At 58.3% G+C, this 121,896-nt stretch overlaps 2 protein-coding genes across 8 annotated transcripts; one reads left to right on the plus strand and one right to left on the minus strand.

Moving 5' to 3' along the window:
• The first annotated feature begins 11,765 nt into the window (after positions 1 to 11,765).
• SLC22A12 (solute carrier family 22 member 12) lies at positions 11,766 to 20,006 on the plus strand. The gene is made up of 10 exons (XM_044259597.1): positions 11,766 to 12,619; positions 13,246 to 13,349; positions 13,813 to 13,967; positions 14,041 to 14,209; positions 16,559 to 16,682; positions 16,805 to 16,920; positions 17,576 to 17,790; positions 18,166 to 18,274; positions 18,462 to 18,665; positions 19,214 to 20,006. Exons 1-10 carry the CDS (start codon positions 12,218 to 12,220, stop codon positions 19,275 to 19,277), a joined length of 1,662 nt encoding a protein of 553 aa, XP_044115532.1. The 5' UTR covers positions 11,766 to 12,217; the 3' UTR covers positions 19,278 to 20,006.
• A 4,654-nt stretch (positions 20,007 to 24,660) lies between these two features.
• NRXN2 (neurexin 2) lies at positions 24,661 to 119,892 on the minus strand. Of its 7 annotated transcripts, none has more exons than XM_044259592.1 (22): positions 119,163 to 119,892; positions 107,705 to 107,722; positions 102,908 to 102,937; positions 100,593 to 100,661; positions 95,842 to 96,143; positions 89,564 to 89,587; positions 81,602 to 81,763; positions 80,436 to 80,874; positions 76,554 to 76,940; positions 76,169 to 76,372; positions 70,302 to 70,328; positions 68,670 to 68,789; positions 67,924 to 68,305; positions 67,125 to 67,315; positions 65,413 to 65,586; positions 64,935 to 65,054; positions 51,965 to 52,146; positions 47,168 to 47,339; positions 42,882 to 42,971; positions 39,219 to 39,544; positions 36,831 to 36,909; positions 24,661 to 25,757 (listed from the first exon to the last, which is right to left on the minus strand). In XM_044259592.1, exons 1-22 carry the CDS (start codon positions 119,890 to 119,892, stop codon positions 24,871 to 24,873), a joined length of 5,115 nt encoding a protein of 1,704 aa, XP_044115527.1. In that variant the 3' UTR covers positions 24,661 to 24,870. The 7 variants fall into 7 exon arrangements, with proteins under 7 accessions (XP_044115527.1, XP_044115526.1, XP_044115525.1 ...); XM_044259591.1 differs by having other exon boundaries at positions 100,593 to 100,664; XM_044259590.1 differs by having other exon boundaries at positions 89,543 to 89,587; positions 100,593 to 100,664.
• Between the last annotated feature and the right edge of the window lie 2,004 nt (positions 119,893 to 121,896).

Below are 121,896 nucleotides of genomic sequence, written 5' to 3' on the forward strand. Positions count from 1 at the left end.
ACGTGCCTGCCCCTGACCCAGCCCTCAGAACTTTGCTGTAGCAATGCCAGCATGGAATTCTACAGCCTTCCACTGGTCACGACTTTCAACCAATATTACGCGACACATCCTCCCATTGATGGCTGTGGCACTTGGCTCCCTGACAGGTTTATCAAGCTTGAAAGCCAGCCTGGAGCGGAGCATCTATGGGAAGACAGCTCCCCAGTCCAGGCCCTGAGCCCACGCACGCTGGGCTGTGAGTGTGGGGGGGCCAGGCTGGCGCGGTGGTCACACGAGGCGCAGGGCCGGTGGCCGTGGTGGGAAGTGTCGACTGGATTCTGGGTGAGAAGGGGGCCTGTAAGGTCTTGAGTGAGGGCTGACTTGCTATGACCAAGATTCTGAAAGGTGGTCCTGGACAGGGGTAGGGAGGTTAGTGGGGTGGGGGTGTCTGGAGAACCCAGGACTGGGCTGCAGGATGGGGGGCGGGGAACTCTCAGACAGCTCCTGTGTCCCGGCAAGAAATGACCTGCTTCACCCAGTGAGAGTGGTTGGAGGGAGTGATTTGGATGGAATCCCCTGGATTTGCTGAAATTCAGGAGCAGAACTTGAAAGATAGGAAGCCTGGGGTTTTCTTTTTTTTTTTTTTTAGAAGATGAGTTTCTTTTTCTTTTTCTTTTTCTTCTTCTTTTTAAGATTTTATTTATTTATTTATTTATTTTTAAAAAGATTTTATTTATTTATTTGAGAGAGAGAGATCACAAGCAGGCAGAGAGGCAGGCAGAGAGAGAGGAGGAAGCAGGCTCCTCGCTGAGCAGAGAGCCCGATGCGGGACTCGATCCCAGGACTCCGGGATCATGACCTGAGCCGAAGGCAGCGGCTTAACCCACTGAGCCACCCAGGCGCCCCAAGATTTTATTTATTTATTTGACAGAGAGACATCACAAGTAGGCAGAGAAGCAGGCAGAGAGAGAGAGAGAGAGAGAGAGAGGAGGAAGCAGGCTCCCCGCAGAGCAGAGAGCCCGATGCAGGGCTTGATCCCAGGACCCTGGGATCATGACCTGAGCTGAAGGCAGAGGCTTAACCCACTGAGCCACCCAGGCACCCCAAGCCTGGGGTTTTCTGAATGACCACCTGGTGGGGATTTACCAGATGGGTGACGTCTTTTCCCCAAACAGGAGAGTGAGGCTCACAAACTCAAACATCTGGGGAGAGCCCAGGGGGTTGGGGGGGCAATACAAGGCTCAGCATCAGGGGCCCAGGGCCACTCTGGCCCAGACAACGTCGCCCTGAAGCTTGAGCCCAGGGTTGCCAAGCCTCCCGAGGGTTTTTAAGCCAGAGGCCACAATTTTTTTTAAGATTTTATTTATTTATTTGACAGAGAGAGAGCGATCACAAGAGATCACAGAGAGATCTGCTCTGTAGGCAGAGCAGCAGGCAGAGGAGGGGGGTGGGAAGCAAGCTCCCCACTAAGCAAAGAGCCCAATGGGGGGCTTGATCCCAGGACCCTGAGATCACGACCAGAGCCGAAGGCAGAGGCTTAACCCATTGAGCCACTCAAGCACCTCAAGAGGCCACAATTTTTTTGTGAAATCTCCAGAATATTCCATTGGCTCACTTGTTTACAACACAGCGTTTGGGCCACACCCCGTGCGTCTGGAGCAGCCAAGCCTCCCTTGCGTCCCAGAGGTGCCAGGAGCCCCACGAGGCCTCTCTGGCTGGAGCGGGCACCCAGGCTCCCCACCGCTCACTTTCCCAGGCCTCCCCAGCCAGGCTCCCCAAGACTGGGGTCATCTGTGTCGTGGCAGCCCTTCTCACAGCAGCTGTGACCGAGCAGACGCCCTGCCCTGCTTTGCTGACGTCAGGACCTCGCCACGGCCCACAGTGAAGCCTCGACCTTCCCCCAGACCCAAGATGGCCCTAACTCCAGTCAGTGTGGAAGCAGACACCCAGGAGGTGTCCTTGAACCCACCCTCTCTCGCCCCATGTTACCATGTCTCATTGTCTTCCTCTCTGAAACATACATCCGGTCCATCCGTGTCTGTTCTCACCATGGCCACCTCCCAAGCTACTGTCCCCTCTACTGGACCCCGCAGGAGCTCCACTGCCGCCCCGGCCCTCCACACACAGCACCCATCCGCCACGTGATCTCCTGCTTGTGTCCTCTTTCTGTCTCTCTCTCTCTGTCACTGCCCACGGGAAACCCTCCAGTGGCTCCCCACCCTCTGTGGCTTCTCACGAGACCCCCAGGACCCTGCGTGACCTGGTCTCAGCCCCTGCCGGCTTCCCCCTCGCTCCCTTGGCTCGTGAAACGCCATGAACTTCACAGGTCCTTGCCCACCGCAGGGACCTCACACACACGGCTCCCTGCTGTTCTGCTCGGCCCTCGACGCGCGGCCACTTCCCAGTCTAGGTGTGAGCGCTCGTCTCTCCTGGGCGAGGCTATCCCCGCTGCTGGCTGAGGGGCCCTTCCCACCCCTCCCTGTTACTCCCAAACCCTCCTGATGGCACCTGCTGGTGGGAATACGTCTGTCCTGTTCTCACCGTGTCCCCAGAACTCTGCTCCAGAGCCGGATTCAAGGTATTTTCTAAATAATTGTTGGTGGGATGAACAAAAGAATGAGTGAATGAGTGAATGGCAAAGAAGAGAGCATGAAGGGGCCAAAAAGAACATTCCATCGTTCAGTTGCATCTCCATTCTCTGCCTCCACCTGCTGGAAGCCTAAAGCCCCACCTCCCCGACTTCGACTTCGAGTGTGGCCGAGAGGCTCCAGAGACCCCCCCCATCCGCAAACATCCTCTTTCCCACCCCACCTCCAGGTACCAACGTCAGATCAGGCTCCCTGCCCATGCCTTTCCCCCTCCCCGTGGCATCACCGGAAGGTTCCATGTCCTCTGAGTCCAGGAGGCAGCACGTGTCCTCACTGGCCCACCAGAAACCCCCCCATCACCAACAACCTGTTTCTAAGCACAGGAAGAAAGAAAATCAGCCCTTTTCTAGGGGTGGAGCAGCAAAGACGGACATGTTGGGGCACTGGCTGCCACGCTCTCCTCTGTGTGGAGGAAACGGATTTGTAGCAGGACTGAAGCTAAAACAGGGGCGCCGGGGGAGCTCAGTCCAGTAAGCATCTGATTCTGGATTTTGGCTCAGGTCATGACCTCAGGGTCATGGGACGGGGGCCCGGGTCGGGCTCTGTTCTCAGCACCCGGTCTCCTTGTCCCTCTGCCCCTCTGCTCCTCCCCGTGCCTCACGTGCGTTCTCGCTCTCAAATCAATCAATCGATCGATCAATCAATCAACAAAATCTTTCTTAAAAGGGGTGAGAAAAAAGACTGAAGCCAAGAGAGAAGCAGAAGAAAGGGGCAGAGGCAGTGGCCAGCCCCAGGGCCCCATGCCGCCAGGACACCCACTCCTCCTGTCACCAAAACCCAAGTCTGGCTGCCCGACTTTTGTCATCCGTTGTGGCTCAGGAGACCAATGTTGAAGAGACAGGTTTTGACTGGCAAAGAAAAGGAGCTTCATTCAGGCAGCTGGTCACCTGAGAAGGTGGATTCTTGTCCCAAAACCAACACGAGGTTTCTGCCTGGCCCAGAGGTTTTTAAAGGGGTTTAATCAGCTAAGGGAGTATGGGGGGGGTGGCTTTTCTTGCTTATGTGGGGACTCCCTCGGTGCCCCCAGGGCTGGTTGTGCAAGAGGACCCTGTTCTCTCTGCAAAGGGGGCACGTCTACACATGCACAGGGGGAGGTCAGTGAAGTCCTCGGTGTGATCTTAAAAAGAAAAACCACGTCGCTAAAAGCTGCTGGACTAACCAGAGCGCCCAGGCGGCTTCAAGCAGGCAGGCTGGCCTCTGTGGCCTGGGAACGTTTTGTTTTGGTCCCTGATTCCCCAAGCCCAGGGTGTGTGACTCTCAAGGAAAGCAGACTGGTTCCATTACAGATCAAAGGCCTTAGGTCAGCAGGCAGCGAAGGTTGTTAACTCGCTTTGCCTTAAGACCCCGTGGGGTGCGGTTACTCCCCTAGCTCATGGGATTTGAGGCAATGTCAACCCCTCCCCAAAGTGCCTGATGATCCTGGGCTGGGGGCCCGGAGCCTGGTACCCCATGGAGGCGGGGTATCCATAGGAACTGAGAACCGGCCCCTCAGGGATATACTGTCTCCAAGAGGAAACACCAGCCCCCAACCCCGGTCCGGGCCACATGGGGGAAGGCGAGACCCTGAGGACACCTGGTCTTGCAGGAGAAACTACAGCAAAGAAGAGGAGAGGACAGAAGGGTCCTGGGATAGAAGGAGCAGACCTCTGGGCGGGGAGGAAGCCAAGGAGAGAGAGAGGGGAGGGAGAGAGGAGGCAAGACTGTTGAGTTCCAACCAGACTCGGATGTCCTCATGGCTACGGGGCAAAGCGCCCTCTGTCTCCTCAAACCTGCCTGACTGAGGCCAGCCATGCGCACGCGTGAGTGTGTCCGTGCAGGCAGGCGTGTGTGAGTATGAGCGTACAAAGGCTGGAAGCTAGCCTTGGGTTTCTAGGCTACAGAGCGATGGAGCACAGACACGCAGGGAGAGCCACAAGCCACGTGGCAGATAGAGACTCCAGCGGGGGCAAGAAGTAACCAGAAGCTGGGAAGCCCCGACTTCACTGCCCGCTGCCCCCCCAAATGCTGCCCCTCCTGCACTTGGATGGGGAGTGAGCCCCAAGGTCCAGTCCCCTCACTGTTCCTCCAGAAGTAAGAGCGCCCCATCAAAACGGCCAAGCAGATACCAGCCGGGTGCGGAAAGATGAATCACAGTTTGACCCAGATTTACAGCAGCCTGAGTCCGTGGACGGCCTTCGAGGCCTGTCCTTCAAACAACATCTACCCGGGCTTGACCCGGGCCAACCCCAGCCACCCATGAACCCTTCTCAAGGTAGCTTCCTGGGGCGGCCAGGTGTCTCCCCCATCCTCACTGTCAGAAAAATAAAAGATGTTGGTGACCGCATTAATAACGGCCATTCGCTGCTCTTTGGGGGCTGTTAGAGGTGATCTGTGCCCACTTGCACTGTCCTCACGGGAGCTTTAGGAGATCAGAACTCGCACTGCCTTCATTTTACAGAGCAGGAAACTGAGGCACGGAGAGGTTAAACTCCTTTCCCAAGGCCACGCAGCTTGGGCAGAGCAGGGATTTAAACCCAAGCGGCCGACTCCAGAGTCTCCGTGCATCACCTCGGACCACAGGGCCCCTCGTTACAGAAGAATTCATGGGTTTGTTAAAAACCCAGCAGGTGCCAGCGGCTCTGATGGCCAACTGTGCGCCTCTCATCCCCAGAAGCAGAAAAGAAAACTCCCGATCTCACAGTGTGTTTGCCCACCGCCGGCCAAATCCCGCCACTGTGTTTTCCAGGCGAAATGAGAGGGATTTTGCCAAAATCCCTGTCTTGCCTTCCCCCACCCCCCAAACCTCCAGCTTGTCCTCACACCCACCTAAAATCACTTCTCTGGACAACAAGCTCTGCGGCCCGGTGCGGGGGGCAGGGGAGGTGTTTGCACCCGACCTTGTTAAAATGTGCCAGCCAGCGGCTGCGGTGGGCCCAGCCCTGCACAGAGCGTGGCAAAGTTCAGCCTGTTGGAGCAGCCCGTGCTCTGACGAGTCTTATTCCGACGGCTGGTTAACATCTCTCCGTTGAATTTTAACATGAAATATCTTTTTGACACAGCAAGGAGAGCGAAGTCCCTTTGGTGCAGGAGGGCCAGACGTGCCCGCGCTGCCAGGCACATGAAAGGGAAGCTGCCCAGCGCTCTCCTTGACCTATTTAAAGCGATTTTGTTCAACAGGCTGGAGGCACCTGGGCCTGGGGCTGCAGTCAGGGGGGCTGCGGTCAAGTCCGCCGCAGCTCGCACAAGGGGGCCAATTAAAGCCACAGTGTGGCCACCTCCCCACAATGGCTCCAAGCTGCCCGCTCTCGGCTGCCCCCCGCCCAGCGGTGCCAGCGTGGACGATGGCTAGAGCAGGTGGTCCCAGCTGAGCGGGAAGCCTGCTTCTCCCTCTCCCACTCCCCCTGCTTCTGTTCCCTCTCTCACTCTCTCTCTCTCTCTCTCTGTTGAATAAATAAAATCTTTAAAAAAAAAAAAAAAGAATGGGCTATCTCATTGGAAGGGCTGTTGGAAGGATTAAATGAGTTGATACAGGCAGGGAACTTGGAATCGTCTCCAACACAGAATAAAGACTCCACGACCGTTGGGCACAAGCCCTCACCATCATCTTCACGAGACACTGGGTAATCTCTCAGCTGTTCCAAGGGGAGTTCTGAGTTGAGCCTGTGGCCTCGTGTGGGGCATAGTTTTTAGTGATGAGAAGCAGTGGGGCCACTGTATTCTTCCGGAAAGGAACGTTCCAGACTTTCAGACCCGCCCAAAATAGCTGTTGGGAACCAGGAACCACTAGGAGACCAGATCTTCAGAGATTCTAGAGACGCTGGAACTCTAGGCACCAGCGCGTGGGTGTTGAGACGTCTGGAGAAGGTGAGAACCAGGACTTCCCACCCCAGAAACAACCCTGTGAAGTGGGGTCTGTAATGCTCTTTCCACAGAGGAGGATCTGGAGACTTGTCCAGCCGCGCTGTGCCCAGGCCCCCTGGTCTGCACACCGGGTCCTGCTCTGGGCACTGTCAGGGGCACCAGGACTCGAACTAGGCCCTTAGGACGCATGGAGCCATTATCTGGTGGAGGGAAGAGGTCAGATCCACAGCAGGGGCAGCAGGGGAGAAGCTGGGAGGGCGGGGTGGGGCTGGCAGCAGTGGCTCCCGGACGGACCGACGGAAGAGCAAACGAGAGGAGACAGCGTGCAGGGCATTTTAGGAACGAGCCGTGTTCTGTGGGGACAGGGCGCAGGCCCTGGGAAAGAGGCAGCACAGCGAAGGCTCTGGGGGTGCCCTGGGGGCCAGAAGGAGGCTCCCGGCCGCTTGGTCTTGCCTCTGAAGCTCTGGGGTGTCATCGAAGGCCTCGCACAGGAATGACAAGCTGGAGGCCGGCTGACACCTTCAAAGGGCCCGACCCAGAGTGCTCTTCCAGGAGAGTCATCCTGTCTTAAAGAATCCAGCCCACGGAGATGAGGGAAGGGGGGCGGGGGGAGGGGGGCGGAAGGAGAGCAGAGACTCTAATGCCACCTTCATACTGTGGCCCGAGTTCTGGGGACCCTGGAGGCAGAAGCAAGCCCAGCTGGCTCTGGCCACTGCCTCCTCCAGCCACCTGCCTGGATTCCGCCAGCCCTGCTAGCTGCCTGGGGAATTTGCTGAGTCACTGACAGTAAGTGCTCCTGCCTGCCCTTTCTCCTGGCCTGGCCTGGGACCAGAGGCAGCTGCTGTCACTGCAGGACATCGGGGGTTGGGAGGAATCACAAAAAACCCTGCTGCACGATCCGACCAGAAAGATGTCCACGGTGCATCCCCGGGTCCAAAAAAAAACCCATGTTGACGAACACGGTGTCTGTGCGCATTTTCGGGGCCGGACGCAAGCTCCTGGGAACACCTGATGCTCTCGGAGGCTGGTTCTGGGCAGGGGACGCTACGCCTTTCTACGACGTGATCTCCCCTCCGTCTTCGGCCCACCTGAACCACCCTGTGCTCCTCGTCCCTCTCTTCCCCCTCCATCGTAATCGTAATCGAAACCACTCGCTTTTGCAGGCTCCTCCTCTCCCGGACCTCTAAAAACTAGAGACCAGGGGCTCCATCTCAGACCTCATCTCTGCGGGGGGAAAGGTTGCTCCTTAGGTGAGCTCACTAGTCCAGGACTCAAAATGCCTTTCAGTCCTAACCATATCCAGAGGATCACCCCCCCACCGTCCAGCTACATTATATTCAATTTGCTTCTTCTCATCAGGGAGAGCCTGAGCTGGGATGGAAATCAAAAATTCCTGTGCTCTAAATTTAGAACTGTCTGTCTTTGGAAGGGCTTCTTTCTCTCTGGCTACATAGTTTCATTTTTGCTTAGGGGAGAAGTTCTTTCAAAAATTTCCTATCCCTCGGGGTGCCTGGGTGGCTCAGTGGGTTAAGCCTTTGCCTTTGGCTCAGGTCAAGATCTCAGGGTCCTGGGATCGAACCCCTCACTGGGCTCTCTGCTCAGAAGGGAGCCTGCTCCCCCACCTCCCTGCCTGCCTCTCTGCCTACTTGTGATCTCTGGCTGTCAAATAAAATCTTTTTTTTTTTTTTTTAAGATTTTATTTATTTATTTGACAGAGACAGATCACAAGTAGGCAGAGAGGCAGGCAGAGAGAGAGAGGAGGAAGCAGGCTCCCTGCCGAGCAGAGAGCCCGATGCGGGACTCGATCCCAGGACCCTGAGATCATGACCTGAGCCGAAGGCAGCGGCTTAACCCACTGAGCCACCCAGGCGCCCTCAAATAAAATCTTTAAAAAAAAAATTTCCTATCCCGCTCTGAATATCAGCTTCCACTGTGATCAACTTCTGACCAGCTACAGTTTAATCCTTTCGAGTATCTTGTGAAGTTGCAGTGGGAACAGAGAGAAAAGACTCCAGGCAGTACCGAAGGACTCCAGGGATGCAAGAGGTGTCCCCAGAGACAGTGCAAAAGATTGGAGCCTCCCAAGATCCGGAGCCACCCCCAAAGACGGCCGAAAGAAAGAGGACGGAGATTAATCCCCGGAGAGCTGGCAACAGGCCGGACGGCCCCAGCTGCAAATGGTGTGCAACCCAAGTTTCTGTTTGGCCATATTTGGGGGACCCCAACCTGATGGCTGCATATGCAAGGACTGATAACTTGCACCCCCTTCTAGACAGGAAGTCAAGCAAGTTCTCAGGACACGAAACCGGAGACAAGGAGGCTATAGCTGTCCGCGGGAGAGAAAAGATGGACAGTCAAAAGGAACCTGAATTCACAAGAGTGTGGATTTGGGAAGGAAGGGACAGTGTGAAATTGTACCTTCCTTTTCAACATGGCTCCACAAAGATCCGGGAGAGCTGACTCTGGTGAGAATTCCCATCCTTTGCACCAGCACCTCAATGTTGATAACAGTAATGTCCACAATAGCCAAACTATGGAAAGAGTCTGGATGTCCATCGACAGATGAACGGATAAAGATGTGGTCTGTGTGTGTAGGCATACAATGGAATATTTCTCAGTCGTCAGAAAATGAAGTCTTGCCATTTACAACGATGTGGATAGAACTAGAGGGTGTTATACTCAGCGAAACAAGTCAGTCAGAGAAAGGCTATTACATGCTCACTCATATGTGGAATTTAAGAAACAAAACAGGATCATAGGTAAAGAGAGGAAGAAATAAAACAGGACAAAACCAGAGAGGGAGACAAACCATAAGAGACCCTTTTTTTTTTTTTTAAGATTTTATTTATTTATTTGACAGACAGAGATCACAAGTAGGCAGAGAGGCAGGTAGAGAGAGGAGGAAGCAGGCTCCCCACGGAGCAGAGAGCCCGAAGTGGGACTCGATCCCAGGACCCTGAGATCATGATCTGAGCCCAAGGCAGAGGCTTTAACCCACTGAGCCAACCAGGCACCCGCCATAAGAGACTCTTAATCATAGGAGACAAACGGAGGGTTGCTGGAGGGGAGGGGGTTGGGGGGACGGGGGACTGGGTGACGGGCATTAAGGAGGGCCTGTGACGTAATGAGCACTGGGTGATACATAAGACCGATGGTCACTGATCTCTACCTCTGAAACCAATAATACATTATATGTTAATTCATTGAATTTAAATTTTAAAAAAGAGCAAAAAAAAAGAATTCTCATCCTTCTGCCAGCTTCTGTCAGTTTCCCCAGGACCCCCACCTGCTGACACAGTGCCCCCATGCAGGAGTGACTCTGCCTGGGGCCTAGAAAGTTCTTCCAGCAGACCCCCAAGCTTAGGCGGTTGGATTAAAGCCGAACCTTGCAAGAAGAGGTCCTCGAAGATGTGAATTGTGCCAACAATAGAGAAGAAGACCAAGGACTGGGACTGTGCGGGGAAGAAAAGGAACCAGTGAAGGAGACAGAATCAGGTTCAGAAGGTGTTGGCCTGGGAAGCACCGTCCAGAGGGAGACGGGCCAGAAGCTGTGCTGACTCAAGTAAGGGGAGCCCTGAAAAAGTCACCAAATACAGCAGCAGTGAGGTCACTGGGGACTGGGGTGTGACACGGACAAAAACCCGATGGGAATCTATCCCAAAAAGAATGGGAAGGGAAATTGGAGAAGACTGGTAATTCTTTTGTGGAATTGTCTAGAAATGGTAACAGGAAAAGAAGCAGGAAAAAAGGCAGAATGGGGGGGCCCAGAGGCAGATCAGAGAACGAGACTGTTGGCTTCTGATGACTTCTATTTTCTTAGTGAAATAAGGAGAAAGGACATCTTTTGAGAGAGGATGGAAGAGGAGGGGACATAAAATAGCTCTGGGAGGCTATGCTCCCATAGAAAGCTAACAGAAATGCCATGCGCCATCGCCCAACCAAGACAGAAGAAAAATAGAGCAAGAAAATGCAGTGGGTTCAGTAGACAATAGGAACAAGGAAACCAAGATGTAAAGGGAAAATACGGCAAAGACGAAAACATACCAGAAGTCCACACATGACAATAATTCCAATAAATGTAAACAGGTTAGAATCGCTAGTTAAAGTCAGAGGCTTTTTGTTTGGGTTTTATAAGAGGAGAGGTTGAGCTTGGTTTGCAGCCCAGAATGAAGAAGCTGAATGTGCAAATGACCAGAGCAGGCTCCTGATGTATTTACTCCCAAGTGTCAACAGTGGCGATCCCTGGTTGCTGAGTTTAGGACTGATCTTTGTTTTCTTTGTACCTTTCCATATTTTCTGAAATGTCCAGAAGGTGTATATGTTGATTTTATCCTCGGGGAAAAAAAAAAAAAAGAAGTTGCTATTAAAACCAGCAGGCCTGCACCTGCTGTCCAAATCCGTGCTGATCCCAAAGACACCCTACGGAAGTGTCCCTGCCCTCCAGGACCTGGCTGGAAATGGGACCAGTTGGACAGTGATAGAAGGGTGCAGGCCAGTGCAAAGATGGGGCTCCACTCCTGACTTAGAGCCCAGGAGGGCCGCAAGAATAAGCCAGCAGAGCCCCCTGGAGGAGGAGGCACTTGTAGTGTCTATAGGATGTGGCCCAAAGCTGAGCCCAGGCTGGGAGCATCGGCAAGGACAGGAGCAAGGATGGGAGCCCATTAAGCCGGCCCAGGGGACACTGTGGAAGTGATGGGGGGAGTCGGGGCACAGAGGCCAGGAAGGCAAAGAGGTTGTACCTGGCGTACTGTATGGACGGGCAGAGGGAGGGTGGGCAAGACAGAAAGCCAGGGGAAGGGAGTTACTCCTGAAATAGGCAGCCTCATACCCCAAAGCACAGGAGAAGAAATGGCTAGGTCGCCATGACTGCTCCCTCGCCCCTCCTCCAGCTGCCACACATCACGCACACACATCTGCTGACACGGCAGAGCCCTGTGAAGTGCTCAGAGAGAGGGACAGCAAAGGGAGCATGGGCATCAGTGGCAGCAGACAACAGAGGGGAGGGTAGAGGGAGGGGGAGGGCAGGGCCACATCGGGGGAGGTGGGGGTGCAGATGGCTGACTTGGGCCCAGCCCCTCCCACACACACACACAAGCTGAAGTCCTTGAAGCCCACAGATGTCACTCCTGGCTCACACCAGTCCCAGGATGAGTAAGGTCCCCGGCCAGCAGCTCTCTGCATGAGCCCTGGATAGTCCCCACTGAGAGGCGGGCAGGGATGCTGGGGGACGGCAGCAGCCCTGCCGAAGCCTCCCCCACACCTGTCAGAGACCAGGTGCCCCTGGCCAGGCCTCCCCACCAGGCAGGAACCACTGTGCTCTGCCCCTGGGCCTCCCTCAGAGCTGGGTTAAACTTTGACTGATTTCTGACCCCTGTTCCGTAAATGTCACCTGGTCACAGTTTAATTCCAGTCTAGGTGCTTTCAGTCTCCATGTTCCCTGCTTCCTATAACCAGCTTCTCCTGGAGGTTTGGGGCCAGCTGCATCTCTGGAAGGATGCTGGTGGCTTCGAGATCACACCTCACGGCTCCTGGTCCCAGTCAGAGCCACCACGAGTGACCGTTACTGACAGACTTCCGAAGAGCCCTGACCCAGAGTCAGCGACGAGGAGGCCGGCCTCTGCCATGCTCCAGACTTCTTGGCTGATGAAGCAGGTGCTGCTGTGGGAGAAACAACCTCCCTGCATCGGCTCCTTAGCCCTGGGCCAGCTTCTGTGAGGTGGGCACTCCACTGGTCCCCCCAAGTGGGCTCCATGGCATTTTCTGAGCTCCTGGACCAAGTGGGTGGCCTGGGCAGGTTCCAGGTTCTCCAGATGGTGGCTCTGGTGGTCCCCATCGTGTGGCTGACCACTCAGAGCATGCTGGAGAACTTCTCGGCCGCCGTGCCCAACCACCGCTGCTGGGTGCCCCTCCTGGACAATAGCACTGCCCAGGCCAGTGTCCCTGGGGCCCTGGGCCCCAAGGACCTCCTGACCATTTCTATCCCACCGGGCCCCAACCATGAACCCCACCAGTGTCGCCGCTTCCGCCAACCACAGTGGCAGCTCCTGGACCCCAACGCCACGACCACCAACTGGAGCGAGGTTGCCACGGAGCCGTGCGTGGACGGCTGGGTCTACGACCGCAGCACCTTCACCTCCACCATCGTGGCCAAGGTAAGAGCCTCTCCTGACACCTTCCCCGAGTCCTGGCACTTGAGAAGCCAAGGTCAGAGCTCCTATTTGGCTGGACTCAGAATGGCCCAGTCCTGGGAGGGACCCACCTCCTCACTCACCACAGGTGGTTTTCCAGCCCCTCTTCCAGCACACCTCCTGCCCTACGGGAGAGGGGGAGTCTGGGGAGTCAGCAGGGGACTTGGGCTTGTGGAAGAGTGGATGGTCCGAGAACCGGGCCGGACCTGATCAGCTGTGACTCAGGGAGCTCTCCCCACCGCCTGTGTCAGGGGGCAGGTGACCCCCCCGGAGTCCAGTCAAATCTGGGCAAGAGGGAGGGGCAGCCTATCCCAGCAAGGGGAAGGGGGCTCTTTGTAGAACCAGAGAAGCCCAGGAGAGTGGGGACAAGGCCCCAGCTCAGGGTCGCCCTGCAGAGTGGGTGCGGCAGGGGAGAGCAAACAAGTCTAGAGAGGGCTTGACCCTGGACCAGAGGACAACAGGGTGACAGCCCGGCCCTACCACCCTAGAGGTCCGCAGGCCACCCTCCCCCACCTAGCTCACACGGGGCTTCCCATCCAGCGCCTCCGCCCCCTCCCTTCTGGGCTCAGCTCCTACTCCTCTCTCACCAGTGGGACCTGGTGTGTGACTCCCACGCCCTGAAGCCCATGGCCCAGTCCCTCTACCTGTCAGGAATCCTGGTGGGAGCTGCCGTGTGTGGCCACATCTCTGACAGGTGAGTGCCCCCGGCTCTGGCAGCCCCCCTTCCCTCGCGCCCTGCCCCCCATGCTCCCACAGCGCCCCGCTGCCAGCCACGACATCTGCATGGGTCTCGCTCCTGACACCTCCTGGCTCTGGCGCTGGGCGAGCCTCAGACTCACCCTGGGCCGTGGCTTCCCCAAGTCTCTGGGGTTGGAGAGGGTCATCTGTCCGATCCCACATTCACTGCTGAAATCCGCTGAGCCCCGAGCCTGCCTTCCGGTGCTGCTCCCGCTGGCAGGGGGCTCCTCTGTGCCCAGCGCGCCTTAGAGCTGCCTGGACTTTGGGGACTCTGCCCGTGCAGACAAGCCTCCTGTGGGTGGATAACTAAGGTCCCTTCCGCCTCTGCCCGACAGGCAAACCCAGGGGTGTCCAGAGCCCCGTGTCTAGTGCTATGGGGTGCTGGGGATCCAGTCACCTGTGTGTCTGTGTGCCCGCAGGTTCGGGCGCAGGCTGGTGCTGACCTGGAACTACCTTCAGATGGCCGTGTCGGGCACGGCCGCCGCCTTCGCACCCACCTTCCCCGTGTACTGCCTGCTCCGCTTCCTGGCGGCCTTCGGCGTGGCAGGCGTCATGATGAACACCAGCACGCTCCGTAGGTCCCCGGCCCGGGCCCTGCAGGGAAGGCTGGCTCAGGCTCCCCGCTGACCCTGGCGGTCTCCTTGCAGTGATGGAGTGGACGTCGGCACGCGCCCGAGCCTTGATGATGACCCTAAACACCCTGGGCTTCAGCTTCGGCCACGTCCTGATGGGCGGCGTGGCCTACGGCGTGCGGGACTGGGCCCTGCTGCAGCTGGCGGTCTCCGCCCCCTTCTTCCTCTGCTTCCTGTACTCCTGGTGGGTGCCATCCCCCCTCCTCAGAGACCTGCCCCCCCTCCACCTCGGGAGCAGAGGGCTGGGGGTGCAGGAGGCCGGGAGCACAGCCAGACGGGAGGCCCAGGGGCCTGGCTCCACTGACGGCCACCGGCCCACGATGCTCACCCAAGTGCCGGCGGTGCCGCTCCCTTCCCTGCTCCTCCCAGTGCCTCCTCCTCTACTCATCCTTCTGCCAGCCCATCCTTCCCATCACTTCTTGGCCCCTTTCCGTCTTGAGTTCCTGCTTGCCTTGGCATGTGTGGGGTAAGATGCAAAGATACAGCGCGCACGTGCGCACACACAACCCCAGGCAGCCTTATGTACCGACCTTGTTACTAAAGAACAGGGATGGAGACCCAGTGGTCAGAGGGGACTCCCGGCACCCACACTGGGCTCTCGCGTGTGAGAGGTCAGGGAGCCCTTGCGCTGCCCTGAAATAAATCAGGCATGACTCTTGCTGAGCTCCTGAGACAGAGTAGGTACAGAGTAAACATTTGTTGGATGGCCTCCTGGATGGATGGATGAAATGGATAGACAGACAGACAGACAGACAGATGGATGGATGATCAACTAGTGAGTGGATGGATGGATGGATGGTTGGATGGATGGTTGGATGCCCTTTAGGGTAGAGCTGAGCCTGGCTCATTCACCTACACACCCAGCAACTTAGTTGCATGGCCATTGTGGTCACTGCAGAGGGAAGGCCAGCAGAAGCCCAGGGGAGGACGGGGCTCCTGTACTGGAAGGAGGGCTGACTCACACCTCTCCAAGCCCGACGGGATGGAGCCCAAAGCTCTTACAACAGAGCCTCAAGCACCTAACTCGCAGTCACTCTCCAGAGCAGGAGACAACCACACCTGGTGCGCTGGCTCAGACATGTGCTGCCGAACGGGTGGCCTTCTGCGGGCTAAGCCCCGTACCAGCAGAGTGGAGGCGGGAGGGCGGAGGGCGAAGGGCGAAGGGCAAAGGGCAAAGGTCAGTGAAATGGAGTCCAGGGCACCCCTCCTGGCTGTCTGAGGCTGATGCTGGCCTCGCACGGCTCATGGCCCCTGCAGCGGTGAGGGGGGTGCTCCTGTGCCAGTGCTCTCTCCCAGGCCACCCAACTGGGGGCCCCCAGCTCTGACTCCCTCCATGTGCTGCAGACCCCGAATTCCCTTGTGGGTCCTGCTTCTTCCCAGGCCTCTAGCCTCCCGTTTGCCACCCGCTGTGTGACATCTCCGTGACGGGGTCTTGGCATCACGCCCCCACACCGGCTCTGTTCCAAGGCTCCTGTAGCAGGGATAGCAGCCCCCACCCACCAGGTCCCAGAGTCAGGGTCACCATGACATCCCCATCCCTCCTCCCCATCCCTCCCCGTCCCCCACCTCAAGTTCGGCAGGTCACCGGCTCTTGTCAACTCTAACGTGTGCCTTGGGTCCCCCTTCTCTCCCTGGTTCTGCCAACCCTGGAGGACCTCAGGGCCCTGTACACTTGGAGCAGGCGGCCGCACCCCTGGCTGCTGCTCCTGGGAGAAAGGGGGGCCTGGCTGGGGGGGCCTGCCTGAGCAGAGGCCTGGAGGCAAGAGCCAGTGGAGTGCGGTGGGCACGACCGGGGACTCAGTGGGCTGGGCCGGTACAAGCAGTCTGGGCTGCTGTTGAGGGCTGCAGGGGTGAGGTTAGTGTTAGGGCCTGGGTCCTGGCATGAGGAGGGGGAGCTGGGATGTGTCGGGTTCGCTAACGTCCTGGCATGGGCCACAGGGTCAGAAGTGAGGCAAGGCAGTGGGGAGGGGTCAGGTGCAAGGCGTACTGGAGGGTGACAGGAATTGGTGGCTGCCTGGGGGCAGGTGGAGGGGCCTGGTGACATCAGGACCAAAGACCCTGCCCCAGGCCTGAGCCCCTGGCTGGGCATGAAGTTGTTTGCAAGGAGGGGCCCCTGGGGGAGGAGCCAGCAAGAAGGCTGTGTGACAGCAGGGAGGCCCAGGACAGGAGGGGACCCTGGCGGGGTGGGGGGGATCTCACAGGTCTGCTGTCCTGTAACCACTGGGGGGTCCTTATGGCACACGGGTTCCTCCAGGCCTGGTTACCAGGTGAGGCAAGGGAAAGGCCACCAGGTTATTTGTGGGGGACAGGGCCTCCCCACCAAAATCCGAGAGGGAGAAGGAAAAAGGCAGAAAGGGTGGCCTATAGGGAGAGGAGGGTGTCAAATGGCGTGGCCTCCCGGAGCTTGCGGCCTGTGGGCACCGGTGATACCACCCCCGGGGACGGAAGGAAACAGAGGGGCAGTGAGGCTGCGGGTCAGGCCCTGGGAGCCACAGGCAGTGTCCCCTCCCATGTCCCCCCCGACCCCCTGCAGGCGGCTGGCAGAGTCTGCCCGATGGCTTCTCATCACAGGCAGGCTGGAGCCGGGCCTGCGGGAGCTGCGGAGGGCGGCCGCCATCAACGGGAAGAGGGAGGTGGAGGATGCGCTGACCACGGAGGTGAGCTCAACCCTCGGACCCTGTCCCTGCCCCCGCCCAGCCCCCGAGGAGGAGGGCCAGGGGGAGGAGAGCTGGCGCAGGGCTCCCAGTGCTGACGGGGCGCCCCCACCCCACCCCTGCAGGTCTTGCTGTCAACCATGCAGGAGGAGCTGAGTGCAAGCCAGGCCCCCCCCAGCCTGGGAACCCTGATCTGCACGCCTGGACTGCGCCTGCGGACCTGCGCCTCCACTCTGTGCTGGTAGACGGACGCCCCTTCCACCCCGCCCTGCCTGGCACCCCAGCCTCTGCCTCTGGCCTGCCTTGGGCTGTCCCTGGCACCCCCCATTCCCCCACTGGAGACCCTGGAATCAGGGCTCTGGCTGGCATCCAGTCAAGGGGCCTCTAATGACTCCCCTGTCGGCCCATGGTTCTGCCAGCACGGCCACCTCCCCTCTAGTGGTCAGGCTCTAGGAGGAAGTTGGGGGGCGGGTACTGAACCACCCAGCCAGCTGGGAAGGAGAGCACCCACCCGCCTGGTCTGGAGGGGCCAGGGAGGAGAGAGGGGGATTATCAGAGCCCAAGAGCCAGTGCCACCCGGCAAGGACTGGCACCGCTGAGGTCACAGGGGGAAAGACACACTCAGCAGAAGCCGCAGGCATGGACGGGACGGGATGTGGCACCCAGAGGGAGGGAGGAGGGAATATCCTGCCCAGGCTTCCCGGGCCGGTGCACCTGTGCCTCCCATCAGGGCTCCCCATTGGCCGAACCTCACAGAGAGGCCCAGGGAAAGGTGGTCTACAGAGGCCACCCCACCGCTACACGGAGCCTGCTGGAGGAGGGTGGAAATGGGTCTGGGAACACGGGAGCCATTGGGCAGCTCTCCCCCAGCCTGATGCGACCGGGCCCCACCGCAGGTTCGCCTTTGGCTTCACCTTCTACGGCCTGGCCCTGGATCTGCAGGCTCTGGGTAGCAACATCTTCCTGCTCCAGGTCCTCATCGGGGTCGTGGACATCCCGGCCAAGATAGTCACCCTGCTGCTGCTGAACCGTCTGGGCCGCCGGCCCACCCAGGCCGGGTCCCTGATGCTGTCAGGACTCTGCGTCTTGGCCAACACGCTCGTGCCCCTCAGTGAGCATGGCAGGGGCGCGAGGCTTCCCGACCTGGGGGCGCTGAGCCAGGAACAGAGAGCGCTGGGCCAGAGCCCATTTAGGAAGGAGGCTGCCAGGGCTTCCGGGAGAGATGGCTCAGAGCCCGAGTGCAGGGGGAAGGTGGGGAGCAGGGGGCCAGGAGTGTTCCCGGGGTCTGGCTCCGGGTGTCAGGTGGGCGGCAGTTTGGTGACAGTGAATGTAGCCATGAGGTCCCTCGGAACGTGCTCTGGGGACACCCAAGTAGAGCTGAGTCACAGACATTGGGAGGTCGGAGAGGGGCCTGGGCTGGAGAGAGCCCCCATCTGACCTTGGGGCCCCTGCCACCGGCTTTGCTTAAGCCCGTCTCTGTCCACAGAGATGAGGGCCCTGCGTTCAGGCCTGGCCGTGCTGGGGCTTGGGAGCGTGGGGGCTGCTTTCACGTGCGTCAGCGTCTACACCGGGGAGCTCTTCCCCACCGTCCTCAGGTAAGGGGGTGCCCGGAGCTGGGAGGGCACGGTGGGGACAGCCTTACCCAGCCTCAGCCGTTCCCACCGCCATCTCCCTTCCACGTGGTCTCAGGGCCGCCCACGTGCGTCCTGGGTCAACCTGGACCCCTGAGCCACCCTGGATAGGGGGTGGGAGGGGCTCTCACCAGTGTGTCTGCGACGACAGGATGACCGCGGTGGGTCTGGGCCAGATGGCAGCCCGTGGGGGAGCGATCCTGGGGCCTTTGGTCCGGCTGCTGGCCATCCACGGGCGCGCACTGCCCCTGCTGTTGTATGGCGGGGTGCCCGTGCTCAGCGGCCTGGCTGCTCTCCTGCTCCCGGAGACCCAGAGCCTGCCGCTGCCCGACACCATTCAAGATGTGCAGAACGAGTGAGTGAACTCCACCCGGGGCCACCTTCTTTGTACCCCCAGGGAAGCCCAGAATGGGGCAGCCCTGCCCCCCACCCCCTCCCCTGGGCAGAGGGAGAAGCCAGGGCGCAGAAGCCTGGCTCAGTCACATCGTACATCTGTGGGAGGGGGGAGGCCAAAGGCTGGGTCTCCTGGCTGACAGTGTGGACTCGGTCTCCTGCCCTTCATGCTACCATCTGAGGCCCTGATAGCTGGCCCGCCCTCCGCTCCACCTTACAAGAGGTCAAGGGGAAGGATGTGTGTAGTCCTTCGGAAGGGAGAGGGCCAAGGGTGCGATGGGCATTGTTGGGTGGCCTCATAGGCCCCAGACTCTCCCGCTGAAACCCCTGGATGGCTGGCAGGGCTGTCACCGTCACCCCCTCCCCAGGACGCTCTCAGGGAGCTCCTTCCTGGGCTCGGGAGAGCAGGGCAGGAGTCCTGTCCCAGTCCTCAGGAGGGCCACAGTGCAGGGCTCAGAGGTCACACTGCACCCAGGAGACAAAAGCCTCTTGTCCTTCGTGTCTGAACAGGGCAGTAAAGAAGGCGACGCACAGCGCTCCAGGACCCACTGTCCTGAAATCCACACACTTTTAAGCCTCCTGGGAATTCTGCAAAGTGAATTCTGCAAAGTGACACGGTCACTTCTCTCCTTTGGAGAAGGCAGGACAGCAAAGGCCCCCATCTCTAGAAGAGGATGCAGGGCGGCCTCTCTCTGCCTGAGAAGCCACCTTCAATAGAGAAAGCCCAAGAGGATGGCTTCTGGCTGCCAGCTGCCCTGTGCACCCTCACAGGACTCTCCCTCGTGACTGTGAGAAGGAGCAGGGACCCTGGGAAGCTGTCACCCCCCGCTCCCCTCCCCACTGCTCACAGCCCCCAGCGGCCCATGGCCCCCCTCCAAGCTCGGAGGGCATCATCACCCAAGGTCAAAACTTCCCCAGCTCCTCGCGCTGGCCCCAGAGCCCCACACAAGTCTCAGATCCTCAGCAGTTCCCAAAAGACAGTTCTGGCCTCGGGTCCGCCTCTCCACACTGCAGCCACAGAACCAATCCTCCCCGCCCCTCCTCTACCTGACTGAGTCCCTCCCAGACCCACGGCAATGGCCTCCATCCGGGGGCCCAGGGCCCAGGGTCCAGCCCGAGGCCATAGTGAAATCCTTACCCGCAGTCCTGGCCCCGCACCAGAGCCCCACCCGGACAGCCTCGACATGCCCAGAGGGTTGGGGTGGCCCGCTCACCCCTTGACCCCAGCTCCCACACAGAGCCTGGCAGGAGGCCCCCTGGTGCGAGGGAGACAAAAGAGGGAATAAAGGGACAAATGACCGCCCCCAGCTGACTCCAGGGATGAGCTGTGGGTTCTGGGCAGGGGTGGGGATGGTGGGGAAGGCGGAGAGTTCTGGGGAGCTCCTCAAGGGGCTGGCCCTTTCCCAGGCCGAAGCGTCGGTCCTTTCCAGCCTGTTGTGCGCTGGGCATCCCCCTGGTACCTCAAGGCATCGTCTTATCTTTTCCCAAACCCTTCAAGGAAGGCAGCCCAATTTACAGACGGGAAAGTAAGGCTCAGAGAAAGCGACCGTCTGCAACCCCAGCTGGGGGCAGAGAAGCAGGAGCTCAGCCCCAGTCTCCAGAGCCCTGGCTACGACATCCCCTTCCCCCCTGGCCTCAGACTGTACAACCGGGCAGCCAGTGAAGCCTCTTGAAGCTGACACCTCGCTCTCAGAACCAGCCAGGGCCCCGTGGAGTCCCCTGGCACCCCTTACAGGAAAACCCCGGACAAGGGCTCAGATGGAAGGTGGTGGACGCCCGAGCCCCCAAACACAAACGTGGGTGTAGGCAGAAGCCATCTGTGACCCCACCCACATCGGGGTCCCCACCACCCCAGAGCTGTGCTCAGGTGACCTCTGCTTCTGCCTGGGTCACTGTTTCTGGGCAGCTCCAGGAAGGGCTATGCCCTGACACACATGTACACACACACACACACACCCCAGCGATGGGAACACTTGTACAGGATCACTCACTGGCCTGGTCTTTCTGCCGCAGCCCGGGGGCCTCTCAGGGGAAGAAAGGTTGGGATCATGTCTTTCAGCCATCACAGGCTGTCCCTCAGTGCAGAACCCCAGGACAAGGGCAGTGGGGATCACGTTTGTAAAGCTGCCCAAAGGCAAGTTTGTCTCAGCCTGCCCGGAACTTTTGGTCCTGTCTGTCTGCTGTCCAGCTGAGCCCCAGCTATTTCCTTAGTCTTGCTTGGCATTCTTGGGGAACCCTCGTGTCCAGAAGCTTCCAGAAGAGAGAACACAGGGCTGGTGAGAAATGGCTCCCCCTCTCCCCTAGAGTGTTCTCTGGTTCACCAAGTGGTCAGAGCTACCCCTCTGCCCACATTCAGAGCAGACTTCCTCCTGGCCCTTCCAGGGGGTCCCAGTCTTCTAGAACCCAGGACCTACCTGCTTCCAACATGTCCTCCCCTCACTGAACTCAACAGGACCCGGAAGCTGGGAGGTTCCAGGGCCCCGCCCCTCTCGGGCAGCTAGGGGGTGTCATCACCATGGTGGGGTGGGGACTCTCCTGGCAGTGGTCACAGGCCCGCTTTCCAGCTGGACACCGTCACACAAACAGCAGGCCTTGGGGCACAGCCTCTCTTTTGATGCTCCCCACAGGTATCTCCTGAGCCCAGAGGCGGCAGCAGCACCCTGCAATGGAAGAGCCATGGGAACTGGGTGTGGAAAGAACCCATCAACTCCCCCCACAGGCTCATTCCCCCCATGGCAGTAGAGGCCTCAGGCACTGGGGACAGGACAGTGGTTCAGGACATTTTCCAGCCATTCTATCTCCGGCCAGGCCTGCAGCTCTCCCAGAAGGGGGTGTGGGGAGGGCAATGCAGGCTCCTTCGGCTCCAGATACGAAAGGGATCCAGGAAAGGGATGTCCTCCCAGAAGGGTTCCAGCCCTGGCTGAGCTCGTGTTCCTTCCCCTGGGGGGTTGTGTGGTCTTCAAGGTCAAGGTATCAGCTAGACCCCACTTGGAGCTTCCTCCTCAACTCTCTCCTTGATCCTCCCCAAGTGGACTCTCCTGACATATCCTTGCAAGTACCACGTGTCCAAGAGCGAGGTTTCTGGAGTTCCAGTCACCCCCAGATGCTGTTTGCACACTCCTGGGGGTCACTGCCAGGCCAGCGAGACCCCAAGAAGCTCAGCTCAGGCCCAGTGTTAAGTTCAACATCAGATGCCCAGACGAAAGAGCTGAGACTGAGGAGACCATATCTCACAGACGGATAAACTGAGTCCATGGTAGAATCCAGAAATCTCTCCTCTTACAACCAAGCCCTCACAGGAGCTCTTAGCCTCCCAACACAGAGAGGAAAACACCCAGTCCTACAGCCACATGGCAGTGAGCAGGACCGGGACCTGTTCTTCCAACTCCTGCACTGTCCCTCTTTCTGGTTGGTCCCTTACTCTGATAGACTGTTTAGGACAATTCTAGAAATTTCTGGAAAAGAATGTTCCCTTCTTGGCACCACGGAACTCCTGCCAGTTTCTATTTGTTTTCTTTGGCTAGCGGTGATGGGGCAGAGGAAACTGAGATGTTTCCATCCCTTGGACAGAGAGAGCAGCTGCTGTCAAAGACCCCGGGCGCAAGATCGTCTCTGGCATAGGGACAGCATGTCCTGGCAAGACTGCCCTGAGTCAGGGCCTCCCCCGGCTTCCACAGCGGGGGTTAGAGCTGACCTCAGTTTCCAAGACTGTGAGCAGCGGGGGGCGAGCAGAGCCCATGCCTCCCCCAGGTGGTTGGTTCAGAAGGGCAAGGAGAGGCAAAGTCTATGGAAATCCACACCTGGGGGGTGGCTGCAGGAGAGCCCACTCTCCTGGGGAAGAGCTCTCAAAGGTCCCCGGGGAAACACCCCAGGTTAAGGAGGATCCTCAAACAAAAGCTTAATTCCCGGATGGAAGGCAGGCGGGGGAGCTAGGGCGGGGGAGCCCCAGCTCCTGTGGACATCAAGCCCATGGATCCTGCGAGGGATCCACGCCTAAACATGGGCCAGACTTGTGAGCTGGAAGCTGCAAGAAGGAACTGGCCGGCGACAGAGCCACCTGTGGTTGGAAGCTCAAGAAGCAGATCCGAGGGGTAAAGGGTGATGGCCAGCCAAAGGCACGAGAAAGCAGAGACAGAAGGAGGTGAGATCCCCCAGCACAAAGTGGAGGAGACCCGAGTGGCAGAAGCAGGGCTGAGTCATGGCTCATGTGTCCAGTGGCGTGGCCATCCACCACTGCCACGTGGGAGATGAGGACTTCCCACACTCTGCTCCCCAGAGAATGCCCATAGGTCCGGGGCCTCAGGTACGTATAGCCCTCGCCATAAGTTTCTACTCCTTGCCACTGAGCTTAGCAAATACAGATGGGCCTTGTAGCGTGTTTGGGACCGTGGCCCTGTTCAGTGTCTCCAGGAAGGAGCAAACACCTGGGGGGGGGGGAGGTTCTGGAGCCCAGGCCCTACGCACAGTCAGCCAGCACGGACTGGAGGTGGGGGGGTGGGGGAAGGGCTACAAATGATAGGATCCAAATCCTTAGAGATGCAGAAAAAGCAGAGACTCTGGAATTAGGCAGAACTGGGTGGGGGGGGGTCAATGCAGACTCAGCCCCTGAAGCTCTTGTCACCCGGGAATAACACCAGCTTCCCCAAGGGCTTTAGAAACCCCAGGGCTCTTGCAAGACCCACGCACAAGCAGCATAGACACACTTTAACCACTAGGGCGCAACATGATGCTCTTGCCTCTGGGGATTTGTCCTGAGGCTCTCAGGTGGGTGGGCTGTCCCAGGCCACCCACCAGCTGGTCCGCAGCCCCATCCTCAGGCCAGGAGGGACATGGGGGTGAGACAAAGACAGGAACCCAAAACCATGATCAGCCCAAAACTCTGGAGGCTACTTACCAGCTCTCACTGGCCAGTTTGTACCCAAACCCCAGAACAGAGCCAGGACCAATGTCCCAACAGTACCCATCCCCCAAAAAACTGCACAGGACCTTTGGATTTGGAAAGTTTTTGTTTTCTTTTCCCACACATTTCCGGGGTTGGGGTGTTTTCCAAGACTCAGACACATTTGTTAACAAAGAGAGAAAAAAAACTGGGGGAGCAGGGAGCCCGTGGGCAGAGAAGTGACCCCAGCAGTCAGCGGGCAACGCCCGGCTCTCTCTCTTCCCTGATGCCCGCGCCCAACGGGTGCCACAGGCTGCTGCTCGCGGTATCTAGATAATTTGTCTTTAATATATATCTGCATTTGTCTTTCCCCTCCCACCCGCCCCCCCCACCCCTGCTCCTCCAGCAGCTTCCCCATCAATGCACGTCGCCCGGCGGCACACAACACAACAGGCCTTTCCAGGCCCCGAGCCCCTTCCCTGGGCGGCACCAGGCCAGCGTCTCCTCCTGGTGGGCAGAGTCGGGGGCGCTTGGGGGGCCACCCCACTGCCCCGCCCTGTCCCTGCTCCCCTCCCGCTGGGCCACTGGGCCCACCCGCCCGCCCTTCTCCCACCGACTCTGGAAACCCAAAGGTAGGAAAGGGAGAAACCAGACACACAAAAAAAGAAGTGGAGAGGGAGGGAGGGGACAGAGAGACACAGCAAGCCTGGGATGGGGGCCGGAGGGCTTGGGAAGAGAAGGAAGGCAGGAGGGACAAAGGGAGGAAGAAAAATGGAGGAAATGAACAAGACGAGTAGCGGACACTTTACAAAACCCCCAGCCTTCCTTCCCGCCCAACCCCACCAAAATAAAACTACCCTCCCCCCTTAAAAAAATAAATCAACCCAGGGCTGTGAGCACGTGCCCTGCCCGGGGCAGGCGCAGAGCGGAGAGGGACAGACAGCCCCAGGACGGACAGCGCCGCCTCACTGGACCGTCGGAGGAAGGGGACGAGCACGGGGTTTCCTTTTCTATTTTTTTCTTTTTTCTTTCTTTCTTTTCATTTTTTTTCTTTCTTTTCATTTTTCTTTCCTTTCTTTTTTCTTTCTTTCTTTTTTTTTTTGTTTTTGTTTAGTTTTGTTTTTTTTTGTTGGTTTTTTTTGTTTTGTTTTTTTGCGTTTCCTCTTCGTGAGAGAAGTCTGAGGCAGCCAGGGAGCGGGTCCCCAGAGCTCCAGCAGGGAGAGGGCTGCACCCTTCTCCCGGGCCCTCCCGGGAGGGGCACAGCTGGCAGTGGGCGCGGTGCCGGGGCTCAGACGTAGTACTCCTTGTCTTTGTTCTTCTTGGCCTTGCTGGGCGTCTTGGGGGCGGCCGGGGCCTTCTCTTTCACCACGGCCCCGTTGCTCTGGGCCGAGTTACTGATGTAGTTCCGGCTCTGGTCCACCTGGTAGGAGCCCTCGTCGCGGTTGCGGTATTTGTACATGGCATAGAGGAGAATCAGGATGCAGAGCGCCGCCGCCGCCACGATGCCCACCACCATGCCCGTGGTGCTGCTGGACTCCCGGATCACCTCCACGGCGCCCGGCGGGCCGCGCTCCCCAGGCCCCGTGGGGTTGGCTGTGGGCAAACGGGGGAAGCCGGGGGCGGCGGTCACGCCGGGGCGCAGGGGAGGGGGCCTCCGCGGCTCGAAAGACGTGGGGGCCCCGGGCCCCAGCGGGGGGTTCTCCAGCAAGGGCTGCAACGGGTCTCGGTGGTTCATTTTGCCCGCAGGCAGGTTGGGGGCGGGGGCGGAGGGGGCCAGCAGCACCCCGGGGGCGCCCGTGGCCCCATCTGTCCTGAGGTTGGGCCGGGGAGCGGGTTTGCGGGGCGAGAGGAGGGTGGTGCGGTCCGTGACCAGGGGGAAGGTGGTGTAAAAGTCCTCGTCGTCCGTGGGGGGGAGGCTGGAGTCAAAGACCTCCCCGGACGCGAAGCCGGAGGCCTCGATGGGCTCGTCGCAGTCGCTGTCGTCCTGCTCGGCCTGGCACGGGCCCCCGGCGGGCGGGCGGCGGGCCGCGGGCGGGGGCAGGGTGTCTTGGGTGGCGCCCACGCCCGTGAGGAAAGGATAGAAGGTGGGGGGTGGGGGCACGAAGGGGGACCGGGTGGCCACGGGAGGGGGATCTAAGGAGTCCTCCGTGATAATGGGCAATATTAACTCTCCTCCTAGAACAAGAGAGAGAAGAGAAAAAACAGGGTGTCAGCGAGGGCCCAGGGTGCAGGCGGCCGGCACGAGAGAGAAACAACAGCCTCACACACCCAAATCGGTTCCAATTGGCTTTGGCGGAGACTAGAGCGGGCCGCACCCGCCCGCCAGCCGGCCGGAGCACTGCGCTTTAAGCGGGCAGCGGCTCAAATGCCCTGGGCGCCCCACGCACGGGCTCTGTGGCTCACTGGGTTTTGGTCTTTTGTTTGTCTTAAGAAACCAAAAGGAACAGAAAGGAAAAGGAAATCGAAAAGAAACGGAAAAAAAAAAAAACAAACTCTACCGGTTTAAGGCTTAAAAACAGATACAAGAGCAGCATTTAAACAAACCTAACAACAGTATCTTTTAGGGTTTTTTTTTTCTAGATTTTTCTCTATTTTTGCTTTTGCTTTTTTTTTTTTTTTTCTTTTGTTTTTAAAAAAGAAGATAGCATACCACGGAATTCAGGCAACTTACATCAACAAATAGGCCGTGTGATTTTAGCATGAAGAAAAAAATTACAAACAGAGCTGTGTAAGCGGGTTCTCCCGGAAAAAATAAGAAAAAAACAACTTTTCCGTACCACGTTTTCTGTCTATCTGTTTGGTATCTCCCTCCCTCACTTTTCTCTCCCTGGACATCTTGCTTCCTCCTGAATACTCTCTCTCCTCCCTCACTTGTGCCCTCTCCCCCTCATTAAACACAAAGCTAAAATCTTCACAGTGCAGGCTGGCATTGAGAAACTGTTACCACCACTTGGTGTCAGTGTGTGTGTGGGGGGCAGTGGAAAGGAGGGCTGCGGGAAGAGGTACATGGCTGGCAGCTACATGGGTGAGAGGACTTGAGAGGGGATGATCATGGGAAGCTTTGAAGGCTAACTGCTGGCTGGCCATGGGAATATGAGAACTTGAAGGTGGGAGGTGACAAGGTTCATGAGAAAGAGCGGGCAAGGAGGAGACAGACACACTGGAGAAGGGTCCTGTCCCATAGGACTTTGGGCAAGGTGGTGAGAAGCCATGTAGAGGCAGGGAGGTGGGGAGGGGGTGGGAAGAGGGAGGGAAGTGGACTGGGACACATGAGTCCTGAGCTAACCCTAATTCCCCGACTTTCTCTTTCTTCACCCTCCACCTCTGACCCCCACTGGCTTCCCCCCTCCCCCTCCCCAGAACCCCCATGGGCCGCCAGGACCTGACCAGGGCTTGACTGCCTCTGGCCCTCTTATTATTGTTAAAACAATAATAAAACAACGGAAAGAAGAAGAAAGCAAAAAAAGAAAAGAAAATACATACACAGCCATCTGGGAAGGAAGCACTTGCTAATACAGGGCCCCGGGCAGGGGTTGGGGTGGGGGGACACTAGTGGGCAAGGTTTGTGGGGGGTGATTAGGTCTCCTCTCTCCCTAGGTCTTATAACTGAGGTACTCTGGGCGTAAACTGCAATTCCCATCAGCCCTAAAGGGTGGGAACTACAACTCCCATTAGCTCTTGGAGGGATAAGGACTACAATTCCCATCAGCCCCTGGGTCAACAACTACGACTCCCATCGGCCCACTACCCCTTCCCAAATACTGCAACCCACTGGTGTGGGGTAGAGCCAGCAGGAGTCTGGCTCTAAGCAGCTGAGGGGAAGTCTTCCTCCTCTTAGAGGAGGCACCTCTAGGTCTGGTTGGGGCTGAAGATTTCCTCTCTAGCTCTCCCTCCACCCAAGCCCTGCCCTAACCTTGGTCTCTGCAGGGTGTGGTTTTCATGACTCCACAACCCCCTACCCGCTCCTTTGGAAGTATCCCAGGGCCCCACTGCAGCCAAGCCAGCCACGTGCCACTGCCACATCTTTCCGTCCCTCCTCCTGCACTCTAAGCCCGCCAGTGTCTGCGCTTGCTGTTCAAACACTGCTGATCTTCGCAGCCCAAGCTCCAGCAACCAGGCAGTGCTGTCCTTGGCCACGCCAGCCAGCCACAGCCAAGATCTTGCCATTGAACTTGTAGCTTGCCGAGCTCCTCAGGCTGCTCCTCCCACCAGACTCCACTCTCCCCCTGGGCGAGGGCTCACCTGCACCCCAGACTGTGAAGCCCCAGGGCACCTGGCCTTCCTGGGGCTCCGCCACACTGAGAAACTGAGCCAAAAGCAGACAAGCAGGTCCTGTGGAGCTGGTACTGTCCAACATCGGTCTTTTATGGAGGAGGATGCGGAGGCCTGGGGTGGGCAGGACTTCCCAAGGTCACTAGGGCCAAGTCTCTCAAGGAGCCTGGCATGGTCTGATTCCCCCTCCCCATGCCCGCAGTAATCTGCTTGACTCTTAGCTCCGTTGCTAACCTGGGAGGCCACGCTGTGTGACTGGACAAGCTTCTCTCACTCTTCTCAGCTTCCTCATCTATAAAATTAAAGTATTGGGCTCCAGGCCCAGGGCGAGGCCAAGGCCGGGCTCCCACAGACCTCCAGCCTATGGATGAGTAATTTGTTCCTCTGGCCCCTCCTGAGCTCTGGACCCACTACGGACAGCCCAGCACCCTGGTCCCTGAGTAAGGACAACACTCAGCTTCAGCTCCTGGGGGGAGGCTGGCAGCCTGTGTCCAGTGATGGCAGGGGTCCCCTCCCTGCTGGACCATACCTCCTCCCCTCTTCCTGAACTTTGCCTTCTGTTCAGAGAACACCTTGCCCCTGTGGTTATCTCACTCATCCTTCAAGCCCAACCAAATACCTCCTCTTCCAGGAAGGCTTGAGGCCCATCTCCTTAGCACCCAGCACGGTGCCTGGTATCCAGGGATGGCATGGAAGCCCCTCTCATGGGCCAGAGCAACTGGGTTCTGAATGGCCTTTCTCTCCTGGCCTAAGACAGCAGGCATTGTGGAGTTCAGCCTGATACCGCCTTGCTCCATGGCCCCAGCCCTCCCCTACAGCCATCTCTACCTTCCATCTTCCATGGGGCCACCAGCAGCTCCTGGAAGCTTCAGGGATCAGGCTTGTCTTGGGCAGGCTTGTGTCCCACAACCGGCTGCCCATACCTAGGGCCCAGGATGCTAGGGCCCAGGGAGGAGTCTCATGCTAGGGGGCTCATCATGCCCTAGAGGGGCTGATCAGGCCAATCAGGGCATAGACCTTATCTTTCTATTCTCTTTCTCACCCCCAGATAGACTTGGGGAGGGCAGGGGGAAGGGCTTTAGGCCTTGGGCCACAGACAATTCCTGCCCCGCCTGAGCCTTCTGCAGCCATTTGCTCTAACACACTGGTTCTTTGGTCCTGGGGGCACACAGGTTTCCCCTGTGCAGTCTCTCCCAAGCTCCAGAGCCCTCCCAGGCCTAGTCACATTGACTCTCGTCCTTGTCCTTCTACCCATGCTGTGTCCTGGCCTCCATATCCAGGTCTTAGCCCTGTCCCTACAGGCCTAGTTTCTCTAGGAGCTTTCCCTAGGCCCTGCTCTGTCCACGGCTTTGACAGCATCTCCTGAGGGTGTCCTGCGCTCACCCACGTCTTCCACACCAGCTGTCATCTCTGCCCCTCACCGCTCCCACTCTGTCCCCAAGATAGCGTGCTGCCAAGACCCCACACTCTCTCCTTCCCCCAGATTCATTCCAGCCGATCTGGGCTCTGTGACCAGCAAGTCACATGCAGTATAGGGTACTGGGCTTTCCTGGGGGTCATACACTGGTCCAGGAGGGGTCAGGCAAGCTTGCTCTGGTGAGGGTCTGGAGCAAGGGAAGGCCCCTCAGAGACTCGTCACTGTGAAAGCCCAACCAGGGGCTCCCTGGGCCACCCTGGCCACTGGACATTGGAGGGAGCGGACTTGCAAAGACTTGTAGGGGTGTCTGGGACCGGGTTCAGCTCTCCAAGCGTCCACCCAGAGATGGGGTGCCCCTGGGAGTCTGATGAAGAGCCTAGGCCACTTCCTCCCCTACCCCACGTCAGGGGGCTGCGGCGCTTGGAAGAATTCACAGGCACGTTTATCACAAACCCCACCCCTCCTCTACTCTTAAGTTGAATGTCAGGGCACGTAACCCCCACTTGCTAGAGAATTCCATCTGGCCAAGGAGACCAGCAGCCATTCCTGAGCACCCCTTCCTCCACCTGCTCCCCTACCTCTAGGGGCTGCTGCACCAGCCCGCTGAGCTCTTTCTGCCTTCAGGACACAAAGGCTCCTGACTAGAAACCTACCCAAGAACCCCATTTCCACCCAACCAGAATGGGCCCACCCACAGCATGGAGAACTGAAGCCAAAGCCCCACCCACAAGTGCTTGGTACCTGCCCTGGGCTGGGAGAGCCAGAAAGCCATAGCCCCCAGGGCATTTCATGTGGGTTAAAAAGGGAGCCCCTCAGTGTGGCCACGGCTTGTCAGGAGCTTGACTTGGTACATGGTCTCTCTAGGCACAATCAGAATAAGGCACTCTGTCTTCCTGGTGGACACCGCCCTGCTCCCGGGACCAGGATGAGCAGCTGGGTGAGCAGAGAGTGCCGGCTAGCTCTCAGCCCTTACTCACCTGTTCCAGCCCAGAACCAACCACCTATGCCACTGGCTGCGGTAGCCTGGAGGATGGAGCCTCAACCCACTTGGACACCCCAGCATAGCCACAGCAAACATCAAGGTGGACCCAAGGTCAGGCGGGGCTCTGTCTTGTCTTGTGTGTGTGTGTGTGTGTGTGTTTACATACAAGAATACACTGTCAAAGTCCATTCCTGTGCACCTGGGCACACATCTCTAAGCCTGTGTGCATGTGTACACAAGCCTCAATGGATCCAAGTGCATGGACTTGGGCATTAGGGAATCAGAACAGATGTGTGCATGTAAGTGAGCCTTTCATGGGGCTTGTGTCCACCCGCCTGAGCCTGAGTCAGAACTCGTGTGTGTGTGTGTGTGTGTGAGTGATGTGAATGCACGCCTGTGCTGCTGAGGACATGTGAGCACACCACCACGGGTCTGAGCATATGAGGTAGGCTTCATGAGCGCCCCTTTTCCCAAACTCATTTTCACCTTTTCCACTGAGACTACATTTCCCAGCATCCCTTGCAACTAGGTATGGTCACATGACTGAGCCAGGGGCACTGCCAATATTGGCCCACCGGAAGTCCCCTGTGTGCGATCCGCCGTGCTCTTCCTCCTCCTTCCGGTGACCTTGCAAACCACATGGTGAATTTAAAGGAGGAGCCATAAGATGGAAGGAGTCTGGATTCCCAAAGCACCCCTTGGGGCCAAGCCACCAGCTGACCAGGATCACCTTGGTGGGGCTTCCTCTGAGTGAGAAACCTCCCTTGAGGTACCCACTGAGATTTGGGGGTCATCTGTTCCAGAAACAAATGTTACCTGAACTAATACAGACACTGAACCAGAAACGTGCATCATAAGAACCAGTGGCCTTCCGGTAACAATCCAAGGAAACGGCTGGAAAGATGCAGAACCACAGAAAAGCAGTGGCAGGACACCCGGTTCCAACCCTGCTTGGGATGACCTACAGGGAAGGCCAGGTGTCTGCTGAGGCTGAGGCACCAAAGGAACGTGCCAGAAAGTCGGGGTGCCAGTGCCGGCTTTTACTGTCTGCATTCAGCCACATATCACAAGAAGACAACGTTAGGCAAGAGTGGGTAGGTTTGCAAGCAGAGAAGGGAACAGAGAGAGCCCAGAAAGGGGAGGGGAGTGTCAAGAGAGCCCCTGCTTCCAACCCGCAGATCACAAGAGAGGTCAGCAATGGCTTTGAGGGAACATGACCCAGCGGAACCTCCCTCTGAATAAGGAGGGCTCGGCCGTGCCCCACAGATCAGACTAAGGACATGGCCTCCCCACCTACTGTTTCCGAGGCCCTCAAAACAGTCATGTCTAAATTAAGAGACAAGCAAGGATTCGGAGAAACAAGGAAACAAAGCGCTTGACAAGTATGTCTAGGAAAGAACGCTGAGTGCAGTTATCTCGACAGCTCGAGCCTTTGGGCCCCCAAATATGCAGGAGCAGGAAGTGGGCGGTCAACACCATGGGGCCCCCAAGAAGGACATTTTCCCAACACCCACTTCAGAGATGGCCGTGGAGGGTAAGAACTGGGAAGAACCTCACACCGGCCAGCACCGGGGCCACAAAGGAGAGGGTGTTTCTTGGAGACGGGAGAGGCTGAGTTTAAGGAAGAAACTTTCCCACTGCAGGGGTGGAGGGCTGGATTTCCTCAACTAGTTTCCCTAAAACCCAGAGCCTCTGTGTGTCTTCTTTCATCCTTCCCTTTCTTGAATTAGAGTGGCCATGGTGGCCGCCTCTGGCCCACCCACTGGATTCGGGGTGTGCGGAGCTGTGTGGACAGTGAGATCGGCTATCCTGTTAGTTCACAGGGACCCAGACCACATATGGGCCTCAGGAGCAAGTCTGGAACCGACAATGGGCCACCGCCTGCCAGATACCCTTACTTCTGCCTTGACGGCCTTGAGTGGGAGGGGCTTCAGGGTGTCAGGAAGATTGACATGGATTATGGGTGGCCCAAAGGCCACACCAGGTAGATAAGTTGCCATCTGGTCCCCAAATCTGTTTGTGCTTCCTTGCTGGGGACTTCCCGGACGTGGAGCTGCGGGATGACTGAGCAGAAGCAGCAAGTGTAACATGGGTCTCCCTCCCGGGCCTGACCCACAAAACCCACCCCTTCGGGACCCTGCCCATCAGTCACCTTCCACCACAACTGAGGTCACCCGGGGAGGGCGAGGAGGCCCTGAGTTAGCGCGTGCTGAGGAGCGGCCCACCCACTGGGAACACTGGTTTGTGACTTTAGGGGAAGGACACACACGCTTCTGTGTGACAAATCACAGGGTGGCGGAGGCTGTACCCATTACCGCGACCGGTGTCACCTCAAGAAACACTGGAAGGGGAGCGCCTTTGTGCCCCTGGGTTCTGAGCGGTGTGTGGGTCTGAGCAAGCGTGTCTGTGTGTCTGTGGACCTGAGCCCGTGAACGCCTCGGGGGGTCTCATCTACGAGTGCCTGGGGGCCAAGCCTCAGGAGCGATGTGCACCTGTGGGGTGAGCGCACGAGCTGCTCCCGCATCTGGGAACCTGACTACACTGGCCCGCGTGCACCCTTGAGGGTCTGATCAGCTGTGTGCACGCACACGGGGGCGGGAATTTTGCTGGGTCTGAGCATGTCTGCACGGCCCAAGAGCCTGAGGATAGGAAACCCTTCCCCGTGCAGCTGGGGTGTACGTCTGAGCACAGGAGTAAGTGGGTCAATACCTGCGCGGGCCCACATGGGCCGGTGTAGACATGAGTGAGTGAGTATGTGTGTGTGTGTGTGAGCATGTGTGTGTCTCTGAATACAAGGGTATGAACGTAAGAATGAGCCTCTGCAGGTCCGAGCTTGGGGGCCTCGGAGGGTCCCCTCTCATGGGGCAATGGGAGGGGGGCAGGTGTGCCTCTGTGGGAACAAGCACGCGTGCCGGGCCACAACATCCCTCTGAGGGTGTGTCTGTGCGTCCGAGTGCCTGTGAACTTACTCGCGGGATGCTGCAGCTCCAAGCATGAGGGCACACTTGGGTGGGACTGTGCCACACATGCCTGAGAGCCTGGGCACAGGTGTGTGCCTCCCGGAACTCATGTGAACGTGTGTGCACGTGTGCGTGCACGTGTGCGGCTACAACTCAGGGGGTCCGGGTGCCCTGTACATGCCTGTTCTGAACACAAGCACACAGCCCCTTGGAACCCTCTGTGAGCATCTGTAAGTCTGGGCACGCACGGAGCACGTGGTGGGAGCACGTGTGTGGCGCAGCGGGATCTGTACACACGTGTGCGCCTCTGTGCGCCGACCGCAGGTGTGGATCTCTGGGTGTCCGAGGATGTGCGTGGGCAAGCTCACCCTGAACACACTCGCCCGTCGCGAGGGTCTGGAGTAGGCGGGAGCTTCTGAGCGTGTGCATGGGATCCCAAACGTTTGGTCTGCGCCTCAACAGGTCAGAGCGTGTGTGGGAGCGTGCCTCCACGAGCTGAAGACACCCCGGGTGCACACCCTGGTGTGACGAACACACATAAGTGTGAAACACTGTGGGTCTGAACAGGTGGTCACTGGTGAGTGAGTGGGCAGGTGTGCGTTTGCTGGGAGATCCCTACATGTATGTGCATGGCGCTGTGTGTGTGTGTGCCTCTGTGTGTGCATAGAAGTGTGTGCCTCTGGGGATCTGAGTCTGGGCGTGCACTTCCCATGCACCCCGAGGCAGGGCACACTCCGATCCCTACAGGGGCCCGGCCTACAACATGATGTGTGGACTAAGACGGTAAGACATGATCCTCTATGCAGACCACGACCCCACTAAAGGCACTCCCATTCCAAGCAATCTAAACACTGTCGGCCAAACAATATCCTTGGATATCCAACCTCAGGTGAAATACCCATGAAATACCCTGGATTGCCAACCTCGGGTGAAATACCCATATTCCAGGATGATCTCACCAAGCCACAAGGAGGAGGAGTGGGGCCCGGGGTCTGTGAAGGGGCCCAGGTCAAGGGAAAGAATGGAAAGCAAATCGGGATGATCCCAGGCTTGACATCTGGACGCAGGGAGGAGGACCTGGCAGGTGAGAAGCATGCCAGTGTCCTGGGGTCCGTTGGGTGAGCCCCTGGTTAGCCACTGTTTCCAGCCGGGCCGCCCTTAACTCTAACCCTAACCTTGGAGCCCAAGGAGGCCTGGTCCTTGGCTAGAGGAAAAAGCCTCCTTTTTCCTCTGGGGAAACAAGAGGGCCTCTGACTGGAGTCCCCTTTTCCTCTAAGTAGGGGGACGATGTGGTCTAAATCAGCCTGAGGGGCTCTGGAGTCGTCTTGGTCCTCGCCTGGCCTCCCATCAAGATAAAAATCCAAGCGGAAGCATTTCAGAGCGGCACGCGTATGGAAATGCAGGCGTGTGCTGTGCCCACCTCGGGGAGAACCGGGGGGCTTCGGGGGGCTTCGGGCGGCTTCCTCTGGAAGCTTCGGCATGCACTCCGCCCTCATTTTGAAGCCAGGGGCCCGGCTGCCCAGCAACCCTATCCCCCAGCTTCACTCCTCCTCCGCCCTCCATTCTCCCCTCATAGGTTTCGCCCTTTGATCGGAGGAAGGCAGCTGACCCGCCTACTTCAGCTCCGGCTCGCTCCCTTGTCCCCACACCACCTAAGGGCACTCGGCCTGGTGCACACACTCAGCACCGCAGCTGGGAAGCTAGAACTTGGGTAGATAGCTTGTGACCCTGATGCGGCCCAGGATGGGCTTCCTGTCCCTGCACCGTGGCAGTCTGGCCCAACACTTTTCTCCGTGGGGTCCAGGGAGAACAGTCCCTTCCCACCACCCCAGAGTGAGCACATGCATGCAAACATATGGGATGGGGCCAAGTGCCCTTCTCTCATGATCCGCCAGCCCTTTGTCCCCAGAGTCCTATCCCAGGGTTCTCATGGGGCCATTCATCACAGCCACTTTCCAAAGGCCTGGGCTCAAGGCACTGCTTCCATGTCCAGGAAAGCCCAGTCCTGACGAGTCAAAGGAGTAAAGCAGGGTCAAGGGGGGAGAGCCATATGGAAGCTGCCAGATGCCCAGAGCCTCTCAGAGCAATGGCAGAGCACCGGGGGGGTGGGTGCATCCCTGAGTTGAGACGGCCTAGTGAGATGGAGCCAGATGGCCCCCCAGCAGAGGGGCCCCCCCACGGTGGAGAGCGTCTGTTCCAGAAAGCACCAGCTCTTGGTTGTGGATGGGGAGGCCTTTCCAACCCAGCAGCCTACAGCTCCTCCAAGTGCCTCAGGGCCCAGGACCACCAAACAACCCTCTTCAGCCCTGGCTGACGGTGTCGGGGGGCCTGTGGCCCAGAACTGTCTCTCCCCTTTGTCTCTGGAAGCTGAGCCTCTACCCCAGGGCTCTACAGTTTTTCCTGCTCTCACCACACTCCTTCCACGGTTGCAGCCTATCTCAGCTGGAGCGTCTCCTCTGGGACTGGCAGACCACCCCCACCGCAGGCCAGATTCACCCTGCCCGGGTCACACTGCCCACCTCACCTGCCCAGTCACCTCCCCCAACCCCGCAGGAGTCTGCCCAGCCTCCGGCTTTCCAGCAGCAATAGCCCAGGTGCCACGCATCGCAAGGGAACCAGAAGTCTCTGGAAACCCCAGCCAGGGATGAGGCTCCAGGCCCCCACCAAGGCCCATAACCCTTCGCTGGGAAATCTGGCCACATTCAGTCCTTCCTCCCTTCTCGCTGCCGGCTGTAAGCACCAGGACCTCAGCTTCCCAGGCCCTCCCTCCCCCCGGGTCCTCTCAGACACCCCCAACCTTGCGCCACTCCACACCCCACCTTTCTTGTCGCGCTGAAGGCCCACCCCACCCTTCCTTTGCCAATAGGCCCCACCCTTCTCTCCCGCTGAAAGGATCCGGCAGAGGCCTGGACCGCCACCCCCAGGAAGCCTTCCCTCCCAGCCCTGCTCTCCTGCAACAGCAGCAGCTCCACTAGACATCTAGACCAGAACTCTGGTCCGATCTCCCCAGGGGACCACACATCTGGCCAGGCGCACCTCCCAGCCACACACTGCCGGGCACAGAGCTGCTGCGTGATAGACGGCCCCAGTTTGGTCTGGCCACCTCCCTGAGACCAGGAAAGAGGAGGGTTCTGGATCCAGCGGAGATCTCCTCTATTGCTGACCCAGGGAAAAATCAAGCCGCAGGGACTGATGGGAGTTGCAGTTCTGGACGCAAGAGCTGATGGGATTTGTAGTTCCTAGGCCTGCATTCTCCCACCTACCCTCCCCCTCTACCCTCTGCCCCATAAAGACTCATGGGAGCTGCAGTTACTCATCTTGCTTGGGAAAAGTCTCCCTCTTTGTTTCCCGGCATTCCTTGGCCCTAAACCCCAGGATCCCAAGCTAAGGACCTCACTACCTCAGAGGGCTGGGGCACTGAAGAGCCAGAAACTGCCTTGCCAGAGGGACAATTTGAGGGACCTGGAGGGGAATGGCAGGAAGGCAGAGGAAGCTATCAGGAAAAGGTAAGGCCTGGCAGCAGGCCCCTTGGGCTCGGGCAAGGTGGCAGGGACAGTCGCCCCCCTCCCATCAGCGTCACCTGGGCCCGGGGCAGGGGAGGGGGGAAAGGCACTCACCAGTACTGGGCTCACACTCTTCCAGGTCCTCGTCATCACTTGGACACTCAGCAGAGGCCACCAAGAGGTCATCCGTGTTCTGCGGGCGACAGAAGGGGGGGTGGGGAAGAGGGTTCGGGGGTGGGTCAGTAGGCCCCAAAGCCACCTCTGGAGATGTGGCACCACACAGGAGATGGGTCCTGGGCTAAGACACACACACCCTGATCTGTTGCCCAGTTCTCCCATTGCTGGCTGGGTGACCGAGAGCCCCCCATTCCCCACGTGCAAATACAGACTGGCCAGCTCCGACCCTGCAGCAGCTCCCACAGCTCCTGGAGATCAGTGGGATGGCACGTGCTGTGTCTTTCATTTCTAGGAAGCTGAGAGGCTGGACGCCGGATCTGGGGGTGCAGGGCTGGAGCAAGGGGACCCAGGGCATCAGGGATTTGAGGCATGGGGGAAGCCAGCACAGGTAGAGAAGGGGAGGAGGACCTGGGGTAGGGGGTGGCGGGTGGCTCGTGGCTCCAACCTCACTACCCTACCACCCATCATCTCGCTCCCAACCCCCTTCCCAGAGCCAGGAACCAGGCTGCACACAATAATTAGGGCTGTGGTTGCCATGGCAACGGGAGTCGACTTTGTCAGCATTTTCTCTCCTCCTGATTGCAAAGAAAGAGAATCCCCAAGATGAGTGAATGTAAGGGGGCGGGGAGGGCAGTGTGCTCAGGGTGTGTTAGGGAAGAGACCCAAGGAGGGAAACCCGGAATCCAGGCAGGAATGGAGCCCAAGAGAGGGCAGGAAGCGGGGAGAGGGCTCCTAAAAGCCAAGGGTGGGAGGAGTCCGGGGTGGGGAGGGGTGAAAGGGTCGAATGGTGCCTTTTCTCCACTCCCCTGCCCCGCACTCCATCCCATCTTCAGAAAACTGGTTTTCCTTCTGCATCCTTGCCCCCCACCAGCCCCAGCCTCTCCTGTGGGGGCTTTTCCAGCACAGCTGTGACCCCGAAGGCCCCCACCCCCTCTTCCACCTGGATGGTCAGTCCGTGACCTCCCACTGAGACAGGGCGCCCTTCTTGCCTCTGGGCACTGGGCACAGTTGGTGCCCAACCTTGGGTAGGACCATGGCTTTCCCCCAGGGCTCCTTGCTCCCTGGGACAAGGCCTGGCCTTTGGAGACCCTAGCTTTTCTTGGCAGTGAAAGCAGAGGGGGCGGGGGTCCAGACTTCTCTCTTCCCCTGCATAAGCCTTTCAGCCAGTGCCAGGCCCCCTACAGCACAGACTGGCAGGGAGGAGGGACTTCGAGTACATGGAGTCCGGCCCTCATTTACAGACACTGAGGACAGGCTGGTGGTGGAGTGGGGACCCCCCCGCCCCAGGCTGCCCTCAGACCTCTCCCTCACCCTGGGAGCTCAGAGCTCTCTCCAGGCACAGAGTCAGCAGCCACGGGTGATGAGGGACAGAGGCGGCTTGGGCGAGGGGGACTGAGTGACTGAGTAAACCGTCCCGGGGCCCCAGTCATTGATGGGTGACAATCAGAAAACTCAGCTGGGCCCCCGAGTTGCCGCCGTAAGTCACACATGCTCAGCTGGCTTTTGGCAACCGGAAAGCCAGGCCTGTCCTGCCCCATGAGAGCCTCATTCCCCAGGTTCGACCCCACTCCGACGACAAGAGAAGAGAAACTCAAATCACTTGGGCTTGTCCTGATCCAGAGAGAGCACCTGAGCAGGTGGGGTGGGCAGCGAGGAGGGTAAAGCCCTAGGAAACCGTCTGCACCAACAGCCCCTCCGACACACAGGCACAGGGCACCCTGCCAGGCGGGGACACCTGCTCCAGGTCCCGAGGAAAAGACACGAGAAGGCAGTGGGCTTGGAGTCCCACTGAGAGGACAGCAGCAATCCCGGGGACACTGTGGCGGGCCTCCGAGAGCCCCCAGAGAGCGGCGGCCACCCCCAGCTGAGCCTCTGGGCCCTCCAGGGCTGTCTCCTAGGTGCCCAGCCAGAGCAACGCCACCCCAGTAGTACCCGCTCCCTGCCCGCACCCCACTGGGCCTGGCCTCCGAGGTGGGCAGGCAGACAGGGCCGTTCCTCCCTCACCCCAGCCCAGACTTCTCCCCTCTTACGCGGTCTCCCCTGGTCTAGCTGGAGGACCAAACTCCCCCTTAACCCTGGGCCCGGGCCCTAGACACAGTGACCACCTTCCCACAGACGACATCCCTGGTCGCCAGGCCACTTTGGGAAGGGAGGCCTTTCCCACCTCACCTGTACCACTGCCATGATGACGAGGAGACGGCAGCCTCCAGGATCCCACCAGACCCCTCAGACCCTCCCCTGGGCGCCAGAGTTGCTACCGGACGTCAGCGCCGCCCCCCACCCAAAGCCTCACGAGGCCTCGCTGGTGGCCCCGAGGGCCCTCACCTGGGTGGTGCTGTCCCTCAGCGTGGGGGAGCGGCCCCGGCGCGTGGTCGTGGTAGCCATGGTGGTGGTGGTCTCCATGATGGTGGTCGCCATGTCGGCCAGCAGGGTGGTGGCCGTGGTCTCCGCGCTGAGCAGCACGGACGGCCCCTCCCCCACCAGGCGCAGGTGGCCTTCGGTCCGCACGTTGGGGTCGCTCTCGGCGGCCAGCGCCAGCACCTTGAGCCCATTGTAGTAGAGGCCGGACACCTGGCCCTGGAACGGGCGGCCCTGATCCCGGCCCCCGATCTTGATGGCAGCCTGGCTGTTGAAGATGGTCAGCTGGCGGCCTGGGGGTGGGGGGGAGTTGGTGGGGGCGATGGACAGGGGAGGGGCAGGCAGCGGGGAGAGATCGGAGAGGGATGGGGAGAACAGAGGGAAGCCAAGGGAAGGAAAGAGGATGGAGAGGGAAACCAGCAAGGGGCAGGAGTGGGGGGTTGGAAAAACGAGGAAGGGGGCAGACACCAAAGGGAAAAAGTCCTTGTCAGCCACAGCCCCCAGCCCAGCCAGGTGGGGACCCCGGAGGGGGAGGGTCCCCAAGGCACACATGGGCTGGGAAAGGGAGCCCAGCTCCCCCCTCTCCCCGCCATGCTCATGCCTCTGACCTTCCCATCCCCCTCTCCTCTCCTGCTCCAGGGGCATCGCACCCCGTTCTTCCCCATGCCTCAATTTGATCCCCGTCTTCTCCCCCTGCTTCCCCAAACGTCCCAAGCCCCGTGTCCAGCCCGGAGCCATGGAGCCCTCAGAAGCAGCAGACAGAGGAGACAAAAAGGCACAGAGAAGGAGACTGCCAGGCTGAGTGGTCAGTCAAAGCAGGGAGGGAGCGACAGCCACCCACCAACGTGCCGGAGGTGAGGACGGTCGCGGGAGGAGGGCCGGCGTGCGTGAGGGTGGGGGCAGCCACGCAGACCCCGCTCCGCCCTGGCAGCCACACCAAGCCCTCTGACCTCTGGCCAGGCTCCCCTCTCTCCTCCCCCACTCCAAGGCCGGCTGCTGCCCTGCCCAGGAGGGGGACCAGGCCCTGGAGAGCAGAGGCCTTCCTCCCCACCCGGATGTGCAAGCACAGAGATGGAAAACGTTAAAGGGACCTTGCTTCGCTCGCTGACAGCCAAAAAACCCCGCTCCAGCTCCAATCTCGCTCGTCACTCAGTAGCTGACACCTCAGCATCCCCCCTGGGTGGGGTTCGGCTGTTCTTTTTGGTTTTAGTGAATCTGGGGGTCGGTTTAACCCTCTGAGTTTGTTGCTTTGGTTTGGTTTTTAGAAAAGAGATTTATTGTGTTTTAAGTTTAGATTTAACTTTTGTTTTGGTGTTGCTTATTTCGGGAGGAGGGGGACAGAGGATTGACTCCACGGCCCCCCCCTGCTCCCCTGGACCTTCAGCTGCGGGCGCTGGGGGGTTTAAGACCTGGCTTAGCCCTCGTTAGCCTCTGGTTAGTGTCTCTTTAAAGATCTGGTTTAGAGTTAGGTGTCTGTACATCCTGCCCCCAAAACCTGGGCTGAGGATCGTCCAACTTGTGAAACCCAAACTCTCTTCGGAAACACAGGTTCCCCGGGGCCACCCAACCATCTGTCTGACCCTCCCTGGCGGGGACTCTGCTGGGCTGTCTGGCCCCTCCCACTGCCCAGCTCTTACTCCAGCGTCACCATCTTACAAATGGGGTGCCGGGACCCACAAATGCTGAGCCCTCGTTAGTAGCAGCTGGCACACCAGACCCGGGGAGGTGCTCGAGGACTCCCGTCCACAGATAATTCAGAGTTAGGAGACCATGAAGAGGAGAAGCCTCATGGTGGTCCAGTGAGTTTGGGAAGTGAACGCTTCACAAACGACAGCTTTTGTTCTCGCAGGACTTCTCAGAGCCTTTATTAAATCAACATCCATGTGTATCTTCGAGAGGAAGAAACAGGATTTGGCATTTCCCAAGCTTATTTTACCACAAGTCTCTTTCTTGGGAAGCATCTTATGGGACTTAGGCTGCTCCGGACATGTTTTGGAACTGGAAATTGGCTCATTCGATAAATATTTATTGAGCACCTACCCCATGCCGGAAGCTGACAGTAAAATCATCCCTCCAAGAGGGCCCAGATCTTGCTCTTAAATACCTTCCTGCTCCTCACTTCATCTCATTCTCCCAGCAGCCCCCAGGAGGTAGGCTGAGGGGCTGGGGGGCTCACCCCTCCTGAGAAAGGGAAACGAGTTCCTCCTTCCACACTCTGGAAAATACCAGAGCATTTTGCCCCATCTTTCACTTTCCAGAAGCGGAAACAGAGGTCTAAAGAGAGGGTGTGGCCCCGCAGCTAGGGAGGGACCTCTGGGGTTCATCGTCACCTGAACAGAAAGCCCCCCCAGGGGCCTGTCCAGCTCTGTCTCCCTGGGGTCACAAGTTGTCCCAGCCTCAGCCCAAGCTGCTCCCTTGGCCTCTCTGATTCTGGGAGTGGGAGGTGGGTAATGGAGAGGAAGCTACAAAGGTCTGCGAACTTGGCCGCTGCAGCCCCGCCCGCCATGAACTCCTCAAAGGGTTAAAGTTCGCCCCGCTGGAGAGAGCAGCCCAGTGCGGCTGGGGGCTGTAGGTTTTAGCGATGTCTGTTACAGTCCCTTTAACTTTTTGTCCTGTTATGGATTTATCACATCTGGTTATCAGCATGTTTAGTCCCCGCTGGCTGTGCGGGGGGCTGCAGGGGACATTTGGGGGTTTAGCTGGGCGACATTTAAAAGCACAGTTATCAGCTGGTTAGGTGGGGGTTTAACAGTTCTATTCCCCCCTAGAGTTTAGCCTTAGAGGTACAGAGCTCGCCCCCTCTCCGGAGGGAAGGGATGGCTTGGCCCTTGGCCCCAACTTCCCTTGGTGACAAGTGGCCTTCTCCCTCACACCCAGCCGTGCCTTGCCACTCCCTGTAGCCGCTCAGGGGCCTGTTCTGTCTTCCTCATCAGCTCCAGCAGGCACAGAAAGCCCTGGGGGATGGCCACCCCCCTGCCCCTACCTCCTAGAATCCCCCTACCCCCGCCTCTGTTTACTTCTGAGAGGTCTTCTGGACCTAGGTGGGCCCATTCCAGAGACAGTGTCCCACAGCCACTCCCTTGGTGGCGCGTGAGGGGGGAGGTCTTTCCAGTAAGATGTGAGGCCCCCACACTTGCCTTTCCTCCTGGGATGACTCTGGGGAAGCCTTCCCAGCCTCCCTTGGGATCCTAGGATGAGCCCTTTCCGCTTCTCAGTGCACTGCGGCCCTCCGGCCAGCCCTTCACCAAATCCCGCTCCGGATCTACTCTCCAGCCTGCTTTACCAGGCGGTTCCAGGGTAGGGGCGGACGCGGGGTGGGGCTCAGTTCCACAGTCTCACGGATTATCCTAACCCATCCCATCCCGGCTTTGGAAAGAGGCAAGGACGCTCCCTCTTCTGAGCAAAACCCCGGCCCTGTCTGAAACCACCCTCTACTTCTAAAGCCACAGATGACCTGCACCCTGAGAGGAAACGGGGGCGGGGGGCATCCCGGGGGGTGGGGGATAATCGGGCCTCCGCTAAGGGGCGGGCGACAGGGAAGGCAAGGTGGGGAAAGAGAGAGCTCTGCACCTTTAAGATAGTGTTTTTAAAGTTAATTAATTAATTAATTAATTAATTCTGGTTAATTACCTTTGTCGAGCAGCCACTCATCTACTACTCGACCAAGCCGGTAGGGGATTCTCTGTCTAGCAATCGCCAGGCGCTCGTTATCAAAGTTTCCTTGGAAAAGTTTAGAAAGACAGTAGGTTTCTCAGGCGGCGAAGTCCAAAGGAGTTAGCGAAGTAGTTACGCATTTCTCGGGAGACTCAGAGTAAAGCAGCAACGTCCACCGGAAAGGGGGGAAGGTCCACCCAAGGCGGGAGAAGCAGCACCGGGTCCCTCGTCCTCCCGTCCCCTCCCTAGGCTCCCGTCCAGAGCCAGCCCCACCCGAGGGGCACGAGTGACCCAAAGAAAAGGACAGGGACGTAGAAGAAAAGGAAAGGGGACGGAAAAGAAAAGGCCGCTGGAAGGTCAAAGGTCAGAGGTTAAACAGGTTTATCTGTGTTCAGGCGGTGGCGCCCACCTTCCGTCCCCATCCCAGAGGGGGGCAGTGGGGGCAGGGAGGGGCATTTAGCGGGTTTAAGTTGGGGGATGGGGGGCCTCAGTGGCCCAGCTGGTTACTGAGTTTAGAGGGTGGTTTAGAAGTGGGAGGGATGGGTTAAGTGGGGTTTATGCGGCATTTAGGGGGTGGCCCGGCCCTCGCACTTAACAGTGACATTTCAACCACTTCTCCAGGCACTCCGTTCCCTTTCCCTTCCCGAGCTCAGCTCCCCGCGGCGCCCTCTTTGCCAGCTCACCCCGCACCCCTACCCCACCAGCTTCTACCCCGATTCCTCCCTCCCCAGAGGGCCCGCCACCACAGCCTTGCCAGCCAGCCCGCCATCCCTACAGGTCACCCCCCCACTCTGCCCCCCCCCACCCCACCCCCGCTCTTCTCCACCTCCCCTGCAGGCATCTCTTCCCCCCCTCTAAGCCTGCCCTGGTTCCCTCCCCACAGGGCCTCCCTCCTCTGGCGCCTCTGTCTGGAGGCTCCTTCCGCCATCGCAGCCCATTCCAAGACCCTCAGACTCAGCGCTGCTCTGGTCCACTTTTGCCTCTGCACTGGGGGGCCCAGCCCAGCTCCCAACATGCTGTCACTTACTAGCCTTTCTCCTTCAAGCTCCTCCCCACAATTCCTAACCTCACTCCTTCTCCACCCTGCCTATCCCTCTCTCCACTCACCATTGTCCGGGCCCTGGAGATGGGGAGCAAAGATACTATGTGTATGAGTGTGTGTGTGTGTGTGTGTGTGTGTGTGTGTGTGACAAACAGACAACGGAAAGGGGTTTTTCAGTATGCCTAGGAGTTCGGTGTGCTCCTCCCCGCACCCACGGGCTATGGATTATGCCGGGCTGTTGCAGTGGAAATGGAAATCATTTCCTTTGGGAATCTGGCCACTCTTCCCACTGAAACCACGTACAGTGTTCAATAACGTGTTGGGGGGAAGCTTTCCTGTTCCTCTTGCAACACATGGCTGTGTGTGCCCCCAGTGAGGCCAGGGCCTGGGCCTGCCCTGGACATACCACCTCAACAAGCACACAACGTGTCCGTGTGTGTGCACGGCTGCTGCCTCCCTAGGTGCTGCTGACGCAACAAGACCTTGCCTTCCTGACAGATTCAGGTCACTGCTGTTTCAGTAAAAAATGGATTGTTCACTCGTTTGGTCACTCAACAAACATTTCTTGAGTGCCTGCTCTGTTTCTCATGCTGGGTACTGGAGATGCAGAGACAGAGGCCTGGCCTTGACCTGCTGAGCGCCCCAGCCAAGCAGGGGAGACTGGCGAGTGACCAGCAATGTTCTTTGTTCTGCTGAAGGTTGCACAGGACATCCCTGCCCGGGGCTGGGAGTGAGAGACCCCAGTGAAGACACTGCAGGAGGGGTGAACGGACCAGAAGGGAGTCTGGCAGGGCTAGGGGTTGGGGGCACATATGCAGAGTCGAAGACTCAGGAAGGCAGGCGTCTGTGTAGCTGTCCCTTTGTGTGTCCCTGCCTCATTGGAGCATGTAACAATTCTAACCAAAATTCTTCTCATTGACCACTTCTCCTCTGCCATGCCACTCTAGGGCTTTCCTTGGGTTATCTTGTGGGATTCTCAGGTATTACTAGGAGGAGCCTATTATCCCTCTCTTTCAGACGTGGAGACAGATTCAGAGACTGGACGACCCACCCAAGGCCACCGACTTATCAGTAGGAGGTCCAGAGGCTAAGAGCTGAGTCTGTGTGCTCCGGAAAAGTCTGGAGGCCCAAGCTCTGCACGGAAGCGTTCTGCCAGCCCAGCCCGCCAGTGTAGCTCAGGAGGACATTCGGCTTTGGTCGGTCACCTGCCCTTATGCCGCACCCAGGCGGGCACTGGGTTACTCTGCTGGGCGGCTGAGGGGGCGCCCAGCAGTCTCCCCACCCCCACTCAGGGGTCCCTGAGCAGAGGAGAGCAGGCGTGAACCCTCCAAGCCCTGGCACCCAAGGGAAGGTGCTCGGGACCCACATCATGGCTTGATGTGGTGAAGCCTTCATGTCCTCCTGGTACAACCTCGTTTGGCCCAGGCGGGGGTCCTCACGGCCACCAAAGTTGCCCTCACGTGTGTGTGTGTGGCTGAGAGAGAGAGAGACTGATGATCGCATGGCAGGTGCCTGGCCCGGGCACCTGCAAGACTTCACATGGGAGGGTTGGTGTGCCTCAGTGATCCCACACAGGCCCAGAACCTGGGTGTAGGCTGGCCTCCCTCGGGCGGCCTCTTGTTTCTCCTGTGTCAGTCTGACCTTACAAGTCTTTGCACTTGTCCTTGTGTCTGTGGTTGGCCTGCATGTCCATCAGCCTCTGTACTTCTTGGGCGGGGGGTGGGGGGGATGTGGTCCTCTTTAACCCCAGAGAGGGCTGGGCACAAACCTGCACAACGGGGACCTGGGAATCGACACTGGCATCTTTCTGCCAGCGTAAGCGGGCCCATGAGCGTCTGTACACCTGCACGATTTCGTGTCCTTCTGCCCCCACCCCTCTCAGCCAGCGTGGGGCAGCCTCTCAGCCCCCGCCTCGGCGCCTCGGCTGTTGCTTCGGCCTTGGAGAGGGACTGAGCCTGCAGATGCTCCTTTCTCCTCAGTCGCCCCCGTGTGTGACTGTGCAGTGCCCCCGTGTGTGACTATGCGGTCGGTCGCTCAGCCAGATTATACCTCCACAAGTCTGCACTTCTGCAGTTCTCCCCTGCGGTGGCTCCCTTCCCCTCCCTCTCGGTCTCCCGCACCGGGCTCTCTTCCTCTTCCTCCTGAGGCTCTGGCCACCTCTTCTCCCACTGGCTGGGTCTGTGCCACGACGTCTCCATATATCTCTCTGCATCACTCCGGGGCTGCCTCCGTTTCTGCTCCCAGTGACTGTTCCCATATCTCTCCGTCGCCTCTCCCCTGGCTCCCCCGCACTCTGAGGCTCTTTCTCTGCCTCCTCATTTCTCCCATGTCCTCATCCCCTCCTTCCTCTTCAGACCTCGGTTTGTCCTGGGCCGCCATAGCCATCACACTGTGGGACACTATAGAATGGGGTCCGGTTGCATGCCCGTGCTCCCCCCTCCTAGGCTGCGAGCCCCTGTAAACAGAGGCCATGTCCTGCTCCTGTGCGTCCCCCGAGCCTGACACCCAGGAGGCTCCCAGTGAAGGTCTGTGGAATGAGCTTGCACTCCTGTCTCTTGATGTTCTCTCCCTTTCACTGTGTCCCTTATGCCCTGAGACCCTGGGGTTCCTTTTCTCTGAGCCCCTCTGGTCACTTCTCTTCCTTTATCTGGATCTCCTGATACAGATCTTTGATTTGCTCTTTGTAAAGACCTTGGTTCATTCCTTGATTCTGTCCTTGGGATCAGCCCTGCCTCCTTGGCAAGATATATTTTGGGTTACTTATGGATCTTCTCTCTTTGGTTTCTGCATCTGCCTCCTCATTTCTGCCTGTCCCTCAATTCTAAACCCATCCTCTCCTCAGTCGTGTCAGATTCTCCCTACTTCTACCCCTCTTCCTCTTCCCTTCTCCCCTACCCCCACCTGGACCCCGGCCTTGCAGCCTTCCCAGCTCAGCTCCGCCCTCTCCCTCCCAGCCCACGGACTCCCACCACCGTGGTCTAGCTCTGCCTTGCGAATCCCGAGGTTTCGCTTTAGCCACGCCCCCACCCTGGGTCCCCATTAGCCTCGCCTTTGGCGTGGCCTCGCCCCAGCACGACCAGAAACCTCCCCGCTTAGCCCCGCAGGAGATCGCTCCCGGGCGTGCAGGCAGCGATCCTATCAGAGGCCGCCTTGCCCGCCCCGCCCCCGCCCCGCCCCCGCCCCGCCCTCAGCGCCTCCTCCGCGCGCCGGCGCCGCCTACCTGCCGGGTACCGCTCATTGACCGGCCAGCTGTCCACCTGCAGGGTGGCGTTGCCGCCACTTCGAGTGAAGCGCACCACGTGGTATTTGCCGTCGCTCACAATGGCATTGGGCTCGTCGATGGTAATGTCGTCCGTGCCCACGTTAAAGATCACCCCCACGGTGCCCTGGTCCTGGGGACAAGGAGGTAGAGGTCAGCAACGGGAGGGAATAACCATTCACTCTTTCTAGAACTTCACCTGTGGACCGCACTGGCCCAGATCTATGGCACTTTATAGCTTTTCAACGCACATCTCCCAGTCATGCTTTGACCCTATGATCCGCCCAAAGAGGCTGGCGGGCTTGCCTCTCCCTGACTCGTGGGCAAAGGAGTGACCCAAGATTCAGAGAGGCTGGGACCATGGTGGGGTGCAGAGCCTGGAGTGGGAGCGCTCCCACTAACCACACCTGCCTCTTGCCTTTCGGTTCGTTCAGAATATTCAAAGACCTTCACAGGGCACCCCTTCTGTGCTAAGGGTCACTGAGCCCAGGCCCCAGACAAGGTGACCAGGACCCAGCTGGGGGCCAACGAGAGCTCAGGGCGGGGGCCTCCCTAGGGCATGACCAACAGAGAAGTCCATGGAAGCCATCCCTGTGCCTGAGGAAAGTCTGCCCTCCCTGCTCCCACCACCCCCAGCCTTGAGACCCTCCTTCCTTGCCCACTGGGCACTGAGTGGGTCCCCAGGGGCCCCTGTACTAGCGCGTCAACATGCTTTCTGCAGCTCATCAGGCCCCGTGTTGGTCAGACCTGAGTGCGAAATCACAGGAGCAGAGGCGGGGGTCTGAACTGTGGATTTTGGGGAGTGATGAGTATGGAAAGAGATCAGGGAGGTCAACCCCCGTAGACTTATGAAGGAAAGGTGGGCTTGTGGGTGTAGGGATAGAGGATGGGGCTGGGAGTTGGGGAAGGAGAGGAAAGTCAGAGACCCAGGCCTGGAGGAGGGGAGCAAAGAGTCAGTCTCAGCAACCTCTGGGACCTAGGGTCCCATGCTCTGGACAGGGCAGGGCCTGGGGAACCCTGCGGAGGCCACCCAGGATCCAGCCCCAGAAGAGTTCCGTTGGTGGCACCGGTATGAGAGGGAGTGCTTCGCTGAACCCCTAAAAGGCGCCGGGCCCTCTGAGGGGACCATACACACGCGTTCTCTTCATCCCCACAGTGACCCTCTTGGAAAGCTATGGCATTCCCAATTCAGCAAGGAGAAGACTGAGGTCTGGGGAGGTTGAGTAGCGACCCCAAATCCACATCACAAGGAAAGGAACCCCAGGTTTGCACCCCAGTTGGCCTGACTCCAAAGCCAGTGCTCACTCTCTCCTGCCCACTAGTCTAGGGAGACACTGACTCAAATGGCAGGGACATGATCTGAGCAGCAACTGAGCCCAATCCACCTGAGAGACCAGAGACCTCTAAAGAAGTCAGGGGAAGGCCCGGGAGGCCCTAAATTTGAGGTCCTATTCCATTCCCCTGCACTTCCCAGCAGCATTTGACTCAGCTTCCTGGGTCCCCCCCAACTCCTCCTCCTGCTCAGGACAGACACCCATACAGGCTCACTTAGGCTCACCTAGGCCCCCTGAAGCTCACACAGTCACAGGACCCAGGTCATCAGAGAATCCACACACACATACACACATCTCGGCTCTTCCTGAAAGACTACTCCAGTCCAGCCTGGGCAGGAGGGCCCATTCAGCCAAGCAGCTTGGTGGCACTGAGGACAGGATGGGGAGATTCCCAGATGGCACAGGGACTGGGGTTTTGCAGAGAGCTGGCACCAGAGAGCTATGGCTCGCCTGGAGATCCAGACCGGATCCCTTCCCCCGTCATGGGTCCAGTCCTCCCCCTCCTAGAACCTGGGAAAGCCACACACGCGCGCGCGCGCACACACACACACACACACACACACACACACAGAGTCATACACGCACACAGCATCTCTCCTCAGGTGCAGTAAAGCAGGGAAACTGAGGCTGGGCTCGCCTAACAGAGTACTCAAGCCCCACGCACCCACCACCCACAGACTGACAGCATCCCAGGGAGACGGGGTGATCACATGCTCCCCACACACAGGAGGGAAACAGCCGATGCTCCTCCATACTATTTTTAGCAGTAACATCGCCCAGAATAGCAGCAGCCCCTTGGCCACCTCCGAGGGTCTCTCCCCCATGAGGCTCAGGTCAGGCAGGGACAGTGGTCAAGGAGCAGAGGCCACCTGGGAGCTGGGGTGCCAGGGGGGCTGGCCAGGGCAACTGGAAGGCAGGACACCAGGATTTCCTAGGAGGCAGCCGAGCTCAGAGCCATACACTCCGGGGGAGAGGCAGCTCCCAGAGCTGCTCCCGACGTGAAGTCAGTTGTCACTTCTGTTAAAGTCATTAATTCCTAATTCCCCAATTACCTCATTAGGCGGCGGTGGGGAGAACGCGGCCGCTCCTACAGCAAATAATTATGGGAGTCAAAATTAATTTGGCAAAGTGGAGCGACGCTTTATTAGAAACGTCAAATTGCTTTTCTCTTATTTTGCGGCCGCCTCCCCGCTCTCTGAGAGCTGTTAATGACGCGGCGGTGGGAGCTGGTGTGTCACCAGGAGAGGAGGGGCTCGGGGGCGGCCCCCCAGAGGCTTCAGCCCTGTCTGGGCCCCGCGCCGCCCTCAGAGGTGGGCTCTCCCGGGGCTCCCATACTTCCTCCAGGGCCCCTGCCCTCGCCGGGCGCCCCACCCCTGCCCTCTGCAGCACCAGGCATCAGCCCTCATTCTTCCGTAACATTGAGCCAGGGGAGGCCTGGAGGAACCGCTGGGGGAGAAGAGGGGGTCCCCTCTCCCTGCACCTTGAGCCCCTATGCTGTCTCCGGTGCTGGGGAGCCCCAGCTCCTAACCTCGCAGGCACAAAGACGCGTAGGTGTGGTCAGTGAGGCAGACCCAGAGCACGGGTCTCACTGACAAGGCCATGGACACAGCCACACCTGCCACAGGGTCAGGAGACCAGAGTAACAGCAAATACCACTCTCCCGGGGAAGGGACGCGAGCAGCGACACACGTGATCTGAGGTGAGCCTGTCCTCCACCATCCCCCGAGGTCTCAGTGTCGCCCCCGATACCATCAGTATGCACCCGGCCCCACACGCCACACACGGTCCACAGCCACGGTCTGTCACATTCAGCTGGAGACACTGTCCTGCTCACACAGGTACGAACCTTTCAGGCGACTCGCCCCTCTGCACCCCTTCCTTTCACACTGCTCTGCCTAGCTTCCCTCGTCCAGCGCCCAGCGGCTGTCACTCCCACTCCAGCGCCACTCAGCCCACGGGACACGTCACACCTCCTTCCTTTGCTCCCTGGTGTCGGGGGAGGACTGCGCAGGGGGGGACCCTGGACAAGCCGATGTGCTTGGAGGGGCCAGTTTCCGCGGTCCAGTCAGATGGGGAGGGGCAAGAGCCCAAACATGCTTCCTCGTTCCCCCTAAAGCCCAGGGCCCCCCACCCAGATCTTTCTAGCACAGAGAGCCTGGCCACCCTGCTCGACTCCCCCCACCCAACCCAGGAGGGTCCTGACCAGGGTCAGCGTGGGGGATGCAGGCAGCAGGGGGCTTACAGGTGGGATTGAAGCTGCAGCTCAGAGGCCCAGGGGTTAAGACCATGGAAAGGAGCCAGGGAAGAGGCTAAGCATAGAAATGAATCAGAGCAAGGCCAGAGGCCACTGGGAAGGGTGTGGGGTAGGACCAGAGATGTGGAAAGGGTCAAAGAAGAAAAGGAGCTGCCTGAAGGCCAGAGTTAGGATGAAAACTGAGAGGAGCCGTGAACATGGTAAGGAGGGGGTGGTCGGGGTATGGTATGTTGAGTAGGGAAGTATGGCGGGTAGCGGGTATGGTGGGGGTATGACAGTTGGGGGTGTATGGTGGGTAGGGAGCACGGCGGGTAGAAGGGTATAGAGGGTTGGGGGATATGACAACTGGGGGTTATGGGGCGTAGGGATACGGAGGGTGCAGGGTATGGCAGGTAGAGCGAGAGGGGAATGAAGTGTAGGGGGGCCAGGCGAGTAGGGCAGAGAGGGGCAGGTTTGGTGGGAGGCCCAGAAGGAGGCACGGGAAAGCAGCCGAGGTTGAGGTGGGGAGCTGGGCAACGAAGGGCAGAGCCAAGTGGGACAGGAGCTCCGGGTGGGGATGCGGCGCTGGGCCAAGAGGTCAGAGAAGAGTGAGCATGGCCAGAGAGGTTATAGGGGAGGCGGGGTAAAGGGGCCGTCGGGACGGTAAAGGTCATGGGAGCAGAGGTTAAGGGCAGAGCACAGGCAGCCACTGGATTTCCAAGGAAGGTGCGGGAGCAGGCATGGACCGTGCTGGGGCCCGGAGGTATGAAGAAGCTGAGTGAAAATCCGGCCAGGACACAGTGGGCCGCCCCTGGTGGTCTAGAAGTGAGCAGGCAGTGGCCCAGAGCAGTCACCATGTGGGGACGCTTCATGGGCTGCAGGAGAATGGCCCAGAAGGCTCAAGGAGGCCCTGCATCCAGGAAGGTCAGAAGACACAGCTGGAGTCAGAGGGCGGGGAGCTGGGGAGCTTCCAACCAGCTAGGGGGGCTCTGGGGAAGCACGACAGGAAGGGAGTGGGTCCCAGAGGCAGAGCCACGCAGAGGGACCTCCAGGAATTGGGGAACACATGAGGGAAAATTCAAGGTGCTGATCCCATGACCACGAGGGGACCGAGTAGATCTGGGGTGCGAAGACCGGGAGTGGGGGCAGGGATATGGGGGGCAGGCGGGGGCCAGGGCCCTGGATCCTTACGATATGAAGTTGCAAGTAGTCTCCAAGGCCGGAGGCACTGTCCACCCGCACCAGCACCGCACTGCGCTGGTGCGTGCTGAAGCCCACGGCCAGGCGGTCCATCCTCGTGCTGGGCCGGTCATTGGGGGGCCACGTGTAGGTGATGAGCGCTCCCCCCTTCCCAAAGATGTATGTGGTCCCAGCTGCAGAGAGAAGGGAGAAAGGGAGATGTGACTTCAGGCGAGCGAGTTTGGCAGGTCTTCGGGGCTGCAACCAGAGCGCAGGGCCGCCGGGCGAGGGCTGTGATGCCCACACCGGCCGCCGGGCCCTGCAGTCCTCAGGAACAGTTGGCGGGCGGGTGCCCGGTGAGAGCCGGTGCGCGCGCAGACAGATGTAGCTGCCTCATCAAGAATTCTAGCTTTAATTACAGCAACACAGGGAGGCAAGCGAGAGAGTGACTCGGAGAGAGAGCCCAGAGAGAGGCTGCAAAGGGACCAAGAAGTGTACGGAGGGCAGGTAGGCCCTGGGGGGCGGGGCGGCTGGGCTCTACCAGCTGGACATCTCCCAGCCCTGGTGGAGGTGACAGATCCAAGGTGTGTCCTGCTGCGGGGCCAAGCTGGGCCAGCACGAAGGCGAAAGGAGCCCCAGGCGACGGCGGGAGGCGCAGGGGCTGTGCTCAGCTCTGACTCACACCCCACAGCTTGGCACCCTTCCACAACCTGCCCCCATTCCCTCCCAAGCCCCTCTGGAAATCCTGGTCCCAGGTTGCCCAGGACTCCTTGCTTCTGCTCCCAGTTAGGGGGCTGTCAGGGTCCCAAAAGACGGGGTGCCTGAAGCCCTACCTGGCAAAGAGACAGGTATTGGGGCTGGGGGAGGGAGGTGGTATGGAATAGAGACTGACAGCCAGAGGAGGAAGGAGGCAGAGAGACAGATGGACAGAGAGGGACGGAGAGGGGTGTAGGTGAGAGAAAGTGGGAGAATGGAAGCCAGAGATGAAGGCTGCCTCTCCCTGCCCTCCCCCACCCCACCCTCCCTCCCCCTCTCAGTCTCCTCCATCCGGCTGCCGGGGGCGGGTGTGAGGTCCCTAACGATCTCAGCCCCAAAATAAACCCCATTAGTCGCCATGTTCCCTCCTGCGGCTGACTGGGCTCCCTGGGGGTGGGGTGGGGGGTAGGAGCAGACCCGTGGCTGGGGTGGGGGTTGGGTGCTGGTCACCCAGTTTCCGGGAAAGGAGCCTTGTCTGGGAAGCCAAGAGGACTAGTACTCTGGGGCCTTCAGAGAAGAAGGAGAACAATCTTGCATTCTTTAGAACATAAATGGAGCAGATGAGATTCATAAAATGCTTAATTAAATAATTAGCCACTAACGACTCCTCTCCAAGCACTTCTTGGGGGAGAGGGGTTCAGCGGAGGGAGGACTTATCTGGAGACAAAGGCAGGTGGGGCCTGAGGCAGAAAGCCTGAAGCAGGCTGGGAAGCAAGTGGGGCCTTCAGGTGGGTGGGAAGGCCCTGGGGTTAGGGAGCTGGGAGCTGGGGAGGCCAAGGCCAACGAGGGCCTGAGGCCTGAGACTCTTCGGAGGCCGCCAACCTGCTCCCTCAAGACGGCATTCCAGCTGCTAACACTAAGGTCAGGCCTCTCCAGCACCTTGGGGGCCTCTCACCACAGGGACTAGGAGCCCCAGTGCCGTTTGGACCATCAGGGATGAGGGGGCTCTACCCGAGGAAGCCCCTGGGCCCCCAAAGGAGACTAGACTCCGAGGGCCTTGGAGGGACAGGGCATCTATATCACCCGCAGACCCAGGATGGAGCTGAAGCAGGAAAGCCTGCTGCCTGGGTCCCTGAGAGGCAGCGAGGCCCGCAGGGGTTCGGGGCTGGGGGTGGGGGGGAGCAGGAGCTGTTCTCCAGAGCACTTGTCATCAGTGCCCTCCATCTTCCGAGATCCGGCCAGAGAGGAGAGATGACCCAGGGCCCCAGGGCAGAGCACAGCAGGCGGGAAAGAACCATTCTGAGTACCCCCCAGAGCGGGGGAGCTTGGCTCCACCCCCTGCCCCCAGACCCGGTATCCTTTATGGTGTGGGGGGGCTGGAGGCTCTTGGGGGTGCAGGATTAGGAAGGAGAGCTGGCGGGGAAGTGGGGTACACAGTGAGGCACACCCACCCCCCAGGCAGGTGACTTGCCCGAAAATGGGCTGGGCCTGCCCGCCAGGAGCAGGGTAGGACTCCATGGTACAGCCTCTCCACTCCCAACACTGCAGCACTCCGGAAAACCGGCTGTTTCCATGGCAACCGTAATACCCAGGGTCCTCCCTTCCCCCTCCTCTCACAAGCTGCAAGTCCAAATTTGGGGGGTGGGGAGGGCCAGGGGAAGGGAGATGGCTGGACACCTCCCCCAAAGCCCCCCTCCCTGCCTCCCTGGCTAGAGGCCGCAGCCTCTTCGCCTCATCGGCCCCAGGGCCCCCTAGGTCAGGCGCAGGAGGGGCTCACTGGGCTGCTTGGTCCCTCAGACCCGCCAAACCCCATGTCCCTGGGGCCTGCTCCCAAGCCTCCCAGGCCTAAGAGAAAGGAGGCCCTTTCTCCTCCCTCCCCCACCGCAGGAACCCAGACAGCGCCTCACCGTGGAGACAACCCTGCCTGAGCCCAGAGGGGCCACAGCCAGGCCTCAGGGAGCAGAGGCCCGCACCCGGCGCCCAAGCAGCCCCGTCCCAGACCACACACCCACACACCGGCGACGACACACCCAGCCGCACACAAAGCCCCGGCGTGGGGAGGCAGGCAGCGGAGACACGAGGCAGCCAGCAAACAGGGCGAGAGCGCACAAAGACCGGCCTCGAACCGGCGCCCGTCCCCGCCCCCGAGGCCAAAGGGCACCCCACCACCACCCCGGTCCCCAGCCCGGCCAGGCTCGGCTCGGCCAGGCTCGGCTCAGCCCCGCTTCCCCCCGGGGTTTATTACCCAGCTGTTCTAACACCGCGGCCGCTTCATTACTCCGGGCTCATTACTCCGGGCGGGCGGGCCTGGTGAAGCCTAAGGGCGGTGATTACACGGTGGGGGAATCGGGTGGAGGGACGCGACTGGCACCGACCAGGTTGAATGGCTTATTGGACTGGGACAACAGTAATTACCCTGGGGAGACATTTCTCCCCCCAGCAGGGAGCTTCCGCCTGGTGTGGGGGGAGGGGGCAGCCGGCAGGCAGCGGGTGGGGATGGGGGGCCCAGGTCCCTCCTGTGACTTGGGGGGGGCCTCTCCCCCCACCCCACCCCCTGCAAGCTGGCCTACAAGGCCCTGGCCACCAGACTCCCTGGTGGACCAGGGCCTGAGGACCGGGAGCCTGGGACACCACACTGGCATCCAGAACCTCTGAAAGGCTCCAGAAAGGGCTCTGGGGGATGGGGCCTAAGCCAAGGCCCAGAATGTTACTCCATGGCCCTGACCCACTGTCTTTGACCTCCCCTTGTAGCCAGTGAGCTACATAGTGCCTGGCAGTGGGGGAGGAGAAAAGAGAGGTCACCCAACCCTGAAGCCCAAGGCAAGAGAGCCTCTGGCCACAAGCAAGGTGCCTCAGGCCCTGGTGCCCACCACCAACGGCCCAGCTCTGGCACCTTCTGTCCACACCCAACATCGTCTGGGCCTCCTGGATCCCAAAATTCATGGATCCCAGTAAAACACTAAATGATCAAGAACGTTCCAGAGGGTTCGCACACACCTGCATTCTAGAGAACACCACCATAATGGTTAATAATGGTTAGCTAACACAGACCCAAACAGTAAACATATTCCATGTAAAAACAAACAACAACAACAACAAAAACCACCATGAAGTGATGTCCCTGTAGTTGAAATTACATGTGCAGACCCTCCCCGCAGCATCAGAAGTCATGACAAAAACCTTCTGGTAGACCCAGAAGGATGAAAGGCAAAAACTCCTGTACAATCCAGAAAAGCGACGGTTTGGGGTGTCCATAGCCCATGCTGACTCTGTATATGGATCTCCACAACCCAGGGGGACCCCCACGGATCCATAGCCCTGGGCTCAGCTCACTTGATCTAGAATCCCAGAGCAATCTCCCCTCAATTCCTGTGCCCATCCTTGGCCATGACCATCCAGTCAGAAACCCAAGTTAACACACCCATTTTCAGAATCAAGATCAATGCCAGCCCCCTTGAGAAGCAAGCTGGAGTGATGAACCCAGAACCCTGGAAGCCACTGACTCAGAAATGAGGCAGAAATGAAGGTCGCAGGGGCTGAAAGGCTCCAAAACCAAAATTGGGGACAAGGACCAGTAGAATGTCACCCCCTTGGGACATTTTTAGGAGCCAAGTGTACTAGTCTTCCCCCTCCTCGTGGCCAGACTGACATCAGGTGCAGGGGTGTCAATGGGTGTCTGGCAGGTCGGTGGGGATATTATGTAACAGGAGGCATCGGGGGATGGAAAGTAAATGGAGGAAAGAGTGAAGAGAAGGAGGGAAGGAAGGCAAAAGGGAGAAGCCAAGAGAAGGGACATGGAGAAGCGAGGGCGGAAGGAGAGGCTCCCTCATACTGGGGGAAGCTAGGGAGATGTTGGGGCAGAGAGGAAGGATCTCCCCTCCCTTGCCAGAAAACTCTCCCAAGCTGGCCTCTTCCTCTAGCCAACCCTGGGGCCCCAAGAGAAGCCTGTCACTTCACCTCTCCTCATGACTAAGGTCAGCGGAGGTGGAGGCCAGCCATAACAGGTGGCGTTCTCTGACCTCTTCTAGCTGCCCTTTGACCCTCTTCCCTTCCTCACCTGCCTGACCCTTCCGGGCTCCTCCCTTCAGGCTCCCACCACCTTCCATCCCTGTCCTACAGTGCCCTCCAGCCATCTTCCTCTGTTGCCCTGTGGCACTGGGCAGCCATTAGCCCTCGTGGGGCTGTTCTTTTCCACACAGCAAGGGGGTGGCCATCTCTGAGGCAACCCCAACACCGACATTCCATACACACACACACACACACACACACACACACACGCTCTCTCCTCCATTTTCTCTCCTGTTTTCCCAGCTCTTTGCATCCTGACTCGAGCTCCCTCACTGAGTCTCCCTGTGCCACTCAGCGCCAAGGAAGGCCCCTCCTTCCAATCTGCTCACCTGCCCTGGGCCAGCTCCTCTCTGGGTCCCTTCCTCTCTCACCTCCGGCCCTGCCCCCCCAACACTCTCCTCCAGTATTCCTGCCTCCCCTTCTGTATCTCACCCCTCCATGCCTCACCTCAGTGCCCAGAAGAACCATGACCTCTGGGGCCCCTTTGGGAGCAACACTGGGCCTCTCGGGAGCCAGAGGGGACAATGAAGAAGAGAGAGGAGGTAGAGGGCCAGAGAGCTCATGGGGAAAAGAAAGAGAGTCAAGAGCCAGAGAAGGTGTGGGCTGGGGACGTGGAGGAAGAGAGAGCAGAGAGAGTGCTCTACAGACAGGACCCCCACTGGGACAGGGACAGAGATTAGCGGAGGGACACTGCAGCTGGGGAAGAGAGAAGACAGCAATGGAGAGGGGGCTGGGAAGGGGTCACACTTGGGAAGTGGAAAAAGACAGCAGAGAGGCATGAAAAATGAGTTAAGACAAAGTGGGGGAGCAGGGTAGAGTAGAAACGGGGTGAGACAGTTGGAAGGGACATAGGGGCAAAGGTCGGGAGGCAAGCATGGACAGATGTGGAGCAGGACAGTGGAGGCAGACGTGAGCGCAGACCTTGTAGGCCCAGAGAGGCATGGCTGGGAAGTGAGGAAGATCTAAGCACGGAAGATAAGGGAGGAACAAAAATGGAGTAAAAAAAAAAAAAAAGAAAGAAAGAAAAAAGAAAGACACGAGAGGGGATGGATGGGCAGAAATGGGAAGTGAAGGAAGCAAAGAAATGGGTGGCGACAAGGGTACAGAGTGAGAGCTGGGGACAGCCCAGTGATGAGAGCCCAGGAGAGCCCAGATAAAAGGTGATGGGAGCTTGGAGATGTCAGGACACCATGGAGTCAAGACGGGGGAGGGGGGGTGATGGGGGCAGGTCTAGGAGGTGAAGGACGTGCAGAGGTGGGAAGTGACGGGGGTCCCCTATGGAAAGTGATGGCAGCATACAGGGAAGGGGAATGATGGGTAAACTAAAATGGGAGGCTATGGGGCCTCTGGGATGGGAGGGGACAGGGGTCTGAGGTGGAATGTGCAGGGACTGAGACGGGAGGTGATGGGGTCTGGCAGGGAAACAAGGTGCCACGGAAAGGCGGGATGCAGAAGCGATGGGAAGTGCATAGACAGAGGTGAGGGGTGTTGTGATGGGAAGTGATAGGCCACAGAGACCAGGGAGGACAGAGATGGAAGGCGACAGGTACAGAGTCAGAAACGGCAGAAGGGGCTGAAGCTATGAAGGGATGAGGGGCCTGAGACGGGAGGTGATCCAGGCCAGAAACAAGAGGTGACAGAGGTTGGAAATGGAAGGTGATGCGGTCTGAGAGGGAGGATGAAGCAGGTTTTGAGATGGAAGGTTACGAGGGGCTGAGACCGTGGAAAGTGATAGGGGAATGCAACGAGGGGCAATGGGGAGACTAGGCGGGGAGGTGAAGGGGGGCCCAGAGTGGGGGTGATGGGGTGACAGGGAGACTGAAATGGGGGTGAGGGAGAGACTGATGGGGAGATGGGCTGGGAGATTCCAGGCCTGGGTTGGAAGGTGATGGGGAGCCCAGGATGGGGGACTGTCAGCTCCAGCAGTGGAGCTGCAGAGGGGAGGGATGCTGGGGGCCAGAGGTGGAGGTATGACAGCGACCAAGGGGCCTGCGAAGGAGACAGGAGACTGGGAGAGGGCTGGGACGGCGGAGCCATCCGTGCGGCAGGTGATGGAGGGACAGTGGCGGGGTCGGGGGAGAAGGGAAGGTTGCTGGAGGGACAGAGGCGAGACAGAGACGGGCATGGAGAGGTGAAGGATGAAGAGATGGGACATGTCAGAGGCAGAGATGACAGATGGGACAGACGGGGGGACACGGATAAGAACCCGGGTGCAGAGATGTGGGAGCCGCCACGGGAAGGTAGGGAGAGGTAGCGGTGAAGGAAGCCGTCTGGAGAGATGGGAAGGGGCAGAGCTGGAGGAGATGGTGAGGCAGAGAGACCAGGTAGGGAAGAGCCGGACAGAGGATGAAAGGACAGAGATGGGGAGGTGACGGGAGCGGAAACAGGAAGGTGGTGACAAACCCGAGATGGGAAGAAGGAGGTGAAGGTGAGGCAAGAAATGAGTGATGGAGGCAGAGCAGAGGGCGATGGAGGAAGGGGCCGATGGAGGGCGAGGGTGGGGCTGAGAAGATGCAAGCCCGAGAGGGTAGGGGAGGGAGCGCGGGCCCGCAAAGCGGAGGGGCCGGGCTTGGCGCGCACAAGCCGGGGTGCGGCCCGCGGGGCCAGGGCCGCGCGCAAGGGAGGCCCGGGAAGGGGGGGTGGGGGGGGCCGGCCGGCCACGGCAGCGCCACTTACCGTGCCCGCCGCGGGTGAGGAAGGGCATGCGGTTGATGGCGATGGGCACGGTGCCGTGCTTGCTGTGGAAGTGGTGGACGTGGTGGGTGGTGCTGAGGCTGGAGGAGACCCGGGCCCCCTCGGCCGCCCCCAGAAACAGCAGCAGCAGCAGCAGCGGCAGCAGCGGCAGCAGAGGTGGCGGCGGCGGCGTCAGGGGCCCGGCCAGGGCGGGGGGGCGGCGCGGGCACCCCCCCGGCCCGCTCCCCCCGGGGGGCATTTCGGCCCGGGGGCGGCCGCCTCACAGCCCCATGGCCGGGGGCGGGGACGCGGGGCTGCGCAGCCCCGCGAAGCCCCCCTCCGGCTCCGAGCCCCGGGAGGGGGGTAGGGGATGAAGAGAAGGAAAACCAGAGCCCAAGCCTCGGTCCGGAGCCAACGAAATCAACTGGATCCCGCCGGGGAATCCGAGGTCCGCGGAGCGGCAACGCCAAGGTCCAGGACGCCTGGGTCCATCTCGAGGAGCTAAGGGTCTGCCCGCATCCCGGCGGGGTCGGAGCGGCGCAGAGGGCCGTCAGAAACCCGGGGGAGCGCCCGGGGGAGGGGGCATGGTGCCGGGTGGAGAGGCAGGGGAGGCGCGGGGGCCAAGCAGAGATGGGAGAGCGGGGGAAATCCTGCGGAAAAACCGAGCCGGGGGAGGGGGACTGGAGGGGAGAAGCCGGAGACCGACGGAGACTAGGGCCGGCAGCGCCGCTGCTGCCGCTGCCGCCCGACGGAGGCCGGGGGAAAGGAGGGAGCGGCCGAGGTGGGGGGGGGGCGGGAGAAGGGAGGAGGGAAGCAAATCCGGGTGAGGGGGGAATGAAGGCAGGAGAGGAGGGGAGAGGAGAGGAGGGGAGCGGGCTGAGCGGAGGAAAGGCGCGAGCCTGCGAGATTCCGGCGGAGAGATGGAGGCAGCGGAGTGTTGCTGCAGAGGCTGAGGGCTGGAAGGGAGAGGGAGGGAGGGAGACAGGGAGGGAGGAAAGGAGAGGAGTGGAGAGGGGAGGGGAGAGGGAGCGCGGGAGGAGGAGGGGGCAGGGCAGAGGGACCGGAGCGGCTCCCGATCTGCGGGCGGCGCTGGGCAGCTCCGCCGCACGGCACCTGGCTAGCCCGCTAGGCGCTCGCCTCTCCTCTGCGCGCGCCCCGCCCCTCCCCCGCGCCCGGGCGCGCGCTCCCCTCCCGCCCGCTCCAGAGAAGGGGCCCTGCTGAATAATTGAACAGGACCCAGACTAGCAGGAGAGGCAGCTCTCTTCCTCCTCCTTCCCTTCCCCCGCACCTGGACGAACCCCAATAGTGCTCTCTGGTCCAGCGCACAGTGATGTGGCCACGGCCACCTCTGCACGCACCCCTCGGAACACACGTGCTCGCTGGGATGTGGACGGGTATGGAGACACCCACGTGCCCATACAGGCACCGGGGAGCGCGCAGGCACACATAGACTCAGACACATACATGCATACATGTGCTCATAGACACTGGCCCACGGACTCACACTCAGCGCAGGGGAGGGGCACGGAGTGTACACATGCACAGAGGCACACATGCGCCCACACATACATGTCTGGCCACAAGTGATGAACAGCCAACAAACACACAGACACCTCCTCTCATCTTACCCTCCAAAAATAATGACCCAGAACCTCAGAGGTACTCAAGAGTAAGACAGTTCACAAATGCATGGTGTCTTCTCACCACCTCCCCGGAAGGATGTTCCCCTACCCCCTGCTCCCCCAATCCTTCCTCTGGACTCCCCTGCAGGCCCTCCCCCAGCCTCAACCTCTCCCTCCACGGAGTTTCCAGGACACCTGTCCACTGAGTGTCCCACGTAGGAAAAAACCCTTCGTGGGTCATTTATGTTCAGCTGAGGGAGCCGCTTCCTCTAGGTGCCGCTCCACTAGGACCAGCCCCTTCCCCAGAGTTTTGGGGACCTCTAGAAAGCACTTGTCAAGAGGTAAGTGCAGAGAGGCTCCCTTCCTTTCGTCTGGATGTGACCTCTGTACTCACATCAGTCTGGGCTGGGCTAGGCTCAGGGAAGGATGGGGGGGGGCGGGGAGGGGGATTGGAGAGCCAGAGGTAGAGAAAGAAAAAGGGAGGGAGGCGGAGATGGACCTGGAAGGAGTCAAAGAAATAATGTAGTAGAGTGGGGAGGAGAGATGGTGAAGAATGGGTAAAAGGAAAGGGGAGGTGACGTGAGAAAGGGGAGAGAGAATGGGGGCACCCAGGGAGGAGAGGGCTGGCTCCTGATTATTGATTCTGAATTCCATCTTAGAACAAAAACTGTCACCAAGAGCGGCACAGTGCTCCACGCCCCGCCGAATGCGGTCAGCACCTGGGACAGCTCCTCTGCTGCCAGGCCCCCTCCCCCACCCGGTGAGCCAACAGGGCCCCCTCCCCTCCAGTTAGGCCCCAGGTACTTCAGAAGTGAAGAAAGGGGTCCTCAGAAAGGAAGGCTTCAAGGAGCTACAGGGCTCCAGGAGGGAGGAGAGATGGCAGCCTGCAAAGCAGGGCTGGGGTCCCCCAAAGCCTTGTCCTCCTGCCCTCTCCATCCCATTCTTATGTCCCTGGCTCTGGAATAGAGACTGACAGAGCTCTGAGCAGGCAGAAAATGTATGGTCCCAGAGGGAGGGAGAGAGGAGCCGGTGGCGGTGAGAGAAGAGGAAGGGAAACCGCCTAGAGGCCAATCAATATCAGTGAGTGGGAAGTGGAGAGAGTTGGAGGGGGTGATGTTGGGGAGTGGGGGGGAGCAGAGGGTACAAAAGAGAAAGGTGTGTGAGAGATCAACAGAAGCTGTAGAGAGGGACAGAACCAGAGGATGAGCCCAGAAACAGACAGGGGCAGACTCAGTTCACAGCCTGCCTGCAAGGAGAAGGCTCTGGAGGACAGAACCCCAGCGGACCTGATAGGACCGCCTGGGTCCTGAACCCCAGCTTCATGGCAGCGAGAGTCCCTCCTCTCTTCCCTTCCTCTCTCGCTTCATATTCTCTCTTTCATTCTCTCCCCGCTTTCCTCTCTCTCCCAGCAGAGATGGGCTTTCCCAGAGTGAGCTTTAAGGGGACACGGAGGTCCCTCACATCCCATGTCACAGGTGGAGAAACTGAGGCCACAAGTTGGGAGGGCTGTCGTGAGTGAAGGTCAGACCTCTCCTCTTCCCAGTCCCTCCCCCACGAGACAACCCCAACCCTCTGAGGAGACCCTGGCCATGCCCACCCTCCTCCCCATCTCCAGGTACAGGTTTCCTCGGTGCCCAGGGGCAGAGAGAACTGAGCAGGCCTCTCAGTCCTTCGGGGACAAGATCAGCCTGAGAGAGGCAGGACGAATGAGGAAGAGCCGAGCGTGCAGACTTAGGAGGCACAGCCCCAGAGAAGAGGAAATTATGCTTCGGGAGGCAATGGCAGAGACCCCCACCTCCAGGTTCCTGCCCTGCCCTTCTCAGAAGGTCCCCCAGGACTGGCATCTGGAGAAACAGCAGTCAGAATCCCGCCAGCTGCCAGGCTGCACCCACCTTGTCTTTACCTGTTCGGCTCTGCTCTGGCCAGACACACAGACCAGTGCTCGGGGATGGTGACTCTTCCCAAGATGTCCCCTGCTCCCCAGCCCCCATTACCCCTGCCTCCCACCTGCCTGGGATCTGGAGAAGCTGTTCCGGCCCCTCTTCCCACCCTTGCTAAAAGATGGCATGATTCCCTAAACCCCCATCAATCACTATGCCCGCTTCCAGAAGGTTCCAGTGTGTGGGAATGTCGTAGTGACAAGGGCCAGTGACATTTCTTGACCTTGATCCCTTGCACCCTAGGCAAGAGAAGCCCACTCTTAGCACCACCACCCCCGGGCCTAAAAGAGCCGCAGGAGCTCACAGAGGCATAAGCTCCTAGGCCTGGCTGCACCCTGCTCCCAGCGCCCTAGGACTCAGCGTACGCAGCCTCGGTGTCCTCATCAGTTAAACAGGATGGTCGGTCTCCATGCCCCTGCCTTCACTGAGGAACAAATTCAAAGGGCCTTGTAAGCTGCCAAACACGAAACAGTCAGCGGGCATTGCTACTATTAAGCAGCAAAATTACCACCATTTGCAGAATGCCTGTGCACAGCGAGCGAGCAGGGTAGAAAGAGGCCCGGGCCTGTCTTTATTCCCCTAAAGCCCGGGCCCGAGAGTCCCTGAGCTGGCCATCGTCTGGGGGTTTTGGAAGGAACAGAGTAGCAGGTCAGACGAGAGAATCCTGGAGACAGGAGAGGGATGTGGAGGTTCTCCAGGCTGGGCCATGCCTGAGAGCACAGGACAACACTGAGGGAGACGGGCTGGACATATTTCCAGAGGAAAAAGAAAAAACCAAGGCCTGCCCAAGAACCCAAGCCCTGAAACAGGCAGATTTACCCCATAAGAAACTCAGGACTCAGGCCCAGAGGACGAAGGCTCCAAGGCCTGGCACAGAAGCAAAGTCTCTGACCCCAGTTTTAAGCCCAGATCTACTATTAACTACCCCCAAAAAACCAACCCACCCCTCCAGGCTTCAGTTTCCATCTTTGGAAAATAAAGAAGCCCAGTGCTGCATGGGGTGTGTGTGTGTGTGTGTGTGTGTGTGTGTGTCTTTCCACGGGCCTCTGACTTGTCACATCCCTGGTCTCTCAACAGGGCTACCCCAAGGAAGACCATTCAGGTGATGCCCGAGAAGGCTGCCCTCTCCCCAGCCACTGCCCCCAGCCCAATCATCTGAGAGAAACTCCACAGCCCCCCTCAGGTAGGTCACCTCTCCCCACTGCCTGCCCCAGCTCTCACCAGCTGCTGGCCACCAACCACGAGGGAGTGGAGACTGCTGTCCACCATGCCCTCTCCAGGGAGGGGCCTCAAACAGCGTGCAAGTTGGCAGACAGAAGCCCAGACAGAGAGGAGAAGAACCAGACAAGGACACGAAAGAGTGTCCTTGTGGCTCCAAGGATCAACCAGCTGCTGAGATTCTCCGGGGGGTAGGGGAAAGAAGGGGGGTACGAGGGACCCACACAGCCAGGTCTAGAGATGCCAGCTGGACCTCGCCTCCTGGGAACCTCCTGAGCTTGCCTCCTTGGGAGTGGGCCCACCCTGGGCAGGAAATAAGAGACTTGCACTACGCACTTCCGAGGGCACCAGCAGAAAGGGGGTGCAGATCAACGCCTGTCCCCCATCCTGCACCATAGCCTGGGGGGGGGCTACAAATAAGACACGGGAGACCATCACCCACATCTCACAGGGAGAGAAACAGAGGCTGACGCCTTTGGTTATAGGTGAAGGGAGCAGGGTCCAACCAGACTGAGAAGAAAGGCCATCTGTCAACAGATTGCCCCAGAGACCCAGCAGTCACAATCCTGCATGGCCCGAAAGAGAAGACTCCAAGAGTGGACAGCAGCCAGCAGCTCCCCTTGGGCTCTTGGGGCAGGAAGAGATAAGAAGGGAGCAGGCAGCATGGCTCTTAGAGCACCCCCCCCACTCAGTCCCCACGGCTGGGCCTAGGCCAGGATGCCCCCCCACACCACCACCCCCTGCCGCCCCTCCCTGTGCACTCACGGTCGTTGCAGACAGGGCCTCCGTAGGAAGTCATGGTGCAGTCACAGGTGAAGCCGTCCCACTGTTGCAGGCAGACGCCCTGGTTGGCACAGGACTCTTCGGTGCAGGTGGTGCTGGGGCCTGGAAGAGCGGAAGGAAGGAACACCCCCCACTCAGCCAAGCCCCCTCCCTCCCCAGGAGGCGTGGAAGGTGCAGAGCTAGGCGGGAGGTCCCGCTCTCAGCCCTGCCCTGCCAGACTGGAAGGGCCAAATCCTGCCAGGGTCATGCGGGGCAGACAGGTGCTCAGGGACTACGAGGCCGGGCCTTGAACTGTGATCAGGGGACAGGGTGAGAGGCAACGGGAAGGCCAAGTGACCCTTTACCCCTGCGCCCCTGCCCCAGAGCTCTGGGGGCACTTGGCCCCCGGGATGCACGCCTGCAGCTTGGCCCTCCTGCAGCCTGCAGAGTCACCCCTCACTCCTCCTCCCGAGACACTCACCGTCACAGCCCCTCTCCACCTGCCCGATGCGGTGCAGGGCGTCAGCGATGAGGTCTGGGAGGCGTCCATTGAGGTCCACTGAGGCCAGGCAGCCCTGAAAGCCGTCCCGGGAGGCCACCAGCTTGGGCAGGTTGCTGAACATGTTCTTGCTCAGACCACCGATGTACAACTCCCCTGCAGAGGGAGGGGGGTCAAAACCTCGGCATCCGGGTCCTGGGTCCCCTCCCAGAATCCCAGCATCTGGCTGGCCAGTTGTCCCAGCCTGCAGCATCCCCTCCCAGACTCGGTCCCATACAGAGATCCCACAGCCCACCCCCTCTTCCTCCTTCCTTCTCCACTTTGCCATCTGTCTGCTCCCCTCCCAGAGAAGCCCAGATGCCCAGGGCGGGCTGGCGGTGGGGGGCGGGGGGTGGGGAGCAGCTGGAAGAACGGCTTCATGCTCTCTCCCACACATCTGATTCCAGTTCCGGCCTGTAATCAGGGCCTTTCAGAGCTGGGAGGCCCTACCCGCCCCACTCCCACTCCCTCCCTTCTCCCGGTTCCCAGAGCTTTTTGGGGCCTCTCCCAGCCAGCTCTCCGTTCCCACCCCTCCTGGTGCTCCAACCCAGCTCCCCTTTCCCCAACAGCTAGGACTGGGCCTGGGGACTCTGAGCGACTCCTGGAAGCAGTGCCCAGCCACCTCACACCTCGCTCCCTGGAAGTCGTGCAGCGCCTAGCCACCGGAGCTCAGCCACTGGCTCCCAGCAACGCCAGCCCAGCCCTGAGACCCCTCTGGGTTGCCGGCCCGCCAAGGATTATCTGTGACACGTTGCCCCCTTCTGGGAGCTGGGGGGATTGGCGGCACTGCCGGCGCCGACCAAGCTTCTAGCTCCAACTCTGCCTCCTGCTCCCAGCTTCTGAAGCTCCCATTTCCTCCTCTCCCAGAGGGGGGGTGAATTCAAGAGGGTCTCTGAGGACCTTCCCCAAGCCCAGATGGTCTGAGTCACACTGACACGCAGGGGTCCCCAGAGGGCCGAGGGCTGCTTGGTGGAGGAGGTCGCCTCCGTTGCCCCAGTGGGCTCTGGAGAAGATGCAGGCCTTGGCTTCATTCCTGTTCCTTCACCCAGGCTGGGCTCTAGTCTCCTCCTCCTTCCCTGTGCCCTCGAGCACCCATTCCAAAGACAGGCGAGGCCCCTGGGGAACACGTGACCCCAGTGTGACACAGAGACTCCAGGGCAGCCTGGGTCCCGAAGATCCCCCATGAGCTTGCCTAGCCAATGCCCAGTGTATATGACCAAGGCAGCGGGCAGGGAGCCCCCCACCACCCCGCCATGGATACCCCTCTTCCCCTTATCAACTGTCCCCTCCCATCCCATCCAGGGGCGCTAAGCTCCCCATTCTCTTTCCAGCCCACAGCCAAGGCCAGCTTCTCCAGCTTGGAGGCCCAAGAAGCCTTCAGCGGCCCAGCTCTAGAGCAAGGGCCCCAAGGTCCCCATGAGGCCCATCCTGCGGCCAGGCTTTCTGTGTTGAGATCAGTTTCAGGGGAGAGCGGAACAGGAAATGCCCGGCTAGACCCAGCAGAGAATGGGAATAGGATGGAAACCGCGGTGGCAGCAGGGGGAGAGAGGAGCCCAGGGCCCAGGGCCCAGGCAGAGAGCTCACTGCGACCAAGGGGAGTTGGGGGGGTGGTTCTGGGTTAGGGCCAGGCCTTCTCCACAGGCCCCAGGCCCCACCTTTGAGATCGAGGTTGCGGGCGCCATTGGAGTGCTGCGTGACTGTGCGGGAGTCAATCTTGAGCGTGTGCACATTGCCCGGGTCCCTGGACACCACCACGTTGTGCCACTGGTTGTCATTGACTGGTTTGTCTGAGTTCCCCTTCATCAAGGACGGGCCATTCCCCAGGTCAAACACGTAGTGGACGTACCTGTCCCACGGTGGGGAGGAGACACCGGGTCAAGGCGGGGGCTGCGCTGCGAGGGCGGGGTAAGGAGGAGCCGTGGCTCACAGGGGTCCCAGGGACCGAGGGATGGAGGGATGGAGAGGGAAACCCCAGAGTGGAGGGACCCAGCCCAATGGCAGGAGGACTCCCATCACGGGGAGAACGTGGGGATAGAGGGCCACGGAGCAGCCAACTCCCATGGCAGGTGCAGAAGAGGAGCTGGTTGGGGGACAGGTCTGTGGGGACAGCAAGGCCCTCACGGGGCAGGACAGACCTACTGTAGGGTGGGGTCCTCTCAGGCAAGAGAGGCCTCAGAGGCCAGGCCCTGCCTTCTGCCTGGAGGAAGGCCCCGCCTGAGCCCAGACAGTGAACAGAAAACAGATATAACTGGAGAATCCCGGCGAGGTCGTAACTGGGGTCACCCGAGTGGAAGAAGGGGTGCTGCTTCTCCATCTTGGCCGGTGGCTGGGGACCTCAACCTTGAGCTGCGGTTCGAGGGGAATGGATATCTCGGCCAGCGGCTGGGGGCCGGGTCGTGGTCAGCAGGGGAAGGGGAGCCCTTCCTCGCCAGCCGTGCGGGCCCAGCACCTCACCCCTTGACCAGCTCGATGACAATGAAGTCATTGCCGTTGCCCGAGTTGAACAGGAGAAGCCCGTCGGGGGCTGTGGTCTTAAACTGGAAGAAGAGGTGCATGGAGGCATAGGCTTGGAGCGTGGCGAGCGCCAGGTAGCTGCTGCGGCTCTTGAAGGTGACGGGATCGGCCACGATGGCCCGCAGGCCGAAGCGAGCGTTGAGCTCGCAGTAGGTGATGTCGCCGTCCTTGCACTGGTCCATGTAGGGCTGGCCGTTGAACACCAGCCCGCTCAGGTGCCCGATGAAGTTGGAGGGCACCACGGAGATGAAGCGACGCTCCGTCATGATGCCCGTCTCGATGTTATGGAATTCCAGCCGTGTATGGGCGCCTGCCATCTGTCCTGCTCGGGACCAGAGACAGAGATGAGGCGGGCACACTGGGGAGCATTTCCAGGGCTGGGCCTCAGGTCCCCCAGGAGTCCCCACTCTACACAAGAACTTCGGTGGGCGGGGGGGTGGGGTGGGGATGAGGGGTGCCGGCTGCTGGGCCCTGGAGGAGCTGGGCGGCTCACTGGTCCAGCACTCACAGGCCCATGCCACCTGCTAAGAGCCTCCCACCCTAATATGCCACCTCTCGAGGTGAAAGGCCAGCAGTAGCTTGCCAGAAAGCTGTCCCAGGAAGGGAGGCCCAAGCCATTGTCACGGAAAAGACAGCCATCCACAGGTGGCTAGGGATGGCTCCCCTCCCTGGTCCCGAGCACTCACCCTCGACGGTGACGTTGTCCACAGACAGCTGCAAGCTCTTGCCACGCCGTACCACCCTCACTGTGTGCCACTCGTTGTCATTGAGCTTGTGGCCCGCGAAGAGTGTCTCGGGGCCTTTACCTGCGGCACCAAGGGGGGAGTGAGCCCCGTGCTGCTGCGTGCCCGCGTGGGGCTTCCTGTGCCGCGCGGAGCACACAGAGACCCGCCCCTGCACACGCAGGTGTGCACAGGTGCACACAGACAGCCTACGGCTTCTATTCAGCTGTGTCACGCACCCACACGCACCAGGACACACACTCCACGGTGGTTACACACCCAGTCCTAAATCCAGATAACGGTACTGCCGCCCTGGACGACTCCCAAGGGCGTCACTGGAATCGAGTGAGATGGGAAAGGTGCCTCTAGACTGGGGCCCCAAGGCCCTGCACATGGACACTCATACCGATAACCAACATTTTCTTTCCAAGTCTTCTAAGGAACTTCAATGTCAAGGTGTGTAGCCAGCAGTGACATTCCCGGCCTATAGGCATAGACCTATAATTTCCAAAAAATACAGAGCTTTACCGTGCCCCCATGTGAGTCTGCACCCCCAGCTCCGTTGCTGGCAGGGAAGCCTTTGCACAGACACACAGCTCCCGCATGCACGGAGGGACCCCGTGGGCCCCTCCTGTACAACAGCTGGTTAACTCCACACACCTGGACATGCGACCACACACGTGGCCAACGTGGCCAGAGAGGGGAATGTTTCTTAGGAATTATGACCATTTATTCAAGACTGGGATTATCCGATCCCAAAACAAAATATATTTTTCTGTAGAATAATGCTACGCCGTTCGGCACGCCCAGATCGCCACTGGCCCCCCAGTGCACAGGCCAGCAGGGACAGGGTTAACCACACATGCGTGCACAGGGACCAAACATACGCACAGACACGCTGAGCACACATGGCCCCTCTGCCAGCATCTGCTGCGCTCCTGTGCCCTCTCCCATGACATCAGGGCACACCACACAGAAACACTCTCTCGGAGACGGTGGGATGCTCAGAAATGTCCGCACCTGCTCTCCATCTCACCCCAGCTGAGAGCCTCCCCGTCCCCTCTGAGTGCACCCCAAACTTGGCAGAAACTCGGCCCCCACCCGCCGCAGGAGCTGTGGAGGGCTGAACTTTGAAGCCCGGACCCTGCTCCCCATCCCCAGCTTCTTTCTTGCGTGCCTCGCCCTCCCCCTTGTGGCCACCTCTGGAGATGCAGTGGATTGTCCCAGCTCCTCTCTGGCTTCTTCGGGCCAGAGGGGGGTGGGCCGTCCTCCCACAGGTGCCACCAAATCTTTGCCCCACCCTCCTGAGGACTTGAGATGATAAGGTTTCCTGGCTTTCCTTTTCTCAGACCTAGGGAACATGCTGACCCACAGGCCTCCCCCAACTCTTCCTGGTTCAGCGTCATTGGGCCCGTTCTGCCCTCCACAGCCATGCCCCCCACCCCCATGCCTGCTCCCCCTCCCCACACCCACGGCCCAACCCCCACACAAGCTAGTGAGGAAGGCTCTCCTCCCCGCTCCGTCCCTCCCCAGATGCCCAGCGATCAGCATCTCAGGCCCCTGGGGGCTCTGCAGAAGAAGAGGGAAGCCACTTACTGGGTGCGCAGCCGACACGCAGGCAGTCTGGGGGGGCCATGGGGCGGGCAGAGGGGGAGGGGAGACAAAAAGGCAGAACAAGTTTTTTTTTTTTTTTTTTTTTTACATCCTTCACAGGCAGGGGTGTCTGCGGGCGGGGGTTCCCCCCGGGACCACTTTCCGGGGACCACGCGTGCCCAGGTGCCCTCTCCCCTTCCTCAGTTGGACCCCTGTCCCTCCTGCCCCCAAGAGGGCTCCAACCCTCCCTGGAGCTGGGAGGCAGGGCTGTCGGGTGACGGGAAGAGGGCTTGCGTCCCCCTTAGAGGGGCCCAGGCCTCTCGTGTTTGAGGGAGATGGGCACCTTGGGAATCCCAGTCGTACAGGGGATCATAGTGGGGCTGCAGGCTTGACCAACCCCACATCTCCGCATCTCTGGGAGGGAGACGGCTGGGGTGGGTCAGAATCCCTGCATCCCCTGCTCTGGGACGACTCCCTGCTCAGAGCCCAAGTGGTAACCCGTCTGTCCCCATGCCCCCTGGGCTCTGAGCTAAATGGAGGGGTCTGCCCCAGGGCTCCCTTCCCGTGGCCATCCACCTCCCAAAGTCCCAGGGGGCCAGCACCACCTCTCCAGGAACCTTCCTTCTACCCTTCCTAACACGGAGGATGCCAGGCTGCCACTGGGGACTGGAGGGATCTTTCACCCTGGAGAGCAGCTAGCCTCGATCTGTTCTCCTAGGGAGGGGACAGGGCCTTACAGATGGGGATACCGAGGACACAAAGCAAGTCAGGGACAGGCAGGCACAGTAGGCTAAATCTCCTGCCCCTGCCCCAGCCCCACCATTACTATCCTGTGACTCCAGGATCAGCGGGCCCCACACGGCCAGAAAGCACACCACACTGAACTGCAACCTAGGGCCCCAGGGCCTTGGACCAGCCTCTCCCCTGCTACGCTACCCGCCTCCGATGGGACACATTACCCACGATGTGTTAGTCGGCCAGCCTTTTGGAGGAAATGAAACACTAGGGTCCTAGAAAGTAAGGGCTTAGGCCCCTTCGGACTCCTGAACCATGCCATCTGACCCGGAGAGCCTCAGGGCTGCAGAAAGTCCTACACTCTGAGGCAGAGGAGCTGGGCCCTAACCTCTATTCTCTGAGCCCCAGCTTTCCTGCGTGTGCACAAGAAAGAGGGCTTCAGCGAGGAGAGCTTTGTCTTTCAGCAAAGGGACAGTTTCAGGCAATAGCCTGGTATCCTATGGCTTCTCCCCGGGGCAGACTGCCCGCACCCCAACACCATGGAAACAAAGGCGGGTGGGGGCATCTGGCATCCCTTGGGCCCCTGAAGGTTCCTGCAGTGGAGGTGAACAGATTCCCCTGTGGCTCTGGGGGCCTGGGCCCCTCGGGCAGTACGGCTGAGCTCTACACGCGTTGTCAACCGCGGCAGAAGAGTGGGGGAGCAGCCGGGACCCTGAGCCACAGCCTGGCACCAAGGGAGGGAAGGGGAAGTAGAGGAAGGCCAAGGAGCAGATTCAGGGGGAAGTCGGAGGCCCGGCGAGAGGAAGAAGGTCGAGAGGGTGTAGAGAGAAAAGAGGAAGGAAGGGGGAGCCAAGGGAAGGAGAAGCTAGACAGAGGGAGGGGAAGAATGTCAGGGGCAGGGCGGGAGGGTGCCAGGCCTGGAGTCGGGTCACGGAGGCTCTCTTCGGGCCAGCAGAGTCTTCACCAATGAAGGGTCCAAAAAAGAAAAAAGGGGTAGGAAGGGCAGGCCGATCCCCTGTTGGGAAAAGTGCAGTTCTTCCCCTCCCCAGCAGGGGGCGCCAGGAATGAGGGTCCATCTGTCCAGAGAAGAGGTGTCAGCTCCAGGTCCACCCCCTGCAAGGACCCCACCCTCGGAAGCCCCGCTCCAGTGGCGTTTGAGGACACTGAGCACCCCATGAAAATGGGCACTGCGGGAAAGAGCCGGCACCAGCCCGGAGGCAGGCAGAACGGTGGCGGGGGGTGGGATGGGGTGGGCACCAGCCCTCCAGGCACACACCCCCCCAGAGCCCAGCTCCGGCAGCGTTAGCTAGTGAGCTGCACTCAGCTAGTGAAGTGACAGGTCTGTGCAGACCCACCAAAGTCCTGGCTGGACACAGCGACCAGCACGAGGGGATGCGTGTGTGAAGAAATAGGTGGGAGAGGTCACCTGCATGGTAAGGAAACCAGGGTAAAGAACCCAGGCTTCCCATCCCCTGCCCCACCGGATCCCCTGCCCCACCCAGACCCCACAGGTGGCGCAGATTGGAGACGGTGGTCCGAGACTCCCACGCAAGGAGCCTCAGGAGCCCACTGGCCAGAAGCTCATCTCAGAAGTGACATGGATGAGCAGAAGCACGCAGTCCTTGTTCAGAGCGATCTTCCCAGCAGCCCAGGCTATGGCAGGAGCCTGAGAACCACTGACAGCAGCCGCCCCGCCCCGTGGGAATGAGGCACCCTGTGTATCGAGCCTGGCTTAGGATAAGAACGAGTTAGACTCACTGTGTGTGGCCTGGGAGGGCAGAACTAGGTCCACAAGTGGGAATTTCAGAAGGGGCAGTTCTGGTCGGAGGAGATAACCACTAATGGTATCTCCAGCCTGGAGATTCTCTGATGACAATATGCCCTTCGAGTCAGCATCATGAACCCCTGGGTCTGCAGGGGCATGCCTGGTGGAGGGCAACAAGGGACAGGACAGGCTGGACAATGGCCCAAGAGGCCGTATCTAGGGCAAAAGGACCCAAGAACACAGGTCACAGTGGAACAGGGCAAAGAATCCAGGGGACTCCAGCATTTTCTAGAAACAGAAATCAACCACCCCGCTCACTGACTGCTGGCACAGGAGGACAGGAGGCGCAGTCTAGTGTTTCTAGAATCCTCTGCCCAGAAGGAGGTAGCAGCTCCTGGTTGGCCATTTCTGGCCCAGCAAACGCCCCACCTCCTGAGGCTGGCATGGAGGGTCTCCTCCCAGCTGTCCCACCAAGGGACCACCAGCAGCCTCCCTTTCTTCTCTAGGACACAGCACCAAGTCTGCGACATTCCACGGAGCATCCAACAGGTTGCAGGGGTGCCCCCCTCTGCCTGCCTTCCTTCCCTACAGGATGAAACCTCGAGGCCAGAAACCAAGACTTGTCAGGCTTCTCTTTTCCCAGCAGTCGAGAGGTCGAGAGGGTGTAGAGAGAAAAGAGGAAGGAAGGGGGAGCCAAGGGAGGGGGAGTTATGGCCCCCCAACTCTGTGGCCCACACACACACACACACACAAGTCCAGCCCAGGACCAGAGCCTTGGTGGTGCTCCCTGCCTGTGTGGCCCCACAGGCCCTGGGTAGCAAGCAGGACGGGGAAGCGGCAGCCAGACGGGGCCATGCAACGTGGAAGCGAGCCCCCAGGCCTGGCTCGGAGCTCAGGACCCTATCCCAGTCATATTTTCCTTCGAGAAGGCTGGGTGAGTCTCCATACGTGTCCTGCCTCTGTATAATGCCTTCACTCCCATTTTCCACCGGAGTCTCAAAACTGCCACAGGTTAACAGAGTGAGGACCCTTAACTTCATTTTACAGATGACCCAGAGGCCAGCAGAGGGGAATGACTTGGTCAGCAAAGTGACCAGGTGGAAACCCAGATCTCCTGGCCCCGGACCCAGGGCTTGTCCCATCAGAGCCTGAGGCTGATAGTTGGGGGAGGACCACGGAGCAGCCACCCACCTCCCTGCACGTGTGTCCCTCGGTATTGGGGACAGATGTGTCTGCACCGAGCATTTGGCCACGGCTTGTCATGAGCTATATTAGAGACGGCGTCTCTGCATGGGGCTCGGGGCAGCCAGGGGTGGGAGCAAGGGAGAGGCGGGAGGCGGAAGGCCAGTCTTGCTGGCTGGCATCCTGATGGCCACCTTGTTCTCTGCCTTCTAGGTACTTACGAGGCACAGGCAGAAAAGCATGCTGATGGGAAGGAGAAAGAAGATCCTAAGAAAGAACTGTCCCGAGGACCCCCAGAGAATATTTTCCTGGCTGAGGACACCATCTTCTGTCTAATCTAAAGGAACCCAAACTTCCTCCCCAAGCACCTAAGATAGCCCAGGTCAGGAAGAAGCATCTGCCTTCCCTGCTAGATGCTAGAGATGTTCCCTACCGCGTCACTACACAGCGCACAGAGCCATGCGCTACTGTGCGGAGAACACACACACACACACACACACCCCCGCCAGGATGATGGAGTGTGTCACGTTAGGTCTGGATACTCAGACCAAGAAGCAAGGGGCCACTCATGGGGTCCTGGGCTGGTGCCTCCCTCCTGTGACCATTTCAGATGGCCCAGGGATGTTGTACAGACTGTGGGACATTGGCCAAAGGGTGTCTCCCTTCCTACTTTCCCCCTGCAGCCCTGACACCCAGCACCCACTTTGTGGGCTGTGATGATGGCCCAAAGCAGAGCTTCATGGAGCCCTTATGGCCCCCCAACTCTGTGGCCCTGGCCGCCTACACACCTCCCTGCCTCCAGCCCCTGCGCCGCTTGGCAAATCCTCGACTGGGAGGGCAAAGATCAAGTGGCCAAAGGGGAAAGGGAAAGACATAGTATAAATTTATTAATGAGGCAACAGGTCCCCAAAAGGCCACAGCCTGTCCCACAAATGATCTGGCAACCAAAGTTAGGGTAAAACTCCAGATCAAAATTTAAAAGCTCAAAGCTCTGTGTTCTCTCCAGTTGAGGATCCTAATTTGCTCAGAAGAATCCTGCTTCTCTTCCTGCCTAGGACGCAACGAGTGACCCTCATGGCCTGAATCTTCCTTTGTGGCAGGCTCTTGGGTCCTCTACTTGCATGTGCTAGCGAGGTTAGTAAGAAACGGACAGTCGTGAGCCCAGCCTGGACGGCTCAGGACCTCCACCTTCCAGTGTTCCCCTGACTGACAGCCCCATCGAGGTGAGATCCTCGTCTTCGCTGCTGTTGGAGAGCAGGGCAGAAGACACTGGCGCTTACGACGTGTCCCGTAAATACGAGCTGACTGAGTGCACCTGCCGTCTTCTTTCTGTACCAACAGACCTGACAGTCCCACTGGCACAGACGCCTTGGGGACGGCCCGGTGATGTGGGGCCTCAGCCTGCTCTGGGCAGGAGCAGAGATGGCGAGGGTCCCCGTTGCCCTCCACCCACCAGTCTGTTAGAGGCAATGGGAAAACACTGTACATTAGGGCAAATGGCCTGGGTTTGAATCTGGGCTCCTTCCCCAACAAATGCTGGTTTTGCCACGTTGGATGTGTCGCCATGTGAATTTTACAGTCTGTAAAACAGGCAAAGCACAGCCCAGCAGGTGACCCTGTGGCTTCACAGGGCAGCTATGGGACTCAAACGTGAAAGCAGACAAGGGAACATACGTCCTGAGGCGTCCCGCATCACGTGGGCACCTGTGCACACAGACAGACACGGCTCTTTAAACGCAGAGCTGTGTACAGGGCCCGGTCCTCCTCACCTCCAGGTGAGCTGGGCTCAGCTCAGGCTTAGCCCCGGGAGGCATCTGCAAGTCCTTGCCAAAAGAATGAGCCAGTGAAAGACTAAACCAAGAATGAGCTACATCATCACATATGGATACAGGACAGACACCGTCCAACCCAAAGGAGCATTCCTGGAGCACAGCTGTCACACCGAGACACACTTGGGTGGATGACACAGCCATAGTGGGGGGTACCCCATACCCAGGGCTGCCAAACACCAGCACCCCCTACTCTGAGCATCCTCGCTGGGGATGAAGCTCTCGGGGGTGCTGACCCAGGATTGGCCCCTCCCCATTTCCCACCCTTGGTGGCACCACCACCAGCTTCTCCAGACAGAGGGGGGTGTGGTCAGAGGCAGGGACAGGGAAGAGACCAGAGCACAGGGCGGGGTGGTTACCGAGGTTGACCGTGAGCTTCATCTGGCCCCCATCCAGCTCAAGGCGCAGGGTGTCGGCGGACTCCCTGGAGGTGGTGGCCATCATGAGCCCGTAGGCCCGCTGGGACATGAAGCGCAGGGACACGTCCTCCGCCTCCGTGTGCATGGCGTTCGGCAGCATGATCTTCATGTACATGGAGCCGTCATAGCTCAGGACCGTGGCCTCTGTCCCGGAAGTGGGAGAAGAGGGAATCGGGGGACAGGGAAAAGCCAGTGGAGGGAGAGAGAAGACGGAGAGGATCATTACAAGGATGACAAACCTAGGCCTGGTCTCCGAGGGGCACCCTGCGGAGGAAGGGGCCCAAGGAGGGGCAGTGGGGACGCCTGGAATGGAAACAGGCCTCACCTCTCTCACAGACCCGCCCCAGAAAGCCGGTCCCGATGCAGTCGCAGACGAAGCGGTTCCAGCCCTCTCGACAGGTGCCCCCATTGCGACAGGGGGCAGATGCGCACTGCTTCAGCGTCTCCCGGGAACAGAAGGGGGCGATGCCCACCGCCCCCTGAGCCTCGGCCAGGCCCCGGAGGTCTCGGCTGCGCCCATCTATGAAGAGGTCCCGCACGCAGCCTACGTAGCCAGCCCGGAGCGCCGCCGTCCACACCTCCGGGGGCAGAGGGAGGTCGACCCGCCCCCCCTCAGGGAGACCGCCTAGGTACAGCTCGCTCTCCAGGTCCAGAATCTCACTCTCCCCGGTGGCCAAGAACGGTGTGCTGCGGCTATTCACGGAGATGGAGCCTAGGGATCAAAGGAGAGCGGGCCTCAGTGACGAAGGCAGGATCAAGAGTCAACATGGGCCAGAAAGAGACCCCTGATCTTCCACTCCACGCTCTACAGCAGCCCTGGGCCAGAAGCTCGGCCTTATTTGCTGCCACGGATGCTACTAGACAAAGACGTCAAGTTCAAGAACTCAGGTGAACCAGCCCCCGCTGAGCTGCGGTGTGCGGGGCCTCTGTCCACACACCTCCCTCTGCACCCGAGTGAGTCCTCGGGGTCTGGATGGCCTGGACCATCGCCCTGGTCCGTGCCTTAGACCAGAAACCAGAGGCAGAGAAACCTATGGAGGCTGGAAGCTTTGACTCCAAAGTGTTTTCTTCCTACTGTCACGGATTGAACTCGTATGACCGCATGTCAGGCGCCCAGCACTTCTCTTATGTCAGAGTCTCAAGGAAAGGAGCCCTTCATGATCCCATCCTGAAGCGGCACGGGAGGCCTAAGGAGATTGGGGAAGCTGCCCAAAGCACCAGGGAGGGTCAGGAGCAGAGGCAGACCGCCATCCGGAGCCCGCATGGTCCCACCCTCTGTCTGGCTGGACGAGACAGACAGGCAGATCCACTTCCCGGGCCTGACACAGGATGACAGCCGGGACAGGGGTGGCTGGGCACAGAGCTCCCGAGTTGTACGGCTTCTTTGGAAGGAAAGGCTGGTTATCTTAGAAAAAATATTTGGGATCAAGTGGGAGCTCCAAAACCTTCAATGAAATCTTTAAGCAGTAGAAGACTATACATTAGAAACTACTCTGTTTATCCATTTTTTTTCTGTACTTTTTCCTTCCTCTGTCTTTTCTCAAGAGAAATGCTTTTAAAAAAAAAAGTCTTTGGGTGCCTGGGTGGCTCAATTGGCTAAGTGTCTGCCTTCGGCTCAGGTCATGATCCCAGGGTCCTGGGATTGAGGGTGTACTGGGCTCTTTGTTCAGCGGGGAGTCTGCTTCTCCCTCTCCCTCTCCCTCTGCTCCTCCCTCCTACCTCCCCAACCCATCCACTTGGGTGCTTACTTTCTCTCTCTCATAAATAAAACAAAATAAAATAAAATAAAGTCTGCGTATGTCCATGAAGTTAAAGAGAGGTAAGGAGGGTTTGGTCTACATCAGGCCTGACCAGGCAGAGATCTCAACAGGGTGTGGGTGCAGCAGGAGATCAAAGCATGAATACGGGGGTGTCAAATTCGGGAAGCAGAATTAGGACCTCCTCTATGGCTGGGATTCTTAATCTGGAGCACGTTCTTCTCTGCTCAAAACCTTTACTGAACCAGAGAAGTCACTCCCCTGTGTCCCATTTTAATAACATGGCCCTCGCTTGTCTCCCCTGACTAGGTGTCAGATGCTCCAGGGTCTCCCTGCTAAAACCCACTCCCCCAGCAGGTCCCCAGTCATGGCCCTCTGATCACCCACATCTTTACTGGTAGCAGATCCCCAGATGCCTGCTCCACCCACCTGCTGTGGGGCCTCCTGGCCATGGGCGCTACCCAGCTAGACTCTCAGTAAATGAATCAAATGTGGGAGAAGAAAGAAGGAGGGAAAGGAAGAATTGGGAAAAGAATGTATAACGGAGAGTCAGCAAAAGGAAACTAAAGTGAGTATACGCCTTGCTCCAAGATCCTTGCTCCAAAACACGGAAATGGAACAACCCAAGCATCTATCGGCTGGTGAAAGGACAAACAAAAGTTGGTGGTATTTACATGCAATGGAATACTATTCAGCCATGAAAAGGAAGGAAATGCTGAGACATGTGCTGCATCATGGATAAAGCTGAAATCACACTGCATGAAGTAAGCCTGACAAAAACGGACATTATATGATTCCATTTACAGGAGGTCCCCAGGGTAGTCAACTCATTGAAAGAGAAAGGATTTTGGCTGCCAGGGCCTGGGGGAGGGGGAGCAGGGAGTTAGTGTCTCGTGGGGACAGAGTTTCAGTTTGGGAAGATGAAAATGTTCTGGAGGTGGATGGTGGTAATGGTTGTACCACAGTGTGAAGTTCCTTAATGCCACCAAACTGTGCACTTTAAAAAAATGGTGAAAATGGTAATGTTATGTGTAATTTAACACAATTAAAAAAAAAAAAGTCACAGAAAAGGTCAAGGAGAGTTTTGTTGGGATGGCTGCCCCAAGTCTGGGCTTAGGTGCACAAATGAACATGAGACATCAGAAATGGCCAGCGCTGGTCAAACAGTGACCCAAGGACCCATCAGTCCTCGTGTGTGGGCTCTAGAGCTCTGTGGGATGCTAAGGAGACCACTTCATGAAGGGAGAGAGGAGCAGACGGCCCTGGGGTTCTCTGCAAAGCCTGGGCAGACTTCTAACCTAGAGGGTCACGAGTCACCTATGGAAAAACCCTGAGAGGCAGCAAGCTCTGAGAAGAACCCCGGGTGCCATCAAGAGACAAAACCACGGGATGAACCCACATACTGTAAAGCCTGGGGAAGGTGACCTCTCTGAGGAAGAGAAGGGAAACAACAGCCAGCCATGAGAGGCTGGTGTTTCTGGGAGCCATAGGGCCTCCTTCCTCCCTGTGTGTGGGGGGAAACAGCCCCTCCACCCAGTCTCAAAGGCCTGGTGCAGTAACAACAATGTAGCTGATGTGGTAAGTGCTTACGTTGGGTAATGTGTCAGTTCTCCTTTACATCAACTCCTTCTCTCCTGGACGCCAAGATGGAGAAGAGTGAAGAGAGAACTGGGCAGAAAGCAAGACGGTGGGAAAGAAGACCAAAAGGGAAGACTAGAGGAAAGGGTGGTCAGAAGCAACAGAAGTTTTGAGAAACAGCACCCGCCTGGCCCGAGCAACTCTGCCCTCCGCTTCATGGTGCTAGAAATCTCAGCAGGTGGGAGCGTTGGGTGTTACTTTGTACCCCGACCCCCCAGAGCATGAGCTGCAAAGACAGTTTCGTTCCCCACAGTTCCCATCCCAGCACCTTGGACAGCTCCTGGCACACAGTAGGTGCTCCCTAAGCACTTGTGAGTGAGTTAATAAAAAAAGGTTGCATGGGCCTAGCTAGAAGCAAGGCGTGTTTGGGAAGATTTTTATTTGTTTGTTTAAAGGAGAACAGGATTTCTACTCTGTGTTAGGCACTGTGCTTTTATAGATATTCTTTTATTTTCTCCTCTTAAGGACCCCAGTGTAATGGTTCCTTTTACAGATAATAAAACTGGGGCTTCAGGGGGCTGAGTCAGGGCCTGAAGTCACACATGGTGAGTGGAGAGCTGAGGTATGAACCCAGCTCGGCTGACTCCAAACAGTACCCTCTTCCCTGTGATGCACCATGACAGGACCAGCCGGAATGGGAGGAGAGAAAGGACAGCAGTGGGAGGGGCCTGGAAAGGATGGGGAGTGGCCAGGAGAATGGGAGGGGTCCAGAAAGGATGGGGGAGAGGCCAGGAGGTGAGTGGGAGGGGTCTGGAAAAGAAGTCAGGCAGGGGAAGGGTGGAAAGGGCCCCCCACCCCCCAGGCCATCTGACCTTTGCGCCCATCCCTTTGGAAGTCCACGTGGCACCACTCGCCATCATTGACCTTGCGGCTAGACGCCCGCAGCTTGATGCCCCCAGAGCCCATGTCCAGCAGGAGGTAGAGGTAGCCATCCAACAGCTCCATGGCGAAGTAGTCAGCCCGCTGGGCAGAGCTGTGGCCGCCAGCCCCAGCCCCAGCCCGCCGGCCCTGGCTGAAAAGTAGCAGCCCATTGGGCTCAGTGGTGCGGAAGTCGAGGGAGATGGAGCCGGTGCGTTTGGCACTCCAGCGAGGCAGGGCCACGAAAGCTTCAGGACTCTCAAAGGTCACAGGGTCGAGGGCAGCCACATCCTCACAGCGGAATGACAGGTCCCCCTGAAGCTTCATCTTGGGGTCCCCTTCCTTCGCCAGGCGGGACAGTTCCAGCTTGAAGTCATTATTCTTATAGACCACCTGCGGGGAGGGGTGGGGTCAGGGATGAGGAAGCAAAAGCCACTCAGGGCTGGCCACTCCGGCCCAGCAGCAGCCACCAGGGGACCCTGCCATTGTGTGTGTGTTGGGGGGCGGGGGCTGCTCATTGCACCGGATCACTGGCTTGGACCTCTGTTCTAGAACTTCACATACAGAGGCCCTGACCAAGCACCTCCCTTGCCCCACTTATGGTCTGTGCTCCGTCCTCCAGCCCAGCCCAGCAGGGCAGCCCTCGGTACCCGCTGAATTGGGATTCCTAATAGTGACAAGACAATCACGGCTCCTATCTAGCAGACATCTTCCAAATGACAGAGTAGTGTCATTTACACTCTCGTCTGCCCCTCACATCCACCTTGAGAAGTAGGTACTGACTACTCACTTTTTAGATGAGGAAACTAAGAACTCGACAGGCCGCCAGACCCGGCCAAGGTCACAGCGCTAGTGGGTGGGAGAGCCAAGACCAAACATCCAACATTCTTTCCTCTGTACCACCGCTGCCCTCAAGAGTCCTCTGAGAGGACAGGGGCTCAAGGAAATGAGAGAGAAGCGTCTTGATAAAATCAATGAGACTTAGGTTTGGATGCAGGGAGGTCCACACCTTGGACACAACAGAGGAGGCAGGCAGCTGGCCAGCTCAGACTAAATCACACTGAAGACAGGGACCAGAGGGTTTCCTGGCTGAGCCCAGACCCTTCCGAGCCCTACTCACGTCCTTGAGGCAGCCCATAAAGTTGTTGCTGACGGGCGAGCCTGGCAGGTCAGCCGTGTTGGGACTGCCCCCGATGTAGAAGAAGTCATCCGAGCCCAGCATGGTGTAATCCTCTTGCGTGTAGCCTGTGGTGGTCAGGATCCCGTCCACTGAGATGGTCACCTGCCCAGCCCAAGGAGGGAGGGAGAGAGACAAGGAGACAACCGGCATCAACTCCCTGGGAAAAGCCACGGGCTGGGCAAGGGAGGGGCCGGGGGGCTGCGGGAGAGGGGGACACCCCCATTTTTATGTCTGCTTGTCTTGGAAGAGGAACAGTGGGGGGAGAGAGGGAAGGCAGGAAAGGAGGTAGCACAAGATTTGATGGTTTCAGGGTGGACTAAGGCCTGCCCCACAGCCCCCAACTCAGCAAGCAGAGGCCTGAAGGGTACTTGGAGAGCTCACTATGAAGAACAGCAAGAAGCAGGGCCTGGAAATGGCTCCAAACAGGAGTAGGGACTTCAGGACAAGGCCCCATTATGGGGGGGATGCAAATGGCATCCTCACTTCCCCCTCTTCAGGTGCTTGCTGGAGCCTCGGGTGATTTCAGAGCATTTTTCATGAAGGACATAGAGAGCACCAGTTCTCCTTGAATCGGTGGCTTTGCCTCACCTGCAGCTGTCACTTTGGGACACCGAGGAGTCCTTGAAGCCTTAGCCCAGCAGGGAAGTGGGAGACAGCAAGGGCATCTAGAACACGGGGATAGTACTGGAGAGCGTTGGAACTTCCTGGGGGACGCATAACGCCTTCGGGGCTGATTCCCACCACCACCACCCTAACTTCAAGGGCTCCCCCGGTCCATGCCTTCTTCCTGAGTCTGTCTCTTTATTCCCCAGTCCCTCCATATACTGGTGGCTCTCTTAACTCCCAAGGAGATTGTAGCTCTTTACCTATTCATTAGCCTGCCCTCTTTTCTTTGTTGTCTTCCCTTCTAACACCACAATCATTACTAACTAAGGGCCAGGTTAGGGAACAGGGGAACAGAGCCAACCTCATGATATCTTAACCCTGGGCTGAAAAGTCAGCTTAGAAAGCATCATGGGAAAGGAGGGGGGAGTACCCAATGTTCCAAGGAGAGAACAGGGGCTCAGCAGTGGCCTGGGGAAGGCGGAAGTGACCTTGGGGAGAAGTGACAGATGCAAGGAACTCTCTGTCTAACCCCTCCCCAGACAAATCCCCACTTGGCCTTGGAAAGTTCAGCCATAGGAGCAGCCTACAAGGGCTCCAGAAACCCAGCAAGACATGGGGGAAGAATCCAGGGCTTCAGGACCGGGAGCACCCCACTGGAGGGGAGCTGTGGCTCAGGAAGGTCACCTGGGAAGTGGAGGCAGGCTCCTACGGGAGTCTTCAGGAAGCTGGATCACAGTGAAGCCAACACTGTGCTTCCGCAGACCGCAGCTCACCCCCGCTTCCCAGTCCCCCAAACATGCTTCAGGACCCTCTTTTTAGGCACAGTCTGGAGATTTGGGTCTTCCAGTCACATCCTGTGTGTCCCTGCCCACACCGGCCCACACGCATGCCACCAGCCGTTTCCCCAAGACTGGTCTCCAGGGTTCCACTATCTTGGGGGTGGGATGAGGATGTTAGGGACTCCTAAAGAACATGGGTAGAACGAGGCAAGGGGGACTTCCCCCACAGGGCCCTCGAGTCCCCCTCCTTCACAGTGAGTTGGGGACACAGCTAAGCAGAGTGAGGGCTGAAGGGCTCCCCCCTGGGAACCATCAAACCTTGTGCTGGGGGACCAGGTTCAAGGACAGAGGTCTTTGTGGGAGGGGGCAGTTCAAAAGCTTTTGAGTCTTATTTTGAGGGGAGGGCTGGTCATTATTGTTTATTTCGTCTTCCCTCCACCCACCTAAGGCTAGGAAGTAGGGATTGGGGTAGAAGAGGGAAGGGTCAAAGTATTAGTCACAAAAACATGCAGACAAGATTAGGATGGGCAGAAGGGGGCTACGGAAAGGGAAGAAGGGGATTGGAGTGAAGGGGTGGGTTAGGACAGGGAGGGGTGGTAGGTGAAGGGGTCTCCCTAGGGCAAATTCAGCTCTGTCCCACCCTGCACCTCTGCTCTTGATGCCACACCAAGACCAGGGAATGAGCCACTAATTAGTTCCTGAGTTGTGTCTGCTCACCCCAGCTAGACAGTCCGCTCTTGAAGGGCAAGTACCTGACCTGACATGTCCCTATAACCACGTTAATCCCATCACAATCCAGGGGACAGACACATCATGATCATTAAAGGTGAATGTCAAGTCATTTCGTGACCCAAAGAAACACTGGTCCTCCCTGCCTGTATCCTATCTATAAGCACAGGACCTCGGGAGACTTGAGTGGACAGAGCCTTCCTCCTCCGAGCCTGTTCTAACCAGGTGCCCTTGATTCTGTATGGGGGAGGCCCCTGCTGGCCCCCAAAGTCCTCAGGAAGAGGCTTCCTGGCCTCCTCAGCCTTTCAGCTCCCCTGAGCCTCTCAGCTGTGTCCTCCCTCCCCCCAGCCCCAGCAGCCAGGGCACAAGCTCCAGCCATTATTCTCATCCTGTGGGCTCTTTGGCCCAGTCCATGCAGGGAGCTCACCTGCCTTTGCCATTCTAGAGTTAGAAGGACCTGACCTGTGGGGAACACCCTCCTGGATTCCCCTTCACACTGGGCATGAATCTGACCTTGCCCTCTATGGCTTTAAGCAAATCACAGCCATCTGGTGCCCCTTTTGGAAAAGGGATGCCTTCATCACCCTCCTATCTGTCCCCCCAAATTCACGACTATTTTTTAGAACAGGGGCTGAGGGAGAGGGAAGTGGGAGTAGGGTGACATACAGAGGTGCACGGAGGAAGGGGGAGGTCAGCCTGGGGGTGGAGGAAGTAGAGGGAGTAAGGGGGAGACGGGCACCAGGTGGAAAGGAAGCCGAGAGTAGGGGGAATGGAGGACAGTCTCTGGGGAAGGCAAGGAGGGAGATGACGGAGATTAGTAAAACCCAACTGTTCCCTCAGACAAACCAAAGTCCAGACACAAAAATGGCGGGTTCGTTAGTAAAAGCAGGAATCAGGGGAGTAATTCCCCCGTCCCCCTCCACCCCAGGGGTTCATGATGCCCCTGCCCCCCAACCCCCCCTCCCCGTGCAGCTTCTGGAAGGGGTGGGGCCGGTGGGGGAGGAGGGCAGGGGGGCCGTGCGAGAGAACAGCCTCTGCAGCTGGGATACATGCGGGTTAGAGGGCCAGGGTTGGGAGCCAGGCCCAGCAGGAGAGGAGAGAGAGAGGCAGCCGCACGTGAGAGGGCATGCGGGGCCAGGGGAGATGGGGAAGAGCAGAGATGGAGGCGAGGGAGCCGTGGGCGCAGGAAGGAGAAGCTTCCTTCCAACGGAGGAGGAGAGAGGAGCCACCGCTAGGACAGAGACATTTATGGGTTGAGGAAGAAAGGGAAGGGACACGAGGCTCAGATCTTCCTCACCAGGGGGTGACTCAGACACTCACTGCCACCACCCATTCACTACTGATCAATGACCCAGACACACCAGCTCACACACCACATCCTGCTGAAGGCAGTGGGCGGAAGTCCTGACCGGCTCATCTCCAAGCGTCCTCTTTTTGGTCATCAGCACCACGGCTAGCACCCGAGACACAGCGGACGCGCCGCCCAACCCACACCAACCCATCAACACGGACAGGCAGGGCCCCGAGTGAGAGCTGAGGAGGCCAGCGGGAACCAGCCATGGCTCTGCCCTGGAACAGCCATGTGCAGCCAGGGAAGAAGGGGTGAGGCATGGGAGACCCGGGAGCCCAGCCTCCCTCCTTGCTCCAGGAGCTCGGAGGGTGGCTAGGCAGCCACTGACCTAGGCGGGGTCCCAACCCTCCCTGCTGGGCCCACCTCTCATCTGTTCTGAGCTCTGCGTGTCGCTCTTAGGGAGGCTGGTAGGATATGAAACCAGGTCCTGGCCACAACTGTCCCCACAGGCACCCTCCGTGCCTGTCCTGACCCGGGAAGAAAGGCTGAGGAAGAGGGAGAGCCCCTCTGGCATCATCCAGAGCCTTCCCCAGCTGCCTGCTTGGATCACAGGGTCACCAACCTCCTTGGGAGGGGGATTGATTCAGGGGAGAATAGGATGGAGGGCAGACATTTTTGACTTATGGAGAGGCTAGATGGGTTTCCAGGACATTGTATGCAAAAGTGTCTCATTTGTCCATGGCTGTCAACAAATTCTCAACGGGATCTAGAAACCAAAGGCGGCTAAGAACTAGTTTAGCGGGGAGCCTGGGGGCTCAGTGGGTTAAGCCTCTGCTTTAGGCTCAGGTCATGATCTCAGGGTCCTGGGATCGAGTCCTGGGATGGAGCCCCGCATCGGGCTCTCTGCTCAGCAGGGAGCCTCCTTCCCCCTCTTTCTCTGCCTGCCTCTCTGCCTACCTACTTGTGATCTCTGTCAAATAAATAAATAAAATCTTTTTTAAAAAAAGAACTAGTTTAGGAAGAAGGCCCAGGCCTCCCCTTAGGACGAAGTGGGGTGGGAGTCGGGCATGAAGACAGGATGGCTGAGGGACGTTGTGCAGGCCTGCTTCCGGCTCAAGTTCAGCCATCTGTCTGGGGTTAGGGTGAAGCTAAAGAGAATCAGGTTGAAGCCTCGCCGGAAAACGACTCGGTTAGCAGTTACAGCCCTACAGCAACTCCTGACATCTGGATTTGATAACATCTGGGACAAGAGGGGCAAGACTTCAGGTCAGAGAACCCGAGCTCCTCTTCCGCCTTTTCCGTTTTCCACAACAATCTGCGCTTCTCGTCTGCCAAGGGGGTGTAATGACCTCCACCACTCGTGCTTCTCCCAGGGTGATGACGCGGATCGAATGAGATAACAGGAGGGAAGGCACCCGACCCTCCAGAACTGCTACATGCCCCTCCCTGCTGTCTCTGGGCCTCAGTTTCCCCACTGGCTAACGGACAACAGTCTCTGCCTGATGCCTCAACCTAGCCATTTGCCAAGTTTAAATTATATGCAGGATGTGAGGACTATTTAGAAGAATCAGAGACCCCAGTGTGTGCGCAAAAAAAAAAAAAAAACAAACTATAATTATTTTTATAAGGAAACGTCCATCTTCCTTACCACACCTGACCCAAACCTCTCAATGGATTAGCCTCTTTGGTCTGTATCCACCCTCTGCCCCAAGGAGAAGCACACCGATAACAACAAAAGAGACCATATAAAAACGAGTTAGTAAAAATAAATTCAAAGCCAACTAGAACTGGGGCAGAGGGATGCCTGGGAGTAAGAACAGGGTAAACCCCATTTCTTTCGGGGCCCCATGCTCCGACTCCAGTCCCCTTGAAAAGGCTGATCCCCGGGGACAGGTTTTCGAGGGTCTATGAGGCTCCTCAGGCCACCAGGAGGCAACCAGCCCTGATCATTGAACAGTAATGCTCACACCGTGCACTTTAAAAAACTTGGAATTTAGCAGGAACGTTCCTTGCCAGGGCTGAACCCAGACAAGACCGTTTGCCTCTTAACCAACTTAACCACGTTCCTCCACCTTTCCTCCTCCTGCCCGGACCAATTCCGGAGGCATTCTGGGGACTCTTGAAGTGATTCTGAGACTGATTCCTAAGAAGGGACAATAATGCTCTCTCCCATAGGGCCAAAGATGCTGTATTCTCCAGGGTTTGCGATGGGAAGGGAATCACTTCTTTACAAAACATCCTCACCCTGGAAACACTGAGATAGATCATCAGTTAACATGCCATAAAGATGAATAAAACCATAATTTCCTTTACAGAGTACGGATGCTTTCACTTCCATTACCCTGCTTTATCTTCACGCTGACCCCAGGAAGGAGGCAATGGACTCTACCAGCTGTTCAGTCGATGGGGAAACTGAGCTTTGGCCCAAGTCCACGTGATCAGTTTTTAACGGAACTGAGAAGATCTACAGAGTCCTGGATCTCAGATGGTTTTGCCCTGGTGTTTGGGGTGCGCCACACGGGTTTATCTTGCCTCCTTTCTGTCCCCAAAGCCACAGGTTGACTGTCCGGTGAGGCTGCGTAAAAAAAGAGTTCCAAATGCCCAGCTCCTGGCCTGGCCAGAGGGGTGGGCAGAGGCTAACTTCTAGAAGCGGCAGCTGGAGAGCGGAGCCTGCGGTGGCACTGGGATGCCTGGGAGTGACCAGATGAGATCCTGGCTCGGGAGGGCTGGGATGGCTGCGGCTGTGCGCACTGCCTTGGGGACAGGGCAGAGGACAGGGCCGGCAGGGGGCTGTGGGTGCAGAGAGACACAGTCCGTGTAAGCATCAGGACAGGCCCGACGTGGCCTCACAATCTGAGCCTCTGGGGAAGGTCAGGGAGCCCACTGGGAGCCCCAGCTAGCAAGCTTCCCTCGTGGCCAGCCACGCAGCCTCGCAGATCAGGGAGGCTGGGAAGGCCAGGCAGCTGCCCCCAGCAGCGCAGGCCCCACGGGAGCAGACACGTCCATCTGCAGGGTCCCCAGCCTGGCGCTCAATCACTCTGCATTATTAATAGGCGATGACTAACAGCCTGCCGCCACAGAGCCGGGACGGGCGGGCACGAGGGAATCCCAGGGGATGGCACACGGCACAGCCAGCAGGCACACACTCCGAGGCAAGGCGAGGAGCAAAGGGCCGGTCCCAGCTCCTTGCCCTCTGCTCCTGCCCTGTCCCTGCCCGTCATGGCCCCAGACGTGAGGGCCAGCTCCTGCCCTCCTCCACCCAGAGCCCTTCCCAGGCTCAAACCTCCACCCCGTCCCACAGACCCCAGCTCACACCAGCGTTTATACGTGTGGAGTCACCAGCAGAAGCCCGCAGACACACAGCACAGTCTCCCACTAACACCCCCTAAATGTCACACCAACATTTACCCACAGTCGCACCCACACACCAACACACACCAGCTGCGCTGACACACACACCCACACCGACACTCACGGGGACTGAGCCCAACCCAAACAGAGGGGTTTGGCAACAACTAGCCCCGCTTCACCCCTGCTGCGCCTCCTCCTCTCATCCCCTCACCAGGGAAGGCAACCACCCCCATCCGAGGCCATGCGGGACAGGCAGGGGTCGGAAGGTCGGGGGAAATGGGGGGAAGGAAGACAGTGTGAAACAGAGTGTTAGTCAGAACAGCAGAGCGGTGGGGAAACTGGCCACTATCCCTCCTGGGGGGAAAAGACCATTCATGCCATGCAAATGTGGGGGGGGACGGAACCAGGAACCCTCAAGGCTGAGGCGTGAGGGAGGGGATGTCACCTCTTCGCTGGCAGCCAGCATGGGACTGAGCCCAAACTGGTATGAGCTGGTCCCAGGCCACTCAGCACCTCCCAGGGCCATCCCCACCACCCCCCACTTAGGAACCTGCCCAGCTGGCTGCCACAGGAGGCTCAGCCCCAGCCCCCCGGCTCCCAACTGGAGGGGTCTGTCCGGGAGCTGACAGTGAGCAGAGCGTAGCATGTCATGGGATGGTGTTTTCCATGGATTTTCAGGAGACCAAGAAAAAAACTAAATCAAAGAGAAAAAACGAGGGAGCGAGGGGGTGTGGGGGAAAAGGAACAAAATAAAGCAATAGAAATCAGCAGCCTGGCATCGGGGCTGGTCTAACCAGAGCCGATGAACATGGGGCCTGCCCCCCAGGTCTCTCTGGCCAGGAATCTGAATTCAGGAGTCAGGGTTAAGGCAGGGACAGGCCAAATTCCTTGGTTTCCACTTGTCTTTTGGATTTGAGTTTGGGCCAAAAAAAGAAAGAAAAGGGAAAGAGGAAAAACTAAAAGAGAGAGAAGCAAAATCTGAAGATTGTCCAGGACGCCAAAAAAAACGATCGGAAGAGCAAAACAACCAAAACCAAACGGGGAAAGGAAACAAAAGAGGGAGAATCGAACAGCTAAAAAAACCCACGGCAAACCAAACGGTAAGACAATTAGAGTGATATCTACCAGATAATGCAGTTTGTTTACCATAGCGTGTCCAATCCCTGCGTGCTTCACCGGAGATATGGGGGAGGGGTGGGGGGGGTCAAAAAAAAATAACAACAACAACAACAAAGACAACAACGAAAGAACAGAACGAAAAGAAAAGAAAAATAAAATGACCAACTGTGAAACTCAAGGAAGGAGGAAAAAAATATATATCCATATGTATTTGGTTGGTTGTTCAGACCCTCCCACCGTAGGCTCAGCTGAAGCATTTCGTTTAAAGAAAATTAAATTATAATGGGAGGGAGAAATAAAACACACAAAAAATTAAATCCCTTCTTCTCCCAGTCCCCCCTCCCACCCCCTCCCCTGGATTCCTCTGCCCCCCACACACCCCCCCCCGGAAGAGCCGGCTGCAGAGAAGGGGAACAGTTAAAGACCTTGGTTAGTAGAGAAGAAAACAACAAAGGAACTGGACCAGGAAAGCAAAGACTTAAAGATGGCCGACATTCCGCAATGAGACAGAAAGGTTAGTTCGGTTTTTCACTCATACCTCATCCCACCTGTCCCTGCCCATCCCTTGGTCCCCTGGGTTATAAGCGTGTTAGTAACACACACAGAGTCGGCAACGGGGTTTTCCAACAGAGGGAGAGAGAGGGAAGGCAGGGGGTTAAGAAGCAGACCCATTTATGCAGTATTAGTAAGTCCTTTCAGCTGAAATGTTAGGGAGTTGGAGGGAAGGAAGGGGGGAGACAAGGGATGCGAGAAAGGGATGGGCTATTGACTCGGGGAATGGACAATGAGTTGTTGGCTAACTGGTCAACCAGATGGCCTTCTAGAGAACCGGCCTCCTGGCTGACCAGTAACCAGATCAAGTTAATGGGTTAACTGGCTGGTGGTGGCCCAGCTGGCTGTCAGGCTGGGAGAAGGGTGGCCAATGCCCCCAGAGAGTCACGGGACTGGCTAGAATGAGAGGCAATTTCATTTGGAGGCAAAGGGAAGAGGTTCCCCAAGGAGCATGGGAAGGGATATTGGGGTCTGCTTTTCCTGGGCATGGAGGAGAGGCAAATCGATCCAGGGAGTCATGGAAGGGAGGGGCTACTCCTCTTTTACTGTTTCTCTTCCTTGAGAGAAGAAGAGAGAGAGCGTCGCCACCTGAACAGGGAAAAGGAAACCTTGCCCTCCATGGGCTGGCCGAGGGCTCACGTTCACCACGTATCTCATCCCAAACCCCCTCCCTCTCCTCCCACTCTCCCACTCATGGCTGATCCCTCCTTCCTCCCTAATTTTGGCTTTCCAGAGCCCATTTTCCCCCGAAACTTCCCCAGTTTCTTCAAACACCCGACCCTCATTCTCTTATGCTCCTCTGGGCAGCTTATCCGTCCTGGAATGAAATGCCCCCCCTCCACCGCCACCCCGGCAAGCCCTGGAATTGGGAAGCCTTTCCCAGCAGCCCAGCCCCCTTCCATGCACGCCACAGACCCCCGAGCCTCCACTCCCCACAGTCAGCACCAGAAATCCATATCCCCCACACACCGCACCATAAAAAGGAACACGGAGGCCCATTCACCTCTAAAACCCCTTACTCCTCCCTAAGCCATAAACCAGCATCTTCTAACCCAGTCTCTGGAGGCCCCATCCCCACGTGGCTCTTGTTTATTTTCTCTTCTCGAGGCCAAAGGCAGAGGCAACCATCACCTTCCAATAACCCTTGTGTTTGTGGAGGAGAAATCAAAGGGACAGAGGTGGCTTGGCTGAGGGGAGCAGAGATGGCAGGACACTCTGGCTGGATGTCCATTAAAGACTAAAGGCACACCCGAGAGGGTGATTTCAAGAAGAAGTATTCTAGGGACAGATCATTACAGCATTATTACCGCCAGCGAGCCCGGGACCAATTCAGAAAGACAATTAATAAGGGCCTCGTATAATGAAAAATAACAGAATTTAACACTGAGCAACCAGGAGACGTCCAGACAATGGGTGTCAATTCCTAGTGATACCGAAGCACTTGACAAAACAGGAAGGCAGGGGTCAAACCGCAGGTGCAGGGACCAGTGCGAGGGGCTAACCCGGGGTCCGAGGATTAGCCCTGTCAGCTGGCGGGACTGTGGCGAAGTGAAGAAGCCAACCAGTCAGGACGAGGGACAATTCGTTTCAGGGCAGCGAAATCAAGGGCACCCAAAACGTAAGAGTTGTTGATATCCCTGCCTAGTCGCGCAACACAGGACAAAAAAAGGGCATGGGGGTGGGGTGGGGATCAGAGGTAAAAAATCCAACTACTATTACTCTTTTTGAACTAGAACTGGTTGTGGAGACTAAAATAAGAAAAAAAAAACAGTTTTCAACTTTCTGAGACAACTTTAATTTTTAACAAGTAAAACGGCAAATTCAGAAACAGGGTTGAGAAGAAAGGGAGGTGAGTTCAAAGCCAGGGCCTGCCGCGAATGTCAGGACATCCCGGCTTCCTCTGAAAAACAGCAAGTTGGGAGTAGTTGAAGCAGGGGTGGGTCCGGAACCCGAAACCCAAGGCGACTGCAGCCAAAGTAAGTCGAGGGGAGCGGGCGCCGGAAGCCATTCCTGGCGGCCCCGGACACAGCACAAGGAGGGGTCCACAGCAACCCGTGCCTTCCAGAATGCCAGGGTGCAGAATACTAAGGCTTCCCACTAGCACATGAGTGGTAAAGGTTCTTCCCCACTCTAGGCACAGAGAGGGCTCCTGGAGTCCAGGAGCACAAGAATGACAGCGCACGAAGAAGGAGGAAGGCATCAAGTCATGGGGCGGGGGACTCAGCCATTATATCCAGGGGCAACTTAGCCCCCTCTCCACCTTGAACTCTGGCTGTAGCTCTAATGCTAGAGCAGCTAGCAGAGACAAGACTCGAGAACATCCAAGAATGCAAGATCCACAAGACAAATTAGGAGTTCTGGAGGCCTTTTTATTTTGCTCCAAGGGACACCAACCAGGGCTCTCCCGGGGAGGTAGGGAAATGGGTGCGGCTTCGAGGTCAGACTTCCAATCCTATCCCTTCCTGAGGGGATAACTGGGCAAGTTCTCTAACCTGCAGAGTCTCGATTTGCTCATTGATGAAACAGGAGTATGTCCTACGACACAGGAGGATTCCTGAGAATTAGGCGAGATACAAAACAGAAAAGAGATTGCCAGTGTCTTCTGAAAAACACTGTAAGAAGGGACAGGGTCCTGAGACAATTCTGAAGGGATGTAGGGAGAAGTGCTCTTTCCTCTGACTTTGCAAGAGGAGAGGAGTTGTTCCCAGGGCATGTGAAATAGATCTGCTGGGGCCTCGTGTCCAAAATCGGCCTCAGTAGAGCGCCTAACGAACCAGGAAAACTGCTTAGAAAACAACTACAAACGTGCTTTAGCTGCTGGTTTTAAGCCCTCAAGGAGCAGGACCCCCCCCATAAAGAAAAGAAATTAACACAGATATTGACCACGTGTAAGGAACGTGATGACGGGCAGGAACACAGTGTCTCATCCGCAGTGTCTCCCCAGGGGGCCTGAGGGGACACACTGTCCTTGGTTGAGAGCCTCACAGGACCCAGGATCTTGGCTGAGGAGCCCTGAGAAAACAGGCAGGGACTCGGAGGGCCTGGTAAGGATGGACTTGGCCATAGGCTGGGTCTTCAGTGGGGACAGTGGGGACAGTGGGGACAGTGAGTCCAGAGCGCAAGCCCGAGGCTGACCTACTCGGGAACCATCACAATGACCAAAACGGGACTGCACCTCAAATGTAAGCATGTGGACCCCTCCAGAAACCCTTCCTAAAGACCACCTCAATCCAAGTCTTTACCAGACACCTTCTTTGGCCCTGAAGGCCTGGGCTCAGGTCACCACGACCGGACTCTGCTCGGACTCGTCATAAAAGAGACCAGGGGAAGGGGCACTTGGGGGCCTCAGACAGTTAAGCGTCCGAGTCTTGATTTCAGCTCAGGTCATGATCTCAGGATCCTGAGAGCAAGCCCCATGTTGGGCTCCGTGCTCAGCCGGGAATCTGCTTGAGATTCTCTCTCCCCCTCTCCTTCTGCCCCTCCTCCCACCCAGGCTTGCTCTCTTACTCTCAAAAAAATAAATAAATCTTTAAAAAAGAAGAAGAAGAAGAAGAAGAGAAAGAGAAAAAGCCAAGGGAAGTGATTTCCAGCAGTTAGCAACTTGAACCCCCAACTCTGGGAGCCCCAGGAAGAGGCCACCATGGGTCCCTGTCTCCACTCAGTGCTGCTGGAGCCAGGCCTCCCCCACCTCCCCCAGCCTCCCCTCAGTCACTCCAAGTTTCAGGAACTTTTAAGGTCCCTGCTGCTCCCTGGCATGGGCCTAGCTTTGCTCTGCTCGCTTTCAACAGATTCATCCTGTGTCCCCAGGAGCTGGAGGGCCGGCAGGGCACGAACTGCCTTTTTCCCCTCTGCACCCACTGTGAATGCATGATGTGTTTGTTGACCAGCGACATGTGGATAGGGACCCTGGGCTTGCAGCATGTTCCCAGGGGTCAGTACCAGGTGACAGTCCTGGTCCCTCAAAGGGAGAGTCATCGAGAAGCACCAAAGCAACGCCCCTTCCCCCTAGCAGGTGCCACGCATGTAGCACCTACGAGTAGGACAAATGTACAGGACACACTCAGGTGTGCTCAGACAATAGTGACAACACAAGACCGCCCTCCAACGGGGTCAGAGAACAATGTGACATGAAACAAGGCACTGCCCTGAGGAGGGTCCCCCCAAGCTTGGTACCCCTCAGAGCACAGGGAGCATGGAGAAGAGGCACGTGGGTAGGAGCCCTGCAGCCACAGGGAGCAGCAGGCTCGAGAAAGAGCCCCAGGATTAGTCACAGAGACCTCCCAGCAAGGGGGAAGATGCCAAAGGAGGAGCCCCCATGCGGTCATCCCCCAGGGGTGGCAAAGAACAGGTAGGAAGAGCTCGAGGTCAGCCGGGATCCCCATGCCCATGGAGGATCCTGTCCGGGAGACAGCGGGGAGAAGGAGCATGGGGAAGACCATCAGGAGAGGCGGCGGAAGGCGAGTGGCCTCGAGGTTGGAACTAGGAAGGACAGAGACGATACCTAGCAAGAGGAGGCCTAACCCAGCAGCGGTGAAGCACCTCCTGGGACAGAGACATCCGTGTCCCTGGTGGCCCTCAGCCTGCTGGAAATAGCTGGAAGAGCTTCCCTGCCACTCGCTGCAAGAGAAAGCAGTGGGTCTGAGAGAAGAGGACCAGCAGTAGCCTGGGCCCCCGGCCCCTGCCCGAGTGCATGGAGGGAGGAGTCGGGAGGTATAGACGGGCGTTGCTGGAGGCACGGTGGCTGCGCTGGCAGAGGAAGAGGGCTCTGGCTGGGAGAGGCTGCTTAAGGCAAGAAGTTGCCAGAGCCGGAAACAAACGGGGTGGGGGGTGTGAGGGGAGTGGGGGTCGAGCAGAAGCCCGGCCAGAGAGATGGCCTGACCCACCGTGGCCACCCTGGGCCTTAGAAGTCAGTAGCACAGAGGCCACCGGGAGAACTCTAGAGCTGCTGCCCCTGCCGGCCGGCGGACCATCTGGGAGCCGCTGCAGAGAAGAATCTCGTCCTTCCTGCGGGGTCTGCTCTGGGCTCCTGCAAGGGGCCTGGGGGCCGCGGAAAGATCGCCACGGGCTGCTGGGCCCGGTGGGAGGGACGAGGAGAAGGAAGTGTGCAGCCCTGGAGGAGAGGCGAGGCCAAGCACGGCCAGCAGTCCTGCTCTCCCGCACACCTGCCGCACCTTTACCCTGCCCGGACCCCATCCCTGCCTTGCCCTGGAAAGGCCCCGCCAGTGGGCAGGCCACACACTGTCCCCACACTTACATTGCTGCCCTTCTGCCCCAGAGTCAGGGAACCCACAGCTACCAGGCCAGAACCTTTCCACGGGCTCCCAGGACCCACCCATCCAGGCTCTACTGCCCTCCCCCCGAAATTGCTCTCCTGCCAGGTCACCTGACTTTTTAATCCCAGGGGCCCTTGAAAGCCTAGCAGCGGACACCAGTGAGAGCCAGGTCCTTCCCCTTCCCTCGGGCCACACCCCAGGCAGCTTTGCAGCTTCTTCTCCACTCGCCTTCCTGGAGCTTGCAACCTGGCCCCCGCCCATGCCCTCCGCTGCCCTGGCACGGGAAGCCTGGAACTTCTCCCGAACCACACCTCTCGGGCGGGGCCTTGATGCCTTACCACCCCCCCCACCTCCCCACCCCTCCACCCCCGTCCACGCCCCTCTACGCAGGCCGCCCCCCTGCGTTGCGCTCCGTCCACCCCAGCACAGCTGCCCCCCCCGCCCCCCACCCCACCCTCACCTCCTTCTCGCTCCCCCTACCTGGCGCAGGTTTCGGGTGACCCGGACGTCGTGCCAGGCGTTGTCGTTGAACTTGCCGTTGACAGGTTCCACGAGGGCCTCGAAGGCTCCTGAGCCCAGGTTGATGACCAGCCAGACAGCCCCAGACTTGAGGGACAGGTTGACGTAGTCGGCCGATTTGCCCGTGTGCAGCATCAGCCCGTTGCGCTGCAGGGTGCGGAAGGCCAGCGTGATCTCGTCCGTGCTGCTCTGGATCGGGTTGTGCGACAGGTCGTAGCAGAAGAACTCGTTGCCTTTGAAGGTCGCCACGAACTCCTCCTTGCCTGGATGCCGCGGCGTGGGGAAACGGGAGAGGCTGAGCGGGACAGGGCACACCGGACCTGCCGCTGCCCCTCCAGCGGCCCGGGGCACAGGTCCTGGGCACCAGAGGGAGCCCGGCAGCTCCCTCTGCAAGTGTCAGGCCCTCTTCTGTCCCCACCCCCACCCATCCACCCTCCCCCTGGACACGGACTGTCAGAAGTCGCCTTTGCCTGTGTCCATGGCCAAAGCGGGAGGCTGCTAAGCAGCGCTCACACAGACAGCGGACAATTTAGCTGCCGCAAGCCTGACGCTTACACTCTCCCCGCACCCATCCCCATCCCCAGCCAGCCGTCCTTCGGCCACTTCCCTGAACCAAGGGATGCTGGAGCGTCTCCCCTAAGACTGGGGCGCTGAGGGTCTCCTAATGGCAGCCCGCCTCCTCCCACCCCTGCCTCTTCTCTGCTGATGGTCGTTCTCAGGGCCCGGGGCAGTTTCGGGCCTCACGTGGTGGGGAGAGGCCCAGCAGGCCTGGTGGGCGGCAGGGAGCAGAAGAGGAGGCTGGGGAACGGTGGGGTGGGGTAAGACGTAGGGAGGACACACGGGAGGACAATGCGGGTGACAGCGATAAGTACAAGGGAGCTGAGGGCCACCAGGTGGGGCTTACACAGGTGACCGCAGGCCGGCCACCAGGCCAGCCCCTGGCCGCTCCAACCCGAGAGGACAGTGCAGATGGGCCCTAGGCCGAGAGCCTCTGAGGGGCCCCAGAGGGCAGGGGTAGGACTCCTGAGTGCCAGCAGATGGTTCTGGGTCTTGGGCACACGTGCGGTGCGTTGGCGTGTATGCGTGTGTAAGCACCCGGTGCGGGGCTCCCTCCAAAGGCACTTTTCAAGCAGAAGCAAAATAACACTTGGGAGACCTTAGGGATTTGTAGCATCTGTAAGTGGGTGACCAGTGACAGGACGACAGCCGTGTGGAGAGATGTTGAGGGTCCCAACCCCGCACCGCCACAAGCTGGAGCTTATGGAGGAGGAAGAAGAGGGGAAGTGGAGTCAGGGCAAAGCAGAGGACCCGGATGAAGACAGGGACTCGCTTCTGCCAACACTGGGCCCACCTCCCACTGTGGGTCGGGGTGGGGATGGCTGGCCTCAGGCCCTCATGGGGTGCAGGGTCCTCAACCCAGGCCACCAGGCCCAGGAAGGAGCAGGGCACAATGCCAGGCACACGCACAGCCCTCGGAGGACACCTGCGCCCCTGTGAGCCCGGCCACAGTAGCAGCACCACGTGTGGGAGCGGCCGTGACCCGGGTGCGCTTTCCGCCGACGCCCCTCCCCAGCACACAACAGCCCCGCTTCTCTCCCTCCGGGCGCGCTGCCCGGAGACTCCGTCCTCACTGCCTCCGGATGCCAAGGCACCAGCTGCTGCCCCAGAGCCTGGCACTGCGCTCGCTGCAGCTGGCAAGGCCCGGTTTCCTGAGGCCACGGGGCCGCAGAGCTGGTGGGGGCAGGAGCAACACGGGGACAGTAGGAACCCCGCTCTGCCTACCTCCGGGCTCTAGCGAGAAGGGCCAGGAAACGAAGGGGAGCCAGGCAGAGACGGAAAGGGGACCTGGGGAAGAAGGGCGACGCAGAGGGGAACCACAGAGAGGGGGAGAGATGGCCACAGGGGGCAGAAGGGACATGGAGCCGGCTCAGAGCAAGGACGCAGCAAGAGGTGACAGCAAAGCAGCCTGATTAAAGACGAGCCGCAAGCCGAGGGGGGACAGGTGAGGGGGACGGAATGGGACCAGCAAGGAAAGGGGGACAGGGGCCTCTAGGGAATGGAAGCCAAGGCTTTCTCGGGGCCTGGGTGTTTCCATAGCAACCAGGCCTGCTGCCCAAGTCTGGGCAGAGCCAGGGGGCTCAAGGACTGGAGAAGGGGATGTGTTTGACCTTGGGTTTGCCACACGCCCCAGTCCTTCCCAGAAGCCAGGCCTCCCCTCCCGTTCCCTCACCTTCCCTGCAGTCAAAGGAACTATCGTTAAAGGGACAGCAAACAGAAAGAAAGAAGAAAGCCATCATGGGAAGAAGTGATGGGGGCAGAACAAAAGAGAACGGAGAGGAGGGCCCAGGGCTGGACCACGGCTGCCAAGGCGAAACGAAGAAACAAGGCCATTCCTCGATTCCTCTGGGCTCTGCCTCGGATCTCCTAGGCGAGGAGGCAAAGCCAGCCATGGAGTCGGAGGAGTCTCCGTGTTCTCCGATTAAGCCCGGAGATGGACAGAGGCGTGGAGCCGCCAGAGAGAGCAGGAAAGAATTGGAAAAGAGGGACAGAAAGGAGGTGTGCGAATGTGAACCAGACAGCCCAAGGTTGGCGGGAACGACAGAGCAGACCCGGATTGGGGAGGAGGCCAGCAGGCCCTAAGGGATTGACGGGGGTCTCTGTGGCTGCAAGGGTGCCCAGGGTGCTCAGGGGGCCGCAAAACAGACCTGGGAGGAGCCAGACCCAAAGCGCCGGGGGGCACTCTCCCCCACCACCACCCTCAGACCCTGGGTTGGGGGAGGCTACAGCTCCCAGGGGCCTGAAGAAACAATGGCAGCTCCTGATGCCCCACCCCCGCCCCGGCTCCAGAAGAGGGACCAGGGCTGATCTGTGTTCGCCTCCCACGGTCAGGGAGTGGGGAGCCCCACAAGTGTCTCCCGTCAGGACCAAGGCAGCTAGAGACCCATCGTTAGGCTCCTGGAGTTCTAAGGGCGGTGAGAGACAGAGCACCTGCCTCCCTTCCAGGCCCAGCTGGACGCCCTCCTCTGGGAAGGTCTCCAGCCCTCCTTCGCCCCTCCCTCCTCTCCCCTGCTACAGCTGTCTGTTCTGCTCATTTGGCACTTACTGCCTAGTAACCTCTTGTACTGCTCCCTCGAGAGGAAGTGTGATGTGAGAAAGAAGACCTGGGCACTAATGCTGGCTCTCCCACCAGCTTGGTGACCTTGACCAAGAGGCCATTCTCTAAGCCCCAGCTTCCTCCTCTGGGCAAAGGGGCTGACCGTCGGCCTGCCTCCCAGGCTGCTGTGGCATCTAGAAGAACAGCTGGGATGAAGCTTCGTAAACTGTGACCTATTCCACTAATAAATGGGCGCCTGGGTGGCTCAGTGGGTTGAGCCGCTGCCTTCGGCTCAGGTCATGATCTCAGGGTCCTGGGATCGAGTCCCACGTCGGGCTCTCTGCTCGGCAGGGAGCCTGCTTCCTCCTCTCTCTCTCTGTCTGCCTCTCTGCCTGCTTGTAATCTCTCTCTGTCAAATAAATAAATAAATGATGCTTGCACTGATGTGTAACTTTGTGTGCGTGCGTGTGCGTGCGCACGCGCACACTTGCTGCCTCTCTCTCTAGAAGAACGAATATGTTAACTCCTCTTGGACAAAGTCTGCACTTTTCAGACACTTTGCATGGACCACACTTTTTTGTGGTTGCTTGTTAGAATGTCAACGAGCCCCTGGAGAACAGAGACCATTTACCCATTTCAAATAAAGTCACGGAGCTCGTGCTAGGAGCTGTGTGAAGCCTTGGGGGTGTACAGGTGACAACACTGCACCCCTGCCCTGGGGAGGGGTGGGCAGGGGCTCAGTCTGGGGGGAGGGGGAGGCTAATAGGGGAAGCGAGGAAGATAAAATGGAGGCACTGAGCAGCGTGTGGATTTGCTTGCAAAGATCAGAGAAGACCGCTGGGGTGGAGGGCCCGGCCACTTTTTCAAAAAGATTCAGTATCAGAAAGATACTGAATAGTCGGGAAGAAGGCAGGGGTGGTGGAAAGCCAAGCCAACAGCGCGCACGGCGCATACGAAGGAGCACAGACGGAATCAGGATCGGGACGTGATAGCCCCAGGGCTTGGCACCCAGCGAGCTCCTTGTGGGCTACTAGACTGCCCCCACCCCGAACTCCTTAGGAAAGAGGCTCTCTTACAGGAGGCAGCCTCAGAGCAGAAAAAGTCACTGAGAACCTAGACAGCCCCAAGATGGACTGAGAGGCCACGAGCCGGCTGCAGGGGCCCAGGCAAGCGTCACCTTTCACATCTGTAAGCCCAGGGTGGTGAGGCCATCCACAAAGGTAAGTGAAGGCTCATTTAGGGGATACACACATATTATAGAGGCCTTGTCTCCTAACCAGAATCCCCCTGGGCTGCGGGCATCTAGCAGGCTTCCAGAATTTGGTGGTTCAATGGGGAAGGCACCCTGCTTCTTTACCCTACTTCCCAGATACTTTCTAGGGAGGGGCTTAAACATCTGTCACCAAAAGACATGCGTGTTCTAGAAAAAGGTCATTAGGACAACTGGGATTTGTGGCCCTTCTCACGAGGACAGGTCCCAGGGACGCAGGACCAGCCATCGCCAGGGACCTCAGAGGGGGGACAAAGGGATACACCTTTGCTGACTCATCTGTCCCCCCCAGAAGTGCAGTTAGCCTGCAAGGGGGCTGGGCTCTCTGGGGACTGTGGGGTCACTGACCTTTCGTTGGCTGGTGCACATCGCTGGCTCCTCCTCTCCCGGCCCCCCCCTCGGAGAACAGTAAGGACCCTACTGGAGAAGCAGAATTGGGGAGTCAGGCACAGGGGGCTACCCAGCCAGTCCCACCCCAGCCTTGAGGTGATAGAAGGCCCTCTCCAGGGTCAAGGTCCTGCTTGGAGGTACAGGTGAGGCAGGAGGTGCTGTTCTGGGGACTCACTACCTTCGGGGCCAGATGACAAACCCAACAGGCCCGCAGAGCCCATGAAAGTCACAGCCACCAACTTCTGCCCTTGGCCCAGGGCTGGGGAGACTGCGGCAGAAGCAGGGGCCCTGATGGTTCAGAAGCTCCTTCTTCCCAAGAACATGCAGACAGGCCAGCCCTGGGGATCCTAAGCCTCCACTTCCAGATGCCCGCTCACTCGCCTCCCCACTCTGCTTCTTCTGGAACCTTCTCTGCTGGGCGGGAGTTCATGCTTCTCGCTCCTCCAAAAGCCTGACACAGGCGCCCTCCTCCCAGACCATCCTGATTCACACACCAAAGGCCTCTCATGTTCTTGGCCTGTCCTCAAGGCAAATGTGGTTCTCCGTCTACACCTGGTTCGCTTAGTGGTGAGCATTCCTGATGTCCCCTCTGTCCCCTGCTTTGCCAATTAGATCATGGGGCTTCCCAGGGCCATGGTTGCTGTCATGGTCTTCTGCAGGGCTAGGCACACCAAGAGAGGCTCTTCCTGGCCGGAGTTTATCATGTATGTAGGGAAGGCCTTTCTCAGGGCTGACTTCCCACTTCCTCTCATGCGGCCCATCGAACCACCAGGCCTCCTCTCCAAAGCCCCCACAGACACATGTTATCACATCTGGGTTCCAGGCTGGCTTGAGCTCCCCACCCACCCCTGCCAGGGACTCAGGCACTCAACTCCTGGCTCTCGGACCCCCACAGCTACTGCCAGAGCCCAGGGGAGGGCTAGAGAACGGAGTTTAATAGTCTGTGTCTGGGCCCTTACTCTATCTCAACCCCAAATCCCCACAAGCAAAGCGGGAATCCCACCTGGGCTGTGGACCTGTCAGGGGAGGGGGACAGAGGAGCGGGGGGCAGGGGAGCGGGGCGCTGGTTCCTTTGGGCTTCATCTATGACAAGGTGCACCCTCTCTGGACACCAACAGACCCAGAACAGGCACTGAGAGGCAAGAAGGATGTGAGTGAACCACCCCGGTCCCGACTACTCCTGCGGGATGTCCCCTTGTCCCACCGTTTTTGCCAAAATTTCACACCCTTGCAAGAATCCCAGACCCCTACCTTCCCAGACCTACAGTCCAGTCTTTCCCCACGGTCCAGTCTTCGTCCCCTAGGCCTCTCCTGCCTACAGGCTAAAAAGCCCCCCTCTACGGGAGAGGAGCCCTGGCGGAGGACCCCCTCCCGGGCATGGGGAGCAATGATTAAGGGTCTAGAACACCTGAGCTCAAGACTCAGGGACTGGGAGACCCAGGAGAGCTCAGTGCTGGGGCGGGCGGGGGGGGGGCGGTGGGGCAGGGCACGGGGATCAGAGTCAGGTTTGCTCAATGCCAGGGCTTTTAAAGATGGTAGGGACTTGGTAGGGAAGGGAGGCTAAAAATAGAGAAGCCGCCCCAATGTCACCACCAACTAAAGGCCATCTAATCACTAACAAGTCACATCCCTCTGTGCCCGACTGTCCTCCTCTGTCAAACAGGGTCAAGAGATGCTGGTGAGGGCAGACGGCGGGACAGCTGTGCCAAGAGGGGGTCCCGCACCTCCAGCCCCCTGCCTCTCCCCATTTCAACGCAGCCACTGCGGACAGAGGGGACGCCACGCAGCAGCAGGGGGAGGGCGGCGAGGCTGCCTAGAAGCCTCTGCCTCAGGCCCCTGCTTTTCTCCTTGTACTTGGGTCCACAGAAAAGAAAGAATGATCAGAATGAGTGGAAGGAAATAAAACACCATCATGAGGAGGGAAAAAAGAAGATACAGTACCAGGAAAACGCAAAAGGGTGACTGGAGACAGCGGCAGGAGTTTTAACATCTCTTGATGTCAGAAACCAAGGTGAGATGAGGGCTATGGAGTGCGGCAGGGAGGGCGGGGGAGGGGAGAGCACAGCCGGGGGTCAGCCCCGCCCCCACCCCAGCGCCCCAGTCCCGGAACACGGAGAGGACAGAGGCAGCGGGGCCGGAAGGGCGGAAAGGGCAGGAAGGCGGTGGGGCAGGTGGAGCCTGGGAGAGGGGGGTAGGGAGAGGAACAGAAAACGCAGTCGCAGGTTGGGGGCAATCCAATCCAATCCAATCCAAACCAGAACTTCAAACCATACCTTCGCTGTTTAACGTCAGGTGAGCCGGACCTTGGAAAGGGGAAGGGGAGAAAGAAAGAAAGGAAAAAAAAAAAAAAAAAGGAGAAAAAAGAAAGAAAAGGGGAAAGAAACAAAGAAAACACGAGTCATCAAAATCAGCCAGAGAGAGGGGAGAAAAAAGCTTTTGCTGCCACAATTTAAAAACCCTTTTTAACTTGTGACAGGCATCGAGGGGAAAGCCCCCAGCCCCGGAAGCTGAGGAGAGGGGCCCCGATGCCAGAAACAGGGTGGAGGGCACGAGGGGGGGGGAGACAGAGAGAGACAGAAAGAGAGTGAGAGAGGCAGTACCAGAGGGGGTGAGGGGGCACAGGCAGAACCAGAGGAAGGGTCGGGGCAGGGAGTCACTGCAAGGGGGGGAGAGAATTTGGTTTCTTTTTTTTCTTCTTGCCGGAAAAAAAAAAGGAAAAGGAGGAGAAGCATGAGGCTGGGAAGGCTGCTTTTTCCTTTTTCTTTTTTTCTTTTTTTTTTTCTTCCGGGAGGCGGAGAGAAAAAAAAACAGTCAACGAGAAAAAACGATTCGGATGGAAGAGAAAATAAAACACGACACAAAAATCAAAGCCACCTGGAGAGAGAGAGAGTGTCCTGTTAGCGCGGGATTAAGTGGACAGGGGGGACCTCCAACCCCACCCCACCTCCACCCCGCGACCTCACCCCTGTGAGCCTGGCACAGAAGGTGGAGGGGGGCATGGGGGCCTGGGTCTAGAAGGACTCTCCCACCAAAGTGGGCTTTGCAAAGGCTTCTGTCCGACCCCAGTCCTCTCAGATGCCCACCTCCCCAACGACCTCCACACTGATCGCTGCGCTCCTGGACTCTACAAGGAAAGCGAGGCCCAGGAGGACAACGTTAGAGCAGAAGCAGATCGGAGGATGGGAAAAGCTGGAGCAGAGGGCTTGAGCTTGGGTCCTTCCACAAGCAGAGCTAGGAGACTGGGGCCCGCACTCGGGGACAGCCAAGGCCTGTGGGCAGGAGGTCTGGATCTCTGAGAGGTCAAAATCACTCTACGGACCCCTTTTCTCTGGCCCAGCCCTCCCTGAGATGAGCCAGAAGCTGAATTTTGAAAATGGAAAACAGAAGTCCTAGCTCCAAGACTCAAGGCAAGATGGGCTGGGATTTCTTTCCACCGTGACCTCAGCCCCTTGGAAAAGCCTCATCAGCCCTGACCTGGGCCTTCCTAAACATTAGGTGGGAAAGGGTCTGGCCAAGTGGACTAGCACCCTAGTCCTGGGAAGGCACCCGCCACGGAAAGCCCTCCCCGAACTGAGGCTGGCAGCCCCAGGTCCCACAGCGAAGCCGAAGCCCCAGGCCTCCTTGACCCGACCAGCCAGGCCCTCCCTCTCCCGGGACCCTGCATCCCAGGTCTCCAGCCAAAAGTGCGGGGAAGGAAGAGTCCTTGGAAACCTGGAAGCCATCCCAGTGCTATGGCAGTGAGAGGGTGGCCCTCGGGACAAAAAGTCAGGCCAGAGTGGGATTATCAAGGTAAAGATCTCCAGGGGCCAGGAAGGGAGTGGCCAGGGGCCAAAGGCCTGGACCCTGTGGAAAATGTGGGCAGAGGTTCACATCGCCCCCGTCTCCTCTCTCTGGGGAAAGGCATGGGTCTCCCCCAACCTCTGCAGCTCAAGCCGACCGGGGGAGGGGACTATCCCTCCTGCATCTCCTGCATCGGAAGGGCTGCATCAGGAGAGAACAGCTCTTGGGAAGACAAAGGTTTTAGCCACAAAAGTGGGGAGGACCCAGCATTTGGACTGAGTCTTATTCTTGGCTCTGAGTGCCCCCCGCGAACTTTCCCCAAGGTCTCCCAGCATTTTCTTCCAAACCCCCTAAACCCAGGAGCCAGACCCAACTCTTCCAGGCAGAAATAGCCTTGCCTGTGGCCTCCCATCCTTGGAAATCCAGGCCCAGGGGCTAGAGGCCCTAGGACGGGCCCTCTGTCCCCCCTGTAGGCCTGTGTGGCGGTGTGGGGTGGGGACGGAGCCAAGTCTCTCCCCTCACAGACCCTTCCACTGCCCAGCTCCCAGGCAGCCTCATTAGCATGCGGCACTTTCCCTCCGTCACCACGGCAACCAGCTGCTCAGCTCCCTCAGGCGTGACAGCACCAGCCATCTTGGGGAAGGGGAGGCCGGTTCCCTGCCCTGTCTACCCCCTGGCTCCAGCCAGCCTGGCCTGCGGGTGCGCCCCCCCTAATGCCTATGTCTCCTCAGCCCCCGCCCCCCTCCCGCAGGCCTGAAATCTCGGCTCCTTCCTCGTGCCCAGCGGGCCGGGGTGAGCCCTCCCCACGTCCACCTGTGGCGCTGGCCCCTCCTCCCACCCCCTGGAGAAGAGGCCGGCCGTGATGGATGGCATTACCAAGGGCCCTTTCCTAGGACACTTTATCTGGCTGCTTCTGGGTCTTCTCTCGCTGTTACCAGAGGCTGGGGAGGACGGAGGAGGGGCTGTCAGGGGCTGGGGAGCTGGTTGGCCGGGTTCCTGGGAGAAGGCCAGGATGAGGGCACAGCATTGAGGGACAGGAAAAGAGGGTGAAGGCGGCACGGAGGACTCTAAGATCTCAGTGGCCGAGTCCAGAGCACCGCGCCCCAGAGGAGACCCCAGCCCACCCAGCCCCCCAAAACCACCTCCAGTCTCACTCCCTGCCCTTCTACCAGAAGCCCAAGATAACCCAAGAAGAAAGATGGCGACAGGGGACAAGACTCAGAGACACACAGATTCATCACATCCCTGAGTGTGTTACACACACACACACTGACACACAGACACACACACTGCCCCTTCCAAACCAGCAGGCCAGCATGCCGCCCCCAAGAAATGGGTCCGTGGCCTCCAAAGGGGCTCATTCCCCACTTGTCCCCAGCCCCAGCTTCCCTTCTGGTCCCTGTCTATCCTGCTTGCTGGGGAAAGAACTGACGGTCCCTCTCCTGTCCCCTCCTGGCTCAGTCACCTTTCTCCAGTGCCCTCCTGCTTTCTTCTTCGGCCTGGCTGTTTCCCCTCCCTGAGTTCTCTCCTTTCTGTCCCTCCCTCCACTTTGTCTTCCTGCCTCTACTTACCCCCCTCTTTCCTGCCACCTCTCTGCCCCTGTCTTCCTCCCCACAAGCCTCCCCCTGCTGGCTCATTCCCCTCCCCTCTCTCCCTTTGTTCCGGAGGAGACATGACATCAAGAGCAAGTAAAAGTCACATCAGCACTAAATCTTATCTCCAGCCCTCAGACGGCTGTGTCCGCACGACACACAGACTCCCTCTCTCACGCACGCGGAGGTGAACACTGACACACAGAGGCAGACACAGACGCAGACGCGCCTACAGAGACACACAGAGATGCGGACCACGCCACAGAAGACACGAGGACAGGCGTACACGCACCTACACACACGCTCAGGCACGAACACAAGAGCATAGAGGGACAGACGTGCACAAAGGGACACGGGCAACCAAGCAGCCGAGCCCAAGGGGCACATGTGCACACAGCTACACGCAGTCTCTCTCTCTCTCTCTCTCTTGCACACACACACACACACACACACGGGGGCCTGCCCGCCGGGACTGGGGAAACGAAGCCACGCAGGGAAAAGAGACATCAGTAAGAGACAAGCCAAACCATGGACGCCACAAGGAAAAATGGATTCCAGCCCACACTCCGGCCGAAAGCCCTCCCCTTCTTTCCCAGCCGGGACTCCCCCATCCTGAGTGCTGTCCCCCTACCCCTCCCCTGCCAGGGCCCAGGCCCAGGGAGCTTCCAGCCCAAGCAGAGTCGTGGCATGGCGCGGCCTCCCTCCCACTCCCGCCCTCTTCCTGCTTCTCCAGGAAAAGAACATGGGACAGCTTTGGGGGCCGGATCCCACCTCCCGCCCGCCTTGCTGCCTGCCTTCCTCCTGGTGGCCGCGTGAGCTCCCCGGCCACCCAGGCTCCACACCTGCCCAGCCCACCGAGTCTTCCCGTCTCCCGGGCACCCCAGAGGAGGACAAGGAGCAGGGCACACCGACGCGAGAGGGGACGGCTCAGAGACTGACAGGAGCCCAGAGAGAGCCTGGGGAAAGACAGAGACAGAGGAAGAGATCCAGAGATGGAGCCCTGGAGAAAAGAAAGGTTAAGACAGAAACCAGAGAGAGAGTGGGAGAGAGCGAGAGAAAGAGAAAGGAAAGGCAGACGAAACAGGACAGGGAAGGAATGGACAGAGGAACTCCAAAGAGGGGCAGCCTCCGGGCCTAGCGCTGGCCCTTGGCCGGGACCCAGAGAAGAAGCAGACCGCCCCTGCCGTCCAGCCCAGGTGTCCGTCAGAGCGGAGAAGCTGCCCACCACCTACGCCCACGGACCTGGGGACACAGCCCCCCCACCCTCTGCCTGCCTCCTCCAGACTCAGAGCGGACCCCACCCAAGCAGCCCCAAGACCCCCAGCTGCATGGCCCTCATAAGCTCCCCCCGCTGGGCTGGCCAAGAGGGTCTCCTCACTCCCTTCCGGGCACTTAAGCTCCTCCAGCCCTACCCCTTCGCCCTTGCTGCCGTTCTCCTCCCTAAAGAAGAGGACATGCCGGACGGTGCACCGGCCCATGGAAAGGCCTGCTCTCTGCCCGGCAGCTCTCCCCAGCAAACCGATAAAGAATAGGCGAGAAGTGGGGCGGAGGCAGCCAAGAGGACCCCCAGACATCCTTCCCCTAGGGGTTCCCCAAACATGGGCAGGAGAGGGAGCCCTCCAGGGGCCAACGACACCCCCTCACAGAGGACCCTGCAGTGACTGACCACCGCCCCAAAGACAAGAAAGCATCACTCACCTTCCATGGGGTGCTCCTCTGTAGGCCGGCGAGGTTCAGGAAAGGGAAAGGCAGAGAGAGAGAAGAAAGGAGGGCTGGTTAGTGGGGGTACCAAGGACAGAGCTCCCAGGGGGTGAGGAGTTCAAGGTCCCTGAGCCCCACCCAGGCTGAAAGGGGACAGAGACGGAGCGGCCATCTGAGTCAAGGCCTCACACACGGGTCACTCAGTCCAGGAGGCCCCACATCTCATGTTACATTTCAGGAAACTAAGGCCCAGGGCAGGGAAGTGACCCTGAAGGTCACACAGAGACTCGGGAGGCAGAGCCTGGAGTGGCAGGCAAGCCGGCTTGCCTCTCTCCCGGGCACGCTCCTCCCCTTCATTCCACGGTGCCTCGGAGACAGATGGGGACACGCTCACACAGGGCTTACCCGAGACACACTCACACTCGGTGACACACTGACACACATAGGCGCTCAGCGATCCGGAGACACGTGTCATCTCTCACGCAACCCACACTGGAAGCCTTTGCACACACGGATGCCACCCCCCCCCCAACAACACCCCACCCCCAGGGGAGAAAAGTCACCCACACACAGTCAGGTCAGAAAGCCCAGTTCTGCCTCAAAGTGCCACGTGACTCCCATCCCATCCCAGTCGCTGGACCTCTCTGAGCCACCTGTCCCTCCTCTGTAAAAATGAGGCCGGTGGACTCGAATGTTTCCAAGGCCCCTCTGGCTCCGGTTCTGTGATTCTAGGGACAAGCAGCTGGGGGAGGTGATCAGAACACAGTGGGCCACACCGGACCCATCCCTAAGTCCCACTGCAGCCTCTGGGTCACCAACCCTCACCTAGGGGCTCTGCCTGGGCCTGGGTCTTGACCCCAGTGGATCAAGAGAGGTTGGAGACAGCTCCTTCGAAGCAGCGACAGCAGCCCAGGCAGGCCAGGCTCTAGTCTGCCCGGGGTGAGGCTGGGTCACCCCCTTCCCTGAACATTTCTCACGCGCCCACCTCCTGGGAGACTTCGGAGGAAGCAACAGGTGGCAGAGAAAAAGCGCAGCCTACAAACGCACAGACCCGATGGGGAAACACACACACACACACACACACACACACGTATGCACACGCACATGGGCCTGCAGGCCATAGGACACACACACACACACACAGCTGCTGGGTGCACACGCCCTCCCGCAGGCCTGCACTTCACCGGCCTCCGGCGTCATTTTGTGTCATTTGTTCAGCGGCTCTTAGGGGGTTAGGTCTCTCCAGAAACACATACGCTGTCATTTATCAGACCTTATCCCACCTCCTTAATACACACGCGGGGGCTGAATGCAGAATCAATACCCACACGGTGATCTAAGAGCTAATATTAGATGTGTCCACCGCCACCACGCCCAGCCCTCCCTCCGCCGGCCGAGGACTCTGTGATGAACACAGCCCCCTTTCTGTCTGTCCGTCGACCGCCTATCTGCATTTCACACAAGCCTTTACCTATCTGCGCGTGTTACACACACAGAACTGCTTCCACCGGCCAGCTGCACCCCCCCAAAACTGTGTCTACACAGTGTTCTTAAATAAACTGGATCGCATTGCTTTGAAGGCAGGGGCTGCTATGCGGGCTAGAAAGGGGCCCCCAGGAAAATCCCAGGGCTCTCACGAGGAGCTGCACGTCTGGACCTCTTTGGCCCCGTTTTGTGCAAACGCCCAGGCAGTCAGCGCAATCATCTCTCCAGCACCTGTACAAACAAAGAGGCAGGGTGATGTTCTAGAAAATCCAATATGGCTGGTCTTTCAAAAAGTATTCCCACCCGCCACAAACGTGGGCCGCGCTATACCCATGAAGACGCGACGAGCCAGCGAGGTTTGTGGGCTCGCGAGCCTTGCCTCTCCTGGCTTCCGGGACACAGCTCCTGGAGACTCACTGACCTCTCCTTCTGTGTGGCTCTTTGCTTTCTGCTGATTCACCTGCCATCACAGACCCTTCCAGGCTGGGTCTTATGCCCTCCACACTCCTTCCTTCTTCCTGCCTTCCTTGGCGATAGCTCACTTCCGAGGCTTAAGGACTCCCAGCCTGTGTTTGTAGACTGGGCTTCTCCCCTGGGTACCAGTTGTGGGTCCCTGTCTGCCTGCGCAGCGATTACTCAGACAGCTCCCTGACACCCAAAGTCCACCATGAAAGCCACGCTTCTCTCCACCCCCGCAACCAAAGGCCCGTTGCCCTGCATTTGGCAAAGGCATTGTTGGTTGCATTCAACCAATGCTTCTCAAGTCCCCGCGAGGTACCCCCACTCAGCCAAGCTAGAGATGTCGCTAATTAGCCAAGTGGCCGACATCCTACCGGCCGTCGGCAGGGGGCTCACACATTACCCTCCCAGCAACCTCAGGAGATTGGTGGCATTACCTACTTCCTGGGGGCAGGGAAGGGGACTGGCCCAGCAGCACAGAATCACCTCTGACTTTGACCACTGTGCTCCTAGGTCATCCTAGACCACCCTTCCCCTCTGGTTTCCTCCAAGAGCCTCCTACTGGTTGGTCCCCTGCCTATCCCCAACTAGGCTCTCATGGCCCAGGGGCCAGATACACCTGATGAAATACTGCTGTGGTCAACACACATGCACACACACATGCACACACACAGAGGCACATGTGCACCTGCACACACACTCGGAGCTTTTCAGTGGCTCAAACCTCTCTTCTCTGTTCTCAACCTATGTCCCCACCTGTCTTCAGAGGAGTTTTACCTGGGCTTCTCGCCCCCAACATGCCCAAGATGGACCTCCTAACCCTTCCCTTTCCTCCTACCTGCTCTCCCTGGTCAATGTAGGCAACCAGAAATCAGCCTTGTTCTTTTTTTTTTTTTTTTTTTTTCATACCAATCACCAGGTCCTATCAGTTCCACCTTCTAAACCCCTTAAAACTAAACGCAACTCCTCGAAATGTTTTTCATCCTTCCATCCCTCCCCCACCATGACCCCAAAGCCAGACCCTTCTCAGATCCTCTCCCCGGAACATTAATAAGCCTCTTCAATGATCTCCCCACACACCAGTCTTTTCCCCTACAATTCTTAGTCCACACACCACTAAAGCGGTCCAACCAAGTCACAACCCTGCTTAAAACCCTTCAAGACTTCCCAGGATACTCCTCCAGGATACAGTCTGATCTTCTCAAGCAAGTCCATTGGAAATTCGGCCATGCCTCCCTCCAACCTCCTTTCCTGTGATACTCCGGGTTCTAGCCACACCCAAAGGCTGTCCATTTCCCTAATGTCCCACATTTCTGTACGTACTGTTCCCTTGGCTTGAAAGACCCTTCCCTAGTCCCACTCTTCCCACCCTTAGCTCCCTGAGAAAGCCAGCTCTTGTTTTAAGACCAGGTCAGTATACCTCTGTGTTCCCAACTGGCCTCACAGGCAGAGCTAACCGTCCCTCCTCTGTGCCCGCTCTCAATATGTACATTGTATCATTATTTCACTTTATTGTATCTCCAAGGCGAATTGCGTTTCCATCTCTGCTTCCTGGCTGGACTGTGTGATATCCAAAAGCAAGGACAATGTCTCATTCATCTCTACCTCCAGCTGCTTGCACAGTTCCTGGCTCAGAAAAAGGCATGCTTATGTTTGTTGAATGAATAATCAAAAACACTTCTTACATACTGAGTACTTCAAGGGTGCCGGGCTCTTTCCATGCACTGTTCCCATCTCTCGCCACTACTATCTTGTCAAGGGATGCTGCCATTACTCTCTCGCTGAGACGGGGAAACTGAGCCTCCTAAAGCAGGAGAAACTTGACCTGTGTCACACTGCCAGTGAGGGGACAGATTCAAAATCTGAACCCGAATCTGTCTGGCTTTAAAACTTCCCATGACCCATATTCTTTGCTGGAAGTCAAGACTTTTAGAAGCTGACCTGACTCTACAGTTCTGATCTTATCTCCCCCAAAGTACAACCATCTTGGTCTCCTCACACGCACCCCAACACACCCAACTCCCATCTCCTAGACCTCGCGTTTAGTCTGTTTTCCAGGAGGGAAAGCCCTGCCCGTTCGTTCCTTTCCACCTCCATAAATCTCACTCAGATCTAGCCAAGTCCCACCTCCTTCTTGCAGCCTTCTCTGACCACTAGGGTTGATGATCAGAGTCGCCTTTATGGATCATTTAGAACAGTGCCTAGGGGCGCCTGGGTGGCTCAGTGGGTTAAAGCCTCTGCCTTCGGCTCAGGTCGTGATCCCAGAGTCCTGGGATTGAGCCCCGCATCGGGCTCTCTGCTCAGCGGGGAGTCTGCTTCCTCATCTCTCTCTGTCTGTTTCTCTGCCTACTTGTGATCTCTGTCTGTCAAATAAATAAATAAAATCTTAAAAAAAAAAAAAAAGAACAGAGAATAGCCCATTGTAAAGGATTTCCATATAGCTCATTGTGTCCTTGTAATGACATCATAATCTCCATGTTACAGAGCAGGACATTGAAGAACAAAGTGATTAAGTAAATAACCCAAGCTGACACACACAGCAAGTAGAAAACTCGGATTAGACCCCGGGCCCCCCTTGCTCTTAACCACTCCACCATTTGAGGCTTTCCTTGTGAGTATCTGTCTCATCTCTGGGTTCTCACGCCAGCCACTCCCTGAACCACTCTCTTGAGCCTGGATCCATCTCTCTTGCAGCAGAAACTGTCAGGCCCACAGGCATCAGATTTAGCAGCTGACACAGTGGTTCCACATACGTGACCTCATTTACTCAACTTTCACACACAGAAGTCTTATCTGCCCCACCAGTGGGCGGAGATGGTATTGTCTTGCCTAACATGAACTCGGGATTCCAACAGACTAGACTCATTATCAAGGACAGTAAGAAAGACCAGAACAAAAGAAAAGAAAAAGTTCTGAGTGGCCACAACGAACACCATTGATGGTGATGCATTAAAAACTATTATATAGGGGCGCCTAGGTGGCTCAGTGGGTTAAGCCTCTGCCTTCAGCTCAGGTCATGATCCCAGAGTCCTGGGATCGAGCCCCGCATCGGGCTCTCTGCTCAGCAGGGAGCCTGATTCCCTTCCTGCCTCTCTGATTCTCTGCCTGCCTCTCTGCCTACTTGTGATCTCCATCTGTCAAAAAAATAAATAAACTCTTAAAAAAAAAAACTATTATATCCTCATAGGATAACCTCTCAGACCTTACCCAGAACCCACTTACCGGTGGTGACCCACAACCCCAACACACTTGGGAATGCTTATTTCCAAGTTCACGAATGTGACGAGATGTGGGCTGCCGCATGACAACCCTTCCTAAGGACGGAGGTGGAAAAACTCGGGAAAAGCTAATCTAAGAACTATCCAAATACAGCAGTCAGGCATCATTTCAGGCAGGGACAAACCTCAGTGAAGGAACCACAGTATGACAGTCCAACACCTAAGAGGAATCACGACATCCTGAGTCATCCGGAAAAGGTTAAATCACTTTCCAAATATTATGCTCGGGGAGGCAGAGAGGTGTGCGACATATCTCGAGAAGATTTCCGTCTGAAGTGCTTTCAGTGTTGGTGAGTTGTGGATTTTAATGGGATAATGCTCCACTTTCCAGGGTGAGTTTCTCCCCCAGGGCCCCGGAAAACTGAGATTTTACTGATCGATTTCCACTGCCCTCTCTCGGCGGTGGGACAGCTGCTGGCACACAGGCAACACCCAAGGCACAGCAAACGCTCACTAGCTGTGAGGTCCCAGGCTCTCCCCCCCGCTTGACTGTGTGATCTGGTCTCTTTTTGTTCTAACCGCCCCTTCATGATGTCTGCGGCCACTCCTCTGCACCTGTGCGCTCCTCTGAAGTCTTCTCACCTTCTCCTTGGCCACCTCCTCTGATTCCAGAACTACAGATATTCTCTCTCTCCACGCATGCCCCCGTGGCACCCAGGTCTCCATCCACAGCCCCGCCTTCGATGCAAAGCTCTGGTCTCACCTTTCCAACAGCCTGGGTGTCTCTGTCTAAGAACACCAAGGGACACCGCAGTTCAACACATGCACGATCTGGGGCCCAAGGTTGCTCCCCTCCCACCGCCCCCCTTTTCCTTTCACCCCTCCGCTGCCACGGCCTGGCCCGTGGCCACCACCGTCCTTCCAAGCAAACCTGAAACCACATCCCCTCTGCCTCCTCTCTGAGTCCCAGAGCTTCCATCCCAGCAACAGCTCCCAAGCACCTGCTCCTCCTGCTGTCACAAAGGCCACCCCTCTTCCTCGCCACTCCCCAAGCCCAGCAAGATGTGGGGGCCCCAAATCTCTCTCCTGAATTGTCTCCCAACTGACTTCTCCACTTCATAACTCTGCCACCCATAATCCTTCTACAGTAGACTCCCAGCTTCTGATATATAGCTTTTATTCATATATCTGCTCAAAACTGTGGACCCTTGGGGCGCCTGGGTGGCTCAGTGGGTTAAGCCTCTGCCTTCGGCTCAAGTCATGTTCTCAGGGTCCTGGGATCGAGCCCCGCATCGGGCTCTCTGCTCAGCGGGGAGCCTGCTTTCTCCTCCTCTCTCTCTGCCTGCCCCTCTGCCTACTTACAATCTCTGTCTGTCAAATAAATAAATAAAATATTTTTTTAAAAAACTGTGGAGGCTTAGTGGCTACATTTGCCCATACTTGGGACACAGCATCCAACAAATGTTGGTTTAATGATTTAAGTCAAAACTCCAAGACCTGGCTTCGGCCTGCTTCTCCTGTGTTAGATTGCTCTTGTTTCCTTATATTCTTGGAGTCCCCTCTATGGACGGGCCATACATGTCCCTCCCTCCCATGCCTTTGCTCCTACCAGTGCCTGTGCATGAAGTGGCGCCCTCAAACCAAGCTTACTCATTTACGGTCAAGGTCAATCCTCAAAAGCATGCCTTTTATTACCAATCCCCGCCAACTTGTAAAGCTATCCCCTTCCTTGCAACACCGGAAACACCCTGCTGGTAATAGTAACTACCATCTATTCACCACTTTTTATGTATCAGACATTTAATTCCCACGACAGACCTGCGAGACAAGCCTGCTTATCTCCATTTACAGGTAAGGAAAAATTCGTTTGATCTCCATTTACAGGTAAGGAAAAATTCGTTTGAAGGTTAGGCACTCACCTGATGGCTTGGGCCTGGTGAGGGCAGAAGGTCAAGTTGAAATGCAGACGTGACACTCAGGAGTCTGTGTTTTGACACTGAGCTGCACCGTCTTGCTGCATCTCTTTGGGCGTATACCACACTTTTTTTTTTTTTTGAAGATTTTATTTATTTATTTGTCAGGGACGGGGGAAGCAAGCACAAGCAGGGGAAACATTGGGCAGAGGGAGAAGCAGGCTCCCCGGTGAACAAGGAGTCCAACGTGGGGCCCCATCCCAGGACCCTGGAACCGTGACCTAGGCTGAAGGCAGACACTTAACCGACTGAGCAGCCCAGGCATCCCGATACCACACGATTTTGTGCCTTGTTCTTTTGCTGGTGTTTATTGAGCATTTTCTATGTGCCAGACACTATTCTAAGCACTTGACATGAATTAGCTGATTTAGCTCCCATAACTCTGTAAGGTAGACACTATTATTGCCTCCATTTTCCAGAAAAGAAAACCAGGGCAGAGAGAGCTAAAGTCCAAGGTCACTGGCCCAGGCAGGGCTACATAATCCATGCTCTTTCCCACGCACTGGACTGCTTTTTTATCGGCTTCCCCAAGTAAACAGTCACCACCCAGAGCAGCATCTTATTCATTTCTTTTTTTTTTTTCATCTTATTCATTTCTGACCCTCCCCCTTAGCCCTCAACACGAGGCCTCACACAAAGGAGGCCTTGATAACTACTTACTGAATTCAGTCAGCAACCACTATAAGAGAGACACACATAAATTAGTGGGCATCTACCTCCCTGTCTCCTGGCTTCATTCTTCTCTCCCAAGTTACGTGTACCCCTGCCACTCCGTCCCACACGTGTGTGCCCCCATTCCACTTGAGGTTGGGGGGGACGGGAGGAATTCCCATGCAAATCCCTGCCCGGTGTCCCGTGGACTTCAGCCTGGCTTTGACAGATTATCAGCACTGTGTCCACACGCTCAGTCGCTCCAACTTGGCTCTCTCTTCAATTACCTGTGGCCAGACAACTCTCCCTCCCCTCACCCCAGAGAAAAAAGAAGCACATTTCCTAACAGGGAGGTTCTCAGTCAATGGGTAGGCCCAGACCCAGGAAGGCCTGGGTTGGGGGGGGTGATTCCAGAGCACCCACAAATCCATATGCACACCAGATGCTGAAGGCAGATTGATATGTCTTGCCTGTAAGGCTAAAAAACTTTTTTCTAATGTATATTTGATTAACCACAATGGCAAATATAACATCGAAGTCATCTAAAAGCTTTCCTGAATTCATAGTAGCTTTGAGTTGTCCCTTTTCACAACGGACAGATATAAAAATAACTCCTATTTGGAAAGGGTATTATGAATTACTGACATTTTTAAATGCCCACAATCTCAAACATGCTGAGCCTCCCTCAAAGAAGATAATCACCAAATGACGGTAACTTCAGAGGGAGATGTGGGGACTCTGGGTCTCTCAGCTCTGTCTCAGGGATGAGCAGTCAGACCTGTTCCCCTTAAAGCCTTTCTCCTCAACCCCCAAGCCCAAGGGTGGGAGTTTGCATTCTCTCCTCCTCGGCTGGATGAGAATGTACCAGAAGTGTAGTGAGCACAAGATATTACAAAAGCTGCCCAGGAAATAGGAACAAATATAAGGAGAGGGAATGAGGTCATGGGGTGGGGAGAGGGATGCAAATCAGCAGGGCCGTCACTGTGCCTGTCACCTCCGGACACTATCAGTGTTTACCACCCCGCGCCCACCCGCAGCACATATCTGGAAAAATACGCATTTTCAGATACCCATTCAGCCTCACCCAAGCCTTTATGTTCCCCAATACTTATTAATATCTCTTAATTCATCCTGCAAATTTTTTATTAAACACCCACTAAGTGCCTGGTACTATATTAGGTACAAGGAATACGGAGAGGCCTATCCCCGCCCCTTTATCACAGACAACGCGCCGCCCCTCCCTCAAGAGCTCCCAACACACACACACACATACACACACACACACGCATACACTCAGAGACAACCCTGCCCTGACCAGCTATCTGACACCCACCTAATGCCCCCTTTCCCTCTTCTTCATGATTCTCATACACACACACACACACATGCACGCACGCACACACACATACACAATGGGTCAAATAGGCAGCTGTCTCTCCCAGCTCCAACACAGTCAACACACACATTCATCTCATTCACACCCAACACACACATATGATACACACACTGTCCCTCCCACACACACGTACTCCAACACACCTCAGACACACAACCGCACAACCCGTATTCAGAAGCACACACCTTATTTGGCTCACTGGGAGCCTCTGGCCAGTAAATCCTTTTGGGGACTGGACACAAGGGTCTGACTGACCAATGTGCCTCTGGCTGTATCTTTCATACACCCGAGCCCGATTCTGCCAGTGAGCCCAAGGACCGGCTTCTACAACCTCTCCATAGCTCGAATTCCCTTTCCGTCAAGTTAGATGGGTGGTTCATCCTGGGGTTTTTTTTTTAAGATTTTATTTATTTATTTGACAGAGAGAGATCACAAGTAGACAGAGAGGCAGGCGGAGAGAGACAGGGAAGCAGGCTCCCTGCTGAGCAGAGAGCCAGATGCAAGACTCGATCCCAGGACCCTGAGATCATGACCTGAGCCGAAGGCAGAGGCTTTAACCCACTGAGCCACCCAGGCGCCCCTTCATTCTGTTTTCTTAGAAAGACTTGGAGGGGAAAGGTCATGGAGATCAGAGAATCAAATTCAAAGTCACGGAAAGAAAGATTTCTTATGGAGTTCCAGGCTCTTACTGAGGTCTCCCATTAAGATACATGCAGGCGGGTACTCATTTGTGTACTGGTTACTCTCCTGGGCCCTGCAGCTCCTGTCTGTAAACCCCACTCTAGTCAAGCAGACCATTCACACGTAATACACACTGCCAGACTGCCAGCCTCTGTGTGCAGCCGAACACACACAGACACACATTTTCACAGCTTAGAGAGCACCTGCATTCCTTGGAGAAAAGGTGAGAAGGTGTCGGGTTAACTGAATACACACAGTTCCTGAAGATACAGTCCACAGCCTTATGCAAATAACCCCATAAAAGCAATCCAAACAGTTTCCTTAAGGATTCCTCTACCACAACCACGGATACACAGTCAAAATACAGCGCATCCCAAACCCAGGGCCACACGGCAGCCTCGGCTCCTCCCATGGCTGCGCACATGCTGACAGCCAGGAGGACACCCATCCCCAAAACCGTTCCACTGCTGCACTAGTTTGAGGGCACACACACACTGAGGGCACACACACACACACTCCCCAAAGTCTCCACCTCTCCGGGGAGGGGGCAGACAGACACATACACACAGTGGCTAGGTGGCCAACAGCTTCTAGGGGTCTGGGGCAGAGGAAAGCATGCCTGCCGCCACAGACCAGGGTCAAAGGAGATGCCCATCCTAGTCCCCAAACTGATGGGGAATGTCTCCTCCACCGCCCCACCAGACCAAGGTAAAACAGGTGCCTTCAAGTCCCTCCTTCCCTGTCCCCCTGAACCACAGCCCTCAGGGACCAGGACCGGCGCCACCCCCACGACCTGTCCCCTCATCTCACTCAGCTCCTCCCCGCGAAGCTGGGGAGCTGGTGGAAGCTCTCCTTCCCTGAAATCTCCCTTTCCAGGCACAACCTGGCCATCCCCACTGTCCCTCACCTGCCCTCGCTGCGTGCCCTCCTCCCCATGCCCAGGTCCTCTTTGTCCCGTCTAGCCCCGGCCTCACCAGCCATACTTCCCAGGCTTCACTCTCAAATTCTCCGATGGCCCCCGCAGACAGCACCTGCCAGCACCTGCTCTGCGGGCCTGGGCCCGCCACGCCCCGCCTCCATAGGCCCCGCCCATACCGGCCCCACCCGCAGCCCTTCACGTTCCACCCCACCCCACCACGGACAGACCCCTCACCATCCCGACCTGCACAAGACCTGCACAACGCCTAGCCTTCCAGGCTGCACCCACAGTAGATCCCACAGCCCCATAGTCCCCGCCCACAAAAGCCCGCCGGCACCCATCCTGTCGGCACACCCCCTCACACACCCGACCCACAGACCCTCAAGCCCTCGGACCCTCGGGCTCCGGCCAGCCCCTTACAGGACCAGATGGCACAGTACTACCCAGAGGCCACGTCCACACAGGTCACTGGCTAGCCACATGCCCCCTCTCCTCAGGACGGGCGTCCTCACCCAACCCTCGCAAGGACAGCCTCGCGACCCCGCGGGCTGGCACGCTCTCATACGTCCTTGGCCGCCGACAACCCCCAAGGCCATGAGTGACCCTGGGACCCGGCGCGGGCAAGCCCTGGCTCCAGAGCCCAGGCGCCCAGCAGTGGCTCCCCCGGGCTCACCTTCGCTGCAGAACTTGCCGCCGAAGCCTGTGTGGCTGCAGTCGCAGCCCACCTCGCCAGGGGCCAGCACCGTGCAGAGGCCGCCGTTGGCACAGGGGTTGCGCGCGGGCGCACACAGTGGGTCCGCGGCGGCGCCGCGCAGGCCCTGGCTGCCCAGGAGCGCGGGGGGCCGCTCACCCAGCTTCAGGTTGGCCAGGAGGCCGCGGAAGGGCGGCTCGTACTTGACGGTGCTGAGCGTGAGCGCCGAGAGGCGCACGTCGGGCGGGATGCCGCCCACGAACAGGTCGCTGGCCACCTGCATCTCACGCCTCTTGGAGCGCACCTCGGCCGCGCGGGCCTCGCCGTCCACCGCCAGCGCCGTGCGGCGCGCATCGCGGGTCAGCAGCACCATGTGCCAGCGGTCGTCGGCCACCGGAGTGTCCAGCTGCAGCGTGGCCGGCTCGGCGCACGAGAGCGTGAAGCGTAGCCGCAGGCGCCCGTCCACCAGCAGCAGCTCCAGGAAGTCGCAGTCACCACCGTCGTCCAGGTAGAGCAGCAGCGCGCGCGTGGCGTTGGTGCGCAGGCTGAAGCTGAGCTCGCCGCTGCTCGCCGCGCCCGCCCAGCGCGCGTAGCGAGCCCACTGCCCGGGGCCGCCGCCGAACTCCAGGCCGCCGGCGCCCGCCGCCAGCACCAACAGCAGCAGCAGCAGCAACCGCGGCGACTGTGGCCGCCACCGGCTCTCGGCCGCCATGCCTCCGGCGGCCCCGGCCCCGCCCGGCCCCCGACCCCGCTCAGGCTTCAGAGCCGCGGGCGCATGGGGCGGGGAGGGGGCCGGGCGCCCCCCGCACCGAGCGGGGCTCCCTCTCTGGCTCACAGTGCCATGGGCCCGGCCGTGGGGCGAGGCGCAGAGGCCCAGGTACCGGCTTCCCCGGGCGGCGGCGGCGGCGGCGGCGGCGGCGGCGCCCCTCCCCCGCTGCGGGCTCCAACGAAGGATGGGGGAGGGATGCCTGCGGGGAAAACAGAGAGGAAAGGGTTAATGAGGGGCTCGGAGGAGGGGAGAGGGTTAAGGAGGAGATCAGCAGTGCGGACTCCCCCATCACACCAGCAAGCACTCAATCGTTTCCCTTTAGGACTCGAGGAGCCGGCCCTACCCGGAGAGGGTCGCAGAGCAAGAGACACCACCACTGACGACCGTAGGACTGGGGGCCCAGCCCTTGCAGAGTTATGGCGCTCATTAAGGTAATTATTAATTTGAGATGTGGGCGGGTGGGTAGTAGCATCTTAAAGTCCCGTAGGAGCCCAAGTCGGACGCCTTCACCCTCGCCTCCCGTCAGGACCAGGGCCAGTTCCTGCGGGTGAGGCCTGGAGACGCTCCACCAGGTGGCGACCACTCCCCCGCCCCGGCCCGCCCCTTTCTCTCTGAACCACCCAAGGCCTCGGTGATGCTCCCACCACCAGCCAGCCAGTCGGGGGCTCTCTCATCAGCTCCTGATGCTGGATAATGAAGTTGCTAAATAATTCATTGGGATTAATTAAATGGCAATTCGTCAATGGGATCATTGGGTAACCTGGATGAGAAGGGGGCAAGGGAGAGAAGCCAACTAGGACCCAGGCACCCAGGCCCCAAACCCTCTCCATCCATGCAAAGACACATGTCTCCAAATGCCCCCAAACAACACTCACCTCTTCCTGGGCCCCAACCCCACTGCTCACCAGCCCAGATCCTTCCAAAACCTAAATGTCTATCACACTCAACTTCCAGTTCCCAGTCCTCAGCCTCAGGCCCGGCCCGGTACCTGGGTTCTCTTCACCCCTCAGTTCCACCTCCTCCCCATTCAGGGCTGGGGGAGCCACCAGGAGGCAGGCAGCCTTATTTACATAAAATTGCCTTTCTGAAATGATTACCCTTGTAACGGGCTGTCAGAGAGCAATTTATACCCCACACCGGGGAGGGGAATTTGCATCTCGTTAAACTCCGAGTCGTAATTATTTATATCCAACAACCCTCCTGAATATTGCATTGATTTTATTTTGGGGAGGGAGGAAAGGAAGGAGGTGGGGAGAAGCCTGGGAGTGAAGCAGGGAAGGGCCAAAGTTTAGGAAGAGACAGGGAAAAACTGAAGTTTGAGGGGTGGAAATCACAGGAAGAGTGACAGAGACAGAAGAGTAATGGAGGAGAAAGGTGGCCTGATGGGGAGAAGGGGAAAGAGACCGTAGAGAAAATTAATCCTAACAGCGTTTGTCAAGGCCCTGCATATTGAGCCTTTTTACAAATAGCATTTTACTAATCACTCTCAGAAGCCCTGCTATTCCCACTAACCACTGGGGAAGCCCTCATAGAAAGACTAGAGACTAGCCCAAGGTCACACAGCTCGGTCAGCAGAGAACTGGGACTTAGATCCTCATGTGTCAGACTCCAGTCTCCCCACGAAGGACACAAAGTGTGGGGCAGCCTCGGGTATAGCTCAGGGCAGCGGGAACCCAAACAAGAGAAGAGGGGTGAGGCAGAAGTTCGGGTGGGTGCAGTTCCCTTCTCCATGGGAGAAAGCTGGGGTATGAAGGGAGACAGAGAAAGCTATGGGGCCCCTAAAAAGACCATAGCAGAGGAGTGAGGAGAGACTCACGGGAGGGCAGGGATGGTTGGAGGGACATGTTTGCCAAAGGAAGAAGGGGCACAGAAAGCCTAGGAGAAGAGCGGGAGAGTCTGGGGAGCCATCCAGAAGAGACCCTCAAATCCCCGTTCTCAGGTCCTTCC

The sequence above is a fragment of the Neovison vison genome, chromosome 7 (genome assembly GCF_020171115.1).
Source record: "Neovison vison isolate M4711 chromosome 7, ASM_NN_V1, whole genome shotgun sequence".
NCBI lineage: Eukaryota > Metazoa > Chordata > Mammalia > Carnivora > Mustelidae > Neogale > Neogale vison.

Coding starts and splice junctions, on each gene's coding strand:
- SLC22A12 (XM_044259597.1), top strand. CDS start 12,218: ATGGCATTTTCTGAGCTCCTGGACCAAGTGGGTGGCCTGGGCAGGTTC. Junction 16,683..16,804: donor AGGATGCGCTGACCACGGAG/GTGAGCTCAACC, acceptor CCACCCCTGCAG/GTCTTGCTGTCAACCATGCA. Junction 18,275..18,461: donor CTCTTCCCCACCGTCCTCAG/GTAAGGGGGTGC, acceptor CTGCGACGACAG/GATGACCGCGGTGGGTCTGG.
- NRXN2 (XM_044259590.1), bottom strand. CDS start 119,892: ATGGCGGCCGAGAGCCGGTGGCGGCCACAGTCGCCGCGGTTGCTGCTG. Junction 52,147..64,934: donor AGGCCCTGTCTGCAACGACC/GTGAGTGCACAG, acceptor TTCTCTCTGCAG/CTGGGACCACATACATCTTT. Junction 36,910..39,218: donor TGAGGGACAGCACCACCCAG/GTGAGGGCCCTC, acceptor TGTCGCCCGCAG/AACACGGATGACCTCTTGGT.